Source organism: Sorex fumeus, unplaced genomic scaffold (genome assembly GCF_029834395.1).
Source record: "Sorex fumeus unplaced genomic scaffold, SorFum_2.1 ptg000041l, whole genome shotgun sequence".
Taxonomy (NCBI): Eukaryota; Metazoa; Chordata; class Mammalia; order Eulipotyphla; family Soricidae; genus Sorex; species Sorex fumeus.
In genome coordinates, this window is record NW_026606098.1 from 9,658,557 (window position 1) to 9,792,112 (window position 133,556).

A 133,556-nucleotide genomic window follows, 5' to 3' on the forward strand; every position below is an offset into this window, starting at 1 on the left:
GCAAACAGATAAGCGGCTCATCCTTCCCAAAGCAAAAATCAAAACAAAATGAAGTTTGTTCTATTGCATCTGAACTCCCGAAACCCCAGTCCATTGCTGTCTGGTCAGTGTGGGTGGGGAAGAGGCTTCTAAGAATCAGGGGTCTCTCTGGGGATGCATGTGGCATCAGGGACCTCTTGCCAAAAAAGGCAGCTGTGAGAATCTTGTTTGGGGCCACACCCTGTGGTGCTCAGGGCCTACTCCTGACTCAGTGCTCTGGTGGTCACTCTCTGGGGTATGGGGGGGACCGCGCAGTACTGAACATTAAACCTGGGGTTCCTGTGTGCAACTGTAGTCCTTTAAGCATCCCTGGGCTTCTGTCTCAGGGGCCATTTATGGTGCCAGGGATGGAACCAGGGTCGTCTGTGCCCAGCAAGCACCTTGTCACCTCTGTACTGTCTCTCTGGGCACCCCCTCCCTGCCATGGGTGAGATGTGCCTGAGTCCACCAGGGGTCTGGCGGTTTTGCAGGCTCCCCACTGCCCTGGCCAATGGTAGGGTTCTGATACAGAAGAGGCAGTGGGTGGAGGAAACCTTCAGAAAGAAAGAGGTTCCGAGCGAGCTCTCTTTGGAGACACAGATACTGAAATTGAAATGATAGATTAGCACAGCCCTGGGCAAAGATGACTCGCATATTTATGAAGGACTCCATGTCTGAGAAAAGAAAAGAGGGTCACAGACAAGGACTTAACTTTGTGGCGAGATATAATGATTTTCACATTTTCCTTTGCTGAAGAAGTATTCTTGGTTACTGTTAGCCATTTAGTTATAACAAGCAATCTAACAAATTGCTGTGTGTTGGCTAAGCGGGCAGGTTTGCAAAATTGAGAGAGTGGTGGAGGGAAGGTTACTGGTGGTGGCATTGGGTTGGCATCAAAAGCTCCTAACAAATGTATTATGAACAACTTTGTAAACCATGGTGTTTAAATAAAGTGTTTTATTACTTTTTTTAAAAGCGGTCTATCCAGGGGCTGGAGAGATAGCACAGCGGGTAGGACGTTTGCCTTGCACGCGACTTCCCAACATTCTATGTGGTCCCCTGAGCACTGACAGGAGTAATTCCTGAGTGTAGAGCCAGGAGTAACCCCTATGCACTGCTGGGTGTGATCCAAAAATAATAAATAAATAATTAAATAATTAAAAAAAAAAAGCGGTCCGTCCAGAGGAGGAAGGCACCAGCAACTTTGAGCAGTTTGGAGCCTCAAATTTGTGGGTTTTTTTTTTTTTTTTGGTTTTTGGGACACACCTGGCAATGCTCAAGGGTTATTCCTGGCTCTGCACTTAAGGATCAGTCCTGGTGGGCTCAGGGTACTCTATGGGACACTGGGAATCAATCCCCGTTGATTGTGTGCAAGGCAAGTGGCCTCCTACCTGCTTTTTATTTATTTATTTTTGCTTTTTGGGTTACACCCGGCGATGCACAGGGGTTACTCCTGGCTTTGCACTTAGGAGTTACTCCTGGCGGTGCTTGGGGGACCATAGGGGATGCTGGGGACCACAAACCTGGGTCGGCTGCATGCAAGGCAAATGCCTTTCCTGCTGTGCTATCGCTCCAGCCCCCTATCTGCTTGCTTGCTGTGGTTCCTCTGGGAGCCAGCATTTGCTTTGTTTTCACCCCTTCAACAGCATCTGCCCCAGTTGCTTACAAATCAACAGCTCTTTGGGGTGGCCTGGAAAAATACTCCGGACCAGTCTTTTTGATTTTGGGGGCCGCAGTGGCAGTGCTCAGGGTTGACTCCTGGCTTGATGCTCGGGGGTCACTCCAGAAAGGTTTTGGGACCCTATGGGGTGCTGGTGATTGAACCTGGGTAGCTTTGTGCAAGGCAAGCACCCTCCCCACTGCCCTGTCGCTCCGACCTCCCACTGGTCTTTCTTACAATATTTTAATTTTTTAGCTTTTTGGGTCACACACAGCAATGCACAGGGATCACTCCTGGCTCTGCACTCAGGAATTACCCCTGGCGGTGCTCAGGGACCACATGGGGACGCTGGGAATCAAACCCGGGTCGGCTGCGTGCAAGGCAATGGCCCTACCCACTGTGCTATTGCTCCAGCCACCCCCTCCCCCCCACCATGGTCTTTTTAGGAATCACTTAGGATGTGTCCAGAAGGACCATTTGTTATGAGACTCCCAGTAAGAAGTCACCTGCATGGGGGGGGACGAGGGACCAGCCCAAGCCAGCTGAGCTGTGGCTTTGCCAGGCTGGTGACAGGAAACCAGCAGGGAGTGAGGGCGGAAAACTGGAGTCCTGGGAGGCTCTGAGCACTCGATCTGGAGTGGTGTTGGGGGGTTCAGGTGGGGACCGAGGAGGGGAGAGGAGCCGGGAGCGACAAGATACTTGGGAAGGGGCTGGGCTGATTTGGGTGCAGGGGGGCCCAAGAGTGTGTTTGGGGGTGGACGGAGGAGCAGGATGAAGTGGAGAGACCAGGGAAGTTGCTGGCGTGGGAAGCTCTGGAGATGCTTGCCCCGACTCTTTCGCTGGTGCTCAGGCGCTGCTCCTGGAGGTACTGGGCGCTGGGGGGCCACCCGTGGGAACAGGACGTGGGGCTGTCACGTGGGCATCAGTCACGGGAAGTCCTGGATGGTGCAGCGGGCTCCTGCCATGAGCCCACCACCTGGCTTCCCAGCCCTTCACGGGGCATGTCCCCCGGGTCCCAGCCAGGGGCAGGGGCCCCTGTCACCTTCCCAGCATCAGCTCCTGCAGTGGCAGTTGTAACTGGCCCCTGAAGGCCTCTGACACTGCAGGGCTGTGTGTGCAACCCCCACCGGGCCTGACCGGTGTCAGCTGAAAAAGGGACTGAGGCCCCACCTGGAGGAGGAGGGGCCGGGGGTGGGGCGGCAGGTGCCCAGGCTGGTGTTGACCGGCGTCATCAGGGGCCTCAAGCCAAGGTCAACACAGCAGAGTCCGGCCAGGCCTGCAGCACCGACCCTGACCCCTCCACGCCCCCTATCCCAGGCCAGCTGTGGTGTCTCAGCACGTGCTGAGGGGTCAGTCACCATTGGAAATATAGAAACGGGGGCCACCGGAGGGGGCACAGGGCGAGGGTGTGTGGCCCAAGTGATTGCTGAGCACTATTAGTGTGGGACCCACTCAATCCCCCCACCCCCCATTGCCAGGAGGATACAAAGCAGCATCTCACGGTGCTGGTTTGCCCAGAGCACGGGGACGGGGTGTCTACCAGCAATAGGGGACCCCAGTGAGAGCCACACCTGGCAATCTAGGCCTCCCGGGGTCACTGAGGGGAGGTGCAGGGAGTAAGTGCGCCACTGGCCACCTGTGCACCTGTTCCGAGCGGTGATGTGGGCCCAGGGCCCACAGGAGCTGGGTAGGGCAGAGGCTAGTGACCGCAAAGAGCAAGGGGGAGTGGACTCGAGGGTCTGAGTCCAAGAGGGCTGACCTGGAGGGTGGATGGCTCACTGCGATGCCTACAGGGAAGTGGCTAAAAAACAGGACCCAAGAGAGGACAGCGGCCGACCTGGGTTTGATGCCTGGTACCCCCAGGGTCTCCCAAGCCCCGCTAGGAGTGATTCCTGAGCACAGAGCAAGTCAGCCCTGTGCACTGCCAGGTGCGGCCCCCAAAGAAAACAAAGGCCAAGTGTGGGGCTGGGGATCCGTGTCCAAGGGCTGAGTGCAGCATTGCTCACAGCAGACCTGGGTTCCAACCCTGGTGCCAGTCTGGGCCCTGGGGCACTGCCAGGAGTGATCCCCGAGCACTGAGTCAGGAGTCCTCCCGGGGCACAGCCGGGTGTATCCCCAAAACACAGAAGAGGGAGAGGAAGACAGTAAGGACAAGAATGGGAAATGCAAACACCAGGCCTCCCAGAACCAATCCAGCTCTTGGAGATGAAGCCATGGGTAGACCTGAGCAGGAAGGGGCCGGCCACCCCACTTCCTCTGGGGCCCAAGGCCAGGACGCAGAGCCACTGCCAGCCCCTGGAGCAAACTGGAGGCAGTCGCAGGGGGAGACGGGCTCGCTGGACAGAGGCTGGACAGAGGGCGCCGTGGCTGTGCTCATCTGCTCATGGCACGCTCTCTGGGGGTCCCCGCAGGCCCCGGCTGCTGGGAAGGCCCCACGGTAACAGCACCCAGTGAGGCCCGAGTCGAGGTACAGAAGGACACAGCAGCAGCGGGGACTGTGTTGTCATCGGCTTAATTTATTACTGTTTGACATCCAGTGACACTGACATTCGCCGCCAGGCCTGAGGCCCTGGCCCGGCGGGTGTGGCCTGTCCGAGAAATACAGTACGAGGAGGGGCCGGCTACACGCATGCACCCCCGGCCCACACGACAGTGGTCCCCACCGCGGCTACCAGGGCTCCCCGCCGAGGGAGGGGGGAGCCGGTGGCATCCACCCGCCCCCTGCACCCCCTCTGGGCTGGGCCTTGGTGCGAACATTAATGCTCTGACCGACCACCGGCCCCAGCACCGGGGCCGGGCCGGACGCAAACAGTCCTACATCTTCTCTGTATAAATATGAGGGGGCGCGGATACACTTTCACCCCAAGTCGGAAACTACGTCAGCTGCTACCCGTTACTGCTAAGGGCTACACCGTCTTGGCTCTGGAACCAGGGGCTGGGGGGCGGCTCTGGAATGTCGGGGTTCAGTCTTCCTCGCTGCCACTTCCTGAACGGTCCTGGAGGGATGGCAGGAGAGAACGTGAGGGGTCCCCAGGCAGCGGCAGACCCTGAAACTCCTGCTCCCAGGAGGAAGAAGGGGTTCGCAGCGCTGAGCACAAGTCTGCATGTAGGGGCCTGGGCTGCCACCCCGGCACTGCAGGGTCCCCTGAGCACCCCGAAATGAAGAAGGAAGAGAATCTGTTTATGCAGTTCAGCTTTTGGTCAGCAGGCCTGCAGGACAGCGGGCACATCCCAGGGCGACCCGGTCATGGCTCGGACCCACCCAGAGATGGGGCTGCGCACCTGAGCTGGGCCATCACGGCACCCTGCTCGGAGGCGTGGGAAGTGAGAGGCATCACAGTGGGCACCAGGTGAACGTGATCAAGCCACATGCATGCCCCGCAGGGTTTTGTGACTTGATTCTGAGTTTGTTTGGGGCCTTCCCAAGGATGCCAGAGGCCTGGGGCGGGCTGTGTAGATCTTGGAGGCCAGGAGGCTGCGCTCACCTGTCACACACCCAGCCCTTCAGCCCTGGCCTGGCTGTTCCTACCCTCCCCAAGGCCCCCTAAGAGCTGTGCAATTCCGGGGGTCCTTGTGGACCACACCTGGCCCGCTGTCCTCTATCCCTTGCACAAAGGCCCAGGTCAAGGGTCACAAGGATACGACTCTGGGGATGGGAGGCTGGCACAGCTATTCCTCCTGGCCTCAGTTTCTCCATTTATGCACTGGAGGAATAGGGTACCTCCTCATGGGGTCACTTGTGTCCCTGAGGGTCCCTTGGGCCTCACCTCCTCCTGCTCCTCTTCACTGTCGTCGTCGCTCACCACTGGCTTGGCCCGAGACCCCCGGCTCGGCCGTCGCCGACCCCCCTTGAGCCGGTCCTGTGCCTTCTCCTTCCGGCCCAGCTTGATCTTCACCTTCACGGAGCGGGCTGGGGGAGCAGGGGAACCCCAAGAAGGGAGGAGGGTGCGGTAAGCCTGGGGGCAAGGACTCGTCCCCTTCCCCGGGGATCTGCATGCCCCTCCCAGGGACTCACACTCAGACTCAGAGCCTTCCTCTTCACCCTCCTCCTCTTCCTCGCTCTCCTCGCCCTCGCTGTCATCCTCCTTCTCGATTTTCTGCCGCACACTGGTGAACACGGACTGCAGCACGATGGAGTCTTCGTAGATCTGAACGGGAGTGTGGGGCACTGGAGTGGCAAAGGCCTGTGCCCCACCCACTAAACTTTCCCAGTACCCACCAAAGAGCCCCAAAGATCAGTGTGTGCCCCGCCCCTCCCACCCACCACTGACCACGCCCATGCATGGCCTCGCCCACCAAAGACCACGCCCACCCACCAGTGAGCCCTCCAGGTTGAAGGTCTGCGCGTTCTGGCACAGCAGCATCACGTCCTTCTCCAGGTCGTTGAGGCTGCGGTATTTGTGGTTGCGGATGCGCTCCTGGGCACAGTGGGAGAAAGACGTTCAGGGCTCCGCCTCGGACCCACGTATCCACACCCCCTCGGCACCCTGGTCCCACGGGGCATGGGGTCTCCTGCCCGCCCCCACCTTTATCTTCTTGAAGTCCACAGGCTTGCGGATGAGCTCGTAGTACTCCGGCAGCTCCTTGCGGGAGGGGAGCTGGATGAAGACCTCGCTCAGCTGCCGGCCGCTACTGCTGCAGGGGGCACAGGGCGGGGTCAGCGCTCCCGCAGTGTTCTGGAATATTCCCGAGATGCTGCCAAGCTTCGCTGCCTGCCCTGTGCCCCTTGCTGCCACGAGGACCATCTGCCTCGGTCCTGCAAAGCTTCCTGGCCCCGGGGAAGTAGGGAGAAGTCTGAGCTATTTAAATATGAGGCAAGGGGCTGGTGCGATAGTACAGCAGGTAGGGTGCTGGCCTTGCATGCAGCTGATTCTGGTTCTATCCCCAGCATCCCATATGGTCCCCCAAGTACCGCCAGGGGTAATTTCTGAGTGTAGAGTCAGGAGTAAGCCCTAAACATCACCAGGTGTGACCCAAATAAACAAGTAATTAAAAAATAAATAAATACATGCGAGGCAAACTTGGAGAGTGGCTGCCGGGGCCAGTTTCTCTGAGCCTGCACATGTGGGCACAAACACCGGGGGTGGGGGGTGGGGAGGGGACACACAGGAAGGGCCTGGTCTCACGGGTCCCCAGTCTGCCCCCTTCCCCCAGCCTCCTGCAATGGGTTGGGGTGCTTTCTTCCTGGATGATGAGGGGCAGTTCAGACACCAGTCTACCTTGGTGAGTGGAGGGGTGGGGGGGTCTCCCTCATCCTCTAACCAGTGTCATCAACCTCTCCGTCGAGGTGTCTCCGGATCACTCAGCCTATACCCGCCTGGCAGCTGCCCGGGACACTCAACAGCCAATCAGAGCCAGCCCCTGCCCAGGGACTCTGTGCGGATACTACTGGGTTTCTTTAACGAATGTGACAGGAGCCTGTAGCACAGAGCACTCCCCCTGTCTAAAAATGCCTCCGCGAAACTGAGGGGTGAAGCTCCCAGGCCGGGTCAGCAGGGCTGTCCTGCTCTGCCCATAAATGCGCCTGTGTGTGGGGGCCCGGCGGGGAGGCCGCGCTGCTGAGGTTCCGGGGCTACCTTCTCTCCCTCCTGCAAACCTCCAACTAGCGTCCACTTTTATTTACTTATGTCGTGTTGGGTCACAACCCAGCTGGGCTCAGGAATCACTCCTGGCAGTGCCTGGGGGACTGTGTGGGGTGCTGGGATGAACCTGGGTCGGCTATATGCAAAGAGGCAAGCGCCATCCCTGCTGGCCTAGGCCTCTAATGCTGGAGCGCTTTCATTTCTTTCTTTTTGGGTCACACCTGGCAATGCACAGGGGTTACTCCTGGCTCTGCACTCAGGAATCACTCCTGGTGGTGCTTGGGGGACCATATGGGATGCTCGGAATCAAACCCGGGTCAGCTACGTGCAAAGAAAACGCCCCACCTGCTGTGCTATCATCACTCCAGCCCCCGGTTCCATTTCTAACTAGCTTCGCCTTCTTAATTTCCTTCTGACCAGAATGTTCTGGTGATCTCAGGATCTGAGCTGAGTGTTACAAGGGCCGGCACTCGAGACTTGTGCGGGCATGGCCTGTCCCCGGGCCCCACCTCGTCGACTCTGGCCGCCAGGACGCCTTCCTGGAGACGGCCTGGCTCTTCCCTCTCACCTGTGATTTCTCCTGCGTGTGACCTCTGGCCTTGGGGCTCTCCCACCTAAGCTGCGCCAAGCGACCCTGACCCTAAGCGGCCCCCGCGCCCGCCCACCAACCTGTCCTTGTACTTGATCACGGCATCCACAATCTTCTTCATCTTCTTGGTGAGGCTGGGCGGGTTGGGCGAGAGCTTCTCGGCTGGTGGCCGCCCGCGCTTCTTCTGCTTCTTGCTCTCGTCGTCCTTGTCGCGGCTGCGCGTGCTGGCCGTCGGGGTGGAGGGGCCGGCGTCACTCTCCCGCTTGCGCTTGCGCGACGACTTCTTCTGCCGAACCTCCTCTTCGATCTCCTCCAGCGTGCCCTCCTCGATGGCCTTCAGGGTCAATAGTGGTGGAATAGGACAGCCAGCACCCAGGGCCAGGAGAGGCGCCTGCCCGGGTGGGGACCGGACACCCCCAACCCTCCTCCTGCAGGGGTGGGGGCACCATACCCCAGGGGGGCCCCTGCTGGCGTCAGCAGCACGCCGGGCACAGAAGGAGGCCACAGGTGCCTGGTAGAGTGCGTGTCATCCCCCGAACTGATGTCCCTGGAGCCCGAGAGCCCACGGGGGAGGTGGGGTTCAGGCGGGGCAGACAGGCACATACAGGCCCAGACCCGGGCCATGTGTACTCGACCCCCGGGTCCGACGAGACAGAAAAGGCCCTGCCAGGTCAGAGCGCGGCCTGAGCACACACAGCGGCTAGGAGGGTGGACTGGGGGCCCCACACCTTCCACGGGCAGCTCCACTCCCTGGAGCAGGCTCGGGACAAACCAAATCCCACCCGCCTGGGCCCAGATGTTCCCGGCAAAAGTGGGGAAGGCGCCTGCCTGGCAGGCGACCAAATGGGCTTCATATCCAGGCACTGCCCAGGGCCCCCGAGCCCCACCAGGAGTGCCGCCTGACAGCTGCTGGGTGTGGACCCTTGCAAAAAAAAGGTCCATCTCAAGTGGGCCGGGTTGACGCGATGTCTCCAGGCGTGGGTGGCAGCAGCCCCTCCCGAGCTGTACCTTCAGCCACTGCTTCTCGGTGAGCGAGTCGCTGTAGTCCACCTCCTTGCGGTGCCGCGAGCCGCGTCCGAACATCTTCTCCTCCTCCTCCTCGCACGTCAGCCGCTCCACCTCGGCGTCGTCCTTGATGATCCACGACGGCAGCTCGTCTTCCTCCATCAGCCGTGGCTTCCGCTTGGGGTTGCGGGCCTCCTCGCGCCTGCGGTCCAGGTCCATGCGCTGCGGGGCCACGGGCGGCGTCAGCCGGGGGAGCAGGCACGTCCTGGTGCCCAGCCCAGGCTCTGCTCCTGTGGCCCCCCACCGGTCCCCTGGACACTGCTGGGCACGACTCCAGCACGGCCCAGGTGGGCTCTGGCACTGCCTGGTCCACACGGCACCTTCGCAAGCGGCGCCCAACATTCCCAACCAATCAAAGCCCTGAACTGAAAATGGAGGCGGGCACCGTGAAGGACCACCTTTGCGGAGGCAAGGCCGCAGGGACATGGTAGTCCCATTCGTGAATGTGTGTTCTGGGGTCACACCCAGCAATTCTCAGGGGTCACTCCCGGCGGTGCTTGGGGTGCCAGGGATCGAACCCACATTGCCTACGTCAAGGCAAATGCTCTCCCTGCAGTCCTATCACTCGGCCTCTGCATATTTCTGCCCATTTGTCTGTCCCATGGAACGTGTGCGTCTGCGTGCGGGGGTGTGTGTGTGTCTATCTGTGTGGAGATATCTGTCTTCGAGGTGTCTGATAATTTTGTGTGTGTGTGTGTGTCTGGGCTGTGCCTGTCCCGGGTGTGCCTGTGTGTCTGTCTGGGGTGTGTGTGTCTCTGTCTGTGTATCTGTCCATGTGTCTGTCTGTGTCTATGTATATTTGTGTACACATATCTGCCCAGGCTGTGTCTACTTGAGTGTGTGTCCACGTGTCTGTACAGGCTGAGTGTGTCTGTCCAGGGTTATCTGAGTGTGTTCCTGTGTCTGTCCAGGGCTGAGTGTGTCCATGTGTCTGTCCAGGGCTATCTGAGTGTATGTCCACGTGTCTGCCCAGGGCTATATGAGTTTGTGTTCGTGTGTCTGCCCAGGGCTATATGAGTGTGTGTTCGTGCGTCTGTCCAGGGCTATATGAGTGTGTGTCCACATGTCTGTGTACCCATACATCTATGTGTCACAAGTTTACCCAGGATATACCTGTCTGTGTATGTGTCAATGTGTCAATGTGTCTGTGTGTAGGTCTGTTTGTGTGTCATGTGTCTGTCCAGAATATATCTGTCTGTGTGTCCACATATCTGTCTGGGGTGTCTGTGTGTCTGTCTGCCCCAAGAACCCCGTGCTCACCATGAACAGGTCGAACTCCTCCTCATGCCGGGCGATCATCTGGTTGACGGTCTCATCGTCGGGCACCTCATCTTCCTCCTAAAAGACGAGACAGGCTTAGCGGAGGGCTGCGAGGCCGAGCTGGGTGGCAGCTGGGCTCGGCGGCGAGCCGTGGCAGTCGGTCAGTTGGTCTGTCCGTAGGAGACGAGCTGGCGGTCTCGTTCCGGTGGGGGATGGGCACCTGGCCGGCCATGGGGTGGGGCACACGCACACGCACACGCTCGCTCCGTGGGACCAGGGCCCTGCGGGCCATGTGGGAGGTGGCGCCGAGGCTGGCCGGGGCATGGACAGTGCCCCAGCCCGCTCACCTTTAGAGGTGGCTCCTCCAGGTCGGGGTTGAGGCCCGCGGGCGGAGGGGCAGAGTGGGCGAGGCTGGCACTGCCGCTGCCCGGGCCGCAGTGTCTGCTCTGTGGATAGATAGAGGACTTCAGTCTCCCGGGCTGATGATCCATTTGGTGGCTTTTTTTTTTGGTTGCGAGAAAAAAAAAAAAAAAAAAAAAAAAGCAAATGCTCCTCTTCTCGTTCCGATCAGCCCACATTCCCTTTACTCCAAAGGGATGCAAAAAAAAAAAAAGTAAAAAGAAAAATGCAAAAAAGGTAAAAAAGGAAAAAAAAAACACACAAAAAACACCAAAAAACCAAAAATGGAAGCGGCTCAGGCGTCCAGCACTCACGCTCGGGGCGGCACGGCGGGGGGCTCACCTCGTCCTGCTCCTCGTGCTCCAGGATGGCCTGCAGGAAGGCGCGGCGCTCGTGGCTCGAGGACTTCTGGTCGAACATGCCCGCCTGGATCACCTTCTGGTCCACGTTGAGCTTGTACTTGGCAGCCGCCAGGATCTTCTCCTCCACGCTGTTGACCGTGCACAGGCGCAGCACGCGCACCTCGTTCTGCTGCCCAATGCGGTGGGCGCGGTCCTGTGCCTGCAGGTCCTGGGGGGTGGAGGTGCCGTCAGTGCTGAGGCTGGCACCCCAACTCCCTACCTGTTCCCCCAACTTTGTTTCGGGGCCACACCGGGCGATGCTCTGGGATCACTCCTGGCGGTGGCTGGGAGGCCACACGGGATGCCGGGGGTCAAACTGGACCTGCTGTGCGCAAGGGAGGTGCCTCCCCACTGTACCATCTGCTCCGCCCACAGCCCTTTCACCTTTTGGGCCACACCCGGGGATGCTCAGAGGCTGACTTTTGGCTCTGTGCTCAGGAATCACTCCTGGTAGGACCCAGGACCCTATGGGGTGGCAGGGATCGAACCCAGGGCCAGATGCATGCAAGACAAGCAACTTGCCCTTGACCTCACCAGCCTGGAAATGTCCCATTCTGCAGGACAAGGCTCCTTGAAGAAGTGCGGTTACCCAGGTCACCCATGGGTGCACTCTGGGTTGTAGGCCCCGAACCCATCTCTTGTGGCCCAGGTGCCACCCTGCCTCACAAAGTCAAAGGCACCCACCCTTTAGAGCCCCACTGCTGCTTTTTGGTTTTGGTCTTGGGGACACACCCGGCGGTACTCAGGGCTCACTTCTGAGGGACTGGGGGGAACCATACGAGGTGCTGGGGACAAACCCGGATTGGCTGCGTGCAGGGTGAAGGCCAGCCCCACTCGGTCTCTCTGGCTCCAGTGTCCTGCTTAGTTTTTTCTTCATTTTTTTTTCCTATTTATTTTTTGGCTATATCTGGCTGTGCTCACGGCCGACTCCAGGAGGAGCTTGTGGGACCACATGGGGTGCAGGGGACCAAACTCGGGTCAGCAGAGTGCAAGGCAGATGCCCTCCCCGCTGTCCTATCGCTGCAGCCCGAGTCCTGTTTCCAAATGTGGGTGGGACGCGAGCACAGTGTGGCATTGAGCGGCCAGTTGGCGGATGCACAGAGACAGAGTCCCGCTCAGTGCTCATGAGTCCGAGGCAGTCAGGCCCGGCAGCCGAGGAGAGGCTCCTGCGGCCAGGCGCCAGTGGGTGCATCCCAGGGCCCCACGAGTGGCCTCCACGTAGTGGGGTCGGGCTGGACAGCTCCACAGGTGGGGCTCTCTGAAGGGACCCTCCCCCTGGACGTGGGATGTGTCCTGCGCATTTCCGGGCCCTTGTCAAGAACCCTCTGGCCGAGCAGGAGGGGCTGAACCACACGCACACCCCGGGAAGGGCTGGGATCAGAGGTCCGCGTGTGTGGGCAGAGGGTCTGGGGCAGGGGCAGTGGGTGGAGAGGCCTGGCAGGTGGCATAGCGGAAGAGGGTGCATGGCACGGCCACCAAGATGGGATAGTTAACAGCTTGCTGAAGAGGGCGGGGCCGAGCTAAGGGTAGGACCAGGGTCTCTGGCGCAGGCGGCCAGCCAGACCCCCATGCAGGGCTGCGTGCGCAGGGACAGCCACAGTGGACAGCTCCGCAGGATGCAGGAGTCATGAAAGGCACATGGGCTGCTGGCAGGGAAGGTGGGCAGGGGCGGGCGCACGCAGGTGGAAATAGCCACACAGACTGCTCCCTGGCCGTGTTCAGGTTTGGGATTTTATTTTTGTTTTAGAGCCACACTGCCAGTCCTCCGCGCTGGTTCAGCACTGGTGCTTACTCCTCGCTGTGTGCTCAGGGATGACACCTGGCACTGTGTCTAAGGCGAACTCCAAGCCCTGCACTTAGGGCTGACTCCTGGCTCTGCGCTCAGGACAGACTCCTGCCTCTGTGCTCAGGGTTGACTCTGGGCTCTGCGCTTAGGACTGATTCCTGGCTCTGCACTTAGGACTGACTCCTGCCTCTGGGCTCAGGGCTGTCTCTGGGCTCTGTGCTCAAAGATGACTCCTAGATCTGCACTCAAGGCTGACTCCTAGTGGGGTTCCAGAACTGTATGTGGTTACAGGAATTGAACCCGGGTTGGCCACGTGTAAGACCAGTGCATTTCCTGCCGTACTACCACTCTAAGCCTCTTCTGTTTTTTGTTGGGGCCTCCTCCCTAACAGTGCTTGGGGAATGGAGAGCTATATGTAGTGTCCTGGGGACTTAACTGGGGTCTTAACTGGGGTGCTCTCCTTCTTTTCTTTTAAAAGAAATTTTTTTTTTTTCCTTTTAGGATCTCATCTGGTGATGCTCAGGGGTTACTCCTGGCCCATGCACTCAGGAATTACTCCTGGCAGTGCTCAGGGGACCCTATGGAATGCTGGGAATGGAACCTGGGTTGGCCGCATGCAGGGCAAACGCCCTCCCACTGTGCTCCTAGGGCTATCACTCCAGCCCCGGATGCTCCCCTTCTGACCTATCTCCCAGCCCCCAGAAGATGCTGGTAGCAAAGGGACCCCGTGCTCCGTAAGAACAACAAGCCATAGAGGGTATCAAGGATGGTTGCAAGCCGGGCTAGTGCTGCCCCCAGTCCTGGCCCCTGGATGAAGGTCAGACGCGCCCACAGCTGGTGACGGTCAGGAGCAGCACCCTCAGCCCCTCACACCTGCCCAGTCCAGCTCGGCTCCAGTGCCCTGCAGAGATTCTGGCTCAGAGAAACCCAGGGTCCTCCTGGGCTCTTCCAAAAGGACCGGCACCCCCAGCCCCTACGCCCTGCCCTGGCCAGGCCAGCTGTACCTGGTGCGGGTTCCAGTCGCTGTCGAAGATGATGACGGTGTCGGCCGACTGCAGATTGAGGCCCAGGCCGCCAGCACGTGTGCTCAGCAAGAAGATAAAGTACTCGGAGCCCGGCTCGTTGAAGGTCTTCAGCAGCATCCCCCGGTCCTCAGCCTTGGTGGTGCCTGGGCCGGCCCATGGGAGAGAGTGGGAAAGAGGTGAGTTGGAAGGAGCCTGGAGGGAACTGCGGAACCCAGCAGTCCAGGGGAAGCGCTGGACCCCAACTGGACAGAGGCACCATGTGAAGATCCCCAAAACTCAAGCTGCTGGAGGCCGCATCGCTAGGAGACTACGCACAGCTGAACTGCCCCGTGGCTCGAGGCCATGCCAGGGGCCTTTTCAGGGAGAGGCGATGCCTGGAGCCTGGCAGCTCTGGCAGGGTGGGGGCCAAGCTGGGTTCCCGCACAGGGAACGATGCCGTCTCACGGAGGTCCCCTCACCCAGCCCTGTCCACCCCCAAGTCCAGCTGCACAGTCAGACGTGAAGGAGAACAGCCCGAATAGAGGGCTGCCTGCAAAGGCCTGGCCACCAACACCACACCACCTGGGAGACAGGCCCTGGGGACCAAGGGGAGGCAGCAGAAGCTGCGGGGAAGGAGGAACCCCAATTCTGCACGGCCCTCAGGTGAGCTGGGGCATGGCAGGTGTTACTCCCAGAGAGCTGAGCATCCCTCACCCCCACCGTAAGCACCAGGGGACAAGGGGCTCCCAGATCCTGGAGCAGAGCACGGAGAGGTGCCGTGAGGAGAAAGCCCTGCTGAGGGCACACTGGATGCACCGAGCCTGGGCACCTGGATCCTGCTGCACCTGAAGCCCATGAGCCTCTGCAGTCTGGGACAGCCTGCGGGGAGTGGAGCTTCCCGCACTCCCAGCTGGAGCCAGCCTGGCAGGGCCAGGGCCCGCCACCTTCCCTCTCAGGCCTGCATCCTGAGCCACTCGAGCTGCGGCCGGGAGGACAAAGGAGGCCCTGGGCCCCTGGGTTTGCAAGTGGGAAGCCCCGGCCCTGGTGTCTGCCTGCTCACCGTCCAGGCGCAGATACTTGAAGCCGCGGTAGGCGAAGTAGTCCTCCATGATGGTCATGAGCGAGGTCATCTGGCAGAAGAGCAGCACTTTGTGGCTGGTGGCTCGCAGCTTGGGCAGGATGCGGTCCAGCAGCTCGAACTTGCCGGAGGCACGGTACAGGTCCAGCCTGGGGTGGAAGAAACTGGACCTGAGCGTGGGCCCCGGGCGCCCGCAGCCCCCCACAGGGCAGGGCTCAGAGCACCACTGGAGAGCCCAGCTGTGGCTCAGGAGACGTCACGTGCCCCTGCTTGGGACACGGGTTCCATCATGGGGGAATGCGGGCAGAGCCGGCCCTGGTCATTAAGAACTGGGCTGGGTGGTGGCCCCCAGATACCACAAGGGCCCCTCATACTGGCAGAAACAGTTCCTGAGCACCCCAAAGTCAGAGTGTCCCAGCCACACCTGCCCATGACCCCCGGAGTCACGGCCCACAGGCCCAAGATGCCGCTGCCTCCCGCGTCTGCATGTCTGCCCCTCCCCCCAGCTCTCGCGGCTGTCGCTCCTTCCGCCTCCCTTGACAGAGAAGCAGTGTCCAGGCCACCCCGTGAGGCCCGCCGGGTCCTGCCTCCCGCCCATGGCACCCCACGTGACTTACCCCTGCACAATGCCACCAGTGAAGCCCAGGTGCTCGGAGAAGGACTCCTGCAAGGAAAGACGGGGTGTCAGGGGGGCCTGCTCCAGCGCTCCCCAGGGCGCGCGGCAGGCTCGGTGGGGTGCAGGACGGGATTGGGGCGAGTCCGGGCCGCACCTCGATGTGCTGGAACATGTAGGGGTGGTTGCAGATCTTGCGCAGCTGCATGATGGTGTTCATGAGCGTCTTGGTGCCGCCCTTGCCCTGTGGAGCAGAAGGGCGCTTAACAGTCTGCTCGTAAACCGAGAGGGGAAAGGAGGGGTGCAGAGGGAAGAAGGGCCGGGAGGGGGAGGGGTGCCTGGTGGCGGCGCCCACCTTCTTGTCCTTCTCGGAGCCGTCGGTGAGCAGCACGCCCTTGGCCTGCATGTGTCGGTACAGCACGCGCTGCAGCGCCGACATGTCGCACTTGATGACGTACTCCACCTGCGGGCGCGACAGGGCTCAGGCGGGCCGGGACCCCCACCTCCCCACCTCCCCACCTCCCAGACCCGGGACCCCTCACCTTCTCGGGCAGCTGCGCCTCGACCTCCTTCTTGAGGCGCCGCAGCAGGAAGGGCCGCAGCACCTTGTGAAGTCGCCGGATAATGAGGATTGTCTCCTCCTCGTTCAGGTCCACCTGTGGGCAGCCCACCCGTCAGCGCTGGGCTTTGCGGATCCCCGCCCTCCCCCGAAACAAGCCTGCGGGTCAGAGGCGGGGCTCGCTCCCCAGATGGGGCTGTACAAACACCCTAAGGGCTGGACCGAAGGGGGTGTCCCAGAGCCCCTTTTAGCTGAGCATGGGGCGATGCGGCAGTCTAGAGCCGGCGGGGTTCCATCCCTGGCACCACAGAGCGTCCCCCAAGCCCTGCCAGGACCCTGAGTGCAGAGCCAGGAGAGAGACCTGAGCACCGTGCTGGTTAGCGCTGGAGCTGGGTACAGGAGCCGGCCCAGGAGGCCACGCTCAGGCCCCACATGGTCCCCCGCATGCCAGAATATAGTCAAGGTCAAAATAAGAGGGTTTTTTTCCCGCCCACACCCAGCGATGCCCAGGGGTTACTCCTGGCTCTGTGCTCAGGAATCACGCCTGGCGGTGCCTGGGGGATCATATGGGATGCCAAGACTCAAATCCCAGCCAGTCACATGCCAGGCAAGTGCCCGCCCTGCTGGACTATCGTTCCAGAAGTACGTTTTTGAGGCCACATGGCTGGAGGACCCCACGTCATAGCTCTGGAGCCTGGGCCCTCCACCCTTCCCTGGCACCACCTACCTTCTCGCCTGTCATGGCGAAGGGCGCGTTGAACCACTGCTCGAACGTGCTGCAGCTCTTGAAGATGGTGGGGAGGAGGAAGTTGAGCAGCGCCCACAGCTCGGGGAGCTTGTTCTGCAGCGGGGTGCCCGTGAGCAGCAGGCGGCGGGGGGCCACGTAGTGCGTGTTCAGCACCTGCGTCAGCTTGCAGTGGTGGTTCTTCATGCGGTGGCCCTCGTCCACGATCATGTACTTCCAGCGGATCTGTGGGAAACAGGGCCCAGCAGGGGGTGGGGGCGTCATCCCAGCACCTTGGGGCGGGGACCCAGGCCCCTGAGCACTGACTAGAAGCAACAAGGCCCATGCAGCCCCAGCGCAGGCCCTCCAGACACGGGCCCACAGCCAGCAGGGGCCGTGGGACCCCCGCACCTTGGCCAGGATGTGCTTGTCCTTGATGATGTACTCGTACGTGGTCAGCAGCACATTGAACTTCCCACTGCGGAGCTGTGGCACAAAGGCGCGCCGGGCGGCGGGGGAGCCCTATGGGAAGAGGGGCGCGGGCCTCAGCAACCCCTGTGCCCCATGGCAGGGAGGCCACTCAGGCCTTTGGGGGGCCTGGATCGCCGGCGGGGTATGCCCGGCATCCTTGCTCCCCGCAGGACTGAGCAGCTCTAGGAAGCCTGCAGGCCCACTGACAGGGATACCCTGGTTCTGTGGCGAGGTGTCGAGAGGGCTCTGAGCCCCTGGAGCAAGCACTCCCGTGACCCCTGCCCCCCACAGCCGCCCAGTACTGAGTTCGAGGTCTTGCTAGTGATGTGAGACCTCGGCAGGGGCCCGGCACGGCCGAGAGTCCGTCCTTGCATGAGACAAAGCTCAGGGGAGAAGAAAATCCAGAGGGAACTGGGGACCCCTCAGTCAAACAAGTACCGCCACCCCCAAATTGCCCGTGACCCCAAAGCCCCCCTACCTTGTAGGACACCTTCACCACAGACGGGGCCCACTTGTCGAACTCATATGCCCAGTTGGACAGTGTCCTGCGAGGAAGAGGGGGGTTGGGGAGGGGGCATCGGACCCCAGCAGGGGCAGGTGGGGGCCACACCAGCCAGGTACAGGGAGGGCTGCCTGCATGGGGGTGCCGGACCCTGAGAACTAGGTTAGCCCCAGGTTCTGGAGTCAGCGCATGAGGGGAGGAAACACGGCGACGCCCGGGGAGCGTGCATTGGGTTCCCAGAGGGGCGACCCTACACGGGGCAGGTCTCGATGGGGGGCGAGGGAGGGGAGGCGGAACGCACGAGAGCGGCACGATGATGAGGAAGGGGCCGTTGATGCGCTTGTGCTCCATGAGGTATGTGATGAGCGCGATGGTCTGGATGGTCTTGCCCAGGCCCATCTCGTCGGCCAGGATCCCGTTCAGGTTGTTGTTGTACAGAGACACCAGCCACTCCAGGCCCTTGATCTGCGGGCCGGGCGGGGGGACAGGTGGCTGAAGGGCAACGGCCGTGGCTCCTCGCGGTCCTCCCGGTGCCACCCCGCACAGGCCCGGGCTTCTCTGCCATGCGTGAGCCCCTTCGGGACCTCCGGACATTCCCACAGGGGCCGAACGGTGGATCGGGCTGGTTAAGGGGCGCACGGGTCGGCCCCTGAAGAGCGGGGCAGCTGGGCAGTCAAGGGCTCTCCGACCTCCAGCAGGCCGGGCCCATCCCGGGGCAAGGGGGCCACCCTGTGCCCCACGAAGGCGCCTCACCTGGTACTGCTTGAGCACGCCGTTGACCATGAGCGCAGACTGCTTGTCCACGCGCTCAGTGACGGCGTGGGCCACGGCGTAGTAGGACTGCAGCCCGCGCGCCAGGGCCTGAGACACGCCGTACTCGTCATCCACATCCTGCTTGGCATTCCTGAAGGTGCCCAGGACAGAGTCCGTGTGAGGACACCGCGGGCATAAGACTCCCCCCACAACGATCTGCTCAGAGCCCCACACCCCAACAGTACTGGGAGGCCCCGGGTCCAGTGCTCACTCGATGATGTGGCGGGCGTCCACCTCAGAGACGTCATCGCTGTCAGGGTCTGGAATCTTCTTCTTCTCCTCCACGGGCAGCGCGGGCGGCTGTGCAGGCTGCGGCTGCTCCTCCTCCTCCTCCTGCAGGGACCGGCCCACGGCACAGCTCGCCAGCTCACCCACCACTCACCCACCGCACCGGATGCGGAACGCACCTGCCCCTCTCTTTCCTCACCCTCACTCTCCTCACCCATCACCCACTCACCTCACTCACCTCACTGCACTCTCACCAATCCCACCCGCATAGAACCAAGGCGGGCTCCCGCAGTCTAGGGAGCTTCCTGTCTGTCCCCCTGCTGTCCTCCTGACCAAAATCATTCCTTCGTTCAGTGTCCCACCCCGTAGTAACAACCAGGGCAAAGATGGACAAAAAATCAGAAAACGGCGAAGCCTGGCCGAACAGAACCTTCTGGGACCAGAGTGACAGTGCCGCAGGAAAGGAGCTGGCCGTGCATGTGGCCAGCCCAGACCCGATCCCAGCAAGTGGGAGAGAGATCCCTGTGCGTGGTCAGGAATGAGCCCCGAGCACTGCCAGGCAAGGCCGGGGGGAACGTGGGCAGGGGTGGTGCGGGGTGAGTGCGTGAGAAATTCGACCGCGGACGCGACCTTCACCCTGACAGCTGCACATGAGGACCACAGGGCAAGTGGCAGGGCCCCAGTGTGCTCTGGCGGACAGATGCGGCGGGTGCAGCCCCTCACCTCCTCTTCCTCTTCGGAGCCGCTTTCCTCGCTGTCCGATCTGGGAGCCACCTCGTACCTGGACGGACAGAAGCAGCAGTGTGGACGTGCAGCTCAGGGTGCGGACGGACCCCGTCCCCTCAGGCAGGAGTGTGCTCACCCCACTCACCCCGGGTTCATCTCGAGCCAGGCCTCCAGCTGGCCTGCCTTGGGGGCATCCGTGCCCGTGAGGATCTTGCCGCTCTCCACATGGATCACCTTCACCGGCAGGTCGCTCATCTGGCTCGTCTCATCCAAGGGCTACAGAGAGTTGCGCTGTGATGCACGGCCCCCGGGGCGCAGGGCCCCCCAACCCCCGCGTCACAGGAGCCCCCGAGCAACACAGGGAGCGAGCCCTGAGTCACGAGACAATCAGAAACACACAGAAAAAGTGGACATGTGTGCGTGTGTAGTCCAGGATGAAGCCCAGGGACCAGCCCGGGAACCGCCACCGCGTCCTCACCTCCCCATCAGGGCCGATGGCGGGCGTCTGTCCCTCTGCGTTTTCTGCCTTCTGAAAAGAAAAAAAAAAAAGAAAAACGGTGAGAACAGGCGCCACAGATGCCACTAACCCTGCCCGCCCCACCTGACCAGACCTTCTTCTTCTTCTTCTTCTTCTTCTCCTTGGCCACCTGCGCGGCCTTGTGCTGGCGCACCAGCTCGGTGAGGTTGGCCACGTACTCGTCTGTCTGCTGCAGGAGGTAGGCCAGCCGCTTGTCCTTCTTCTGGTCAATGAGTTTGCGGTAGCCCTCCTCGTCCTCCGCCTGCCACGGTGAGGTCAGTCAAGAGCGGTCCCTCACCACCACCCCTCCCTCCACCCGCCCAAACCCTGCCCTGCATCCCTGCCTCCCACATCCATCCTTCAGAAGCAGGTGCTGCAGCCCTCGGCCCCCTCCCCAAGACACTCCCTCGGGTTCAGTGTAAAGGTCAGGGCACCCTGCTGCCCTGTGATGCCCCCGGGACCCCCCCATCCTGGCTCTCGGCGCTCATGCCCTTCCCACCCCGTCCATCCTCTCCCTTGCCCTCTGCACCTCCCAGCACCCCCATTTCATGGAGGATCTCCCTGAGGGCAGGGATCGCCCCATCGGCCCCACGGGAGCCCGTCCAGAGCTGAGCCCCGCACCATGAGCCGCCGCATGCGCTCCTTCTCGATGCGCTCGTTCTCCTTCTTCTGCTCGCGCTCCGTGTTGGCGTGGTAGGTGGCCACCGCCTTGGTCAGCTTCTGGATCTTGCCTGTCACCGAGCGGTGGTACTCCTTGAAGTCCTTGGCGTGCTGGAGGATGCTGTTGAGGTATTCCTGCGGGCACACGGACGGGGCGATGAAGGAGCACCGCTGGGGCCACGCAGCCTCCCAGATGACAGAGGCCCACCATGTCCCCCAGGCCAGGCCCGTCCCCACAGGGCCCTCACCTGGTGCTTCTGCCGGCGCTTCCGCTCCTGCTCGATCTTCTGTTGCTTCTCCAGCTTCTCCGTGATGCGGGCCTCGCGCAGGGACTGTCGCTTGCTGCGCTTGTAGGCCTTGGCGTTGAGCGCCGTCTCGAGGGCCGTGTCCCGCCGCATGCACACCACCACCTCCTGCCGCAGCTGCGGGGCAGCGGGCAGGCATGGCGCCATCAGGCCTGCTCTTCCCTGGGCGCCCAGCAGGGGTCGCCCACGGCCCCCCTCCCCACTTTGAGCACCATTTTTTTTACGAGTTTTTTTTCTTTCAAATAAGTTTTTTTTCTTTTTGCTTTTTGGGTCACATCCGGCGATGCATAGGGTTTATTTCTAGCTTTGCACTCAGGAATTACTCCTGGCGGTGCTTGGGGGACCATATGGGATGCTGAGAGTCAAACCCAGGTCAGCCCGTGCAAGGCCAACGCCCTGCTACTATCACTCCAGCCCCCTTTAAATAAGTTTTTCTATAGTTCTTGGGATGCACCTGGCAGTGCTCAGGGATCACTATTGATGGGGCATGGGGGACCCTATAGGGTAGCAGGGAAAAAACCCTCACTGGCCACGTACAAAGTGGGCACCCGCCCCACTGCACTATTGTTCTGGGCCTCAAGCGCCTTCTCCTAAGGGACTACTGCAAATAAAAAACCACTGGTCCCCATGGAAACTGGCCTGGCCTAGCCCACTGCCTCGCAGACCACACTTCCTTGGGAGGGAATGCCGGGGGAGTAGCCAGTCCGCAGACCATCCTGGGACAGCTCGGGGGGCAGTGCTGGAGGATATGAACTGGGTGGGGCAGGCTGCAGGCAAGGAGCCCCTCGGGCGGGGCCTGCACCCACCTGCCTCTGGAAGTTGAGCAGCCGGAGAGCCTTGAGCTCGATGGTCGCTTTGGTTCGCAGATCTCCGGCCAGGGAGCCGGGGAGGTTTTCGAGTTCCTGAATTCGGTGTGCGATGCGCGCCTGCAGCCTGGTGGGAAGGGCAGGTGACAATGAGCAGGCAGGGCGGGGATGTCAGGAATAGCCCGGGAGACCCCGACATTCCCGGGGGCTGCTGCCCACACAGTCTCACGGCCTCGGGCTCGCCTGGACGAAACCCTGGGGTCGCAGGAGGAGGCAGGTGCTCAGCCCCGCGCCCCGTTTACCGAGGGGCGCCGCACCTGTACTCGCGCTCCTGCAGGATCTCTACGGGGTCCAGGCCCCGCGGCTTCTGGATGGGGGTGATGCGGCTCTGCTTCTGGTGCAGTGGCACCATGGGCGCGGGCTGGGCCGGCTGCCCAGGGGACTGTGTCTGCGGTGGCATCACGGGCGAGGCAGCAGGCGGGACAGCGGGGGGCGCGGGTGAGGGGCGGCCCGTCGGCTGCGGGGGAATCAGCTTCTGAGGTGTGCTGGTGGGAGCAGCAGCATTGGCCAGGGGCCCTGGGGGAAAGGGGAGTCCAGGGTGAGCAGGAGACGCGGTGAAGCAGCGGCCCCACCGGCCGCCCACCTGGCAATCCATCTGTCCATCTTGGGCTGCTCCATCCCGCCCCACGGCCTCTACCCAGACACGTGTGATGGAAGAACCGCCGGGGCCACCCCTGGCACTGAGTGCGGGGCCTCCCCGGCACCCCAGTTCCCAGAGGGAAGGGGTGCAGCCAGGACTCCCATGCCCCAGGCTCCGCCGCACTTACCATCAGGCCAGGGCTTGGGAGGCCCTCCAGGGGGCTGGCCCGGCATCCCGGGGGGCACGCCTGAGGGTCCTGGTGGGGGCATGTTGGGTCCGCCCATACCTAGGTGGGAGGGACGGGCACAGTGTGGAGTGGGCCCCACAGGCCCCGCCCTGCCCCCCACACCCCAGGGGAGCAGCGGGCAGCAGACCCCCGGCCACTCCTTACCGTGAGGGCGGCTATAGTTGGGTGGTGCAGGGCCGGGGCCAGGGCCGGGCCCAGGCCCTGCAGCAGACACGGAGGGCGGGGGCAGCGTGGGCATCTGCTGCTGCATGGCCGGCAGGGGCCGCTTGCCCTGCACCGCCATCTGCAGATGGTCGGGCAGGGGCTGCCCCCGGGCCAGCATCTTGTAGGCCATGATCTGCGCCCGCAGCTGGTGCAGCTGGTTCTGGTTGAATGGGGTCGGGCCCCGGTTCTGCTGGCCCAAGGCCTGTGGGTCGGCGGCATCGAGTGGGGCGCCTCCGGGCCCGGATGCCATCTGGGGGCCGGAGGATGGGCCGCTGGCGGGCACGGGGCTGGAGGCGTGCTCGGAGCCACCCAGGGGTGAGGGGTAACCTGTAGGGGTGGTGGGAGGGGGATGCAGTCAGGGTCAGGCGGGGCCGGGCGGGGCCGGGCAGGGCCGGGGGGGGGGGGGGGGGCTGGGACAGTACCTTGAGAATGCTGGTCCATGGGGCTGGGCGGGGGCCCCATCCCGGCGTGGCCCCCGGACCGCAGGCCCAAACCCTTCATCTGGCCATAGCGGGGGTCATCGGAGAGGCCCTTCTCGTGCATGGACTCCATTGGCTGGGGGATGGGGGAATGCAGGTCAGTCAAAGGTACCCACCCGGGTCGCGTCACGGCGGGCTGGTGGGGAGTGGACAGGGCGCGGCACATACCTTGTGCATCTGGTGCATGTTGTCCTGCGGGTATCCGCCGGGCCCTGGCGTGGAGATGGGGTGTCCTGCCGACGGGGGGCCTGGGCTGGGCCCCATCATGCTGTGGGCAGAGCCAGGAGAGGGCCCAGGGCTAGGGCCCAGCATGGCTCCCGGGGAGGGGCCGGGGCCAGGGGAGGGTCCTGGCCGAGGGGTCCCGCCCAGAGGCGGGTCAGGGGTGGACATGGTCAGCGGAGCTGGGCACACCTGTCTCCTGCGGGAGAGAAGCCAGAGGAAGAGCCAAGGCTCGAGTGGGCCCGGGGCTGTGGGACGAGGGGTTGACCCCCGCAGGAGACCCAGAGCCCCCGAAGATCCGTATCAGGCCTGAGACAGCTGACGGCCGGAGCCAGCTCCACAGCCCGAGACCAGCGCGGTCCCTGGGGCTCTGTCCTGGACCCAACAAGGTCCCCCCAGGGAGTACCACCCAGAGGGGCACAAAAACCAAAATTATAATGGGGGTTAGAGGCACTGGAGTGACAGGACAGCAGGAGGGCAGCTGCCTTGCATATGGCAGACCTGGGTTCAACCCTGGCATCCACACAGTCCCCTGAGCATCACCAGGTGTGGCCCCAAACTGAGAGAGAGAGAGAGAGAGAGAGAGAGAGAGAGAGAGAGAGAAGGAAAGTGCCTGCCAGAGGCAGGCAGGGGGTAGGGTGGGGGTGAGGGGAGGGAACCTGGGGACACTTGTGCTGGGAAATGCACACTGGTAGAGGGATGGGTGTCGGGATACTGTATGGCTGAAATCCAATCACAAACAGCTTTGGAAGGGTCTACTTCACAGCAATTCATTAAAAAGTAAAAGAAATGAGTAAGTGAGGGTTAGGGCACACGCTCTGCACGCACTCCTGTGCCCCGCTGCCCTCGCCGCGGCCCCCACAGTTCTGGGAGGAAGGCTTCCAGTACCACCCACACCAAGGGATCACGCCAGCAACGCTAAGCCGGGGGTCTCAGAATGGCAGCATGCCGGGCGCCCACCGCAGCCCTCGGAGCTGCGCAAACGCCCAGAGTCAAGGGTGGTTCAAGGGACCAGCAGTGGGGCCGGACGTGGTTCGGCAGCTGGAGCGCCAGGCAGCGACACAAAGCTGCGCCCTGGGCCAGGGTGCTGAGTCGCAGGCAGGCACTGGGCAACCAAACTGGGCAACCCCACCCCATCCCGCCCCCGTGGGGCACCCTGCACCCAGTGTGACACAGGGACCTGGGGGCCGTCCCAGGAGTGGGTGGCGCCCATGGGGTGACCCAGAGGCGGGGAGGGGGCCAGTTGAGGGGGCCTGGGCAGCCTGAGGAACAGGTTGGGGCTGAGGATCAAAAGGTGTCAGGGAGTCCGGGAGTGGTGCAAAGAGCAGGACGGGCAGGAGCATGTCCAGGGCTATGGGGGGGGCCTGTGCCGCCCCAAAGTCTTCCACCCAAGCAGATGCAGCAGCAACCGCCACGCAGCCACCTGTTTCCTGCACCCATCGGGCGAGCCCACCAGGAAAGCAGAACTTACCCCCGCCTAGTCCCCCAGTACAATCCCCAGGGACCTCCCCGCACCCCCAAGCCACCCCCCCCCCACCATGAGAGGGTGCCTCTTCAGCCCGGTGACTGACCTCGGCTGGGACTAAAGCCACCCTGCAGCAGCCGCCCTACCAGCCGAGGGGCCTGTGCCAGCGCTGGACGGCCGAGTGCAGCTCCCTTCAGCCTCTATTGTGTCCACTCTGGATCCCCCTTTCTGCACTAAGATTCGGAGAGGGGGGTTGGGCCATCCCTGGCAGTGCTCAGGGCCCCCCCGCCCTGCGTTATGCACTCAGGGCCTATGGGGTGCTGGGGGCTGAGTCCTCACATGCCCAGCTCTCTGAACACCTCCCTGAGTCTGGCTTTGTTCAGGGGGAGGATTTCGCCCCCACCAGCCGTGGGGACCCATGTATGGTGGCAGGAAGTGAACCAGAACCGTCCCACAGCAGGCCAGCGCTGCCCACTGGACTACCCTGAACTCTCTCCGGCCGTGCCTGAGCCTTTCAAACTCCTAGCAACTCCCAGGCCAGACACAGGACAGCAGGGAAGGTACTTGCCTTCCACGCAGACGACCTGGATTCAATCCCTGACGCCCCACAGGGTCCCCCGGAGCACCTCCAGAGTGACCCCTGAGCAGAAAGCCAAGAGTCAGCCCTGAGCACTGTGGCTACGGGGTGTTTCGTCCCCACCACTTCGACACATACCAGGGGCTGCCAAGCTGTTCATGTCCTACTGGTTCAAGCCCAGTGACCCCCAGCACATCCCAGAGGTGCCCAGATACCAGGGTGTGGTCACCCCCAAATCACAGGACCCTCGGGAGAGAAATGCTGATTCTCATCAGACACCCACCCCAATGTCTGTTCCACCCCTCCCCATCCTAGTAGTCAACTACTGTCTTGGGGGACCCCTCCAGGTGGCAGGGTATGACACAGAGCAGCATAGGAAAGGAAGAGGGTGTGTTTACGTTAGGGAGCCTGTCAATGACCCCCATGTCTGTAGACACACACAGGCCCAGACAACTCACAGGCACCCCAAATACCCATATAAACATATACACAGGCCTGGAGGCCTGGACACAAGATACAACACCCCCCCAATCCAGAAACACACACACACACACACAGGCTCAGACAGACACAAACACACAGGCCCAGACAGTCCTAAGATTGGGGACAGACAGGACCCGGGTTAAGGTGCTCACCTTGCCTGAAGTTCCCGCCCTGGTGGGTCCCCCAAGCCCCATCAAGGGTGGCCCAAACTCAACCCCCACTAACTCACTAACTCATAGGATCCAACACCCTGAAGGGCTGGGGTCCTTGATCTGGGAGGCGGGATGCGGGAGCGTTTCTAAGTCTCTGCGTGCAGATGCCAAAGGGAATCAATCGGGGGGGGGGGTGCCCAACAATCGGACATACACCAGCCAAGATCAAAGGGCTCCAGTGCCCCAAAAAAGGCACTCCGGGACAGGCACCCCAGGTGACACTGCATCCTGGCCAACTCTGGGTGCAGCCTCACAAGTGGAGAACCCCAGCTGTGGGCTGAGCTGTCAGGGGCTGCAGGCCCAAGAGTGCCCCACCCCACACCCTTGGGGGGGAACAAATTAGGAACCCCCCAACTGTGACACCACACATATACCCTCATTGACAACAACATACCTTCACCAGGTGGACTAGAGAGAAAGAAAGAGAGAGCTAAGGGGGGGGGAGAGAAAGAGAGAGAGGAGAGCCCAATGGGCTTTGCATGCAGGGGGCCTGGATCAATCCCCAGCACCAAAGGGTCCCCTGAGCTCCATCAGGATCAAGTCCCATCCTCAGAGCTGGGGGCAGCTCCAAGCCACCCATGTGGTCCCCAAGCCAAAAAATGTACACACACACTCTCTCTCTCTCTCTCTCTCTGGGGTCATTACAAACTCAGGGCAAAGTGTGGGCACCCCCACAAAGTGTCATGTCCAAGCCTGGACCTTCTCCCAGACGGCCTCTTCCAGGCTACAGGCCCAAACACTTTCTACCCTCTTGCCCCCCGCCCTGGTGCTGCTAAGGGCAGGTGAGAGGCCACAGGGCACCAGACACCAACTGTCTGCCATCCTGTAGGGCCTCATCCAATGTCCCCAGAGGCAGCAATGGGGACAGATAGTTGGGGGGGGTGGGGGGGGAAGCAGTCGCCCACTGGCCAGGAACCACCTTCCGGACTTGCACCAACTCCTCCTGTGACATTAGCCCCAATTTCACAGAGGAAAGCAAAGGTTCAGAGAGATTAAGCCACTGGCCTGAGGTCACACAGCTTAGAGACCCAGAGCGCCAGAAATCAAACGCTAGTAGGTCTCTCAGTACAAACAAAACTGTCTCCAATTCTCCTAAGTTTTCCTGCCCCGAAAGCTCACTGGGGCTGAAAAAGAATCCAAACCAGCGTCCTCCAATTAGGAACAAAACACACTCTTGGGTTTGCTTTTTAATGCAATAAATGCCTCAATCCGGAAAATCGGAATGGAAGGAACAGAAAAAAAGACACCGAACTATGTTTTCAACGGCAGTTTCCCAGGGTCCCCCACTTGCTGTTAAGCGCCCCCCCACACACACTGCACGGCAAAACACTTGCAAGCCATAGGAGGCGACGGCGGTGGGTGGAGGGTGAGAAAAAAAATCGATAAACAATCCGGTTTTTAAGACGTAAAAAATTCGAGGTCGGCGCCACCCCCAGCGAGGCAGGCCCATCTGGGGGTGCCCCGGCGCGCGCCCCAACCGCCCCGAGGCAGCCTCCGGGTCGCACTCAGAGAAGCCCGACTATTGTTGCCGTCGAGGTCCAGACGACGCCGGTGGGGGGGCCGGCCCCCTGCACCGCCCGCTTTTGTCCCCAGACCCCGGCGGGAGCGCGCCCGCGGGCACGCGCGGCCTCCACGCGGCCCGGCTCCCGCCCCCCCAGCCGGGCCCGTCGGCCCAGGGGCCGCCGCCGCCGCCTCGCTCCGCCGGGCCTGGCCCCGCGCGCGCAGAGCTGCCCGGGCTTCTTGACCCTCGGGCGCCGCCGTACCCCGGCCCCGCTCCCCGCGCCCGCGGCCCCCTCCCCCGCGGCGCCCCGGCTCCATTCAAACCGTCCTCCCGAGCCCGCACCGTGCTCCCCGCGACGCCGCGCCCCGCCTTCCTTACCGGGAGCCGCCCGCGCCGTCGCCTTCCCGGCGCCGCCCCCGGCCCTGCGCGCGGGGCCCGAGGCACAGGGGGCGTCTCGCCTCGCCTCAGGAAACAAAGAAGCCGCCGCCGCCGCCGCCGCCGAGCGAGGGTAAAGCCGCGCGCGCGCGCCCGCCCCCCCCCCCGCCACACGCCGCCCGCGCCCCCGCTGCGCGCGCACCCGCCGGCTCCCCTCCCCCCGCCGCTGCTCGGGCCCGTCTCTGTCGCTTCCGCCGCCCGCCCCGCCGCGGTCGCGCGCGCTCCCGCCCTTCCGCTCCCAGCGCGCGTGCGCGACCGCCCGCGGGGGGGCGGGGAGCCCAGGGCGCGCACCCCGGGAGGTGGGCGGGGCCGCCGTGCGATCTCGCGGCCGAAGCTCCGCCCCCTGGGGCCGCGGCGGCACTGCGCCTGCGCGCGGAACCTGGCCGGGTCGCGTGCGCAGAGCCGCTGCCGCTGCGGCGGCGGCGGCGGTGGCTGGAAGCGGCGAGTTGGGGACCGGATGGCAGCGGGGCCTATGGGGACTTCGGGCCAAAGGACACCAAAGAGCGGTTGGGCTCGGACAGAGCAGAGGCGGCTCACGGAACCCCGGCACTGGACCGTTTCTCAAGCTCATGGTGTGACCCGCTTGGTGATTCTGCCTTTGTGGCAAACCTCCCCTGGGCCTCCCAGGTTCTTTTAGCGAATACCCGTTGACCTGCGGCCTTGTGCCGGGTGCAAGTGCCGCACGCATAGGAAAGATGCAAAACTCGGGAGCCAGAGGGATCGGACAGCCCGTGGGCCACTTGCCTTGCATACAGCTCACCTGGGCTCAAACCTCTGCACTTTATACGGTCCCCTGGACCTGTCAGGAGCGATCGATCCCCGAACACATAGCCAGGAACAAGCCCTGAGCACTACCGGTGTGGACCCCTCAAAAACAGGAACATAAGAGGTGCGGTGAAGGGAGTGACAGGCTTGGGGGAGGCCCGCTAGGGTGAGAAGTACATTCACCACGTGAGATGGGAGACCTATGCCTTGGGAGATTAAGTACAGGAAGTAAGGCATGCAGCCAACCCCAGTTTGATCCCCAGCACCACACTGCAGTGTGGTGATTAGCATCACCAGGACTGATTACTGAGTGCAGAGCTAGGAGTAAGCCCCTGGCACTGCCAGGAAAATCTCCCCCACCCCGAAAAAACAAAAAAAACAAACAAAAAAACAGGATTGTAGGCGCCTCTTGGGTGGAGGGGGGGGGGGGAATGACTCTTGCTCCTGGGTGTGAAGACCCCAAGTGCCTAACCTCTGCTCTGTGCTGGGAAAGCCCCCTCAGTCTGCGGATTCAGTTCTGCAACCTGGCTAGGGCTCACGAGGGGCCAAGTCCTGGCACTGGCCTCATTTCTGCATTTCTCAGGTCCAGCTGGACGCCCCCATCCCCACCTGGCCACCTCTGGTCTCCCTTCTGCACGGCTCTGCCATCACCTTTGTGCTTCTGGATTCGATTACCAACTCCACAAAGGGCCCAGGCCCCAGAACCAGGTGCTGGGCATGCTGGTGGGAAGGGGCAGTGACCGTCTGCCTGAGTTCAGAGCTGTGGGGCTCGGCCACCCACGGCTCGTGGCTCAGAGCAGGGAGTAGGTGGCAGCACCCAGCAGAGCCAGAGCTGGACATAAAACCTGACTGAAGAGATGGTACAGCAGGGAGGGCACTTGCTTTGCAGGTGGCCTACCTGGGTTCAATCCCCAGCACCTCATATGGTCCCCAGAGCCCCACCCGGAGTGGCCCTGAGTGCCAGCAGGTGTGGGCCCCCCCCCAAAAATAAAACAAGCCAAAACCTGGCTCCAGGGCACACCAAGGGGCTCACATCAAGCTGGGTTCATTCCTGGTAACACATGCTTCTCCAACACAGCTGGGTGTGCCCCGAGAATGGAACTCTCAGTGCAAACCCAGTGCCCAGGCATTGAGATGGCAAAGGTTTCAGCTGAACTTGTTTTGGAGCCTCACCAAGTAGTATTGGTGCTGGAGGGACCAGGGACCCTGCATGGTGCCAGGGAACAACGTCAACCTCATGACAGCTGCACCTTCCCTGCCCTGTCTCCACCCCCCTCCCTCCATCCCTAGCCTGACTCTGGACTTCTATAGCTCAGATGGAAAAATGCTCAGCATTCTAATACCCAGTGCCAGAACCTTCCCAACTTCCCCATAAAGCATACACATGCATGCGTGCGCACACACACACGCACACACACACACACACACTCACACACCCCGTGGAACTGGAAATGTGTTTGGATCCTGTCCCCTCACCCCAAGGCCCCCAGGCACAAGATCCCATATGGTTTCCATGTGGCTGACCTCAGCACCCCGTAGGGTCCCCAAGAGTGATCCCTGAGTGTAGGCAGAAGCAGGAGTAAACCCTGAGCTCTACTGTGGGTGTTCCCCAAACAGAATGTGTTCCTTCCTTTCAGCATTGCAACACCCAGCAATGCTCAGGGGTCACTCCTACTTTGCACTCAGAAATTAGTTCTGGTGGTGCTCGGGGGACCCCTATAGGATGCCGAGGATCGAACCCCGGGTGGCTACCTGCAAAGCAAAGCCCTCCCCTCTGTCCTATCACTCTGACCCCAAGAATGGATTGCTTTCCCTGCATCTTTGCAAAGAAGTTTTTGTTTCCAATAATAACTATCTTGCTTTGCGAGACAAAAGAGAGAAAATCCATGAGTACAATAGTTTGGGTGCATCCTTCTCTCCACCAGCGATGCCTAGCAGAAATGGGGCCTCATTTGCCAGATGGGCAAATGCTGAAACTGGTTTCCTCTAGCCCCTTTCTGGGGCCAGATCTTGCCTCCCCTGCCACATTCCCCTCCCATTTCTCCCACTGACCTCATCCATCGTGCCAAGAAAGTCTGGGCGTGGCTCACAGAGCTTTGCCGCTCAACAGGTCTTCCAAGCCGAAACCGGAGAAACCAGCCGCTGCCCGCCAGACAGCCGTGCACCTGCACAGACAGCTCCGTGCCTCAGCGGGTGACCTTGGGAGAAGATCCCGCACCTCGAGGCTGCTGCTGGCGCTGCCTGCTCTGGGGGCTGCTCACTGCTTCCCTTTGGGGGCTCAGGGCAACACCCCGGGGTAGTAACCCCTGGCAGTGCATGGGGGAACATGCAAGACAGAAGATCCACTGGGTTGGTTGGGCGTGGGTCAGGCCAGTTGGCTCCTGGAACTAGCCCCTGCTTGTTGCTGTTGGACGTTATCAACCGGAGACATGCTTCGAGAATGAAGGAGCAGCCTCTAGAAACCTGGGAGTGACTCACGCCCCCCAGGATAACAAAAGAAGGGGTCTGGAGAGATAGCTCAGTGGGCTGGAACCTAGCCTTGGCCTGCAACCGGCCAGTGCCAAAAGGCTGCATCCCAGCACCACTGGGTGTGAATCTGGAGGGCTCAGGCACCACTGGAGGACGCGTGTAGCCTTGGCAACACAGGGCTAATCGGAGGGTGGGGAGATCACCCCAGGAGATAATATAACTAGCATGACCATAAGGCAGCATTTCTATTTGGGGGTATACGACGACAGCAGACCCGAAGCAGGGACTCAGACGTACACAGACACGTTCAGAACAGCATGTTATTTTTTTCTCTTTTTTGGGTCACACCCCGCGATGCTCAACGGAATTAATCCTGGGGGTGCTCTGGGGACCAAATGAGATGCTGGGGATTGAACCCGGGTTAGCCACGTTGCAAAGCAAACATCCTCTTTGCTGGACTGTTGCTCCAGCCCCAGAACAGCATGGTTCCTAATAGACCCAAGAAGAGCTCCAATGCCCAGAAGCAGAGGAAAGGGAACGCCACAGGCACACAGATGATTCGCAGGCTTAGAACTCCAATGCTAGAGACCAGCCTTGGTTCTCTGCCACAGGAAAAAAGGGAGAGAGGGCGACAGATGAGCTAGTTCGGGGTTAAAGCTCTTGGCCCCTTTCCTGACCCTTGATTTCTGGTATGTGATCTCCCCAGCACCTTGTCAAGAAGAGGTCCTGAGCACTGCTGAGCATGGCCTCCCATCCCCCGCCAAAATAAAAAGCACAGACAAATGCCTGCAGTTAGCTTTGCAGGCATTGGAGGGGGTTGGGCTCAGAGAGAAGCAAAAGTGGGGCCCAGCGGCTGAGTGTGGGATATAGAGTAAGCCCTCCCATTGATCGCTGATCGTCGATTTGCTCCAGCGGGCCCAGTAACGTCTCCATTGGAGACTTTGTTGTTAATGTGTTTGGCATATCGAATACATCACGGGGAGCTTGCCAGGCTCTGCCGTGCGGGCGAGATACTCTCAGTAGCTTGCCGGGCTCTCTGAGAGGGGCGGAGGAATCGAACTCGGGTAGGCGATGTTAGCTGCTTGTAAGGCGAACGCCCTACCACTGTGCTATCGCTCCAGCCCATATAGAGTAAGCAGTAAACGTAAACGGGGGTGGGGGAAATGAAGAATATAAGTTTTGCAAAATTAACTGGGTTGGGGGCCGGAGTGATAGTACAGCGGGTAGGGCATTTTCCTTGCAGGCGGCCCACCCAGGTTCCATCCCCGGCCTCCAATAGGGTCCCCCGAGCACCGCCAGGAGTAATTCCTGAATGCAGAGCCAGGAGGAACCCCTGAGCATCGCTGGGTGTGACCCAAAAAGCGAAAGACAAAAACAGTGGGGCGGGTTTCACATGTGATTGTGGTTAATGCGCCAGAACCAGCCAGTTCAAGGACAGGGTGTCTCATTTAAGCATCTCTTACCCCCATTCAAAAAAACCCTCCAAAGCGGCCAAAAACCTCCCCCCGCCCAATAGCCGGATAACGAGGGATCCATTTGCTGGTTCGTCGCAGCGCCCCAGAAACGCTGGAGATGACGTTGGAGGAGAGGTGTGTGTGCCAAATTCAACGGGGTGCAGGGACCCCCCCCCAATTACCGCCACGCGGAGATACATTGCGCATGCGCATAACCGGTGGGGTGGGTCCTGGGCGCGGAGGTCGCGGCGCGCATGCGCGGCGCGCATGCGCTCCGCGCTCCTCCGTCTGGCGGAACCTTTTTCTGCCCCTTTGCTTGCTACCTTTGTCTGCCGCACCCTGTGCAAAGCTGTGGGCGCGCCACGCCTCAATTCTCTGCTCTGGACATTGATCTCTCCCCTTCATATAGCAGGCCCATGTGGGGGAGGCCAGGGATCATTTTTCCGGCGTACATGGAAACCAGCATTTCTTGCTTTTGAAATCAGAGATGAGACCCGGCTTGGGGCGCCTGTCTCGCCTGTCATTGGTTGGATCTCTGGCACGGTAAAGTCCCGGCCACCGCCGCGACCGATTCCTACACGCGCAGGGCTGGGAATAGCCCCAACTCCAACGTGTGGTCCAAACTCCGGCACCCCAAAAACCAAATCAGGGAGTCTCAGATATTCTTGGGCCGGAAGGGTGGTGCTGAGGCCCCCTTACCCGGTCTCCCCACTATGAGTGTTTCCTGGTTGCATACCCCAGCACGTTTCCCTAAGAACGCCCGTTACTGAGGGCTACATGAATTCCCAGGTGAGCACCAAACAGTTCAGGAGGTGGCCCTGGCTGAGTGCCCTTTCCCTGTCCGATCCCACCGGTGGTCCACTGAGCACCGAAGGGGGTGCCCAACCCCACCCCCATACTCATATTGGGGGAGGGGGCAGGGTTTGATCCACACCTGGCGGTGCTTAGTGGCTACTTCTGGTGTTGCTACCAGAGATCAAACCTGGGTTAACTGCATGCAAGGCTAGACATTTGGGATGGGTGGTAGGTGCTGGGAATGAGCTTGGCAGTGCTCTGGGGACCACATGAGGTGCGGAGCCTGAACCAGGGTCACTGAATGCAAGACACCACCTTATCCCTGCACACTCTCTCTCTCTGGCAATAAACTCTGCAAATTGTTTTTGAACCACACCCTTCTTTGCTCTGGGCTTACTTTAGGCTCTGCTCAGGGATCAATCCTGGCAGGGTTTGGGGGACCATATGGGATGCCAAGGATCGAACCTGGGTCAGCGGCATGCAGGGCAAGCACCTTCCCCACTGGACCATCCCTTCAGCAAATCGGCTTTTAAACTGCGGCCCCAATGTTTCTGCCTCCTCCCGCTAAATGATCTGCAACACTCCTTCCAGAAGGGTTGGAATGGCCAGAGTTTTGGGATCCCTTTTTCTGGTCATTTTGCATCTTATACTTTCAAGGAGGTTCCAGGACAGGCACAGGTCTGTGAGCGGAAACAAACACGGGAGAAACATACACGAGCTGAGCTGTTTGCAACCTGAGAGGTGCCAGCATGGGCATGTTAATTTTTTCACACCCTTTGCCGGGGGAATAGCTCATGTGATCACAGCTAATAAAAGCAGCCCCTCACTTGTCTCCATGGCAGCCTTTTACCCTGTCAATATCACCTGCTTCCATCCTGGAACCACCTACAAAGCACCAGGCTTAGGCATCTCCATGGTAACAGCCCCTGTCACTATCACGCCATCTGTGGGGAGGGGGAAGAGGTGGATTGGGGTTTACTTCCCTTTCTCCCTTTTCAACAATTTCCATCTCCGTAGATCCCGTTTGCAGTGTTTCTGTTGTTTGTTTTGGGCCACACCTGGCGGTGCTCAGCCTCCTGTAGGGCCCTGATTAGACCTGGGGCTCCCGCACACAAAGCAGGTTGTCAGCCCAGTGAGCCTTCTGGCCCCTGGAGAAGCTTCTGGACCACACCGGCAATGTCCATGGCTAACCCTGGTTCTGTGCTCAGGGGTGCCTCCCAGCGACCCTCAGGGTCCCAGGTGGTGCCTGAGACTGCAGTGTGCAGGGCAAACACCTGAGCCGACTGTCCCTCCAGCTCTCATGTTTTGAAGAGCAGAGAAATGAGGTGTCTTACTCTTTTTCTTTGGGGAGCCCACTCCTGGCTGTGCTCAGGGTTCACTCTTAGTGCTAGGACACCCTATGGGGAACACCTTACCCGTTTTACTGTCTAACATGCTGGGGCGCGAGAGATACAGATAGTACGGAGGGTAAGGCAGCTTCCCTTAAATGTAGCTGACCCCGGCATCACACAAGGTCTCCCCACATCCCAATAAGCATTTTTTTTTCCTGGTTTTTGGGCCACAACCAGTGTTGCTGAGGGTTTACTCCTGACTGTGCTCAGAGATTTCTCCTGGTGGTGCTTGGGAAACTTTATGGGGTACCAGGGATTGAATCCAGGTCAGTGGTGTGCAAGGTAAGCACCTTATCCACAGTACTATTCTCCCCAATTTTTTTTTTAAATATATGTCTGTAACCGTTTATCACATTCCCCTGGAGAGCTCAGGCATATGGGCAGAGCAGGTCAGGGTAAGCTGTTGTACGGACCGGACTCTGCCTTTACTGGGGCTGGTGTGAAAGGGGGCTCAGAGATCCCCCACACGGTACCCTACATGTTTGCTACTCAATGCAACTCCCAAGAAAACAGGAACCTCATTCCTTTGTTTTGTTTTGTGGTCACACCTTGCGGTGCTCAGGGCTTTCTCTTGGCTCAGCACTTAGTCCCGGGAGGGTTCGGGCTACCATATGAGATGCCGGATACTGTACCCGGATCAGCAGCATGCGAAGTATCCTAACCACTGGACTACTGCTTTGGCACCAGAACCTGAACATTCTAGCGCCTGCAGTATTGAGGCTGGAGGGGAAATGGGTGCAGGTGACAGATGGGGCAGCCCCACTTCAGCCCTGCTCTGCCAGGGTCAGGAGAGCTGAAGCCTTGAGTTCCAGAGGCGGACGGCCCCTGCAGCTCAGAGCAAGGGCAAGTCTGCCACACGGAGGACTCTGCCGCCCCCTCTTGGCCGCTCTGAACACAACAGCTTGAAAGTCGTTTTCCAGCGCCAACTCCCTGGCAAAGGTGAACTGAAAGACAAAAGGGCTTATGGAGGACAAACTGTTTTGTAGGTCTTTATTTCTTTTGGTGGGGGCACACCCAGCAGCGCTCAGGTGTGGCTATTCTGGGGGGGGGCAGGGGAGCAGTATACGGTGCTGGGTGTGTGTGTGTGTGTGTGGATAGAAGCAAGAGCCTTAACCCCTGTACTTTCCTCTCAGGCTCATGTTGTTTTGTAAAATGGAGACACTGACTTATAAAACACCCCGACCCCCAAAGTTAGGGTACCAAGAAGACCACATGTCTGACACACCCGGAAAACACATCATGACAAAGACACTGAAGTTCATCATGGGCCACTTTTATTACGTGGCTCCAGGCTGCATCCCTTTTTCAAGAGTGATTGCCACAGCCCAAGTACCATCCATGCCCACAAAACCTGACCGCTGGACTGTGTGTTCAGGGTAACTGAACAGCATAATCCAAATCGTGGTGGCCACTACCAGTTCCAGGACTGAAAATCCCTTAGCTCACCACCATCCATTGTACAGCCGTCAGTGATGGGCATTCCGCCCCTTTCCCCCATACAATCCAAACGAACCTCTCCCTGGATAGCTGGCTGAAATGGAACTATCACTCTTGGGGGTCACGCTGAATCTCCACACCCTTGTTTTCCCCGGGCCTGTAACTACTTCTTCAACCAAGAACCCAAAATGAAAACCAACACTCAACACTCACAGGGAAAGGGAAAGAGAACCACTTCAGCGCTCCATGGCGAAGGTGGTCTCGCAGGTATTAGGAGGAGGAAAAGCCGAGACATCCCAGCTCGTTCCCAGATCCAGAAGATTCTCACTCGCCTCAGTAACCAGCAGCGCGGGAGCAAGACTACCGGGTGGGAATCCGGGGCGTGCTCCCAATGTCCTTCTCGGGGAGCTCAAGACGCACAGGACCCGCTAAATGCCCAGTGATCCGCGGGCTGAGCCCCCCGGGTGTCCCCGCCTTCATCTCTCGCTCTCCTCCTGCACCAGCAACTCAGCCTGGCTCAGGACCAGCCTGTCTCTCCTCTCTTTCTGCAGCACCTGCTCCTCCCACAGCGCCTGGTCCACCTGGTCGTCGGAGAGCACCACAGGCTTGTACTTCTCGTCGAAGAGCCGCTCGTTCGTCTCGGAGTGCAGATGGTGCGGCCCGATGACGCGCAAGTGCGCGGGCAGGTGCAGGAACTCGCTGTCGTTGATGTCGCAGTCGCGCATGCGGGCGTCCAGCACCCACCAGCGGCCCGCGAAACCCACGTCCAGCACCCGCTCGGGGAAATCGCTCCAGCGGGGCTGCAGGTAGCGGCAGCGGGCCTGGTAGAGGCTGGCCTGGGCGTCGCACGGCGCCTCGTACACCAGCGAGCACACGCCCAGGTTGACGTACCGCAGGCGCCCACGGCCCCGCAGCCACAGCAGCCGGTGCACGAACGTCTCCGAGTCCCGGTTGCGCGTGGCCGGCGACAGCAGCAGCAGCGACCCCGACGCGTCGAGCAGCGCCTCCTCGAAGGCCGCCTCGCCCGGCGCCAGCGCGAAGCACGCCGCCACGCCGCCCAGCAGCCCCACGTACACGGTCGCCCGCCCGGGCCGGGCCCGCGCCGCCGCCACCGTGTCGCTGCACGCCTCGGCGTAGTCCCGCAGGAGCGCCCGAGTCCAGATGCCTGCGGGCGAGAGGGGCGGTGAGCGCCGGCCCGGCCCTCCGCCGGCCACCCCGCCGCCACCGCCGCCGCCACTCACCCAGACGCGCCCACGCGCCCGGCTTCCTCGCCGGCGCCGCGTCCCCCGCCTCGCCGGGGCCTCGGGACCAGAACCTCTTCAGAGCGCCCGTCGCCATCCTCTTCCGGCTGGGCGTCCGTGCTCCGGAGAGAAACGCCAGGAACGCCATGGAAAAGGCCCGGTGAGGGGGACGGGCTCCCCGGGCGCCGGCGCCGCCGTCCCGGAAGAGGTTTCCCGTCGGAAGGGAATGGGAACAGCACCGCCCCGGAAGTTGGTGTCCGGGGAGCCGGGGGCGGGGTCGAGGGCCGCGCAGGCGCCGAGTGCCTTAGCGACAGCAGCAGGGGGAGCCGCAGGTGAAAGGGGGGCGGGGTGCAGCCCTCGGGACCGGGGCGGCGGGTTCACGTCCCGGTGGGTGCCTTGAGCCGTAGGGTGGGGCCGGGGATGCGGCCGGGACTCCCGGGAGGCGAAGGGTGGCGAGGAGGGTGGGCGCGGGGCTTGAGCGACTTCTGTCATCAGGGTGGGATGCGGTGACGTCTCTGCGCGACCATGGCAGCGGCGGACCAGCTGGTCTTCCGCGGTGAGTGCGTGGGGGAGGGGGCCGTGCCCCTGTCCGGGACCTCTCAGCTGGGCCGCACTTGACTCCCTCCAGCCCTGTTTTCTCGAACCCTGCTGGGGCGCTGGAACCCATCCTGCGTCACACCCCCTCCGTCCTCCCCTCGACCCGCAGGCGCCCCGCGGACCCCGACCCCACTCTAAATAGTACCCCAATATTGGGAACGCGCAGGTCCCCTTTTCACCTCCCCCAATTATAGAAATTGGGTCCATTTGGGGGGCAACCCAGGGCCCCCCCCCCGGTAGTGTTGACTTGTCGTGGACAAACCCCTAATATGCCTGCGCCCCGTTTTTTCCTGTTTTTTTTCCGAGTTTGGGGGAACGCACCCTGAGGGGTGGGGAGTTGAGGGGGAGCGCACCTGTGGCTCCTGCTGCCCTCGGCGCCTTCCCCACCCCCACCCCCCAATTCCTTCCTGGTAGAGTTCGAGGAAGCCACGATTCTGCTGGCTGAGCCCACAGATGAGGTGGTCAATGGCCCCAGCGTCCTCGTGGCCCCCCAGGGGCACGTGACTGTGACCGTGGACTCGGGAGGTGGCGGCTATGGAGTTGAGGACGAGGAAGGCGACAAGGTGGCGGTGAGTCCCCAACGTCCCCACACCCCACCTCCTTGACTTGGGGGGGCCAGATACTGACACCCCCCCCCCCCAACCCACACCCCACCAGCTCCTGCAGGAGGAGAAGCCTGAGGCGGGCTTCTGGACCTTTGACTTCTATCAGAGCTTCTTCGACGTGGACACCTCGCAGGTGAGGGCCCGGGAGCTGGGCGGGCTTTGGGGTTTCAGCCCCTGAACATCGAGTCCTTCCCGTGTACCGCCCCCCGCCTCCTGTATTGGGAGATAGCCCTGGGCCAGGCGAGGCGGCAGGGCAGGGGGCTCGGGCTGTCCCCGGATGTGAGGGGTTCGAGCCAGACCACCTGGGGAGCTGCGTGATTTGCCTCCTGCCCAGGAGCAGGAGCTGGGCAAGAGCAAAAAGAGGCAGGATCCCTGCTGGGGGACAGCAACAGCAGGGGCGGGAGAGGGGCCGCGCAGTCGCAGAAGCAGCCAGTCCCCGGCTTGTGTGTGTTGGGGGGGAGGGGTCAGGCCTGCGGCAGCTCCCTCACCTGAGATTCCTGGGAGGAGGGGGCTGCCGGAGGACTGAGCTGGCAGCCGGAAAGGCGGGGGGCGGTGCGCCCCCTGCCGGCCACAGGGGGAGGTGCAGGCTGTGCCCGTGGAAGAATGCCGGGGAGGGGGACCTGACGCTGCGTTCCCCGCCCCCAGTCCCGCCAGGAGCGGGCCCAGAGCACCGCCGGGTGTGGCCCCCAAAACAAAACTCAAACCCTGAGAGGGAAGGGTGGCTTTCGGGTGATGGCGGGGCAGAAAGCATCCTCCCTTATGTGCTGGGGTCCCCCAGGTTCTGGACCGCATCAAAGGCTCCCTGCTGCCCTGGCCTGGCCAGAACTTCGTGCGTCACCGGCTGCGGAATCGGCCCGACCTGTATGGTGAGGGCGGGGGGGGGGGGGTCCAAACACGGGACGCGGGGGGCAGCCAGAGAGACAGGAGAGGGGAGAGCGTGCCTTGCCCGAGGCCCACCCGGGGCCAGTTCCTGGCATTCCATATGGTCCCCTGAGCATCGCTTGGAGTACACTGGTGGGTGGTGAGCCCCCCCCCCCCAAAAAAGGAATCACCATAATAAAAATCCATGAGGTGGAGCACAACAAGGGAGGAACCTCCAGAAGGCTGTTTTGGAGAAGCCGCTGGTGCTGGGGCAAGGGATACCATGGCTCCATGTGCTCCGGCAAGGCCTGGAGATGGGAGGTGGCGGGTTCGAGGGTTCTGGCTGTAGGTGGGAGCTACTGATTTGGGTGCTCAGGCTGCAGCTGCTTCCAGGAGGGAAAAGCGCTAGTGAGGAGGGCCCGCCGCCAGAAGTTCTGGCATCTGAATGCCCCCTGCCCCCAGGCCCCTTCTGGATTTGTGCCACCCTGGCCTTTGTCCTGGCGGCCAGCGGGAACCTGACCCTGGTGCTGGCCCAGCGCAGGGATCCCAGCATCCACTACAGCCCCCAGTTCCACAAAGGTCAGCACGGTGGGGAGGGAGGGGGGTGGGTTCTGGAGGCGCAGCCCAGAGGTGACACCGGCTCCCCCCTCCCACCCCGCAGTGACCGTGGCCGGCGTGACCATCTACTGCTACGCGTGGCTGGTGCCGCTGGCGCTTTGGGGCGTCCTGCGCTGGCGCCAGGGCGTGCAAGAGCGCATGGGGGGCTACACCTTCCTGGAGACCGTCTGCCTCTACAGCTACTCACTCTCGGCCTTCGTGCCCACCGTGGTGAGGGGACAGGTGGGGGGGACAAGGCCAATTAGCCCCCCTCAGCGGTGGAGGGGAGTCTATCCTCCCCCAGCGGTGATTGGAAGGGCCTGCTACTCCCTCTCGGCGGCGTGGGCAGGGATGGGAACGGGGCGGGGCCTGCTACTCAGCCAAGAACGAAGGGGCGGGGCCTGCTGCAGGCTCTGCTTATTACGGGTGGGCGGAGCCAGAGCCCAGCACCTCCCCTGGTGAGAAAGGGGGCCTGCTGTTCCCTCAGCAGTGAGCCGGTCAGGAGTGTGTCCAGCGACCGGGGTTGGACCCAGGCCCAAACTAGGGAGGGCTCACACCGAGAGGGATCAGCTAGTAGACCGTATGGGGTAGGGCCAGCGACTGGCTCTCAGCCTTGTGCCCGTGTGCTTAGCGGATGGAGGGGGCATGGGAAGGAGCCAGGGCAGTGCCCACTACTGACCCCTGCCCGCCCCCTGCAGGTGCTGTGGCTCATCCCGGTGCCGTGGCTGCAGTGGGTCTTTGGAGCGCTGGCGCTGGCGCTGTCCACGGCGGGCCTGGTGTTCACGCTCTGGCCCGTGGTGCGCCAGGATACGCGCCTGGCAGCAGCAATGCTCCTGGCCTCGGTCATACTCCTGCATACGCTGCTGGCCGTGGGCTGCAAGGTAGGGCCGGGCTCCCGCTGACCCCTCTCTGGCTGGGAGGGGCCCCTCCCTCCGCGCCCCCCACGCTGACCGGGGCGGGGGGGTTTTGTGGCAGTATTACTTCTTCGAGCCCCTGCCCCCGGAGCAGAAGGCCGTGCCCTCCTCCGTGCCCTCCACCACCGCTGCAGCGCAGCTGCCATCCATCCTTCCGACACCCCACGGCATCTAGCGGCCCCAAGGTGAGACTGGCTTGCGAGGGCTCGAAGGGGATCTGAAAGCCAAAGTTGGGGGCCATTCCTGGGGTCTCTCTCTCTCACAGGCCTGCTGAGTGGCGCCTCTGCCTGCCCCGCACCCCGCAGCCCGCCTGTCTCGTGGTGACCTCGCTCCTGTGACCACTCCGCTACTCTCCAGACGCTTCTTACAAAGCAAACACTTTTATTTCCTATGCAAAGGTGATTCAGAGACTTTGTATAAAGGCGGACCGAAGTGGGGAGGGAGGGACCAGGCAGCGGGGCTTCGGGGCCACCCCAGCGCCCTCCGGCTGCCAAGCCTGAGCTCCACCACCTCCGAGTCTGGGGACTAAAAACGGGGGCCAGGAGGGGGAAGCAGAAGAAAATCGCCTGTGCTGAAACATACATCTCCTTGTTTATTGGGGGTGAGAGGACGAGACCCCCGCCAGCCCCTTCCGGCAGGCGCAAGGGAGGCGCCCTTCCAGGCCACGTCGATGAGGTTTGTGCCGGCCCAGCGGCCAGTGACCTTCCCTCCGGCCGGCCCTGGTCTAGCTGTGGGGGGACCTGCGGGGCTCAGGGGCAGGACAGCAGCAAGGTGCTGGGGCTGAGGGCCTTCCCGACAGCTGGGCGGTTGTACATTCAAGTGTGAGGTGAACCCTTTGGTGGGGGGGCCAGGGGGCTCGAGGCCCCGCCCCCAGCCCGACAGGGCCCCCCTATTCCCCGTGGAGCCTCTGGGGGATGGTGGGGGGGGGCTGCTGGCTCGGCCCGGCCGGCCGGGTTCTCAGAGGGTCTGTGGATTGACACTGGTTCTTTGTCGTAAAAAAATAAAATTAAAAAAAGCAGCACGTCACGCCCATGGGGACCGAGGCCTGGGAGGGGGGAGGCCCTGAGGCCGGGGCTGCCTGCTGTGGGGAGCAGATGGAGGTGGGGGGCAGGCACAGAGGGACGTGCCAGTCACAGCTGTCAGACCCGGGGAGGGGGGGTCCACGGCACGGTCTGGTGTGAGATGTGGCAGCAACGCGCACTCGGGGCCGGGAGGGGGCGGGGGGGGTGGGGGGGTGGCGGCAACGTTGTGTAAAAAAGTGTCCGAGTTCCCATAGCAAAGAGGGCGCTGACCGGTGTTGGGGCGTGTCCGTCGGCCGGGCGCGGCGGCCTAGCTCCCGTAGTGCATGGTGTTGCTGGGGATGGACAGCGGAGAGGCCATGGAGATGGCAGGGCCGCCCATGGTGAACTGGCTGTTGACCGCATAGTGCGCGCTCGAGCCCCCGCCGCCGCCGGCCTGAGCACCCGACGAGCCTGCGGAGCGAGGCACGAGGCTGAGGGGCCGCCCGGGCCGCCCGGCCCCCACCCGCAGAGGCAGCGAGAGCGAGCGACAGGCGCGTTACCTTGGACGATGCCCGTGCTCATTATGGAGCCCATCCGCGAGTGCGTGTGGTTGACAATCCCCGTGTTGGCTGCGGGGCGGGCGCGGGGCGAAGGAAGGAAGGAAGGAGGGAGACGGGGTCACCGCCCGGCCCGCCTCGGGCGCGCTCCGGGGCCGGGCGAGGAGGCAGAGCGAGCGAGGAGGCAGAGAGGAAGAGGGCGAGGCGTGGAGCGGGCGGGGTGGGGGGCGTCCGGCACCCCATCTCGGGCGGGCGCACTCACCGAGAGGGATGAGGTTGTTGTGGCCGGCGCTGGAGCCTCCGGCGATAACACTGCTCAGGTCGTAGGCCGTGGGCATCCCGGTGCCCAGAGGGGGCGCTGGGCGGGAACAGGGAGGTGAGTCGGGGGACAGCCGGGCGGCGGGCTGGGTGCCCTCGGGCCGCCCGGGCCCCTCACCTGCCACGGCCATGCCGCTGCTGAGGTTGTAGGCGCTGCCCGTGTTCCACATGTTCTCAGAGGGGGAGGTGTAGTGCGAGCCGGGCGGGGGCGAGGGCGTGGTGCCCGTGTATCTGCGGCAGAGACACGGTGGGCGCGCGTGGGGCGCGGGGCGGGGGCGCCCCCACCGGCCGGCCCCGGCCTACCTGAAGAAGGGGTTCTTCAGGTCAAGGAGGTTGCTGGACTTGGAGCCCGTCTGGTCCACCTGGGCCACAATACTGATGTCGTAGCTCTGTCTGCCGGGGGTGGAGGGCACGGCTGGTGAGCCTGGGTCGGGCTCAGCCCCGCGGCCACCCCCGCCCCCCTTGCTGCCCCCTGGGCCCGTGCACCTCTTGTTGGCGATTAGCAGGCAAGTCCCCGAGAGCGTGTCACCGGCCTTGGCGAACAGGGGCGATTGGAAGAGGCAGCGCACCTGGTACCAGTGGGTCAGTGGCTCCGTGGGCGCCGTGGACAGCCACACGGTCATGCTGCCGAGAGATGACGGGGGGGCTGCAGCCTGCGTCCACGGGTCCCGACACCCACCCCTCCAGGCTGGGCACTCACATGGAGCCAATGAAAGCCACGTCGAACCAGAAGGCCAGCCCGTGCACCAGGCCTGAGTGCAGCATGTGGAACTTGAAGGGGATTTCTATCCTGCAGGGAGGGAGGCAACAGGCTGCAGGGCTGGGCCGGGACGGGGGGCGCGCGGGAGGCGGGCCTGGGGGGGCCGAACCTGTGCAAATCTCCTTCTTTGGCTTCTAAGAAGTTCACCGTGTACTTGACAGACTTGGCCATCAGGATCCGGATGTCAAAGGTGTCCTGAGCAAGCACAGGGGGGTGGTGCTGGGGCACAGCTGGGCCAGGGGTGGGGAAGGGCGGGGGGCGGCCACGCAGCCACTCCCCATGGAGGGCAGTGAGGGGGCAGCTTCCCGAAGGCCAGTGGGCTTGGGCAGGTGCCCAGTGAACAAACCCCAATGGGCCAGAGCGATATAGCACAGCGGGCAGCACCCTGGAAATAGGGTCCCCTGAGCCCACCAAGAGTGACCCAATAACACCATGGGGTGGGACAACCCCCCAGAACAAAGCAAAAAGCCTAAAATGACCAGTCTTGGGTGGCACAGACCTGCCCACCAGACCCCAGGAGTTGGGGCCAGGGGTCCCACACACCAGGGTTTCCTCGGCAGTCTGGGAATGATGTGTGGGGGCGTTGGGGACAGCCCAGGCTGCTCCTCGCACCACATCACGGTAAAGCGGGAGGAATGGCCGCCCCTCGCCCCTGGGTGCCCCCCGTGTCGGGCAGCGCTCTGGGGACAGATGCAGATGTGCTCCTGCCACCCGGCAGGGGTCTGTGCCCTGAGAGCTGGACCAGACTGGAAAGGGCCTCTGGGATGGTAGCGGGGCTGCGCCCGGGTGCCAGGGCGGGGTTCACTGGAAGGACCACCACGAGCAAGGAGCACAGGGCAAAAGGACCAAGACAATGGAAAACACCTGAGCCAAAAAGCCAACGGAGAACTAGGCCAAGGCAGGAGTGCCCGGCAGGAGACAGGGGACCTAAGGGCCCATGGGTCACTGCCGGATGGAACCCCCAAACCAAACCTCCCCAAGAAAGAGCTGCTACTAAGTAGAGCAACAGTACAGCAGGGAGGGTGTTTGCCCTATACACAGCTGAGCCGGATTCAATCCCTGGCATCCTCATAAGGGGCCCTGAGGACCACCAGGAGTGATTTCTGAGGCACAGATTCAGGAGTAACCCCTGAGCACCACCGGATGTGGCCCCCAAAATGAAAAATAAATAAAACTACTAGTACAGATAAAAACGGATTTGGGGTGGGGGGGACTGGAGCAACAGCACAGCAGGTAGGGCATTTGCCTTGCATATAGCCAACCCGGGTTTGATTCCCAGCATCCCATATCCCGTGCACTGCCAGGAGTAATTCCTGAGTGCATGAACCCTGTGCATCACCGGGTTCAGACACTTTCCTTGCACACAGAGCAATCCTGAACACAACAAGAGTGATCCACAAATACAGACCTGGGTGTGCCCCCAACCCCCACAGAAAAAATCTTTTCCTCTGATCCTCATTTGAATTTTGAACCGTGCATCCATTTGAAGTGTAACCAGCAGCTAATCAGCACATGAGCACATGGCCCCTTCAGTGACAGCTGCATCAGAAGCCAGGCAGGTGGCAACCACCTGGGCAGACCCGGTTCCCACATCCAGAGTGCCAGGCCCGGCGCAAACTCACCACCACGGGCTGCCGGAAATACTCGTCCACGGCGGCACCACGGAGGGCCGACAGGTCCACTCCGTGGAAGGAGGGCTGGTACCTGCAGAAAGCCGGTCCCGGGAAGGTCAGCAGCAGCAGAGAGGCAGGTCAGCCCGGGAGGGCGGGTTGGCCCTGTGCCCACGCTCACCAGAAATTGGCCTTGGTGAACTGCTCCATGTACAGCTGCTCGTCCGTGAAAGGAGCTAGGTGGACGTCACCAATGGTGGGGAACATGTTTCCTGGGGGTGGGGATGGCGGGGGCTGGCATCAGCACGAGACTAGCCACAGAGCCCGGCAGAGTTTCCAATGAGATTTTTGCTTTTCACTTTGTCACACCGAGTGGTGTTCATGACTTTCTCCTGGCTCTGCGCCCAGGGAAAGGTCCTGGCAGAGTTCGGGAGACCATATGGGGTGCCGAAAAATCGAGTGTGTGTTGGTCATGAGCAAGGCAAGTGCCCTATACACTGTATTATTGCTACAGCCCCTCCGAAAGATTCTAAGGACCCCCAACCCTGGGCCTCCATCCATCTGTCCATCTACCCATCCATCTATAAATTCCTTCCATCTACCCATAACATCCATCGTTTCATTTGTGCATCTGTCAATCTCATCCGTCCACCTATGTACCTTTCCATCCATCTGTCCATCAATCCATCTCTGTGTGCATCCGTCCACTTATCCACCCATCTGTCATTCACCCATCAGTTCCCCGTCCGTCCATCCACGAGTCATTCTTTACATCCCTCCACTACTGTCCTATGTATCTATCCATTCCCCATTCATCTGTGCATCCATCTCCACCCTCTCATCCATCTAGCCTCTGTCCACCCAGACAGAGGTCCTGAGCACCCCCAAGGCAGTGGCAAGATGAATAAATGATACCCGGTGACGGGCCAGCACAGGTAGGAAGGCCTGTGCTTTAGCCCCACACTAGGGCTAGGAGGCAGGGACCACGCACAGCGGCTCCTGGGGCGGGGAGGGGGCCTGGGACTTGCTCCCTCTGCCAGGACAGCAAAGAAAGAAAGGGATCCTGCTGAGGCCTGGGGCTGGGTGGGGCTACCACAGGAGCGAGGCCGGGCCCTCAGCTCACAGACAGGAAGTGCCCAAGTCACCTGGCCTCCAGATGTCAGCCCAGGAGGGGCCAAGGGAACCCGCAGGAATTTCTTTTCCTGCAGCTGAAGGCCCCAAGGGGGAGGGGAGCCTCTGGCTGCTGGGGGTTGGGAGGGTGGGGAAGCTGGGCTCTTAATCCTGCGCTGCTATGCCGGGGCCCACGTCCACACTGCCCAGGAACAGGCCACTGGAGCCATAGGCAGTCAGTGATGCACGCACGGTCGGCAGGCACATAGGACACAGGGAGGACAGGAACGGTCACCAGAGGACCTGGAGTGGACGAGCAGGCCCAGCGACAGGTACACGCACATGTACACACATTCATTCACACCCTCAACAGTCTCACACATACACGCACGCACACATGCATTCATGGATTCCCACAGACACACACACTAACGACCAATGCGTTAGACTGACTCCAGAGCGTGGCCCCGGGGCCACCTCAGCCCCCAAGCTTCCAGCCCCCAGCCAGGCCCCAGGCCCTTCTCTTGTTTTGTTTTGCTTGGGGGCCACCTGGGGCGGTGCTCGGGGCTCACCACTGGGCTTCAGGTACTTCTTGGCATGCAAGTAGCTCTCCAGCATGCGCTCGTTGAAGAGCATGTAGCCCATGGGCTCAGAGATGATGATGTCCACCTGCTCGGGCAGCGCCACCTCCTCCACTTTCCCGGGGATGACCACGATGCGGTCCGTCAGGTTGTTGCTCTTCACCAGCACCTGGGGGCCCGGACTGAGGTCAGGACGGGACCCAGCACCCCCAAACCCCCCCCAGCCGGGGTGGGCGCACAGATGTTCTGGAAGCCGTGTAAGGGGAGTGGGTGTGGGGCCCAGGCAGCCCTGTCCCCCACGGAGGGGCAAGCCAGGGACTCAAGGGGCTGGGGATATAAGTCTGTGTGGTCACTGGCCTGAAGGAGCTCGGGGGGAGGGGATCCCCGCTGCCGACAGCAAAGGCTCCGCGCAGCCTGGGGGGGAGCTCGGGGAGGAGTGAGAGTGTCTGCAGGTGTCTGCTTGCCATCCCCCACGGCACCAGGCAGGACCCCCGGCACCACAGAGCGCCCTGAATTTGGCGATGACCCCGATCCCAGATTTTTGTTTTTGTTTTGTTTTTGTTTTATGGGTCACACCCAGCGATGCTCAGGCGTTACTCCTGGCAGTGCTCAAGGGACCATATGGGATGCTGGGAATCAAACCAGGGTCGGCCGCGTGCAAGGCCAACGCCCTACCCACTGTGCTATCACTCCAGCCCCCTTTTGGTTTTTTGGGTCACACCCACTAATGCTCAGGGATTGCTCCCGGCTCTGCACTCAGGAACCACTCCTGATGGGGCTCGGGGGAACCTTTGGGAGGCCAGGAATCGGCTCCAGACAGTCGCATGCAAGGCAAGCGCCCTCCCCACTATGCCATCACTGCAGCCCACCAGTCCCAGTGGACCCCACCTCAGCGTGCTGGGCCATGGTACTGGCCTCCACCGCGTAGATCTTCCTGGCTCCAGCCTGGGCAGCGAAGAATGACAGGATCCCAGAGCCGCAGCCCACGTCCAGGACAATCTGGGGGTCATGGGGAGAGGGCGGTGACGTCACGGGGCCCACTGGCCATAGCCCTGCTCCCCTTCCCACGTCTCCCAGAGTATCAAGAGGAGGTGCCTGCGGGGGCGATGGGGTGAGGCCACTGCGGGTGCCTTGTGTTTGTCATCCCCTCAAATGGGCTGGGCGGGGCGGGGGACGGGATGCCGAGATGCCAAGCAGGCAAGTGTAAGGGCCCCGGGTTCGAGCCCGCAGCACCCTGCTTCGACTCTAACGGTCAGGCCCATGGCGCCAGGCTGATGGCTGACAGGAGAAGTCCCAGGAAAGATGCCTTCGAACAAGAAGCACCGAGTCCCACAGTGGGGCGAGAGGAGCGGGTGGGCGCACCTTGTCCTTGAAGTCACTGTGGTTCTGCAGGATGGCACGCTGGTAGGTCCCCGTGCGCACGTAGTCCTGCATCATGTTCTGTTGCTGGGACAGGTAGCCGTAGAACTAGGACAGAGACAGGCCCTTGGCACGGGGCGCGCGGCTGGGAGACTGGTCTGAGCCCTGCTGGGCCCAGGGGCAGCCACCACCACTGCCCCACAGCCGCTGCTGGGCTCTTGGACCTGAGTGCCCCAGGAGACTCTCCCTGGAGAGGGATCGGGGCCGCCTGCCCCCCATGAGGGGAGCAGGAGAGAAGGATGCGGCTCAGACTGCGCCCTAGGATTGAGAGTGCCAGGCGGGCGAGAGGCCGTGGGGTAGGGGAGTGTCTCTGTAACGCAGTGTGGCAGCTGCATGGGGCCACGGGCTTTTGGCAGCAGGCGGACCTGGCTTCCCGGCTCGGCTCTGTTGCATAATAGCTGTGTGACTTGGAGTAAGTCACTTAACCTCTCTGAGCCTCAGTTTTCTCATCTGTAAAATGGGGACAATAATAGTACTTACCTCCTTAGAGTTGCTGGGAGGCATCCAGGGCTCCCTATGTGTGGGAACTGGCAGACTTGGGGCCCGGGCTGGGGGTTGGGGGGCTGCCCTGGCCTTACTGAGACGCCCGTGGGTCTGCGCACCACCTGCATGCCCATCCTGCCAGCAACACTCTTGGACAGGCATCAGTCTCCCCAGTTCACACATGGGGAAACTGAGGCAGTCAGTCAACGCCCTGAGGGACCCACCTGGAAATACTGCACGGCCGAGGACTCCTCCGTGCGCTCGCTGAACACCGAGCGCTCCAACGTGTGCCCCCGGCAGGTTTTCAAGATGTTGTAGAAGGAACAGAAATCTACGGGGTGGGGACAACGGGGACAGCCGAGTCACAGATGGGGGGGCCAGGGTGCTCGATGGGCCCGATGGGACACTGCTCTCGCCTCGCTTATTTTGGGGGCTGAGTCCAGGGTTGTTCCCGCCTTGGGGCTTGGTGCTGGGGGTCCCGACGCAGAGTCAGGGATGGAGCCGCCCTGCCCGCGCTGCCAGCTCGGCGGTTTCTATTTATCTCTAGGTTTCTAGGGGCAGCATTTCACCTCCAGAGGCAGCACAGGGCGGCGGGAGAGCGAGCGCGAGCGCGAGGCACCCCAACCCCGCCCCCAATCGCAACAGGCTGATCGACCTCTGGGGGGGAGATACCCAGGGGCTGCCCTCCGTGCACTCAGGAAGGGAGAGGCCTTTGGGTCCCGGGCCCCTCGCCTACCGTTCGGGGTGGCAAACTGGATGAGTACGCTGTTACAGCCAAGCGTGATGATGAAGGACTGTTTGCCCACGCGGCTGCACTCCGTCTCCCGCGACACGGAGCACTTGAACACGCACACGTCCTCATCTGCAGGAGAGGCCCTGTCAGATTCTCCCCCACCGGCCCTCAGGTGCTTCTGGGGTGCAGCCCTGGGCCCCAGCACCCCCAAGCAGCAGCCCAGGCTAGTGACTGAACAGGGACACAGTGGGTCTTGCCGTCAAAGAGATAAACGGCCCTGGGGTGTTTCCACTTCCAGAGGGCAGGGTTGAAGGGCCCCAGGGCCTGGCCAGCACCCCGGCCCAGTCCTGGTCACCCCGGACCCCTGTGGGGAAGGGAGCCAGAAGGACCCGGGGGGCCGGGATGGGGCCCCGGAGCAAACAGGGCTCCAGGCACCAGCCGACCAACTCTCCCAGAAGGTGGACTGCAGTGGGGCCCCAGCAGGTAGCAGGAAGCCCAGCGGTGTGCCCCCCCAGAGATTGAAGGGGATACGGAGAGTGAACCCAGGTGATTGAGCTCAGGTTGCCCTGTGCAGAGCAAAGGCCCTCCCCGCTGTGCATCTCACTGTCACCCCGCCCCCTGCTGAGTTTTGTCAATCAAGTTTTATTGTGGTTGTGGCTGGTAGTGGGCCATGGAGTGGAGTCATGGAGTACTATGCTGGAAGCAGCCTTGGGCACCTCCCCCCCCAGGTCCATGGAGAGGCCACAGGAAGGAAGCAGCAGCCCCACCCCTGCCCTGCTAGCACCTGTTCCTCTGCCTGGATGCTCTGGTGGGAAGTAGGTGCTGGAGGCCTGGCCTGGGGGTGTTTCCTGGGAGCTGCACGGCAAGGGGCCGGCACAGCCTCATGCAGCAGACCTGCAGTGTGGCAGGTGGGGGCCATGGCCCCGACCTCAACTGCAGACAGGCCTGTCTACAACCAGAAACTGTTCTGCCCGCACCCCCCACCCCCAGAACACCCCCACTTCAGGGCTCGCCCATTCGGACACCCCCATGCAGATCCATAGTAATGGGGATCCTGGAGCGCATTCTTTAGGACTCATGCCCTGATGGGGAGCCCTTTCTGGGGGTTCAGTCCTGCCAGGACACTTCCCAGGGCTGTCAGGAGCCCGCTGAGCCCTATGGCTCCTCCACACTGCCCCCCATCACCCCGAGAGAGGGGCCTAGGCGAGGCCGCAAGGCGCCTTGAGCCAGAGTCAGGAGCACACCCCGGAGTCCTGATGGGAAGCAGATGGGAACCAAGCAGTGGGAGGGGGACCATCAGGCGCCCCTGCAGGGACAGACCAAGGCCTCGCTGCACCTCTCTGCATACTGCAGGGTAAACACGGGCACTCTGGCCCGGCTTGTTGCTGGTGCAACCAACTGTGGTTTTATCTCAACACACGCTCAGGACCCGGCCAGGCTTTGGGGTCTCTTCCTGGGCTTGGCCACACTGTCTTTGGCCCCTTCAGTGGAGCCCCTGGTTCCTGCCCCGTAGCCACGCCCACTAGCTGAAGGGGCTGTTTCTGCTTCTGCATCTTGGTAACCAGCCCAGCGTTCCTAAACTTTGACATCCTTCACCCCACAAGGAGCTGAGGTCCCCTGACCCCACCCCACCCCCCAGCCCCTGCCCCTTGCTCCTACCCCATGGCATTTGCTTCCAGGTAGCCCTCGTGAACAGGGGGCATATTACACGGGTCCCAGGCTTTCTGTGTGCTGCCGGAAGTGACCCCAACCTTTCCCCAAGCAAATTTATTGGATTCTGTGGGAGGGAGACCATCGGGGCGCCCCTGCAGGGACAGATCGTGGCCCTCTTAAAAAATTGCTGGGCCCACTTGGGGTGCGGTGCTGGGAGCCAGACTTGGGGTCCGGTGCCACGTCCCCACCCGCCATGCAGGGAATCTCTGTGGGGGCACACGCCGCTGGTTCCTCCTACCTGCGGCTACCCTGAGCATCGCCAGGAGTAATCCCTGAATGCAGAGCCAGGGGTGGCCCCAACCCCAAAGGAAAAACCAAACAACAAACCCAGGGGACCCGGGAATAGACAGAGGCCGCACTTTGGCCCCTCCACGGCCCTTCCCTGACTCACTGGAGACAAACACACCCCAATCCCAGCCTAGGAGGGTGGAGAGTGATGAGAATTCCCAAGGGACGTGTCCACTAGGGGGAGGGTCCGCAGAAAGGCCCTGTCCCTGGGCTGGGAATGCGTCCCAGTGAAAGGGAGCAGGGTGCTGGCAGCATCCGGGGACACAGGGAACTAAGGGGGCTGCTCTGCTAGAGAGAGAAGTGGGGAGACCCCTGCTGGTCAGAGGCTCTCCGGGAGGAACACAGCCCGGGAATTCGAACCTACCTGCTCCTTCCCCTCTGGTAACTGAAACCCAGCAAAGCCTGGAGCAGCAGGGAGGGGTCGCCACACCCCGACACTCCCTGCCACACCCTGAGGATCTGAGGGCCTGAGGTCACCCTGGGACCTCCCTCCTCCAGCCCCACCAGTCCAGAGCAGGCAGGAGAGGAGCAGGGGGCAGGGGACCCTCAGAAGGAGTTGATAACAGCTGGAGGGGGGCCGGGCACAGCCAGGTGCTGGGCTCACCCCTGGGCGGGGTCCTTGGGGGGGAGGAATGGGGCTCAGAGGGCCTGGGGAGAGAGGGGCAGCCTAAGGCCGTGTAGGGAGGGATTCATGTAGAAAGAGGTCCTGGGCCCTCTCCAGGGCCCCCCGAACAGGTCAGGAGTGTCCTGAGGAGTGGACAGTGTGGGGACCACAGGTGGGGGCACCCATGCCTCAGCCTTGGTTTCTCACCCGGCCCGGCCACCACCTGCCCGTCTCTGCGAGAGGTGAAAGGCAGCAGAGGACAGAGAAGCTGAGCCACCGGGCACCCCCAGCGCCCCGAAACGCCCCCTGTCCAGCAGGGAGGGCCAAGCGTGGCTGCAACCCCCGCCATCCCCAGTCCAGGGGCTCCTCCAAACCCGGGGTTCCCACCCTGGTAGCCCAGAGAGCTGGGGGTGCCCGCAGCTGGCTGGAAACAAACGAGGTGGGTTCCCAGAGCCCCCAGCCTGGCTCCCAAGACTCAGTCCCACACACCAGCGCACAGAGCTGCCACCTCATGGCGAGCCCGGCCGCTGGGGGGCTGCTCCGACTCAGAGGCCCCCACCTCAGTAAATGGGGCCCCAGCACGTGCGGGGACGCTGTGCGTGGGCAGCAAACGCACCAGAGCCCAGAAAGCTGGCCGGGCCACCGCGGGGTGTGAGGAAGTGCTTGAAAGGCGAGGACAAAGAAGGGCCAGGAAGGGGGGGGGGGCCCTCGGCCCGAGAGGGGGTGGGAGGGGCGAGCCCCCACCCCTATGCGGCTGGTTTCCTGGGCATGCGCATCTGAGAGCCCCTATACACGCACGCGCGCACATTGGCGCACGCACACTCCTGCACACGCGCGTGCACACGCCTGGGCTCTGCGGGCCCTAAACAATGGGGATCAGAGGGAGGCGCAAGGGGGCTCCGCGGTCCCCGACCCAACTCGCCAGGCCCCGGGAGGCCTCGGCTCCATTTCTTCTCCGAGCTGGTTTTCCGGGAACAAAGAGGGGCGTCAGAGAGGCCCCCACGGCAGGCACCTTATTTTCTCCCTCAGAAGGTCGAGCCACAGAGATTCCTGGGGCTGGGGGTCCTGGACTTCCCAAGCGGCGCCCCCACTGGCCCGGGAGGGCCACACCCCACACTGGGGGGGCCGGGTCTCCGCAGGCCACGCCCAGCGCCCGGGTTGTGGGATCAGGGGTTTCCCCCAGTTCCCGCCAGACCCGCCACTGCCTGGCATGCGGAGAGCTGCGGGCACTGGGCAGGTGAAGGGCTGAAGGGGCTTCCCCCTGGCCGGGGGGGGGGGGGGGGGGGGGGGAGGGGGGCGCACAAGGTCAAGTCAAGGAGAGGCCCCAGCATGCTAATCAGGACCTCCAGCCTAGGCCCAGGCAGGGTAGTGGGGGATGGGCGGACATTCCAGCCGTGGCGCCCCAAGAGCCTGGGCTGAATGGAGGGGGATGGACGCCTCCCTGCGGCCGGCCAGCAGGGGCCTTCTACACCTGGCCAGCTCCACCACTCACCCCGCACCCCGCAGGGGAGAACTGTAGCCTCTTCCCACAGTGCTCCCGCTTCCCGCGGGCTCAGGAAGTGAGAGGGGGGAGGTGCAGCACGGCCCTGGGGTCACTTTCTTATTCTGGGGGTGGGGCCCCACACCCGGCTGTGCTCAGGCATCACTCTGGGTGAGGCCAGGAGAGTGGGGTCCTATATGGCTTTGGGGACAAAGTTGGGGTGGGCTTTGTGCAAGGCCAGTATCCCCCCCACACATCCAACCCCCTGGAGTCACTTTCCTTCCCGCTCTTGGGGGCGTGCCCCTCCCTGAGGCCGACAGGGAGGGAGACGTACCCACACACACACACAAAAGCTCATGGCCACCCCCAGCCGCGCCTGTGCCTCTGAAACAGCTCTGACAGCTCAGGACACCCTGGCTCTGGGCTCAGGATCACTCCCCGGACCTACACACCAGCTGAAGGTCCCGTTGCCCCCAGCAAGGCGAGCAACACGCCCCACCCTACTCCAGTCCCTCCACTTTCCATTTTAACCTTTAGCCAAGTTAACACCCCGCCCCACCCCCAGAAGCTCAGCTCTCCTCCTCTGGGATGCCTCCAGGAATTCACCTTTGGGTCCAGAAGTGATTTCTGGGCCTGAGGGCAGGCCAAGGGAAAAGTTATTCCCTATTCCCTCTGGTCTCCCTGGTCCTGAGCCCTCCAGCACCTGTTCAGCCCACAAGCACCCCCACTCTGCTGCAGGCAAAGCCAAGGAATCAGTTTTCAGCTCCTACCAGCCCAGAGCTGGGGACAAGGCACACTCTGGGGTCTCACAGGGAAGAGGCCTTATCACTTTTTTTTTTGACTTTTTGGATCACACCCCACCATACTCAGGGATAGTGCTCAGGGGACCATATGGGAGCACCCTGGTGGTGCTCAGGGGACCATATGGGACGCGGAGGATCAAACCTGGGTCACCTGTGCAAGGCAAACACCCTACCCGTTGTCCTAGAGCTCCTGCCCCAAGCCTTACCACTTATGCCTCACTTATCTGAAGATAAGATGCTACTGGGAGTCCCCCAAAGCTCTGCCGCTCCAACCCCGGTGCTTGCTCCAAGCCAAGCTGAAGCCCCCCGCTCGCTGAAGCACCACTAGTCCCGCCCCCTTCTCCCCTCCACTAGCGCAGGTCTTCCGAAGAGCGCAGTGGCTCGGACTACATTTCCCAGCCTCTCTTGCAGCTAGCAGTGGCCACATGACTGCCCAGAGGCCGCTGGGATGAAAGCCCCCAGAGCCAGCCTGGGGGAAATGGCCAGACTTTCACCCAGCAGAGCGGAAGTCAGGGTGTCTCAGGGTGTCGTGGGCCGGCCAGACACAGGGCTGATCTGTGAAAGGCCAAGCCTTTGTTGGGGGTGGGGCGGGGGACACAAGCACGGCAGGACCCGGGACCCACCATGCCCCGCAGCAGAGCTTGTGGCCAGCCTGGACATCCAAGTAAAAAGCCAATCGCAGTGTCTTAAGCCTGTTACCTCGGGACACAAAGAAACTGGGGGGGGGGGCTGGCAGTGCCAGCTTTGAATGGGGGAGCGGGACCGGTTGGAGCCCAGGCAGCATGAGACCCCAGCAGTGAGAAGTGAGCGGGGAAACAGCACCGTCAGGTGTGGCCCACGAAGCAAAACAGCAACGAAGAGAAGGGGTCCCAGTGCGGGCCTTGAACACAGCCAACCCAGATTTTCTCCCCAGCACTATCTAGGGTGCCCCCGGCAGTGCCAGGAGCCAGCCCTGAGCACAAAGCAGGAATAAGCTCAGAGCAGCAGCAGGGAAAAGCCAAAAGGGGGAAAAAAGGAAAAGAGAGGAGGAAAAAGAAACAAAAAGAAACAAAAGGAAACAAAGAAAACAAACGCTCTCTGATCTCTGAATGAAACTTCAGGCACCTCCAGCGGCTCCTGTGCATCCCAGCTTCGCTTCTGTCGGCAGCAAGCGGCTCCCATTGCACACCTCCCTGGCCACGGACCTGGGTGCGAGCTGGGTGCGAGCTCTCAAAAGCCACTCCCCAAACATGATCCTACACACACACACACACACACACACACACACACACGGTGCCCTCCGCAAGAAACTCCCCACTGGCGGGGGGTGGGGGTGGGGTCCAGACTCCAGCCTCCCGGGTGCAGTAACCTGGAAGAGCCCAGCCGAGTCCCAGGGTGCGAGTGAACCAAACACAACGAAACCCAGGAAAGGTCTCGGGTGGGAGCGAACTCCAGGGCTCTGCATGCCCCGTGCCCCGACACCACCGTGACCCCACAGGGTCCTCCAGCACCACCAGAGCTCCAGAGCACCGCCAAGTGGGGCCCCCAAACTAGATTAAAAAAAAAAAAAAGATCCTGCTTGTCCACAGTATCGGCCTACTCCAGCTGCCATCTGGGGACAGAGCCTGGCAATTAGGAAACACACGCCCACCCCCAGCCTCCGCCCACCCCCCAGTCTAGTCACACTTCTCCCCTGCCCTGCCACTTCAGTTTCTGACCTCCTCCGCCATCTGTGTGTGTGACCGAAGGTTTGTCACTCGGACTCTCTCAGGGGGTTTTCGCGGGGTTTCCACAACTGCCAGGGCGCCCCTGAAATGAAACTTAGCACCCTGGCTGCAGCTGGGGCAGAAATCAGGGCCCGCTGCCCAGTCATTCCCAGAGCACCCTCGGGGGGCTGTGAACAGGGAGGAGGTTTCTGTTGGCCCTTCCACCCACAATAACTCAGCCCCTTGGTGGCATGGGGCTTTGGATCCTGCACCCCAGGCTGGACACAGGACAGCAGGGTTCACCTGCCACACGGCCACAAAAGTGATGTTACTGTGATGTTGTTCCTCCCCATCCCCCCACGGTACCAGCCACGAGGGAGCAAGTCAAGAGGGTGAGTTCCAGGCCAGGGGGCAGAAGGCCCTACGTGTCCGAGTCCATGATCAGAATCCCTACCCGCACTCAAGGATCCCCCCGATCCCACCATGGAGACGCTTGGGGGTGTCCCTGGCTGAAGCCCTTCCTTCCACAGTCTGCAAGTCCCTTCTCCAGGAACCCAGATGCCGCCAGCAGAGAAAGCATGGCCAGCTGGTGGAGAGAAGAACCCTGAATCCCAGCAGTGTGCTGCACCCCATCAGCCAGGAGGTGGTGCTCCCCCAGCCACTCCCTACTGCCAGGCCCCCCACGAAGGGCGCACCTGGAAATCCTCCAGGGGCCCGTCCTGTGCCACACCCTGGCCCCCACTCTGGAACTTTGATCTCCTGGATTCCTCCTAGGGTGCCCCCTCCTCCCCTGGGGCCTCACTCCAACTCTAGAGGCTGGGGCACAGCTTTCATCTACCCAGCAGCTGTGCATCCCCCCCCACCCATGTGGTCAGCACCACACTGGAACAAGGAGGAAACTGAGGCCCAAAACAAGGAGAGGGGCAGGGTCCAGGGGGGACAAACTTGGATCTGGAGGAGTGGGGTGTCTGTCTATTGTGTGATTTTGGAGCCACACCCAGCAGGGCCCAGGGGCCACTCCTGGCTCCCCAGGCCCCAGGCCGGCATGCGTGGACACACTTCACAGGACCAGGCGGTACTGGGGACAGACCCGGGGCAGCCCACCAAACCTCATCCCTCCGCCCTGGAAAAGGGGGTGCAACCAGAGTAAGGATGGCGCTGGAGATGAGATTGGGGGTCCCTTCCTGGGAAGGACTGGGGACCAGCCAGGACAGAGGCAGAGACGGAAGCTCCGTCACCTCTGGACTGAGAGCAGGAGCTGCGGGCAAATCCCCAACAACCGGCAGCTTGGGAAGCGGCTAAGCTGGTGACAGCAGGTTCCGGAGACACACACACACCCGGGTCGGCCAGCATTCAGTCCCCACCAATGTCACAGGTCCAAGGTATGCTCAGCCCCGGCGGGGTTCTAGTTGGAGACAGGAAGGTCTGTCGAGCAGCCTGCAGCCAGGAGCTATTTGACTGAGAAACTAGTAACAGTTTCCACTAGGCCCACAAAATCAGACCCGGGGGGTACCTTCTCCTCAATATAATGCCACTAGCGCACCATTCCAAAGAAGTTCCTTCAAGTCATTTGGTCCAGGCTCCTGGAACTCCCATAGGGCCCTTAATTCAAGAAATTCGCTGCTCCCTATGTATTCTGGTCCCCACGTGTGCCTCTGGGCCCCGCTTTAGCTCTGAGCTGAAGACGGAGCTTTAAAGCTTTCTAAGTTCAGCTGCTAGGCTCGACCCAACCAGCCAACCCCACCCAGCCCTTCAGATCCCCGCTCCCCATCCCAAAGTGGAAAAAAAGAAATCCGCGGAGGCGCCAGAGGCAGAGAAGAGGCCCAGGACAGGCCCCCCAGCCGGTGCGGGCTGGGCTGAGACAAAGCTGAATGAACCAGAAAGGCAAACCTCCCCTGCCAGCCGAGCGGAGACCAGCCTCCAGCTACAAAGACAAGGGTCCCTGGCCAGCACGCAGAGTGGTTCTTTTTTCCTTTCTTTCCTTCTTTCTATCCCCCCTCCCACCCCCACCACTGAAATGTCAGTTTTGAAACTAGCTTAGGAAAATGTAAACCAGCTTTTCACAAGCCCCAAACCGGCACGGCACATCAAAGACCTCGCAGGCCGCGTGGAGTTGGGGGAAGGTTACCTGGGATATGCCAGGGCGGGGGTGGGCATCAGGAAGGCGGCGGCCCCCCCAACCCGGCCACTGCCCCACGTCGACAAGTTCCCCACGGGGGTCCTCCGGACCGGGGCACCGGCTCCTCCAGTCTGGTCTCACTTCCCAACAGTCCGAGAGGAAGCGGTGCCCCCTGAAGTGCCCAGACGCTGCCCTCGCCCCTCCCTGCCCTCCGGGGGGCCACGGCCGCCCCAGGGTTTCCTCCGCTTTCTCCGCTCGGACCGACTCCCGCGGGCCGCCCGTCCCCACGCTCGGGGCCCTCGCTCCCCCGTTTCCCGCTTCTCCGCTCACTCCGGGCACCGCTGCCGGCCCCGCGTCCGCCCTCCTTTCTCTCCGCCCCTGGCCACCGATCGTCCGCCCCGGCCGCTGGGTCCCCCACGGCCCGCCTCGTGCGCGGCCCCCGCGCGCCGCCCGGCCCGGGGCCCCGACTCACGGCTGTAGAGGGCGATGCCCGCCGCGTCCGGGCCGGCGCGCACCTCGAGGCGCAGCGCCTGCTGCTCCGCGTGCCGCTGGATCTCGCCGTTCGCGTCGCCGATGGTGAGAAGGCGGGCGCCGGGGAACACGGACACGGCCGAGCAGGGCCCCGTGCCCACCGGGCCCACCGGGCCCCCAGCGCCCGCGCCGCCCGCGCCCGGCCCCGCCGCCGCCGCCGCTGCCATCTTAGATCCGGCTCCAGGCCCCGCCGCCGCCGCCGCCGCCGCGCCCGGGCCCAGGCCGCCGCCGCCGCCGCCGCCGCCGCGCCGCCGCCGCCGCCGCGCAGGCCGAGGCCGAGGCCGAGCCGGGCAGCGCCCCCTGCCGGCCACGCGCCGCCTCGCCGCCGCCGCCGCCGCCGCCGCCGCCGCCGCGCCGCCGCCAGGCCCGTGGCGCCGCGCCCTCTGCCGGCGGCCCCGGCGCGGGGAGGGGAGGAGCGGGCCGGGGGGCGGGGCCGAACCCGACGCCCCGCCCCGCGGGAACCGTCGCCGCTTTGTGAGGTGGCTCCGCGGCCCCGGAAAGGCGGAGGCAGGTGCGGGCCAGGGGCGGAGCCCTGGTGTGGACCCCGCCCCCTCGGGCCTGGGCCCCGCCCCCTCGGGCTAGGCCCCGCCCCAGGAGGCGCGAGAGCAGAGGTGGCCCGGTGGGGGCAGGGCTCGAACGCGACGAACCGTCCCGAAACCCGCCCCTCGCTCTGGGAAGCGGATGTGACGCGATCATCCCCGCCCCGCCCCCGGGGATAGGCTCCACCCCCGGTCTCCACCCGGCTTTGTGAGGAGGCACGCGGAGGGGCGGAGTCAGAGTGCGGCGAGGCCCCGCCCCGATGCGGCCCCGCCCACCGAGCCTGGCTTTGTGAGGCGCCTGGCCGAGGGGCGGGGCCAGGCGTGAGGGCGGAGCCAGGATCAGGCCACACCCCTCCGCTTGCGAAGCGCGAGCGGGCGGGGGCGGCCCTCCCCCGCCTCTGCTCCCCCTGGTTGGTTTTGCAGTGCCCTCCGCCTCCATCCTCCGCCTCTTTGAGTCTCTCTCTCTGGCCGCTGCCTTCAATGCCTGCTGATTAGTGAATTCTGCAGAGCCAGGGCAAAAGCCCCTTCCCAGACACGCAGTCCTTCCTCCTGAGTGCCCCCTCCACTGCTCCAAAGCTCCAGTCTTTGGGTGCGGAGGGCTTGTGGCCACATCCAGTTTTCCGGCCCCCTCTTTTCCTTGGGTCAGTTAATTTCCTAATTCTCTCCCGGTCCTTTGCCCCCAGACACCCCTCATTGCACCTCTCATTATCTCCCATTCCAGCAAATATTCCTCACCCTCCCTAGTCCCCACAGTCTGAGGGCAGTGACGGGGCTTCTCGCCAGCTGCCCTGGCCTCCTGCCACCAAGATACACCCGAGATTCTAACCTAGGTTTGAAGAATTCCAGTGCAGAGGTCTCAGAAGTCTCAGAACTGTACCACGTGTTAGCATGAATAAATTAGGCTGAAACATGCCCCCAAAACAATGCACCAAAACTCCAACTGAGTTGGCCAAGTCAGGAATCGCCAGGGGTAAGAGGCAATGAAGCAGAGTGGTGACCAGCTCTGATCCCCTCGTGTCCACCCTTAGGGGTGGGAGTGCCCTCAACATGAACTTCCTGAGGCGAAGCAGCTGGAAACCCAAAGTCATTTTTTGCTTTTTCTGTGCACTGTATGCCTGCACCCCCTTTCCCCACTCCTACTCCTCTATAGGGAATATCCTGCACCTAGAGGCCTCCTTCATCTCTCCAACTGTCCAAGAAAAGGGTCCTTGGAGCCGGAGCCCCAAAGTAGCTGGAACGAGGGTGGGTCCATCCAACACACCTGGGCGCGCTCAGAGAGTCAGTGTGCAGGCGGGCCCCTGCCAGCCTCGGTCTCACTGGCAGCTCTGGAAAGTGCGGAATTCGAGGGGCTCAGGCGAGGATGAAGTGGAGGTCGGCCTCCGCCGTGGCCCAGAGTCCCCTGGTGTCACTGTGGAGCCTGGGAACGCGTCCTCATCTGAAGCTGTTTTCTTCATCCATGTGAGAGAGAGAGAGAGTCCCGTGACTTGGTCCAGCACACACAGGCATGCAGGCATGCACACACATGCATGGATACATGCACACCACACACATGCAGGCTCACATAAGCACATATGGACACATGCGCACATATGCAGATACTCACACACGGACATATGCACTCACATGCAGGTTCACACACATGGACACACGCACACACACGAACACATGGACATGCACACACATGCACACGTGCAGACACATGGACACATGGACACATATGCAGGTACGCACAGATACAAATGGACACATGCACACATATGCATGACACACACGCACAGATGCATGGACATGCACACACATGCATGGACACACACGTACAGATGCATGAACATGCACACACACATACATGCACACGCGCACACGCGAACACACAGACGGACTCATATTTACATACTTTGCTGCGTCTGTCCTCCCTCCCTCTCTGCGGAACTGGGATCTGACCCAAAGCCAGGTTCCTGTCTCAAACCCAGGACGTCCTGGGCTGGAGCTACTGGACAGCAGAGAGAACATTTGCCTTGTACCTGGCTGGCCTGAGTTCAATCCCTGGCATCCCATAGGGTCCCCCGACATTGTCAGGAGCGATTCCTGGGAGAGTCAGGAGTCACCCCTGAGCATCGCCGGGTGTGATCCAAAAAGCCAAAGGAAAAAAAGAAATAAAAAAGGAGAAGGCTCTGTGCAGGGGGCGTGCTAGGAACAGCCTAGACACAGTGACGCCCCCCCCCCCCCAAATGCCATTATACAGGGGAAGTAGCGGCCGCTGCCACTGGGCTCCTGTGGGTTCAGACGGAGCTGCCAGGGGCCGGGAGACAGTACAGGGGAAAGGCACTGCCCTCGCACGCAGCTCACCCCGGTTCAGTTGATGGCAACACATATGGTCGGCCAGGAGTCAGCCCTTAGCACCACTAGACGTGGACAAAAATTTTTTTTTTTTTTTGCTTTTTGGGTCACACCCGGCGATGCTCAGGGGTTACTCCTGGCTCATGCACTCAGGAATTGCTCCTGGCGGTGCTCAGGGGACCATATGGGATGCTGGGAATTGAATTGAACCTTTGTTGGCCATGTTGGCTGCGTGCAAGGCAAACGCCCTACCCGCTGTGCTATTGCTCCAGCCCCCAACAAAAATTTTTTAAAAAATTGTTTTTTGCTGATTACCTGCCGTTTATTCACTCTTTTGTTTCTCCCATCTCACACACTCTTCATTCCTAGCTCTCAGATCCCTTCATTTCCAGCTCTCTCCCTTGCAATTCATTCCTCGATTTTTTCCTCTTACTCTTAATTCTAGATTCCCTTCTAACTCTGATTCTGAGCCCCCAAATTATTTTTAATGAGTCAGCAATGAATTCTGCATTGGGTAGGGGTCACATCAAAATGTACCCAGAGGGGCAATAGCACAGCGGGTAGGGCATTTGCCTTGTACGCGGCCGATCCAGGTTCGATTCCCAGCATCCCATATGGTCCCCCGAGCACCGTCGGGAGTGATTCCTGAGTGCATGAACCAGGAGTAACTCCTGTGCATCGCGGGGTGTGACCCAAAAACAACAGCAGCAACAACAACAACAACAAAATAAAAAACTTAGGTAATTGAAAATATTTAAAAAAAAAAGGTACCAAGAACTTCCTCTGGCTCTGTATTCAGGAATCACTCCAGCAGGGCTCAGGGGACCCTACAGGACACCGGGGATCTAACACAGGTTGGCCAGGTACAAGGCAAATGCCCTCCCCGCTGTCCCATCGCTCAGGTTGTTAGGGGAGTTCCCAAAGGCAGCTCTCACCTCCTGCAAAGAAGTCTCTGTCAGGGCTGGGGACTGGGGTCTGGAGAGTGACAATGGAGTGGCAGAGTGCTGGTCTTACACGTGGCCAACCCGGGTTTGATCCCCAGCATCCCATAGGGACCTGAGCACTGTCAAGAGTAACTCCTGAGTACAGAGCCAGGAGTAATCCCTGAGCACTGCCAGGTTTGGCCCCAAAACCAAAACCAAAAGATTCTGGGCTTTCAGGAGCACCTCTCTAACAGCAGGGATACAGCACCTGACCCCTACTTGGTGAAGGCTAAGAAACAAGCAGTCAGGCACTCACTGCAGAGCTGATGGTGAACAGGGAGTTGTCAAATGTCAAGTCTGAAAGAGAAAGAAGCGACGTGACCCACCAAGCCCCAGCGCCACCCCCATACGGAGGTCAGGGCGCTCTCCCCTGCCCTCCCCCTGCCCTTTCCCACCTGAGCGGGCACTGCTGCATGGGTGGACCCCACAATGAGCCCTTCCCACTGGTGCAGAGTGTCCTCCTGCCACCCACACCGCCCCCAAAGAAAGGGTTGTCCAGTTTCAATCCATGCCTCCCCTATCACCCCTTCCCCAACAGTCAGAGTTCCCACAGGGTCCCAGGCTTTCCTGCAAACACCCACTAGACACCCAACTACACTCTGCTTAAATATCGCTTCCTGGGGCCAGAGCGATAGTAGATAGTACGGCGGGGAGGGGAGGCCGCTGGCATCCCACAGGGTCCCCGGAGCACCTCCAGAGTCATCCCTGAGTTCAGAGTCCTGAGTAAACCCTGGAGCATGGCAGGGTGTGGCTCCAAAACAAAAACAAATTTGAGGAAAAAATTGCTTACTGGGGCGCCCCCCATCTTCCAATTCCTAAGAAAGTCTCAGCCTGTCAGCAACCTGCGCCCCCCTACCCCACACACACACCTGTTAGAGACCCATTGGCGACTGAGTCCGCAGCTGTCCTGGGTCACTGTGGTGCCCAGTCTCCCCACCCTGGATCCTAGCACACGCTGGGCACTCATGAAGCACTCAGCCTACAGAGGCCGGAGGGGTGGGGGGGGGGGCAGCCTTTTATCCCTCCCTCAGCCCAGCAGCCCACATCACAGACGGGCTGACTCTGCCCCCTGCTGGGCGCCAGCAGAATGACACTTCTGGACCACCAGGGGCTCTATTGAGCCCAGGGGCACTAGCAGAAACTCCCGGCACCTCAAAAACCAAGCTGGAGAAATTGGACAAAGGGCAGGGCACCCAAGGGGCAAGGCACTGACATGGCTTCAATCTCCAGCATCGCACAGGACCACATAGAGCCAGGTGTAAGCCCTGAGCACAGTTGTGATTCCCCCCCTCAAAAAAAAGCCCTGTAACTTATTACAAACACAACCATGAGTTCATATGGTTCAACTGGGGGGGGGGGGGGAGAAAAATGTCAGCGTAAGGCGGGGAGGGATCCAACTAGAAAGCACATCCCTGGAAGGCTCCCTGGAGGAGGTGGCCTTTAATGTGTGATGGAGGGAGAAACAGGTGGCAGAAAGACTGAAAGACCCTATTACTCCCACCCACCCATAGGATGAAGCAGAGAGAGAGAGAAAGTGTGAGATGAAAGTGGGGAAGCGGGGGCATGTTTCATCAGGGGGAGAGAGGTGTGTGCTGTGGAGAGTGAGACCCATGGCATTTCAGGGGTAAGGCCTATCTGTGGGGATGCACAGACCTGAGTTCATGAAGTTAATCTGCGCCCAGCAGGATTCACGCTCCCTGCGAAGAGATTGCAGAGGGGTAAAGGAATGCTCTTTGTTTTTTTTTGTTTGTTTGTTTGCTTTTTGGGTCACACCCGGCGATGCACAGGGGTCACTCCTGGCTCTGCACTCAGGAATTACTCCTGGCGGTGCTCAGAGGACCATATGGGATACTGGGAATCGAACTCGGGTCGACCGCGTGCAAGGCAAATGCCCCACCGGCTGTTCTATGGCTCCAGGCCCAGGACCGCTCTTTGGGGCAGCCTTGCAGCCAGGAATCCTGTTCCCAATGCTTCTCCCTCACAAACTTGACCGGGGCTTCCCCTCTGCCACAGACAAGGCTGATCCCCTGAAATGTCGGACAGAGCAGAGCCCTGGCCACCCCCGGAAGGGGTTCCCCACTGCTTCGCAGATAACCAAGGAATCCCCTGGCAAAGCACGCCGCCACGAGGGTGGCTGGAATTCCGCACTGCAACGGGCACTGCTCGGGTTTTCTAGATTCATTAGGACGACAAGGGGAAGGGGGAGTCTAATCAATTGAAGCCACATTCAGACCGTGCGCTCCACCTCCCAATACGTGGCGTCCAGCCTTGGCATCTGTAAAGTGGCCAGATTCATAGAGGCGAGCATGAGCTTCGCTCGCGTGCAGCAGGTGCTTCGGAGACGCGGCCGCCAGGGGGCGCTGTGCTTGCCCACGCTACCTCGGAAGGGCTTTCAATGCCCCTAACTGACCGCGGGTACTGGAATTCTGGAATTCTGGCCCCTGAACCACCTCCGGAGGGTCGCCTGGGAGAGCCTCACCTTTTCTTCTGCAAATTTTTCATTTTAACTGGGAAAAAAATAAAGGGAATAAGCACTGGTTATTTTTTGTGGCTGTCAATCTTTGGGCGTCTCATCCCGCCCCCTCCCTGCCAATCAACCAGCGTGCTCCCCCAAACAACGAAGATGCCTATTTGGCCCCCCCCCCCACAATGCATAGATTCCCCAGGACACTGCCAAGGCCAATTTCTGAGCGCTGACTTGGAGTAGCCCCTGAGCACGTTGGGTGTGCCCTCCGCCCGCCCCCGCAAAAAGGGGAAGGGGGTCTCTCTCGGCCCCTGAGCAAAACTAGGGAGGCAGTGATACCCCCTCCCAAAAGGGTGTTTCCAGGGTCTGCACTCTGACAGCCGGCGGGTCCGCGATTACCTTTCCTGACCACCAAGGCTACAGCCACAAGCCCGGCCACCAGCACGATGCCTCCCCCCAGGCTCAGCACCACGGCCAGCATCCAGGCGGGCACTAGAAGAAAACGGGAAGGGAGAAGGAGTGGACAGGTCGTGGGCCTGGGGAGGGGCAGGGAAGAGAGGGGTCAATGCTGTCCCTGCAGGGTACCCCTGCCTCACCCACTCCTCCCTCACAGTCCACGGAGCTGGCCACTGGGAATCGGCAAAGCCAAGGCCTGGTCAATTAGCATATTCCTTCCCCCCGGTCCCTGCGATTGGTTGAAGGCTGAGCGTGTGGCCAATACGATTGGTTGAAGGCTGAGTGTCTGGCCAATACTGAGCCAATGAGAGAGAGCTCTGGATTTTTACCTTACTGTTGGGGGTGGGTAGGGAGGATAGTAGCTCCCCGGGCGGGAGGATAGTAGAGCACCGTGGAGGGCACTTGCCTTGCACCAGCAGGCCCCAGGTTCGATCCCCAGTACCCTACAGGGTCCGTTGAGCCCATCCAGAGTGAGCCCTGAGCACAGAGCCAGGAGTCAGCCCTGAGCAGTGGCATGAGGAGGGGGGTCGGGGAGGGAGGGAGAAAAGAAAGATCTCAGGTTTGATACCCAGCACCACATAGATCTGAGCACCCCCAATAACTGAGCACCCCCAATCACTGAGCTGGGAATAGCTCCTGAGCACAGTCAGGTATAGCCCAAAACTTTAAAAAAAAGTTTTAAACCAAGAAAATGAAACAAGATAGTTTTCTCTGGGGCCAGTGGGTCGGATACTTGTCTTGTATGCGGCCAACCCGGGTTCAATCCCCAGCACCCCAAATGGTCCCCCGTGCCCAGCAGGAGTGATCCCTGAGTGCAGAGGCAGGAGTAATCCCTGAGCACCACTGGGTGTGACTCAAGTCCTGCCACACACACACACACACACACACACACACACGGAAGTTGAAGCTGGAAGGAGATACTTCAGACACTGTATACTGCTAGGCATGATTTTGCTACCACAAGGGGGAAGGCTTCCCTGATAATAAGACACAGAAGAAATCAAGAGCTGAGAAAGTGGCAAAAAAAGCTTTGAGTGCTGGATCAAACCATGCCTGAAGCCAGACCTCTGAAGTGACTCAGATGAAGCAATAATCTCTCTGCAGAGGCCAGTTTGAACAAAGTTTTCAGATATTTGCAGGCTGAAGCATTCTCTGGGTTCACCCTGGGGTCCCAGGGCAGCAGGCAGGTGGGCGGATGTTGTTCCCCCTCCCCACTAACTTCATGTGGAGGCTCCTAGTATGAGAAGCCCCTCCTGGGCCCCACTGGAGGAGGAGGGGCTCTCTCCTTGGAGCTGGGAGGGGAGGGAGGTTAAGCCTGGGTTAAGCCAAGAGGGGTGGGGGAGCAGAGACGCCCTGGCTCCTACATTCCTGTGGGTGGGGAGGGGTGCAGGCTGCTCCCCACTCGAGGCCACAGGAGCGCTGGCAGAGAGGAGGCCATTGAGAGTCCAGCACAGAAACACCTCTGTCTGCTCTGTGGGTTCCTGCTAGCCACAAGGTTCTCTTTGCAGTAGGAACCGTTAGAGCAATGTGTACTCTGAACCTGGAGGCGGGCCCCCTACACCCATCCCTCACCAGGCTCCTGGGTCCGAACCCCTGCCCAGCGCCCTCTGCTGGCAAGGCCAGGAAAGCCCTCCTTGCACTGTCCCAGGGTTTTCTTCCTGGCTGGCTGTGACCCTCTAATGGTGCTCACGTTCCAGACTCCGGGGCTTTGTATGGTCATGCCCCAGATTTGGATCATGGGCCTCCAGACCCCGCCTGACTGGCTGCTCCTTCTCACAGACCACTTGCTCAGAAGGGTTTCTGGGTCCCTCTACTATTTATTTTGGGGAAAATCACACAGGCAGGGCAGTGTTCAGGGCTGACTCCTGGCTCTGTGCTCAGGGATCACTCCTAGCAGGGCTCACGAGGGACCCTATTCGGGGGTTCTGGGGGCTGGACCTGGGCCGACCATGTGCAAGGCAAGTGCCCTGTCTATATTATTTCTTTGGCACCACTGAATATTTTTTGTTTTTTGGCCACACTCAGCAATGTTCAGGGGTTACTTATGTCTCTGCGCTCAGGAAATACTCCTGGCAGTGCTCAAGGGACCCTATGGGATGCCCAGGATAAATCCTGGGTTGTTTTTTTTCTTTTTGGGTCATATCTGGCGATGCTCAGGAGCTACTTCTGGCTCTGCACTCACGAATCACCGCTGGCGGTGCTCAGGGGACCATACGGGATGCTGGAAATTGAACCCAGGTCAGCTGGTGTGCAAGGCAAACGCCCTACCCACTGTGCTATCACTCTAGCCCCCTGTGTTGTTCTTGTGCAAGGCCAGTGCCCTGCCCACTATGCTATGTCTCCAGCCCAGCTTAAACTCTTTTTTTTTTTTTTTTTTTTTGCCTTTTGGGTCATACCCGGCGATGCACAGAGGTTCCTTCTGGCTCTGCACTCAGGAATTACTCCTGGTGGTGCTCGGGGGACCATATGGGAAGTTGGGAATCGAACCTGGGTAGGCCACGTGGAAGGCAAAAACCCTCCCCACTGTGCTAACGCTCTAGCCCCAGCTGAAACATTCTTTATGAGCACATGCACAGGGTACTGGCGGCGGGTGGGCAGACCAGGGGTTGTTCAAGACTATGCTAGACGTGAGAAATCCAACCTTGGGCCTTGCACAGAGCAGGCACGTGCCCCGCCCCGTTCAACCATCTGCACCACTGGGTGCCCTATACAATGTGAAAGCCCTGGGGAGAGAACAATGGTTGCAAAGGGGTTCAGGGCAGTGATTTTTGGGTCACACCCGGCGATGCACAGGGGCTACTCCTGGCTTTACACTCAGGAATTACTCCTGGCGGTGCTCGGGGGATCATAGGGGATGCTGGGAATCGAACCCGGATCCGCCGCGTGCAAGGCAAACGCCCTGCCCGCTGTGGAATCGCTCCAGCCCCGACTTTTGTATGGCAGATGAGTCAACCCCCGGCATCCCATAGGGTCCCTTGAGCACTGCCAGGATTGATCCCTGAGCACAGAGCTAGGAGTCCGCCCCGAGCATCGCCGGGTGTGGCCCCGTAGCAACAACAAAGCAACCCCGAAAGCCAGGGAGAGGCGCTTGTGCAGCGGCGTCGGCGCTTACCTGGGTAGGTCACGTGCATGGGTGCGCTGAGGTCCGACACCTGCGGCTGCGCGTGCTCCCCCAGCACCCGGTACTGGCACTGGAATGGGGCCTCGAGGCCGCCCCCGCTCAGGTTAAAGGTCACTCGGAACTGGTCCGCGGCGGCCTGGAGCAGCTGGACCACCTGCCCGCCACTGTAGAGCGTGAAGTTGGCGCCAGGGAAGCCAGGGGCAACGCAGGCGATGTGGATGGGGTCCTCGTGGCTGCTGGGGTGTGGGGGCACCAGCACAATGAACGGCGCCGGGATGGCCAGGGAGCCTGCGGGTGTGACGACGGGGAGGGCGGGTGCTGAGGGAGGCTGCCTGGCTGTGGGACCCTGCCTGCACCCCCCACTCCTCAGGGAACCCCTGGAAGATGGTGACTCCTGCTGGTCCATGGCCCCCACAGCTGATCCCCAGTGGGAGGACCCCACAGCCCCACACTGGGGCCAGAACCAGTGCAGCCCACCCACAGATCGGCATTCGCCCTAGGGGCGACCCTGGAGGGCGTCCTGAGGAGGTGGCTGGATGAGCACTGGGGAGCACATTCCAGGTAGAGGGCCGGGCACAGGGGGGTCCAGGCTGGGGGTGGGTGCTCAGTGAGGCAGGGAGGTGCCACAATGAGGGGGAAAGCTGAAGAGCCACAGACAGAGGCTCTCTCGGGAGCAAGGAGGGAAGGACTTAGGTGGTGCGGGGCTTGAGCTGCCCAGGTGAGGGCCAGGGTCCCCTGCCGGAGCCGAGAGCCTGGCTCAGGGGAAGTATCCATCCTCCCTGGCCCCCTAGTCGGGCACACGCCCACCCTTCCTGGCCAGGCCCCCTAGGCTGAGTCAGGGGTGTGGGTCTTAGGGTTTCCATGGGATGTTCCCCATGTGGATGGAGGTCCCTGACCCCACCAGAGAAACTGGGGCTCGGGGGGCATTCCCAGGCTGTGGGTAGGATGGGGTGGGGTGGGGTGGGGCACATCTCTCAGCACTCAGCCTCCCCGCGCGGGCCCCCTGCCTGGCTCCGGCCGTGAGCGGGGCTTGGGGGCGCAGGCTTACCGGCCACCAGGAACAGCACTGTCCAGGACATCGCCCAGTCCGAGAGTGGCCGGGCTCCTGCAGCTCTCGGCCCGCGGCCAAGTCGGTCTGTGAGGTCAGAGCGGGGAAAGGAGAAGCTTGAGACAGTTGAGTGATTTCCTCACCGGCAGGAAGTTACACACACACACACACACACACACACACACACACACACACACTCTGGTTGCCTGAAGGAAGGGGCTCCCTGCCTGCTCCCTTTCTCCATCCCTCCACATGCCCGTCCACGCCCCGCCCGTCTGCCTGCTTCTGTGTGGGTTTCTGCAGGGGACAGAGCCTCGGCCAGCAGGGCTGGGTGTGTGCTCAAGTTTACTGCTGTTTTTTTTTTTTTCACCCGAGCTGATTTCCTGGGCAGCAGGCAGGGGGAGGGTAGCGGACTTGATTGCGGGTGACACCCAAGGCCAGGGACAGTGTAGACACTGGCCCAAGGGACAGGTGGGTGGTGGAGGGGACAGATGACGCTGGGTTGGGGCTTGGAGCTGAGTGCTCTTTAGGGGAGACCCAATGCCCCAGGTTCTTAGGAATGGGGCGAAGAGGTGCTGGAGCCACAGCACAGCGGGGAGGGTGCTGGTCTCGCACACGGCTGCCCTGGGTTTGAGCTGTAGCTCCACACAGTGTCCTTTGAGCCCACCAGAAGTGAGCCCTAAGCACCTCCAGGTGTGGCCCCTAAACCAAATCAAACCAATGAAAGAATGGGGCAAACAGAGCGGATGTTAGTGCCCAGGAGTTGGTGAGACGCGCAGTGGAAAGGTACAGACGGGGCTGGGGGTGGGGGTGTGTGGGCACGAGTGTGAATTAGGAGGGTGTGAATGTGTGCGTGAAGGCATCTGTGTGTGAATGCACATGCATGTGAAGCTACGCGTGTGTGAATGTTTGTGGGTATGTCTGTGTGTGTGTGAGTGCTGGGGACGGACCCATCAGTCAGTGCTCTATAACTGAACTACTGAACTATATCCAGGGACCAAGTATTCCTGGTGGGACAAATGGGCTCCTGTTCATACCACGGTCATCTCCGGGGAAGCCTGTCTTCCCAGGAATTTTACTTTGGCCTGTTTAATGATCCTGTTCCAGCTGGTTCACGTGGTAACTGGGGACTCGAGTGTGTTGTTTCACATACACATACACACTTTTATCTCTTCTCAGGAGTAGGCTTTGTTCTTTGGATCTTACTTCTCCTTACTACCCCAAGGCCTTGGCATGTGCTGCTACACAGGCGAACAGCCTGGTTACGTCACTTCACCGCCCCGACCAGCTGGTGACATTGCTGTCCCTCGTATGCACCAGGGAACATGGCTCCAAGGGTTACAGCATATGCCTTGCACTCAGGAGGCCCCAAGTTTGATCCCAAACACTTCATATCACTATCCCTGGCCCTTATAGCGCTGGGACAAGCTTCAAACCATCTGGCCAGCTCAGGGTAGCTGACTGATGATCAGGGGAACATGTGCAATTCTAGGGACCAAACTGGGGTTGGGGTTGGCCTCGGGCAAGACAAATAGCATGATGTGAGTCCTGGCTCTTGGCCCCTCTCCATGTGCTAACATGACAATTCCAGGCTAGGGGTGTGCCTCAGGGGGCTCACAGGCACAAGGTCCAGTACCCTCCCAAATCCCAGGTGGACCCCTAACGTCACTGAGCATGCACACTGCAGGCCCCAGGCCCTACTCTCTGCTGTGACCAGAATAAAAACTGTGACAGTCCCTGCAATGGCAGTTTAGTTCCAGTCAATGTCCATTCAATTGAGAGGAGTCTAGAATGTGCGTGCGCGCATCTTTGTGTGTGTGTGTGTGATGGGCCCGAGTGATGGGACAGCTGGGAAGGCGTTTGCTTTGCACATGTCTGACAGGGTTCAATGCCCAGCACCCCATATGGTCCCCTGAGCACCGTCAGGAGTGATTCCTGAGTGCAGAGGCAAGAGGAACCCTTGAGCACCACTGGGTGTGGCCCCAAAACAAAAACATTAACAACAAAATAACAGAATGTGTGTGTGAATGGTCTCCGGCCTGCTGGAGTCTGTGCATGTCTTATGCCAGCATATGTTGGACACAGAGAGCCACAGACTGTTTTATGACACCTGAGAGCCAAGAAAATTTATTCACAGGACTGAAGCACTAGGAGAGTGGGGAGGGCATTTGCCTTGCATGTGACGCGTCCGAGTTCAATTCCTGACATCCCACAGCGTCCCCTGTGCACTGCCAGGAGTAATTCCTGAGTGCAGAGCCAGGAGTATCCCCTGAGCATCGCCAGGTGTGACTCCCCTCCCAAAAAAAATCAAAAGTCTATTCATGCTTTGGCTAGGGAGAGTGGGCCTTGGGTCTCAGGACTTACTCCTGGCTCTGTGCTCAGGAGGGCCCTTTGGCAATGCTGCGGAGAACAAATGTGGATCTGGGGACGGAGTTGCCATTCTTAAGGCAAGCACCTCACTGCCTTTCTCTGGCCCTTGCTATTTTTTGTTTTGTTTTTGCTTTGGGGCCACACCCAGCGATGCTCCAGGGTTACCTTGGCTCTGTGCTCAGTGATCACTCCTTGCGGTTCTCAGTGGGGACCATATGGGTGCCAGTGATTGAACCCAGCTTAGCCTCATGCCATACGGTTGCCCTCCCTGCTGTACTATTGCTCCGATCCCAGCCCTCTTGTTCTGTTTTTGTGGCTCTGTCCAGATATATTCCTGGATGATCTGTTGTGTTACTGGGTGCTTCCAAGAGCTCCGAGTTGAGGTGAAGGTAGGACACTTGCCCTGGTTTTGTCTCTGACACCACAAAAGGTCCCCCAAGCAAGGCCAGCAATGATCCTTGAGCACAGAGCCAGGAGTACGCTCTGCTTGGTGTGTACCCCTCCTCCCAAAAAAACACCTTATGCTAGGCTGGAGATAATACAGGTATCTGCATGAAGCTGAATCCATTTGATCCCTAGCACTACATGAATCCCTCAAACACCCCACCTCACCGGTTTGGCCCCAACTCTCTCCTCTTATAAAAGGGGCACAGGGGCCAGAGTGATAGCACAGTGGGGAGGGCATCTGCCTTGCGTACGGCAACCTGGGTTCAATGCCCTGCATTCCATATGGTCCCCGGAGCACCATTAGGAGTAATTCCTGAGTGCAGAGCCAGGAGTAATCCCAGGAGTAATCCCTGACCATCGCTGGGTGGGAGCCCCCGCCCCCCCCCAAAAAAAAGGGGCACAGCTGGGAGGGCTTCTGTCTTGCACATGGCAGACCTGCACGTGGCAGACCTCGGTTCAATCGCTAGCATCCCCTGTGTTCCCCTGAGCGCAATCAGGAATAATTGCTGAGTGAAGAGTAACTCCTGAGCATTGTCAGGCATGACCCCCCAACAAAAAACCAAAATTTAGTTTAAAAGGCAATGCTCAAGCCAATAAGAGAACAAAAAAAACCGCCCCCCCCCCAAAAAAAAGGAACGAGAAAGAAACCAAGATGGACACAGCAATGTGAATGTCACTGCACATCCCAAGGATGAAACGGGGGGGGGGGGGGGGGGGTGAGCCACGACTTCAAAGTGTCTTCCTCTAACTGAAATGAGAAAAACTTGGGGCGAGATGCCAGGATAACCAGACATAAACTCAGTCTTGACAAAGAGGTGTGACTTCCCTCCCGGGCAGATGCGTGGGGTAACAGCTGACATCCCGCAGAGATGCTGCTCTCCCGGGAAGCGGGAAGCGGTCCCGGCTCTGCACCGCCCGCCTAAACATGTCCTCGTTTGTTTGGACAGAATCACGAGGCAGCGCGGCTGTGACCGTGCCTTTGTTTATCCGTCTGCCCCCGCGTCCTTCCAGCGACCTCAAGCAAGGTTTGGAGGCCGACGGCCACCGAGACTTGCGCAGAGCCCACGCAAAGCCAAGCGTTCCGAAAGCAAAGCGGCCTCCGAGCCTCCACCAGGGACGGGCGAACGGCCGGGGGCAGGCGACTGAGTCCCCAATAGCCTGGGGAGGTCTCCGTGGAGGACCGCGAAGCGAGCGGGCGGGGTCCTGCAGACTGCAAACGCCGGGACCCCAGCCCGAGCCTCGTGGGGTGCAGGGTGGGGTCGAGCATCCCTAACTCTGCCCGGGGGAGACGCAGCAAAGGCCGGGCCCACAGACTTCACTTTCAAGGTCGCCCGCACCGACGCTCCACCAACTCCAACTTACAGACGCGGAAAGGGGCTAAACTGACGGCGCTGAGACACCAAGGGAAGGAAGGGGGAGGGGTGGGGAACGGTGGACTCGGGGTCACGGTGGTCACGGCCTCACGTGCAGCGGAAGGCGGAAGCCAGGATCATGAACGGCCTCGCCCCGCCGCTCAGGAGGCTACTTATAGCAGGACGGGTGGCACGCAGGGCCACGCCGAGCTCTGCCCCGCCCGCGCCCCGCCCGGGCCGCCGCGCCTAACGGTCTCGGCGCGCTGGGGGCTCTGGGAGAGCAGCGGCCGCAGCGGCGCCTCCCAGGACCCGGCCGCCTCCGCCGTAGGTGCCGTCACTTTTGCCTGAATATGTCTCATCACCGCGGAATGAAGTTTTGCGTTTTCTTTCACTAGCTGAAATGAGGGCGCGAGGTCTTCCATTAAGAAGAGAAAAAGAAAAAAAAAGGCCGAGGGTGCCGCATGCTTGCATACGCATCAGGCAGCCGCGCGGGCAGAAGCTCCCGGGGGGCCCTTTATTTAAGGTTCCGCGGGGTTTGAGCCGCCAATCAACGCAGCCGCGGCCCGGGGTGGGCGGGGCGAGCTCTTAAAGGAGCCGCGACCTCGTTAAGCAGAGCCGAGGGTGACCCGGATGATGGCGGCCGGCGCGGCCCTGGCCCTGGCCCTCTGGCTCTTGCTACTGCCGGTGGGGGCAGGCGGGGCAGGACCCCCGCCGATCCAGGACGGCGAGTTCACATTCCTGCTGCCCGCGGGGAGGAAGCAGTGTTTCTATCAGTCGGCACCGGCCAACGCAAGCCTCGAGACCGAGTACCAGGTAGAGTGGCCGGGCCGGGCACGGAACGGTGCCCGGGAGGGGGCGTGGCCTGTCGCAGGGAAGGGGCGGGGCCAGAGCTGGGCAGCGGAAGGGGCGGGAGCAGCGGGCGGCCGCTGGGAGGATGGGCCTCTCGGAAGGCTGGGACCTCGCGGGTGGGCGTGGCTAACGGACTCGGGTCACTTGTGGGAGTTGGTGGGCGTGGCCGGGCGGGCTGTTGCCCTGAACTGGTCCAGTGCAGGTTTGTGGCTGAGGCCAGGTGCCTGGCCTCTAGCTGGGATATGACCAGGAAAGCCCATCAAGCTGTCAGATCAGTGAATGGTAGGGTCAGTGCAGCTCTGGAGCAGGTGCCTGAGTTCAGGTAGTCCCGGTGGACTGTAAGGGCCAGATGCGGGGGTTGACCCAGCTCTGGCCTTCTCCGACCGGTCCCTCAGGCCTCGCCCCAACCCTGCACCCGTTCTTACCTGCCCGCCCCACCAGGTGATTGGAGGTGCCGGGCTGGACGTGGACTTCACACTGGAGAGTCCGCAGGGTGTGCTACTGGTCAGCGAGTCCCGCAAGGCCGATGGGCTGCACACGTGAGTGATGTCCGCTGCCTGCCCGCCTGGGTTCGGTTACATCCCTGCCCCTCCCCAGCGGCCTCAGGTTACTCGCACTTGCTTTGCATAACTACCCCTAGCTGGGCACTCAGGGTCACATCTGTGTGACTGTCTGCCCAGGGTGGAGCCCACGGAGGCTGGCGACTACAAGCTGTGCTTCGACAACTCCTTCAGCACCATCTCAGAGAAGTTGGTTTTCTTTGAGCTCATCTTTGACAGTCTGCAGGACGATGAAGACGCCGGGGGCTGGGCAGAGGCTGTGGAGCCCGAGGAGATGCTGGACGTCAAGATGGAGGACATCAAGGTGTGTCCAGGCGAATGGGAGCTGCCCCCAGCTTCTCTGGCCTGGGGTTCCCATTGTCCCGAGGAAGTAGCTTCCTTACTTGTGGAGGCCCAGATGAAAACAGAACCGTAGCTGTGTATAGTTAAAAGACTGGACACGTTTCTTGGCACCAACTTGCCTTTATTTTCTTTCTGTGTGTCCTGGGCCAGATGTGGCTATGCTCACGGGCTCAGGACTTACTCAGGCTCAGTGACCACACTGCTGGTGCTCAGAGGACCCTAGGCGCTGCCCTGGATTGGGTCAGGGGTGGCTATGTGCGAGGCCAAGCACCTTAACCTGTCCTCTCTTTCCGGCCTCCAAATCTGGCTCTAAAGAACTCATTAGAGCGCCATCAAAGAATGCATCAGACCCTCACTCCAAGAACTTGTTCATATACTTGAATTATCCATTACATGTGGGGAAACCGAGGCACAAGATGGCTAAGTCACGCAGTCCAAAGGCTCTGCACCCAGACGGGCCATTGTGAGCATCCAGGAGGCCTTGTTTCAGTGACTGCAGTTTAATGATGTTGGCTTGGGACCGTGTGTGGCCATGCTTGGGGATGACTCCTGGGGTAGTGCTCAGCAGCCACGCCGTACTGAGAATCAAATGTGGACCTTCCACACACACGTACTCCCAAGCCGGGATTGATAATACAGTGGGGAACACACTGGGCTTGCATGTGACCAGGCTGGTTTGATCCCTGGTACCACATATGGTCCCAAGTCCTGCCAGGCGTGACTCTTGGGGCCAGGAATAAGCCTTGATCACCACTGGGTGTCCCCACCAATAAAGGCACTGCAGGGCCAGAGTGTTCAGGGGCTGCAGCGAGTGGGGAGGGCGCTTTTCTTGCACATGGCTGACCTGGGTTTGCTCCATGGCAACCACATAGGGCCCTCTGAGCACTGCCAGGAGTGATCCCTGAGCACAGAGCCCTGAACACCGCCTAGGGTGGCTCAGAAACCAAGCAGTGATAGAGTCCAACAGACTGGAGTGTGCTATGCATGGAGGTGGCCTGGGTTCCATCCCTACAACTCCCCTGGCACTGAGCCAGAAGCAGTACAGGGAGACCAGGTGCTGACCCATTTCCTGGGCCCCAAGGATTTATTAGCCGCTTGCAAAGACATGTTATTTTGCAAATGCTGGGAGAGGAACCCCAGGCGCTCAGCTGACCCGCTGACCCTACTGGGTGTTCAGTTCCGCCGGCATTAGGGGCTTTGCTCTGAGGCACGTGGGACCCCAAGAAGCCAGGGAACTTTAGGGGGGTCCCACAGCGCGTGGGGACGGTGCCCCCAGTTCCACCCGGGCCTGAGGCCGTTTCTCCCCTGCCCCGCAGGAGTCCATGGAGACCATGCGGACGCGGCTGGAGCGCAGCATCCAGATGCTGACGCTGCTGCGCGCCTTTGAGGCCCGGGACCGGAACCTGCAGGAGGGGAACCTGGAGCGCGTCAACTTCTGGTCGGCCGTGAACGTGGCGGTGCTGCTGCTTGTGGCCGCGCTGCAGGTGTGCGCGCTCAAGCGCTTCTTCCAAGACAAGCGCCCCGTGCCCACGTAGCCCCGGGGGGACATCAGTGGGGCACCGGGGTCCCCTCTGGACACGCGGAGACCTGGAGGAGCTGCTGCTCCCCTCCCGCGCTGCGTGGGGCCCCACAGGCTGGCCCGGAGGCCGGGGGCTGAGGCAGTCGCCCCCTTCCCGGGAAGCTGCTGGTGAGCGCAAGCCCGGCCTCTCGGGCCCCGCCTCAGTCCCCAGTGGTTAAAGTGCCTTAGCTTGAGTCTTCCGGGGTGCCCCAGTGTGGATGGGCCCAGGAATGGGGGCCCCCTGAGCCCGGGCGTGGTGGGCGGGGAAGCCCAGGCTTGCTCCCCTCTCCTGGCCGCCGCCACCACCAGGGGGCACTGCCAGGCCCCACTGGGAAGGAGCCAGGTGGGAGCGGGGCACTTGATTGAACAGCAAGGGGCTGGCCGGCGGGGGTGGGGGTGGCAGCCAGCTCGAGCCAGCCCCTCCGGGAAGGGACACACAGGCTGAGGGCCAGCCACAGGCCCGGGACAAAGGGTGTCTGGCCTGGGCATCGGAGTCAATAAATTATGGTCAGAAATTGCGAGCCTGGTGACTGGGGCTCAGGCCCCCGGCGGGGAGGGAGGGCGCTCCACGAAGCTCAGAAGAAAGGCCGGGCGGGGGCCGACGGAGCTGGTCGCCTGGCACAAGAGAGAAACCAGAAAGGAAGTTGCACGGGGTCCCCCGCGGCTGCGGTGCGGGGGCGCAGGCCAGGAGCCGCACACAGACACAAGAGACCGCAAGCGCCACAGGAAGCTTCTTCCCTTTATTCGCGTCCTCGGGGTACAGAGTGCAGGCACTTAGGGGATTCCCCGGAGCTCTCTGGCCCCTCTCAGCCCCGAGCCCCCCGGGCGCCCGGGAAGAAGAGGGGGCGGAGAGGAGGGTGGGCTGGGGGTACCAGCAAAGGCACCTGGGGCCGGGCCAAGGACGGCGCAGGCGGGAGTTGCGAGGGGATGCACCTGCGCGCCCACTCGGTCGCAAGGTACAGGTCCCCCCCCGGGGCCAGGCGCTGTCGACCGGGGGAGCCCCCAACCTGGCTGCCACGTGGACGATGGCACCCGGGGGGGCAGTGCCTCTTGCCTCACTCCGGTTCCCCCAAGTGCAGCCCCCAGCTCCCCGCCTGTCAGTGCTGGGCCCCTCGGGGGCCGGGGGGGGGGCCGGGGCAGGGCGGGGGGCGCCCGCTGGGGCGCGGGCCTAGTCGAGCAGGGAGGGCTCGGCCGGGCGGATAATGGTGGGCCGGCTGGGCGCGGCCGGGGGCCTCCTGCTGCGAAGAGAAGACAGGACGGACGGACGGACAGACAGACGAGGAAGGACAGGCGGTGAGGCTGGAAGCAGAGGACCCTGGAAGCCCCAGGCCCCTTCCCAGCTGCCGCGAAGGCCCCCCCCCTTACCTGGGCACTCCCGGGGGGATGCTGGGGGGAATGCGAGCTGGAACCTGAGGCAGGGGCGCGAAGGGGTCATTGTTGGCGAAGACGCTCCGGGGGCCGGGCCGGGCCGGGATGGGGGGTGCGGAGAAGGCAGCGGCGGCCGGGCCCACAGGCACTGGTGTCAGGGGGGGCCCTGGGGTGGGGCCCCTCACAGCAGGGGGCCGGGGCGGGTGCGCAGTGACTGCAGGCCGGCGCTGTGGCGTTGGACTGTGGAGGAAAAGAGGTGCTGGGAGGGCGAGTAGGGGCTGGGGCCGGTGGGGGTGGGGGGGCCTGTCCCTGGGTCCCGCCCCCACGCGCCTGGGGGGGGACGGTACACCCGGCCCCCACATGAAGTCGGGGCCCTCCCGGGGCAGCGCAGGGACCTGTGGCTGCTGGAGCTCTGCAGCCAGGTGTCGTCCACGGGTGGGGGTACGGGCGTGGACACGGTGCTGGTGCTGATGTCCCCGATGATGCCCAGCGCCTCCTTGAGGGCGTGGTACATGCGCAGCATATCGTCCCGCCGCTGCGCCTGCTCGGCCGACTCCTCCATCAGGCTGCCCTGGTCAGCTGATGAGTACAGGTAGGCCAGCAGCTCGTGGTGGATGAAGGCCTTGGTCTGTGGGCAGCAGGCGGCGGGCAGGTCAAGGCCGTGCCGCCACATCCAGGCTGGCCCCAGGGCTGCTGCCAGCACTGTATATTTTGGGGCCAAACCGCAGGTGCTCGGGGCTGACTCCTGCTCTGTCTCAGGGATCGCCCTCAGTCGTCCCGAAGGGAACGTTATGTGGTGCTGGGTTCGAACCCAGGACAGCTGCCTGCCAGGCGTGTGCTTCCAGCCCTGTCCTCTGCCCCCTATACACACTATCTGGATGCTGTGCGCGGGCTGGGGAGCTCAAAGGGCCCGGGGTCTGCTGCCCACCACGCTCAAGACAGCCGGGTGGGTCAATCCACACTCAGCCAAGGATGTGGGCGGTCAGCGGGTAGAACCCCAGGAGGCAGCACCCACAGCCTCCGAGGCCTCACATGCCCTGCAGGGTCCCCCATGCTGTGTGGAAGGTGTGTAGGGTCGCTCAGCTGGGTGTCAGGGTATCCTCCCACATGTGTCTGCACATGTGTGAACGTGTGTAAGTGCGCATGTATGTATGCACATGTGTGAACGTGTTTGTGTGTGTGCATGTGCACGTGTGAGCATGTGTGCGCACGTGTGAGCGTGTGCAGGTGTGAGTGCGTGTGTGTGCGTGTGCAGGGGTGTGTGTGTGTGCATGGGTGTGCGCACGCGTACACCCGCCGCTGCTCTGGGGCCCCTGGACACGCACATTGTTGATCATGAGATGCATGATGGTCTTTGGCATGAGGTCGCGGATGGACTTGTTGATGATGGCCACATACGAGTCCACCAGGTTGCGGATGGTCTCCACCTGCCGCTCGAGCTGCGGGTCCATGGAGAAGGTGTTCTCCTGCGCCCCGTCCTCGTTCTCAGCCTGTGGCAGGGGAAGGCGCAGTGAGTGGGTGTGGGCTGGGTCCCCTCTGGGGCAGGCTGTGTGTGGGCTCTGTATGCAGGAGCGCCCCTAAGCGCCGCCCGGGGTGGCCCCAAATAAAACCCAAAGCCCACGAAGGGCTCCTGCGGGGCTGCCTCCAGGGGCCTCAGCGTCTTCCCACCCGGGGGAGTGGGGATACATGTCCAACCCCCGGAACCCCAACAACAAAGTCCACGTTTTTCTGGGGACTGTGGTCTGGAGAGATGGAAGATACCTGCCCGGCACCCGGCCAACGCTGGTGTGAGGTCCTGGCACCCCATCAGCTCTCCCAAGCCCTACTAAGCAGCACCCTGCCATCAGGGGGCCCCTGGTCGCCTGGGGCGACTGGACAAAGGCCCAGCAGGAGTGGTGGGGGGCAGTGCTGTGGTCCTGCAGCCCAAGAGAGCGGGCAGTGGGGTCCGTGGTCTGGCACTGCCCAGACAGCGATGCTGTGCGCCCCTTCTGTGCCCCCAAGCTGCACTTGGAGGCCCGTGGCCATGGCCTGGGGTCCTCACCTGGTCCTTCTCGGGGTAGACACCGGCGCGGAGAAACGAGGCCTTCCAGCTGTCCACGTCCTCCTGGGAGTCGCAGGCCAGCTCGATCTGCCGCAGGTCCTTGTACACGTTCCTGTGGGCAGTGGGAGTCTCGCAGGAGTGGGGGGACACGTCCCGCGGGCCCCCAGGCTGCTGTCTGCTTAATCTAACTCGGGGCCTCACCAGGCCCCACGAGCCCCATCATGGTCTGGACGACCCCTCCCGGCCAGCCCCTCCCTCCACAGCCCGCCATGGCCGTGGCCACCACTATGGGGAAACTCCTGGAGGACAGCAGGGAAGCTGGGGACGTGGGACACAAGGTGCCCTGGATGCGGACCAGAAGCAGGGCGCGAGGCTGGTGGTGTGCGGGGCAGCCTGCGGGGCCCACCCCTCCGCACCTCTGCTCGGTATTGAAGACCGCGAAGATGTGCTTGGTGGACATGAAGCCCTTTTCCACGTCGCGGATCTTCAGGTTGTCCAGGGGCAGCATGTACTTCTTCTCCTTCTCCTGGGGGCATGGGAGCGGATCAGCAAGGCCCCGAGACCCCCAAACCCAAGTCTCTTCCTCCCACCTCCGGCAGGCCAAACCAACCCATTTCCCAGGGTGGAGATGGGGTGCTGAGGGGCTGAGGCCACAGGCAGACATGCAAGGGAGCAAGCCCCCCTGGAGCTGGGGTGGGGGGCCTGGCCAGAAGCATGTGGAGCCCCTCAGCCGTCCTTGGCACTCGACAGGTCACGAGGCCGGAAGGGGCCGGGCCGGGTGCCACCTCTGGAATCATTTAGCCGCAGTCTGCCCACACCCCCAATGCCCCCAGACCCACCCCTGCCCCCTGCCTGCCCTACACCCCCATTCCCCGGACTCCTGCAAGTCACTCCAGATGTGCAGCCCGGCCTGGCCATATCAGACTGCCCTGCCGGCCCTGTATCCAGACCACCTGTCCAGGCCCATGGGGACAGTAGTCTGAACCCTGGCTGGGCTGGGTCGCGAGGCTGATGGGGGGCTCTGGGCAGCTCTTCTGAGTAAAGACATGAATGACCCCCCAGGAGGGAGGAGCGTGCGGCCTGCAGGGGGGCAGGGGTTGTGGGGTCGTTTGCAGTCTGAGCCCCCTGGTGACCCCCCCCCCCATCTCAGCTGCAGCTGCAGGTTTCGGCAGAATCCTGCCCACGGGGGTCAAGCTGCCCCTGGTGGGACTGGCCCAAGTGGGGGACAAGTGAGGGGTGGCTCCCCTCCCAACAAATGCTCACAGACCGGACGCAGGAGTGCAACCTGGCCATTTCCATCTCAAGGCCTGGTCTGGCCTCTCCTTGACCCTCCCCCCTTCCCCCTGCAGGGCTGGGTCTGGGTCTGGCCAGGGTGGGGCGGGGCTGCCCAGAGGAGCCTGCACGCCCCCCTCTCCCCATCCTGACCCCTTCTGCAGGGGGAGGTGGAGTGTGGACCCCACACAGCCCATGGGTGTCCTGGGCAGTACCCAGGAGAGAACCCCCTCCCCAGTGGCGTCAAGGGACGGGCTCTGCTCCCAGGCCACCAGGCCCAGCCTGTGAGCGGGCACCTCCCGAAAGTCCCACACACTGTCAGCTGGTCAGTGCCCTGGACGCCAGCCAGGCCTACTTCTCGGATGGGGAAACTGAGGCAGAGTCTGACCCGTGTGGGCCTGTAGATGGCAGACGGCCCCGCCCACAGTGGTGACCCCTGAGGGTCCCTGACTATGCCCTCAAGTCGGGCGAAGTTCCTGATCTCTGTACATGTCCCTCATTTTTTGGTGGAGGGAGGCAGTCGTCGGCAGGGGGTGTACCCATACTCTTCCTGATGCCCCGGGCACGGCGCCGCCCAGAGCTCTCCCCGACCAGTCAGAGAGCCCAGGAGCAAGGGTGGGGGGTGGGGGAGAAGGAACAGAGAAGGGAGAAGGCGGGGCCAAGGGAGGTAGGAATGGGTGATGAGATGGAGTGAAGGGAGGAATTAACGGATGTGAGGGAGGGAATGGATGAACGGGTGCAGGAGTGGGTCCGTGAATGAACAGGTGGATGGGGAGCGCGCCTGCGTGCCCGCCCGCCCTCACCTCCTCGTCCTTGTACCAGGACAGCGACTCGGCCGTGAGCACGAACCAGTACTCCTTGGAGCCGCCCTTCATGAGGCTGATGTTGTTGATGGTCAGCCAGCCGCGGCGGATCACCTGGAGGGGGAAGAGGGGCTCAGCGGGGGGCAGCGCGAGCCCCCCAGTCCCGTTCCCAGCGGCATGCCCAGCACCCACGCCCCACAGCAAGGCCCGTGGGAGCCAGGAGCCCCCGAGGCCAGGGCAGGGCACCGGGCCGGGGAGACCCCGCAGGCGTGCACAGAGCAGGGGCACTGTGTGGGCACAGCAGGAGGGGCGCCCAGGGGCCTGGCACAGCCCAGCACCTGCACCCAGAGAACAGGATCCCCCTTAGAGCCTCCTGACGGGATGGGCAGGGGGGGCCGTCACCTGACTGGGAAGGGCAGGCAGGCGGGGTGGGAAATGCGTCCCCAGGAGCAAGTGGCATGCAGGCAGGCCCAGCAGGGTGAGGCAGCGAGGTGCCAGGCCGAGCGGGGAAGCAGGGGCCATCTTTGGGGGCCCCCTGGGACAGCCTCACTTGACCCCGGATGCCCACTCCCGAGGAAGAGCGTATGGCTTGAGGCCTTGGTACCCAGACCCCCAGATGACCCTCTCCAAAGACCACGCCCGCCTGAGCTGCCCCCCCAGCCCCCAGACAGCTGGGAGCGTGGGGGGCTCCCCACGAGCCAGGTTAGCAGCAGCAGGGCTGTAGCGTTGGGGGGGGGGCACGCCTGCAACGGGCACCTGTCCCCAAGCCCCCTGGGGCTGAGGGTCAAGCGGCAGAGCTGGGAGTCTGGGAGGGGCGGTCGGGGCCCAGGGGTGGCGGGTGGGTGGGCAGGCAAGGGCAGCAGGGCTGGGGTCCCTGACCCCCACGAGGCCTTGGGGCCCAGCTACCCACATGCCGGGCTGGGCTTTATTTCGGGGCGGGGCACGGAGTGTGGAGGAAGAGAGTGAGAACTCTCGGGGCGCAGGTGCCTCGTTTGCTGAGATGTTCCAGTTCTCTGGGGGTTTGGGGGGTGCTTATGGGGACAGTGAGGGGAGGCTGCACCGGTGGAGTCAGAGTCGAGGCTCCTCAGGACAAGGCCTGAGTGCGGGGGCGGGGGGGGGTGCAGGGGGCACCCCTGGGTGGAGACATGGGGCGAGGCCAGGCACCCGGGACTGAGCAACCTGCAGATTGGGGGTGCTGGGGGGTGTGGCCTGAACACCAATGAAGGGTTTGGGCTGGGGCAGAAATGTCTGAAGGATGGAGACTGCCACGATGGACTGGTCAGGCCGAAGAGGCAGACGTGGGCAACCCCAGTCCCTGGTGCAGTGACCACATGGTGGGCGGGGGGCAGGCACCAGGACAGATGGACTCCTACTGCCTGGCCAGGCCGCGGCAGGAGCCGCAGTGGACAGGACAGGTGGGGACGATGGATGGAGGAAAGGGGCAGCCAAGGCCAGGGTTGGCCACCAGGTCACCAGGACACAAGGCATGATGGTAAGTGTCCAAGGGGCAACTGTGTGTGTGTGTGGGGGGTCAGGTCAGGGCCAGCCTTTCAGTCAGGGGCAGGGGCCAGGGGTCAGCGGCCTGTGTGCGCTGCAGTTAATTCTGGGGGTGGGGAGAGAGCATCGAGGGGGCTGGGGGGGCGGGGCGGGCCCACCAGCACGAGACTCTAGGGCTCACTACCAGCTAAGCGGGTACTTACCAGGATCTCCCCCTTTGAAAATGCAAAGTTAGGGTTGTGGTAAATGACAGAGGAGGAAGAAGCAGAAATGGAGAGGGGAGCAGGGAAAACAGCAAAAGAAAAAAAAAATTACATGCTATTAATTACATTCACAGTGTTAAGATTTAACCCATCATCATCTCCCAACACAAAAAAGCAACAATGTTCGGATTACCCACAAAGCGCACAATCATGCAAATGGTTACGTCCTCTCTTTCCAGAAAGTTCTACAGTCGTGCAAGATACACAGCAGAGCCCCCCGCCCTCCAAATTCAGAGAAGCAGGGGAGGGGAAATGCCCGGCTGAGATGCGGGCTTGGATGACCCTCGAAGCAGGGAACTGAGGACCTGGAGGAGACGTGGGCTCGGGGAACCCTACTTTTCCCAAAAGAGAAAACCCCCAAAGCACAAAGGTACCAGTTCTCTCGGGTTCAAAAGCGGGTGGGATGGGCACCAGGGTCTCTTTTGGGGGGCTCACATCAGTCATGGGATCCCCCTGGCCCCTGAAAGGCCCGTTAGCCCCCCCAAGGGGACTGGGCTAAGTCGAGGCCCAGCTGAGGGCACTGGAGGGCAGGCAGGGCTCCAGGGGGCGGGAACAGGCCCGAGGCCCTGAGTCTTCACTGCCCACCGGAAGTGGAGGGTGGGGGTGTGGGGGTGGGGACAGGGGGGCCCCCGCGTACCTGGTTGGGGATGGCCCTCTTCTTGTTCAGCTGCGTGCTCCTCTGCTGGGCGCTGAAACCAAACACAGGGAGACTCGTGGGGTGCCCGGGGGGCTGCATACTTCACACGGGGAGGTGGGAGCGAGCAGTTACAGACAGAAGGAACAGAAACCCCTCCCCACACACGCCACCCCCCAGCATACACGAAGCACAGCCCGAAGAGGACGGGGCGGGGGGGGCTTTTAGACCCGGCACTGAGGCCCCCCAGACCCAGCTATTCTGGGGCCGCGGAGCTCTGAGCAGGGCGGGGGTCCCAGGAGGTCACTAGGACCAGCAGGATGGTCCTTTCACTGCGTCCATCTTTGCCGGCCAGACCAGGACGCTATTCTGCGTCCGGCCAATGGCCTGTCCTGTTCGGGGTGTAATCACCGGGTTAGGTCGGGTTAGTCTGGGGCCTGGAGAGCACCAGCCACAAAGCAGCCAAGCGTGGGAAGCCTGGGCCCTGAGGGAGCAGCAGAGCCAGCGGGGCCCCCATACGCACCCCCCCCACACGCACTCAGATGCACAAGCACACATATGCATGCATTCACATGTACAAGCACACACACACATGCACTCACACATGTACAAGCACACTTGCATACTTGCGCACACACACGCACGCACATGCACAAGCACACATACACATGCACTTATACATGTACAAGCACACATACGTACGCACTCGCATACTCGCACATGCACTCACCACTTCATGCACTCACACGACTGCACGTACCCACACACCCACGCCTGGCTGCACTCATGCACTGACCCGTGCATACACTCACACGTGGATATACTCACACACGTACACACCCCCTATGCACACTCACGCAGCCACCCACCCACGCGCACACCACGCATGCACCAGGCAAGGTGACGGCTGGGTGCCAGTGAGGAGCCCGCTGGGCCACCCATGTGCGCTCGGCCTCACATGTCAGGATCTTCTGACAGGGATGGGGGCGCGACCCCGACTCTTCCCCCGGCTCCTGGGGTGCCCTCGTGTCCTTGGCTGGCAGGGCTCTGCTTAAGCCCCTCACTGCCCTCCTCCGTCACCTTCCTGCCCCCTGCCCATGGCTAACCCCAGCCTGGCTGGTGGCCCCCAGGGCCAGGCCAGGCCTGCACCAGCCCCGTCCCGGCATGCTCCCCAGGGAGGCGGCCCAGCGCAGGCGATACCCACCCGGTCACCAGCTGCTCAGTATAGTAACAGCTGGGGGAGTGGGCAGCCCCGAGTCCAGAGGGAGGAGAGTGGCCAGAGGGAAAACAGGACAGAGTGAGAAGGGACACGAGAGCGACTGGTGGGCCAGGAGGACAGCGGCCCGGGACAGTGACTGCAGCCCGCACACCTGGGCCTCTGGGTGCCCAGAGGGGCTTCTGGTCGTGCCTCACCCACCTCCCCAACTCCCTTCACCCACCCACTCCAGAGACCCCCCATCAGCCTGGCCATCTGCTCATGCTTCACCCGCTCTCCCAGCCACCCGCCGACCGCTCTCGGTCCATCTACACGGCTACCTGCCCACCACCATCTCCCGTCCACCTCCTCACCCACGCTGTCCCGCTCCGTCCGTTCTTCCACCCGCCCTTCCACTGCCCCTTCCCTTCAACCCACGCCTCTATCTCCCCCTCCCTCCCCGCCCCCACCCGTCACTGCCAATCAGCCCAGTTGGGCACCTCAAACGCGCTCCCATGTCACTTGGTGACTCTGCTGGCTCGAGACAGGGCTCTGAGACGGCCCCTCCTCCAGAGAGAACGCTGGACACCTGCCCCCACAGCTACAGACTGCCCAGACTGCCCCCTGGGCCCCCAGGGCTCCAGCTCCAAACTGCCAGCAACGGCCCTGGTGGGCAGAAGCTCTGCCACACCAGGAGTCCACGCTGGCCACGAGGGTCCCAGAGCCCCCAGCTCTGGCCCAGCTACCAGCCTTTCCTGGGGGGTACGGTGGGGATGCGACTGCCTTCGGGCCAGGATACACCTTTCAGATACTCTCCGGAGTCCTTGGGTCCCCCAGGATATCCTGCGTACCCCCACCCCACCCCCGGCCCTGGCCGCCAGGGCCCCCCTCCACTGCCCTAGAAAGTACATACTTGGCAAATCCAATGAAATCCTCATGGTTCGTATTGATATACGACTGCTCGATGTCAATCAGAAGCAGAATCTGGGGGGGGGGGGACACAAGGTGGGGGGCATGATGACAGGTGGTGCTGACAGGGCCAGGCTGGAGCACTTCCCACACCCGCCAGCAGGGGGCGCTGGCTGCCAGCCCGTCCTGCACCCTCTCTGCAGCTTTTGGGGGGGGAGGGGAAGGTACAGAAAAAAAATCTGTCAGAACCCCTCCCCTCCCCCCGGAAGAGACAGGCAGAGGCGTGAGGCTGGGACTGCTAGAAATGGGCAGGGGGGTATGCTGTGTCGGGGGACCCACTTTGGAGCCTCTACAGGACCTGTGTGTGCACGAGTGGCAGCAGGTGGAAGCTGCAGTTCCGCTCTAGCTTCCAGGACAGAAGCGCGGGAGCCTCCAGCCTCCTCGAGGGCATAGGGACCCCATCCCTGCCCGGGGCCTCACGGCTGAGCCCCAGGCTCAGCACGGCAGGGGACAGGCAGAGTACCCCAAAAGCTTCTGGGAACACATGCGTGTGGCCCAGCTCCCACAGACCCCTGCGTAGGGGGGCCGTCCCGAGGGTGGGGGGATGAGCACAGGTCCGCACGGAGGATGGGAATCGGGGAGGGGAGACACGGGAGGGGGCGTGTGTGTGTGTCAGCACCCAGCACCCAGGGGCGGGGCGCCCCCTTACCTGGTCCTTGGTTCTCCCCTCCCGTTCCCGGATATAGGTGGTGACGATTCGCTCTGTCTCCTCTCGCAACCGGGGGTAGGAGCTGAGCTGGGGGAGAGCAGAGGGGGCGTCGGCGGGGCCCCCGGGGCGGGGGGAGCAGCATGCACCACACAGAGAAAGCCAGGGGCAGGGCGTGGCCAGGTGCAGGGGGGCCCACCGAGTCCCCACGCCAGCTCCTGAGTGGAGGAGGGGCCGCTGGGGGGTGATGGGCCCTGAGAGGGCGCGCCCAGGCAGGAGCAGAGGCCATCAGAGGTGGAAGTGACAGAGCGTGTGGCCGCCCCCTCCCTCCCTCCCTCCCTCCCTCCCTCCCTCCCTCGGGGTGGTGGGTGCGGGGCAGCATCTGCGGGCCAGCCCCTAGGAAGGGGGACTAGGATCTGGAAGGGGCTCTCAGGTCTCCTGCCAGCTGCAGCAATTCCCAAAATGGACTCACGGGGGAGCCCGCGGGCCGAGCAACTGCCGGAAACTGCCAACCTGAATCCACCAGGGGCCTCGGGAATGCATCAGGGGCCCAGGAATGCCTCGGGAATGCGGGTGAGAGGGTGGGGGCCAGGGACAGCGTGCCCGGGGCCATCTACTCCACATCTGCTTGGGAAACTAATAAGGTCACCTACTAATGTCTATCCTGCCTTCCCTGCGGGTTCCCCAAGGGATGGACAGAGCCAGAGGGACAGGGCTGGGGGTGGGGGCGACTGAGGAAGAGTGAGTCAGGCCTGCCGTACCTTCTCGGCACACCTTTTAATGACCGTGGCCAGCTCTGAGACCACGAGGTCCACACACTTCAAGCTGGGCTCTTTGAGCTTTACGATCTGTTTTTTCACAATGGCTTCAAAGGCCATGTCGGGGGTGAAGAGCCCCGTCCTGGGTCATGCGGAGGACAGACGGGCAGGACGAGGCGGAAAGAACCCCAGGGACAGTGCAGGCCACACGCAGGACGGCAGGCGACAGAAAGAGGAGAGAGAGAGAGAGAGAGAAAGAGGAGAATCCGCCGGTTAGTGGCATGCACAGAGGAAGGAGCCTGCACCCACATTTGCCCGAAAGCTGCTTCGGATCTCCTGGGCCCGGTCGCACGGGGCACCCGAGTGCTCGAGGCCCAGGAAGCCTGCAGTAGACACGCGCTGGGCCACGCTCGCCTTTGCCCTGTCCGGGCTTCCAATGTTTCCCCGTTGGTTCCTGGGGCGGTGCCCGGAGGTACTCAGGAGTCCAAGTTTCCGCATGCACCGCGTGCGGCTCCGGCCTTGCCTGGCCCTCTGCCCCGGCCATCGCCCTCCCTTTACTTCTTTCGTTTCCGGTCGAAGAAGCTTAAGAAGCAAATGGGGGCTTTGCAGACTGCCACAGAAGGACCAAGCGAAAGTGTCCCCCAGGTCCCGCCACCATCACCGCAGCCGCCACAGCCAGGACAGCCGTGCAAGTGCAGGCCAGACCCCCGCCTCAGCTGCTGGGCCCTTGCGCCAGGGGAGCACAGAGGCTCAGGGACACACCTGGGGCGGTCCTTGGCTCGCCTCAGGGCTGGCACCGCCGGGAGCCTCCAGCAACTGACGCGGGATCCCTCTCTGCTCCCCAGAAGGCAAGCCAAGCGACAGCGAACGGAACCCCGAGTCCATCAGACACATGCCAGGCTTGGGACCAGGGCACCCGGGGACCCTGCCTGCCGCGGCCTCTGACAAAGGATGCCAGGCATGACACGGAGGTCGCAGGGCAGGCCGCGGGCCACAGTGGGCCCCCGGGAGCCTGGTGCCAACCCCCGCGGCCCTCGGGTGCGCTACCTTCCTGGCGCACTGCCTAACTGTACTGATTAGCTCCTGGATGACCAGGTCCACGCATTTCACACACGGCTCTCTCAGCTTCACCACCTGCTTTTTCACGATGGCCTCGAACGCCAAGTCCGGGGTGAAGAGCCCCGTCCTAGAGCCCGGCCAGACCCGGGGGCAGGGCAGGGCGGTCGGAGAGAAACAAAAGCCCCATCAGCAACTGCGGAGGGGAGGGCCCGGGGACCCCCGAGGACCCCACGGCCCCGGGGAGCGGGGACCACTTGCCTGACTCCGTGGATGTTCTTGATGGCGTAGCTGATCTCCCGTCTCAGGTCCTTCTCGTCAAACTCCATCTGCGGGTGGAGACGCTCACAGTGGCGGGGACGGGCCGCCCAGCCACACGCGGGTCAAAGCAGCCCTCGGGTCAGAACCGTGCTCTGGGCTGGTTCCGAGACACCCGGGGGGTAGATAGGGCCGCCCCGTCACAGCCTCTGTGCTCAGTGTTAGGGGTTTTGGCCGTTGTTTTTAGGCCACACCCAGTGATGCTCAAGGAAACCCTTTCCATGGTACCATCACTCTGGCCACCAACTTTCACGTGGTCAGTTTTTTTGGGGTCATACTTGGTCAGTGTTTGTTTTTTTGGGGGGGAGGGTGTCACATTTGGAAGTGCTCAGAGCTTACTCCTGGCTCTGCACTCAGGAATCACTCCTGGTGAAGCTCAGGGCACGATAGGGGGTGCCGGGAATTGAACCCGGGTTGGCCGTGAGCAAGGCCAACACTCCTCTCGCTATACTATCACTCTGGCCTTTCATGGGGCCAGTTTTCTGGCTTTTGATTTTGGGCCACACCTGGTGATGCTCAGGGGTTACTCCTGGAGCTTGGGGGCCCCTGAGGGTTGGGCCGTGTGCAAGGCTCACACCTTCCCTGCCGTACTACAGCCCTGGACCCAGTGGTCTCAACTTTCTTCTCTGGGTTTTGGAGGGGCGGGGAAGCACCTGCTAGGCTGCGGGAGACCCGAGGGCACAGTCCCCTCCCTCTGATGCCACCCCCCCCCCCCGTGGTACCTTCATACCTTCACCAGCTCAAAGGGGAAGCGCTCGTGGAAGATGCGGTTGATGCGGGCACCCCCGGACAGCTCCAGCGTGTCCACTTGGTCTCCGGAGCCCTCGATCCGCTTCTCAAAGTCCACCCCGAACTGCTGGACCATCCTGCGGGGAGGGGCATGTGCCTCGCTGGGAGCCGCCTCTGTGCTCCCTGCAGGCTGAAGCACTCCCCCCCGCCCCTGCTCGGTGCCTGCTGCCCCCACCGGACGCCCCAGTGGACATCTCCCCGTGAGGGGTGGCCTCCACTTCCTACTCTTGGGTTTTGGAGGCTGGGGGTGCAAGGTGGAGCTCTGGCAGGAAGCCGCCTGCTGGGTGCTAGGCGGGGAGATGCCCTCGGCCTTGGCTTTCCATCGGCACAGAGGGACTGGCAGGGCTGGGATGGATGATGCTCCTGGGCTGGAAGAGTGCCTGTCTCGCCTGTCCTGCCCTGCAGGCTGCTCCCCCTGGTCTCATCCCTGCCCCAGCATACAGTCCCCTGAGCACCGCTGGGGTACCAGGGTGTGGCCCCAACAACCCCATCCCCAGCATAACAAAACATGAAGTGTTTGGGTTGAGACGGCTCCTCTGTCCACGAGCTTGTGCCTTTTAACTTTTACTCCTTCACTTCACTGGGGTTCCCCAGTGTTGCTCAGAGAGCAGGGGCGGGGTGGGGGGGTGGGTGGAGCCAGTGACAGCCCCCAGGAACACTTGGCAGGCCTAAGACCTTGATGCTCCGGTCTGGATGGATTTCGCGGCTTGTGGCCCACTGAGTACCTCCTGACCCGACCCCAACCTCCTGACCAGGCTCTGCCTCTACCCTCCCCAGATGGCCACCAGAGGGCACCTGCAAGCACCCAAAACCAGACTTGTCCCTTGCTGCCTAGTGGAGGGGGGCTCTGCCTCAGGGCAAAAGGCCCTCCTCCTCGTCCTCCTCTTCCTGCCCTCAGGGCCCTGGGGGCTCTTTATGCCCAAACTCTGGGCTTTCTTCCCGTCTGTGCGGCAGGGCTGGGTCAGGCCTGCAGGGGTGCTGGGGGAGGGGGCCTGCGGGGTGCGAGACACTCACTGGAGCAGGGCTTTGGTCTTGCGTGTGGGGTCGTCCGGCCGGAAGTTCTTGTACTCCTCCACCTCCTTCTCCAGCGACAGCAGCTGGCTCTGCAGTTTGCTGCGCAGAGCAGGCAGCGATTCCCGGATGTGGTTGGTGAGTTGCTGCGGGGGAGGGGGGGGTGTTAGGCCAGAGGTCAAGGGTCAGTGTGGCAACCCCTCCCCACCCGCCCAGCAGCTGCAGACCACCCTGCTTCTGGGCGCCTGATGCTGATTCTGCTGCCTGCACCCCAGAGCCAGACGGGGAAGGCACATCCATCCAGACGGGGCGCATCTTCTCTGGGGGCCACTCGGCGGCGGGTGGAGGGGTGTAAGGGGCTGAAGGTCAGCACACAGATGGGGGTGGATGGAGTGGGGGCGTCTGTGCAGGACAGGTCACCCACATCTCCCGGTGCCTCCTAGATCCTCCAGCACCAGTTCTCCTGAGGAGACGTGGCAGGCCGAAGGTGGGGGCGGGGGGGGGGGGGGAATGACAACTCCCAGGAAGCACCAGGAACTGAAGCCGGGCCCCAGGGGCCAGCTGGCTCAGAAGAGGCCCTGCCACCTGCCATGAAGTTTTACTTCCCTCCCCAGCTGCACGTCTCAGTCAGGCTGACCCACGTCCGGTCCACTGACCCCACTTCCGGTCTGGCCAAAGGGCCTCCCCACACTTCCCTCCTGTGCTCTGCAGACGCCTGCCTTGAACCCCCCTTTCTTCTCCTGGCGCCGACATCCCCAACGACTCATCCTGCACCCCCCCCACAGCAGTTGCCCTCTCAGGGATGGGGGTGGGGGCCCTGCTCCCCCAGAACCACAGGCTCCAGAGAGGACAACAGGAGGCCCTGGGTCATCCCGGAACCAGGGCTGGGGGCAGGGCCACCGGGGTGGCGCCGGTGGCAGCACTTCCAACTAAGTGGTGGCCACATCACCCTGCGGCATGATGCGGAATGACGTCACCAGCAGCTGCCATGTGCTCAGGCCGCTGAGATCCATGGGGTGGAGATCACCCCAGAAAATACTGGGCCGGGAGAGAAAATGGTGGGGAGGGAGGGCAGTCTTGGGAGCGTGACCCGACCCTGCAATGGAACACTGCTGAGGATCAGCAGGGTGAGGGGGTCCCCAGAGTTCCTCTGAACTCACGGACAGAGGTCAGTGATGAGCAACCCATATCTGTGCAAAATGAGAACAATCGTCACTTGGGGACAGGCTGTTACCCACAGGGCCACGAGCACCCGTTTGGCACACAACACGCCCCAATTTAACCCCAAGCTGGAATGGCATGCCGTCACCCACGTCTGCTGGGTTCATCTCTGAGCGCTTTGAATGGATCAGCCATTAGGAAAAATACGGAGGCCAGGAGGGCGGAAGCGCCACCGCTGGGCCCGGAGGCTGCTGGGTGACAGGCAGAGCTGGGCTTTGGACTCTGGAGGTTCAGGTCTAAAGTCCTCCTTGCCTGGCTACTGCCAGGTGCCATCACCACCCGGCTCTGCTCTGGGCCAGACACCTACGGCCCAGGTCACCGCCTGTGGTGAATCTGCAGGAATGCCACTGAGCAGACACACAAGTGACCAGCAGTGATGGCAGATGTGGTATGGGCATGACCCAGAGGACCAACGTGCAGGCCGGGCACGCCCAAGGTCCCAAGTGCGATCCTGGGCACCCAGACAGCATCAGCACCCTCTCGGCAACAATCCCGAGTCAGGCTGGAGGGGTCCTGTTCCGCTGAGACTCCGGCTCTCCCACCCGGGCGCCCACAGCCCACACCTGATTGAGGGTCTTCTGCAAGTGCGGGGTGCCCATGCGGTCCGCCATGTGCCGGTAGGCCGGGTGCGAGAGGAAGAACTTGCGCTCAGCTGCGAGCGCGGCGCGGATGTCCTTTTTGCCCTCGATATCCTTCTGGCTGCGGTTCACGACACCGATGTAGCCTGCAGGAACAGAAGCAGGGAGTGATGGGCGTGGCAGTGCTCACGGGGCAGTCCCTGTGATTGTGGCAGAGACCCCCAGGGGAGGAGGACAGCACCCCCAGGGCAGGTAACGTTCACTAAGGGAGCCAACAGCCAGGCCCTGGCCCAGGGCAGGGTGACTCAAAGCAGTAGACACACCCGGGCCAGAGGCAGGCCTCGGAGACTATAGGAATTTTTCTTTCTTTCTTTTTTATTTTTTTTGCTTTTTGGGTCACACCCAGAGATGCTCAGGGGTTACTCCTGGCTCTGCACTCAGTAACCACTCCTGGCGGTGCTCGGGGGACCATATGGGAATCAAACCCAGGTCGACCATGTGCAAGGCTAACGCCCCACCCTCTGGGCTATCACTTCAGCCCCAGGAGATGTTCCTTTCCTTTTCTTTTTTTCAGTTTTTGTCCTTGGCCCACACCCAGCAGTGCTCAGGGAAGACTCCTGGCTCTGTGCTCTTGATGGGGCTCAGGGAGCCCCAATGGGACACCAAGGATCAAACCTAGGCTGGCCAGGTAGGCAAACACCCTCCCTTTAAAGGACTGAACCCTAAGCCGTCTGCAATCTGAATTTTCTAGAAGTGCCTTCGCCCCAGCTCACTTCACTGTAGAATCCCCACACAACACAGTGTGAGCCCTGGTCAGGCCTTGTGGGGGCACAGTGGGGTGCAGTGGGCCGTCGGGAGGGTGTGATTTACACGGGACTATTAGCGGTGGGGCTGAGGGCGCAGGCTGTGCCCCGGTGCCAGCCCTGTGATGCGGGCAACTCTCGCCGTCCCTCTCCTGTGGCCTGAGGGTCACACTGGGTGCTTCTCAGAGGCTCATCCCAGGATAATTCTTAGAGGAGCACTGGGGGGCCACAGGCAGTGCTGGAGATCAGAGCCCTCCTCCTGCAGGCAAGGCACGTCTCCCAGGACCTCCCCTATCTAACGTGCACACGTGCACAAGTGAAAATGCACGCAGGCAGCGTGGCACAGGGGTTTCCCGGGATGCTGAGAGAGGGGGAATGAGGTGGTGAGAGACAGCGACTGCAGGACAGCAAAAAGGCAGGCGCGGGCGTCGGTCTATGGTCGAAACCCAACTGGCCGGGATTGCCCCTCTGGGCCCACACCCGCCCACCTCGTCTCAAGGGCAGCAGCTTGTTCTCCAGCACGTCCCTGGCATCGGTGCCTTCGTCCATCAGGTCAAGCTTAGTGATGACGCCAATGGTCCGCAGGCCTGAAAGAACCCCAAGGTCAGAGGCTGCCGCTGGTCACCCGGGCCCCCTTCGCCCCCCACCCCGCTCCAATTTCTGGCTGGAGTCCTGGGCCAAGCCCAGACGTCACCTGCTGGACTCTCTCTGCCCTCATGGCCAACAAGGGCAGTGGAGCCCCTGCCTGGGCAGAGGCCGCTGCCCAGTCAGTCATGGGGATGAGCCCAGGGCGACCAGTGGGTGCAGAGCCGAGGACGTGCCGGACACCGGATCTGGCTCACAGGCGAGGCTGGGGGAGCTGTGAGCCAAACCTGCACCTGTCGGGTGGCAGCAGCGGCTGTTTCCGGGGTTACCTTTCACCCGGAAACCCGAGTTCCATGTGGAACCTGGAGCCTAGAACCCTGCTTCAGCCCTGCCCTAACGGCAGCCAGTAGGGGTCACCGCGGCACTGAGGCTCACCTTGGGGGTCCACCTCCTTGGCCAGCTTGAGGGCATCTGAGTTAGCCAGGTCCATGTTGGCAGGGGTGACGGCCAGGATGAGGCTGCTCTCCCGGCTGATGAACTGCAGGATCATGTCCTTGATCTGGTACTCGATGTCAGGGGGCTGGTCCCCCACAGGCACCTTGGTGATGCCCGGGAGGTCGATGAGGGTCAGGTTCAACACTGGGAGGGCGACCGGAGAGGGGGCTCAGAGTCTGGGGGAGCCAGGGGGGGTGGCACACATGGCCACGTCCTCATTCAAAGGTCCCCAAGACACGACCCATTCCCAAGGACTGAGGGGTTGGGGACTGGGGGCCAGACGAGAGGCTTTCTCTCCAGTCTGCCTTTTAATCCACAATCTCCCAAAGATCCTTGTTCTCCCAGACTCTGGGGAGAATCCAGGGACAGTTCCTTCCATCCATCCATCCATCCATCCATCCATTTTAGCTTTGGGGTCATACCAGGCTGGGCTCAGGGCTGACTCCTGGCTCTGCACTCAGGAACCACTCCTGGCGGGCCCGGGGACCCGAGCTGCGTGCAAGGCAATCTCTCTAGTCCCCCAAATAGACTGTGCAGCCTCGCAGATAAAGGAGTGAAGGGCTTGCTGGAATATTCCCCAGCGGCTGCCCACGGCTCTGGGGAAAGCAATGCTGGCTGGGAGGGGCCCCACCCATTTCCAAAGGGTGTTTCAACCCCTAACCCTGGCCCTGGTCACACAGTTAGTTCCTGGGGCCCATCCGGAGGCCTAGGGGTAGAAGTAGGGGCTGGGGTGCAGGGGACACGCTTACCATGTGGAGAGTAGACCCGCAGGTTGATGGGCACCGGGGAGATGCCTTTGTTGGTCCCCGTCACCCTGTCGGTCTCTGCCTCGATCTCCTGCCGCACCTCATCGAAGTCTGTGAACTTTTTGGACTTGCAGTGCAAAAACTCGGCATATTCTAGAAGGGAAGCGAGGGGGTGGGGGTCAGCATGAGGCAGGAGGTGGGGCTGGGCTGGGGGGGCAGGTGCGGGGTCAGAGTGGAAATGACTCCCTAGATCCGGGAGGTAAGAAACAAATGCATGCTGGGGGCAGGGACGCACCTCAGCCAGCACCTCAGGGTCACAGGGAGCCACAGAATCAACACTAGTGGACTCAAAAGTGTCCCTGTGATCTAGTCTGTGATGCCACAGAAGCAACACAGACTCCAGACTCCACGTTTATCTCTTGAGCAAACCCTGAGCACCACCAGATACAGGCCCCAAAACAAAACAAACAAAACCCCCTGGAAGAGGGGTTGGTGTCACCCTCACCCCCGGTTCAAACCAAAGCAAAACTGGCTGGGGGTGGGTGTGGCGGGCACAGAGCGACAGGACAGGGGGGGAGGACACTCGGCTTGCAGGTGGCCAATGAGGCTTTGATCCCTGGCCTCCCATATGGTCCCCCGAGTACTGCCAGGAGTAACCCCTAAGCACTGCCAGGTATGGCCCCAAAGCAAACAAAAACGCTGGCTCAGGACAACCCCGGGCAGTCCCAGGCATGCATGTGTGGGCACAGTCACGGGGACAGCGTCTGGGTTTGAAGACCGTGCCCGGCATGCAGCAGAGAAGCAGGGTTGGCACACAGCGCCAGTTCTGGCTGTGTACAGCGGTCACCTGCCTTCTTTCCGAGGAAGCTGGGCATCGCCGTCCTGGCGGGCTCCCAGCGGCTGGGGAACCTCCGCCGAGGCTGGAGGGGGTGGTGCGCCAGGCCATCACCCCCCACGCGCATGACCTGGCCCGCAGAGGTCAGGAGGAAACGGGCGAGGAGCACAGGGGGGCCGGGCACTGGAGTTCAGGCGCTCTGTCTTCTCCCACAGGCAGCCCCAGGCCCGGAGGCTGCGGCCCCGCCCCCACATCAGCTGACCCAGTTCCCAAGGACAGTCAAGCTCTGGCCCTCAGCAGAAATGCTGTTTCTGCGGGCACCTCCCAAAGTGGAACTAGGCCCCCACAGAAAGTCTCTGGGGCTCTTGGCGCTGGGAAGCCCCTGCAAGAGGAATGGAGCTCAGGAAAGGGCTTGGGGTCACATGGCCGACCCTCCTTGCTCTTGGCCGCCTGCCAGCTGCCTCCTCCAAAGAGCCTTCCCGGACTGCAGCCCACCCTGACTCCTGGGTATCCCAAGCAGGTGGGGCCCAGTGAATCTGGCTGGTGTGAAAGGACCCTGTGCCCTGTGGCCCCCTCCCCGCCCCCACTGAGGCCCCAGCCTCACGGGCAGCCTCCTTCCCTCTGTGCGCGCACACAGGCGAGCAGGCCCAGAGAACACCCACCTGACTCGGGGAACCCACCAGGCCTGCCCCCTCACTGCTGGCCGCCTCTATTTGGGTCCTGGCCTGCCCCTGCAACTGGGTGAGAGGGATGGCCAAGTCCATGCAGCACAAGCCTGGGGCGCAAACTCCGCACCATGGGGTCCCCCACGCACCACAGAAGCAACCCTGAGTGCCAGGGCTCAAGGTGCACCGAAAACGAAACCACCGAGAGGACTTAAATTTTTTTCAGCCACACCAGCAGTGCTCGGGGCTGACTCCTGGCTCTGTGTTCAGGGATCACTCTCGCCTGGGTTCAGGGGACCCATGGGGTGCTGGAGATCAAACCTGGGCTGGCCACGTACAGAGCAAACTCCTTTCTCTCTCTGGCCACCCCAGAGGGTCTTAGATGATTCTCCAGGGTGTAGGGGACAGTGGTCACCTTGCATGTGTGAGGCTGTGAGGCTATGGGTGTGGTCCCAAACAATACCCCCACCCCCGGGGCTGTCTTGCCCCACCTGTGTGGCATGTGGCTTCACCCGCAAAGTCTCAGATCCCTGCTCTGGTTTTCAGGGATCTGAAACCACCTCCGTGCAAGACAAATCCCCCTGCCCAGCGCCATCAGCCCTCCTGTAAACCGAGAATGGGGGGAAGTCGGACACGACTGAAGCACTGCCTCCACCCCGCTGTCACCTGCTTCTTTCCTGCCCTGAATTTCAGTTCTTCCCCAGGCCACACTGGGTGCAGGCAGTTCATATGCCCCACACTGCTGGGAAGGGGGCGCCCTCCCCTCACCCATTTTCCCTCCTGTTCCTCACCCCCATGCCCTGGGGAGTGGAGGGAAGGTACATAGGGCCCTCCTGGCCTCATCCCACATCTCCTCATGACCCCCACAGAGTAGCTGGCAGGTGGTAGGGACCACTCTGGAAGGGGACACGCAGTCACCGCTGGATGGGGGAGTTGAGCCCCCCATGTCCTGACGGTGACCCTCTCATTTTTTTTCTTTTTTGTTCACACCCAGCGATGCACAGGAACAGGGGTTACTCCTGGCTCATGCGCTCAGGAATTACTCTTTGGTGGTGCTTGGGGGACCATATGCGATGCTGAGAATCGAACCCGGGTTGGCCGTGTGCAAGGCAAACGCTCCAGCCCCGATCCTCTCATGTTTGAAGCCGGTCCCCACCCCCTTTCTCCTAGCAGGCAGCTCCCCAAAGGCTGGCAGCCAGCACCGGGGCAGGTTTGTTCCAGGCACTGGAAAAGGGGGAGCCCACTTCCAGTGGAATGACCTGGCGGATGCCCAAGGCCACGGGACGGGCCGTGCTCAGGGCTTACACTGGCTCTGTGCTCAGGGGACCACATGGGGTGCAGGAATTGAACCCGATGGCTGTACTATCGCTCCAGCCCCGGGTGATGCTATTATTATCTACGCTGGCCAGACAGGAAACGGGCCGGGAGCAGCAGTTCCTCCCAGGGGCCCAGAAGGGGGGCCCAGTGGGGCTGGCAAGTGGGCAGTCTGGGTTACCAGTGCCCACCCACCAGGGCAGGTTTCAGTGGCAGGAATCTGGCAACATCACTCTCAATAATCACAGATTCCCACCAGGCTCCCCACAACCTACTCGAAACTGGCAGCAGGCTGGGCCAAGCTTGAAGGGGACTCAATTCCTCCAACATCTGACACCTGCCGGCTCAGCACGCTGATTGGACGCGAAACCTGAGTGGGGCAGCTCATTGGCTGATTCCTAGCCTATGACTGGGCAGTGTCCAGGGGAGCAGCTCTAAAACCAATCCCTAGTCCTTTAGCCCGGAGCCGCGCGCCACCGCCCCTCCAGCTAAGCCCCGCCCAGTGCTTGGGCGGAGCCAGAAATCTAGTAGGGGCGGGGCTTACACCTCTGGGACCCAGGTACTTGGCTGAACCTCGCTGTCAAATGCAGGTCGCGAGCGAGCCGGACGTTGACCCTTCTCGTCCCCTTCTCGGCTAGTCTGAAAATCTTGCTCTGCCGAAGTCACCCTCTCCCCCACTAGCTCCAGCGCTAGGGGCTGCCAAAACCTTGGGACGCATCCAGGCACGTTCGATTCCCGCGGAAGTAACAGAAATCAGCGAGGGGCACTGTGGCTGAGGCCTGGGGAGGGAAAGACCCCGACAGGGAGGAGGCCCATTCTCTAAAAGCTGGGTCTCCCCGCGGGGGGCTGAGCGGGGTGACACAGCAAGGGGTGCGAATGTGCCAATTCCGGCCCGACACGGCCCGCGCGGCGGCCCCAGGTCCTGCAGTCCGCGTCAGGCCATACCTGTTTTTGAGAAGATGAGCTGCAAGATGAGTGGGCGTCGGGTGACGATTCCTGAACCTCGAGGGAGGAAGTCGCTGCGGGAGGGGAAGAGAACAGGAATTAATGACACAGTCACACGCAGTGGAGCAACCAGTGTCCTCAGCTCCTGAGCCACCTCAGCCAACACACCCAGATATCCTGGCAAGCCCTGAGGTTGGCAGGGATGGCACTGCAGTTTGGGGACCAGGGAGAGAGCCCAGGGGCTCTGGGGGTTGCCTTGCACGCGGCTGGCCCTGTACAACCCCTGGTGCCAAGTCTCCCAAGCACTGTCGGGTCACTCTCCAGCAGAGCCAGGAGGAACCCTTGAGCACGGCTGGGTGCGTCACCCCCCATTAAATAAAGATCAGAGACAAATAGAATAGGTTCCCTTTGGCTGCCTATGCTCCGGCCAGGCATCGCCCAAAGCACTCTCCCTAGCAAATATTTGGACAATCGTCCACGCCCCAGAGGGCTCGGGACCTGTCCCACCGCCATGCCCCCAGTGACTAACAGCAGCAGGGACAGAGACAGCATGCCTGCCCCCGCCAGGACGGAGCCAGGGCAGGACTCAGGGAGAAGGGGGATTTCTGGGGTGATGGAAATGCGCCAGGCCGAACCCAGCTCTGGAGACACCCTGAACTGTAAGCGAACTTAGGAAAGAGTGTTTCAAACAGCCGCATTTCCTCACCCGGAAACTGAGCAGCCACACAGCTTGGGACTTAAAAGCACGGACTCAGCCCTGGGCACTTGGCTACAGGAGTAAATGCTGGACAGCAGGAACACAGGCCTGCACTCACCTCACTCCCACTGCAGGGCCTGGCCCCTCAGCCCCTACCAAGAGTGACCCCTGGACACTGCTGGGTGTGACTCAACCTCACTCGGTCACGCACGCGTGCGCGCACACACACACACACACACACACACGCACACACACACACCTGCAAGTGAATGCGAGCGAGAGTGCCTGAAAGCCCTGAATTCAATCTCGCTCTCTCCTCTCTCTCTCACACACACACACACCCCTGCAAGTTAACGCCAGCGAGAGTGCTTGGAAGCCCCGAACTCAATCCCTTGTACTACATAGCACCTCCAGACACTATCGCGGTGATCCCGGAGCACTGCCAGTAGCGCTCAGATGGTCCCCAACACGGCTAGACCCAAGCAGGAGGGGAAGAGCAACTGAACCATCAGACCCTCAAGGACACGCTGACTGCGGCCTGCAGCGGCCCCAGGAGGCCGGAGAGATGGTCCAGTTGGTACTGGAGCACTTGCCCTGCACGTGGCTGACCTGGATTCAGTCCTGACACCACAAGGCCCTCAGGGCACCCCCCAGCTGAGGGGGAGTGGGGAAGGGGAGAATGCTGTAAATGACAGTGTCACAGTCATGTCAGGACACATCAGAACCACCCGGGGATCCGGGATGGGATGCAAGGCCACACCCGAACCTCCGGGCCGCCTCGTGCACAGGGGTCAGTGATCCCCAGCCACACTGGTGGGGTGCTGCTGGGGGGGCATTAAGTGCTGGGGTCAAACTAGGGAGCCCCAGCCCCCTACTTGGCCCCTTGGACAGCTGGGGACAGCACAGGCACGACTGTGGGGGTGCCTGTCTCCACGGCAGACGGGGTCCCCCAGACTGTCTAATGTTGGTTCTCCAGCTAATGGGATACTTGGGGTCTTTCCAGAGCGGGGGGTTCCTCCTGGAGCTGCTGCGCCCCGGGCTCCCCTGCTGAGTCACACGCCAAGTCCCCAAGTCAAACAGGCTGGACTTGTCTCTGTGGTACATCGCGGCCCTGCCCCATCCCAGGGACCTTTCAGGGCAGGCGGGCTCCTGCATTCGGCCACCTGTGCCCAGTTTTGCATTTACAACAGGAAGGAATCTACTGAGATGGCCTGGGGGTGTCCAGGGGCTGAGGCACTGCCCGGCTGGTGGCTGAGTCCAGACTGATCCCTGGCACCATTCAGGCTCCCCCCCAGCACCCCTGGGAGAGATCCCTGATAACAACAGAGCCTGTCGTGGCCTCTGAACCAAACTGGGGTGATCGGAGGCCTCGACCACCAGCCACTCCTGGACAGGGCAGCAGCCCAGCGAGACTCTAGCCTTCCCAGCTCATGAGGTTACGCGCAGGGCAGGGGGACCCATGCAGGACCTGGCCCGGGAAAGCTCACCTGCTGCTTTGTGACCCGTCAGCAAAGGGGTCTGGGCAGGCGGGATGTGGGGAGGCAGAAACACACACGCAGCCTCTGACCTGGGAACCCGGCCACCACCTGCGAGGCTGCCTGCAGAGCCGGGTCCCTCCACCCGTGGGCACTCACGGCCACAGAGCAGGGGAGGAGGGTCGCGGCTGACCCACCACCACCCAGAGGACAGCTGGGCGCCTGCCTGGGGTCCCCAGGTGCCTGAGTGGGGAGTCCCTGAGCCTCCTGCCACCCTGTGTGCCCCCGACATCCGGGCTGGTACAGGGTGGATGGGACTCTCCCCTCCCAGGGCCAGGGGTCACCAGCCCCTCCCGATGACTCAGGGCTGGGCCCACAGGTACAAGGGCCACTGGAGACGGGCACCGGCCCTGCCTCACGCCCAGGCTGGATGCAAAGTTGGGGCCACACATGAAGGCAGCCCACCCACACTCCCTCCCATGGCCCTGGCGCAGATGGTTCCCCCCACCTCCCCCGGCACACAAAGGGGCTCACAGGCCCCCCACCGCACAGGGTCAGCCCGTGACAGGCAGTTGTGGGTTGCCTGGGCAGTGGGAGTGGGGGGACAGCAGGGTGGGGGCTCATCGGAGGCCGAGGCTGTGGTTTAGCAGGAGCTTCCAGGAAAATCGGAAGCGTGAGGGGAGGGGAGACTCAGGATGGGGGGTGGGTGGGGGAGGGGAGGCAACGTCTCTCCCTCACCTGCAGGCTCCCACGGAGCAGAACACAGCCTCCCCACTGCACCTCCGTCGCAGGCCCGGGCACCCCATGCCCTCTCTAGGGAGCCTGCCCCCAACTTGGCCAGGTCCCCCATTACACAGGCAGGTGCCCCAGCCACCTGCAGACACGTGCTCACGCATGCAGTAGCCCTGAGGCCAATGTGCCCCCCCACCTGGCACAGGAGCAGCCCCCCAGGGCTCGGGGGGCCCCAGAATCCGTGTGGGTGGAGTGCAGGGTACAACCCTGACATTTCACAGATAAGGAGACAGGCTGGGCAGAGCGGGGCGTACCTCCTCCTCCGTCAGGTGCCCAGGGCAGCCCGGGGGCAGCCCCGCCCGTCACTCACCTGGCAGGCTCAGCTGATGGGTGTGGGATGGGGCAGCGGAGGGTGTGGCCCTCCCTGGGGGGGCACTCAGTCACCTCCCCACAGAAGTAGGGATAAAGTCCAGGCGCGCTCGTACTGCAGGTTGCAGGTCGCTCCCAAGAGGGCTTGTGTGGAAAGAGCCTGTGTCTCCAGAGTCGGAGCAGCTCCCGGACTGTCTGGCCTGCGGTCACCTGCCCTCACTGCCCCCGGGGCCTCTGCACGTGACGGCCTGACCTGGAACCACCCTGGGCTCTGGGAGTCCTGGGGGGAGCCTCCCTGAAGCCCCAATTCCCCCAGTGATCCTCCCACTAACCCACTGATGGGGTCTCCGGCCAACCTAGGGCCCCTCCCAGCAGCACGTCCATGTTCCCAGACTGGAGTGGGGAGGGGAGGTCCCTTCTAAGCAGGGGGTCCGGGGCCACTCCTGGTGCGGCCTGGCCCAGCTGTGCAGGCCCCAGAACTCAGGATCTAGGTCAGTGACGCAGAGCTGCCCTGGGCCAGCCTCCCCGTTCTCTGTCCCCTCGGCCTCCTGGGCTCTGCCGCTAGTGCGCTGCCCTTGCCTGTGTAAGCAGTTTGGAGGTACCCCTGGCCCCCGAGGCTGGGCTGGGCTGACAGGGAAGTGGGGGGGTTGTGGGAGCTGGGGACAGCCGAAGCTCTGGAACATTCCAGGCGCTCTGCCTCCTTTCTCAGGGCAGGGATGGAACTTGGGCTTCACACACTGAGCCAAGTATTGAGTGAACCAGGAGCTGCTGTGACCGTTCCCATAGCAACCCACTGGCCAGGACCCCTTCCCCCCCAGGATGCTGGGGTACCAGGCACCACAGTGCCCTCCTGTGGGCCTCTCAGCGTGCTCACTGCCCCATGCATGGCAGATGGCCCCGCCACGGCCAGCCCAGCGACCAGTCACCCAGCTACATCCTAGGTGGCCTGGTCCTCATCCTGTTCTCAGCAGACAAGGTCTAGGAGCCACCTGTGGACGCCCTGTGCAGAGCATGTCACCCCAATGCCCCCCGCCCAACGGGGCAGGATGTCATAACCCAGAAGGTCAGCCAGGCAGCGCCCCACCCCAGCCCGACATTCCAGAACCATCCAGGGCAGCGGCTTCCTTCCCGGAGCCTATCCCAGTACAGACGGGACAAGGGACAGCCCTGGCCACCCGTGTCACGCAAGGAGCCACTCACACACACGTATACCCACATGTGCCCACATACATGTATAGACACACATGCACGCACCGCATGCACATGCCAACATGCACACACCCTTTCGCTCCCCAGAGCCGGCTCCCAACAAACCCTGGGACACCTGTGTGCCAGGACAGGCATCTGGGGGGTCGGGGGGAGGGGATCTGGTACTCAGCTCTAGTTGCAGAGGGCCACAGCAGGTGGGGGCCCCCTCTGGGAGGGATACCTGCAGCCTCACATTCAGTTCTCAGGCTCACTAACCCCACTTCTCAGATGGGGAAACTGAGGCCAGAAAGGTTCGACCGCTGGGAGCCAGCAGCCCTGCCCCCACCAAACTCGAAGCTGGTCCAGGGGTCTGCAGGGACACTCTGAAGCACAATGTCACCTGGGATGGTGAGGCTACCGGCATCTGGAGTCTGGGGGACCCCCCGGGTGGGGAAGGGGCGCTTGGGCAGCCAAGGAGGAAGCACAGGGTGGGGCCAGCAGCGACAACCCAACTCCAGCCTGAGAGCCCTGGCTGAACCCCAGATCCCTGGGAGCTGGGACAGCACCTGGACCACAGGTGGGCACTGTCATGGGAAGGAACAGCGGCCCAGGCGTGGAAAGAGGGGGGAAGCAGAGCGGGGGCGCGCATTCCTAGCTAGACAAATAATCACACACCCCCGCCCCCGCGACAGCACAGCAGGGAGGGGGCTGGCACTGCACAAGGCCTGCCTGGGTTCCATCCCCGACACCCCAGAGGGTCTCCAAACCCCCTCACCCCAAAAAAGGAGGAAATCCTGTGGGAAGTCAGGAAATGCAGAAATGAATAAAAGCGTCACTGCACAGGGTGTGGCGAGCAGACGGAGGCGCCTGTGCTCTGAGGGTCGCCCCTGCCCGCTCTACTGGGCAGAGCTCAGGAGGACAGCGGTCCCAGCTATCGAACTCGGGCCTGGGTCTGCGGCAGGTGCTCCAGCCCACTCTCACCCCAGGTCCAAAAGGGGCTTGGATAGGACAGCGGGGAGGTGTTTGCCTTGCACGAGGCTGACCCGGGTTCAATCCCCGGCATCCCACAGGGTTCCCCCAGCACCGCCAGGAGTGATTCCTGAGTGCAGAGCCAGGAGTCACCCCTGAGCATCACCAGATGTGGCCCAAAAGAACAGAGAGAAAAAAAAGAAAAGAAAAGAAAAGTGGTGCTGGTTGTCTTCTCTGTTGTTTGGGAGCTCAGGGGTCTCTTCTGGTGGGGTCGGGGTCCTCATGAGGGGATCAGAGTCCGTGAGTCGCATACAAGGCAAAAGCCCAGCTGTGTTCTTATCTGCTGTGCTGTGGAATAGTACTTTCTTCTTTTGAGGGGTGGGGCACTCACAGCTGCCTGTGCTGAGGACCAAGCACCGGGCGCAGCGTGCAAGGCCACCTTACCAGCTCTTCTCTGAAGTACTCTGAAACAGGCAGAAGACAGTACTGGGGCCAGTGAGGGCCAAGTTCTAACTGGATCCCAAGCATGACCAAGTGCAGCCCCCAGGCAAAGGAAAGGCAAAAAAGGCGACCAAAGAGCAGTCCTGGTCACACAGCTCTTTAGCCAGACCCACCCCAACCTACTTCCCTGGGGCCCGGACCCCACATACCCTCCCCCACTGGAGGGGCCCAGACTGACAGTTCTGAACACCGAAAGACACCCCACCTCCACCTGCTATGACCTGGTGGGAACAGCCCACGCTGGGCACCCCGATGCTTTAGGGGAGCCAGCCTACCAGGACAGAACCGACGGGAGGGCCAGGATACCTGGGGTGTGTTCTACACAGGTAGGGGTGAGGGGCAGGTAGGGGTGTGGGGCTAAGGGCAACAGGTGGACAGGTGCGGGTCAGGGTCTGAGGACAGCAGGTGTGGGGGAGGGTCTGAGGGTGCAGGTGGGGGGAGGGTCTGAGGGCGCAGAGGGGGTGAGGGCAGAGAGCGGCAGGGTAGGGCGGCAGGCGGGGTGTGGGGCTGGGGGTGGCAGGTGGGGGTGAGGGGCGGAGGGTCAGTTATACCTGGCACAGGCTGGGGGTGTGGGGACATTTGCAGGCTTGGCACGGGGCACAGAGATCAACCAGGAGGCGCCCGGGCAGCAGGGAGGGTGGAGGTGCGCTCCACCTCTGCATCCGTCTCCCGTCCGTCCCCCGTCCGTCCCCCGTCCCCCGCGGGTCTACCCCAGCCCTGTGAAGCTTCTGAAACAGTTTAGCGCGCAGGGAAAGGAGCAAAAGTGAAACTGGCCTGTCAGCTCTGCGGGAAGACAGAGTGACTACAGATAACAAGAAAAATGTTCAGCTTTGCAAAGCCGAGGGCGCTGGGGGCGGGGCGGACAGCCGGCAGCGCAGCAGGATGGTGGGGCGTGGGGAACCCAGGTCCACCCCAAACAGAAGCCCAGCCCAAGCACAGCTTGAGGCCAGGTGGGGTCCTGGGGGCTGCACTGAAGGTTGATCTGACGGAGCCCCTTTGCAGAGGGCAGGGGAGGGGGCGCAGCAGGAGGTGGGCACATGCCAGGGAAGAATTGGGTACTTGTCACAGTTGTGACCCCTCGACCACTGGTGCTGGCAGGGCCGCCCGGCCGTCACCCGGGCCAGGCTGTTCCGGGGCAGCGCCACCTGGGCCAAGCCCCTGCTGGTTTCCGCCTCAGCAACTTCCGCCTTGACGGGAGGTGGGGGGGCCGCCCCCTCCAGGAAGCCCTTCGCTCTTCAGCGGGCTGAGCTGGGGGTGCAGGGGTTTCAGGAGAGGAATCTGGACATAGGGAGCGTCCCCCCCCCCGCCCTGCTCCTGCAGCTGGCCGTGGGCGAGGAAGCAGAGGTCCCTGGCCGGGGACAGACCCCCGTGCTGGACAGTCGTCACTGTGTCCCTGCGCGTGGCCAGCCGTGCCAGGGCGTATCAGCTGGGTCAGTCCCCGCTGGCCCCGCCGCTCTTAGGAAGGCGCTTATCACTGGGAGGCGCGTAGGCGGATGCCCCCCACGCCTCGCAGGTCTGCAGCAGGGTGGGGGTGGGGGGCGGCTCCTGCACTGCCCCACCAAGCAGTTCCCCACCAAGCGGGGCCCAAAGTGCCCAAAGACCCGGGCTGAAGAGCTGCCCACTGGCCTTGGTGACCACCGGGAACGGGGCGCCCTCACTTCAAGCCTCACCTGCGCCCCCACACCACCTGTGCGCACACGTGTCTCCTGCCCAGTCCCAGACAGAAATCCCTGCACCCCCAGGACCCCTACACCAGGTAGGGGAGGAGGGGCCCGGGCCACCCCCAAAGGGCGCTGCGCGGATCATTCCTGCTTCCAGAAACTTCTGGAGCACAAACTCATAGCTGCCTAGGGAGGAAACTAGATACCCTCTGGGGGGATAGCAGGTGGGGGCACCCTGACGGCTGGGTTTCCCCACACAAAGTGGCACCAGATGTGCCTCTCAAGTGAGGCCTCCTGGGCTGCAGAGGGCCGCACCAGCATCTGAGACACACCCATACGTGACCCCCAGCATCATTTCCATATGAAATGTTTCCATACGGAAGGACTCCCCTAAGATGTGGTAGGGATGGCAAAGCCAGCAGGGGGCCCCCAGTGTGGGAGGTGGACCATGCCCACCTAGCTGGGCACCGACTTCCTGCAGGACCAGGCTGGGGCATACAAGGGAAGCAAGGGAGAGAGGGGGCGGGGCGGGGCGGGGCCCTGCTGGCAGGAGGCCCCTGAGTACTGAGGCGTGGCCCAGATGGGACCTTCAAGAGGCATGGCTGACCCAGGACTTGGGGCGCCTGCTGAGGTTTTGGTGAGGTCTGTGGCACAGCCTGGCATTCTCCCCAAAGTTCAGGTTTGGGGGGCCACCCCAGGCTTGGCCCCGTACAACGCAACAGCCTTCTCTGGTCCTAAAGCCTCTCTGCCTCTGTCCAGCCCCGCCCAGGTGTGGCCCCAAAACAAAACAAACCCCAATCCGGAAACAAAGGTCTTCAGTTTGTTTTGGTTTGGGGGCCACGCCTGTGCTGGGGGCGGGAGTGTTAGTCCAGGAAGTGCTAAAATCCCGGCTCCAGTCCTCTGAGCTGCCACCTCCCCCCAGGAGAGGCACCTGTGAGCCCCCCAGCCTAAGTGCTCCCCCCGCCCCTGCTGGCATAATGACAGCGCGCTGGGCCACCCCAGGAAATGAAGGGCTGGCGGGCGCCCGCACTTGCCAGGCCTGTAATTTGCGCGTTTTCATTCACGTCGGGCACCGGCTTGGCAAAGGCAGCTCTGAGCCGGATGCCAACAGCTGGAGAGAGAGCTTCCTTTTGGGATCCACCCCCCCACCCTGCAAAGGACCAGCGGGGTGCCAGCAGGTGCCACGGAGCCCTGGCCTGTCCCACTGGGGATGTCTCACCCCATAAACCCGTCACTGTCCACCTGCCAGGCCCAGCTCACTCCGACGCAGACTGGACCAGCTCCCTCCTGCCAGCGGCCTGCCCTCCCGCCCCTCCCCTGCCCCCTCAGAAAGGAACCAGGAACTGTTCCCACTGAGCCCTCAGAACCAAAGGCAGCCCCATGGCCTTTACATCTGCCCACCCTCCACCCCTGGCTCCAGAGAGAGGGGATGTCGAGTAATGGGACAGGGGCCCAGGGCCGGGGCACATGGTGACACTGATGGCTGCCGCGGCTCCAGATCCAAACCCGAGTCCGGGCTGAGTGTACAGGATCCAGAGCACGGCTAGACCTACCAGCCAGCACAGCTGGCAGGGCGTGGCCACGCATACAGCTGACCTGGGCTGGGTCACCGGGCATCCCATCCCTGATCTCTGGGCCCAGAGCCAGGAGTCAGCCCTGAGCACTGCTGGGGAGGACTCAAAACCCAAGCAACCAACAAGCACAAACGGCGTGCTCCCTGAGCACTGCCCAGTGGGGCCCCCAACCACAAATAAGAACAAAGGAATTGGGCCAAGGAGAAGGGACCAAGTGCTGGCCCCGCAAACTGGTCCCCAGCACCCTGCAAGGCAGTACGACAGGGTGTGACCCCTGCAGGTGGGTCAAAGAAACAGATGGAAGGACAGAGGCCCAGAGCCTGCCCCGGGCGGGCCCTGTGGGCCCAAGGTCTCAGATTAGCATCTCCCGGTGAAGGCGCCCTGCCTACATGCCAACACAGAGCTCTTCCGGGTGGCTAAGCACTGGTTCTGCAAGGTCCTACACCCTGCAGAGGAAGCAGCTGGACACTCAAAGCCCCCCACTGCTGCCGCTGTGACAAGCAAAGTCGGAATGGAGGGGTGCATGCAGCCTGCACCCACTGCAACTCCCAGGCACCGCTCTCCCACCTCAGGGCCTTTGCACAGGCCACTCCCCCTGCTGTTGCAGCAGCTCAGTGCCCCCATCCCCAGGTCCTCCCCGAGTCCCAGGCATCTGCTATCAGCTGTGCCCCCTCTTTATCTGCCCCCCATTGGAAAGCCAGCTGGTCTCATCCGGTTCCCAGCGGGCCTCAGTATCTCTCATTCTCTTTCGGAAGTGCCAGAGATGGAATCCAGGACCTCACACATCAAGGCCCCAGAGGCGCGAGGGGCACCAGGTGGGGGGTGGAGAGCCAGACCTGCGGGGGTCCCTGCTGCACCCCAAGCTTGGGCCCTGCTGCTCTTCACATCCACACAGAAACATTCTCCAGGCCCTCCTCCCTGGCTCTGGGGTCTCCTGGGCACATGACAGGAGCCCCTTGGGGGCAAGTGGTGACAACACTCCAACGAGGTGCCCCAGGAAGGCCTACAGCCCCCCATGGGCCTGCCATCACCCCCCCAGAAAGGAGCGAGCCCCCTGCCTGCAGTGTGTACCAACTCCACCAGACCCTAAAGATCTTGAGGTGTGGACAAGAACCGCAGCACCCCGGACTCTGAGGCGAGATCCCATCTTTTAATGAAAGACAAGCCTACAGCCGAGGGCGGCACGGATGGGGAGAGGAAGCGCCCCAGGCTCGATCCCCGGGGGCCCCAGCGTGGCACTGTCAGGAGCCCCCCCAGCCCCCTCAAGGAGGGCAGTCTCCCCAAAATGCAAGCATCCTGAAGCACTGTGAAGGGGAGCCAGACATCCAGCGAGGAGGTGCCTGGGCGGCGGGTCTGAAGGCTCAGGAGAGCCAGAGGGCGGAGACACTAGCTGTGATCACGTCCTCACAGCTCCTGGGAACCAGTGCTCAGCGGCGCTGTTCGTCCAGATACATGCAAGGAAAGCTGGCGAGGCGGCCAGGCCTGGTCCAGGCAGTCCGTTCCTCTCCCCTCTGCGCAAAGGGCCCTGAATCGGGTGCTGGAGGTGCAGCAAGCACTGCAGGCTTCCCGGAGGAGGGGGCCGCTACAGCCAGGCTAGGGGGAAGCAGGTGAGGAAGACTGAACCCCCCCCCCCCCCCCCCCGACAGCACGGCAAAAGTCCTCACTCGATTGCCCAGAGCAGCTCTGGGCCTTGGGGACTGCTCTGTACTATGTGGGTGATCCGGCTCCGGCCTCAAGAGCACACCCACATTCCAATCAGCCTTGGGGTGACGGGTCAGCCCGTGTGAGGGAAGGGACACTGCGACACAGCAACGACAGCGAGACCTGGGGCGGGCAGTGTGCAGCCGTGCTGGACAGAGCCCCAGCCCAGAGTCCGCCCCTAACTCCACGCTAGACTCTGCCCCAAGTCCTTCCTTGCTCCCCCACTCCCGCCAGAAACCAGCTGCGGAACCGGAGGGCGCCCCGAGGGTCCTGAACCCCGACTTGGCTCAGCACCCCCTTCTCAGGAGCAAAACCCATTCAGCTGCCCCCTACCCCGATCTTTGGCCTTCCTGAAGTGAACCATCCGACGTGCCCCTCCCCATTGGCCTCCAAGGCGATCACAGCGCCCCCAGATTTCGCTGGGCGCAGGGTGAGGTGGGCAGGAGGGTGAATTCACTCTGGGAAACTAAGCGACCAGCGTTTCCCAACATGGGGAGAGGTGGGGGGGGGAGGGAGGGGCGCACAGCAAGAGACTCTAGGACCTGGGGGAGGGTTACAGGAAGGAAACAAAACGGGAAGGGGCCAAGGAGAGAAAGAGGCTGAGAATCGATCCCCAGACAGCCCTTAGCACTGCCGGGAGGGGCCCCTGAGCACTGAGCCAGGAGTCAGCCCCAGCAACGCCGGCTAAGACCCCAAACTGTAGCACGGTTCTCCCGTTGCTCGTCGATTTGCTCGAGCGGGCCCAGTAACGTCTCCATCGTGAGACTTGTTGTGACTGTGTTTGCCATATCGAACGCGTCACGGGGAGCTTGCCAGGCTCTGCTGTGCGGGCGAGACACTCTCGGTCGCTTGCCGGGCTCTCCGAGAGGGGCGGAGGAATCGAACCCGGGTCGGCCGCGCGAGGCAAACGCCCTACCACCGTGCTATCGCTGCAGCCCCCCCACAAAAACCATAAATGAAAAGAAGCAGATACCCCTCCCTTCGGAACCCCACGAGCCGGGGCTGCAGGCCACGGCCCAGTTCTGTCCGCGCTGGCCACAGTTTCCGACAGAAACTTCCCAAGTGCAGGCGGGCGGCGGCAGGGCTCATCTCCCCGCCCCGCAGGAGCCTCCGCGCCCATCTGTCAGAGGCGCGGACCGAGGGGGCCGGGCCCGGCGCTCACAGACCCTGGCCGCTCCGGGGGGCGGCGCGCAGGGGGCTTCTCTCCGCGTCCCGCGCGGGGGCGACGGGTCGGAAAGCCGAGGGGCGCCCCACCGACGGCGCGGAGGGCGGGGGCCCCGGCAGGCGGACAAGCCCAGGCGGGCGGCAGGGAGGCGCGGGGCGCCGGTCAGCCGGCGGGGACCGGGCCGGGGACCGGGAAGGGGACACGCAGGACCCGCAGGGCCCGCCCCCGCCCCGGGCCGGGCACGCAGGCGCAGGGCGCGCATTCCCGGGCCGCCCTCGGCGCCCGCCCGCCGCCGCCGCGCCCGCCCGCCCGCCCGCCCGCCGCGCGCTCACCGGCCCACGAAGTTCTCCAGCACCGAGCTCTTGCCGGCGCTCTGGCCGCCCACCACGGCGATCTGCGGCAGGTCCAGGTGGCAGCTCTGGCCGATGGAGCTGAAGGCGTCCTGCAGCTTGTTGACCAGCGGGATCAGCTCTTCCATCCCGCGGTTGCCCATGGCGCCGGCGGCCCCCCGGCCCGAGCGGCCCGCGCTCCCTGCGCCCGCCTCTTGGCCCTCACGCCACCCGGCCCCGCCGCGCCGTCCGCGGCCGTTGCTCCCCGCCGCCCGGGCCCTCGGCGCGACGCCCGCTCCCGGCTCGGCCTCACGGTCGCCGCCTCATCCGGTTCTCAGGCGACACCCGACCCGAGCGACCTCCCGCCCGGGCTCCGGGGGCTGCTCCCCACGCCCTCGCGCCGCTTCCTATTGGCCTGCCGCGCCGCCGCTCGAGCTCAGGAGCCAATGGGAACGAGGAACGGGTCTGCCGCGGAGTGAGCCTCGCCCCGGGGGGCCTCCTTGCGCAGTCATTGGACGCCGTAAGTGTCGCTTCTGCGCAAAAGCCAATGGTGGCGCGAAGCGAGTTGTCAAGGCCGGGAGGCGGCCTTTCAGGGAAAGGCACGTTGACTCCGCCCACTGTGGGGGAGTTCCCAGGAGGCTGGCAAGCTCGCCGGTCTTATTGGCAGCAAGGCCCGCCAGTCAACGAAAGCTGGCCAATGATGTTTGGAACCCGTCCTGGTCACTTGACTGCCTAGTTTCCTAGAATTCTCCCATTGGCTCACAGAAACCTCATTCCATTCTTTTAGCCAATAAACAGATAGTAGGCGGACTTTTATGTACAATGACGTCTCTGATTGAGCAGTGTATCTGTCGGTCAAAGTAGCTCTGGTTTCACTCGTGACTGTTGTTTGTCCATTGGAGTTTTCCAGAGTACAGCGTGAGGCCCACCATACATACCGAAGGGCGACATCTCGTGGTGAGGCAGGGTGACTGTAATCACTCCTCAAGTTCCGGATTTCTACCGAAACTACAACTCCCCGGATGCCTCTTGGCTCGTATTAGGCACCAACATTCTGAGCGGGATCAACATTCTACGGGGGACCTGCAGCTCACAGAGCCTGAGCTAATGCGTTGCATTCAGGGCCGGAGATTCAGTTTCTAGGACCTCTGGTTCCCAGAGCAACACGGAGTGACCACCGAGCACAAGCCCAGGAGTAGAACCACCGAGCGCGGTGCTGTAGCGATAGCACAGTGGTGAGGGCGTTTGCCTTTGACGCAGCCAACCTGGGTTAGATCCCCGGCATCCCATATGATTCCCCTGAGCATCGCTAGGAGTCATTCCTAAGTGCAGAGCCAGGAGTAATTACTCTGAGCATCGCTCGGTATGACCCAAAAAACAAACAAACAAAAAGCACCATCGAGTGCAACCAAACTCTCCCAAGCCCCTTGAAAAGGGTGATGTCAGCTCTTCGTAGTTTGGCAAATCACGCTCTTTCAGAGCACCCGTTGTTCCTGCAGGATCTGGGGATTCAGGGGAAGGAATCCGGGACTTCACATCCGTTAAGGATGTGAAGCTGGTATCTTTGGGCACAAACGGTCAGAGAGTAGTGGTTCAACAAGAAGCCAGGAGCAATGAGGGGGAAGCTGTCTGACTGGGAGACAGTAACAAAGAATAGAGAAACAAATAAACAAAAAAAAGAATAGAGAAACAACAGAAATGGAGGATCCCAGGTCTGGGAAATGGCTCAGAGAAGAAGGCTAGAGCTTGGACGGCAGGAGTCCCAGGATCCATCCCTGGCACCCATTCTCCCCAAGACGCTGAAAAGACCCCAAGGTTGTGGTCTCCAAGCAAAAGGAAACACATTCTCATGGTAAATAACACCTAGGGAAATTCTAGAATCCATAAATTGATTCAAACAGCTGCATTTTTGTTCCTGATATTGTGGCACCTACTTATTTATTGCTCGAGCGGCCCAGTAACGTCTCCATTGGAGACTTTGTTGTTACTGTGTTTGGCATATCGAATACTCTCGGTAGCTTGCCGGGCTCTCCGAGAGGGGCGGAGGAATCGAACTCCGGTCGGCCATGTTGGCCGCTTGTAAGGCCCTACCCGCTGTGAGGGAGGTCTCACCTGGAGTTGCTGGGGAATATCTCCTGTACTCAGGGGACCATTTAAAGTCACTCATGGAAGCTGGTCCCTGTGACTGCCAAGCTACTTTTGTACCTGCTCAGCCAACTGAGCTCCTTCTGGCCCATCCTTGCTTTGTTCCACCTCTAAACCGTTAATTCCTGCGAGCACCTTGTCTGTTACTTGCATGTTTGGGGTCTGTCCTGGGTCTGTTTGCTGGGCATAATGACCCCATGGCTTCCCTACTCTCAGCTTGCTTCCTCCCCCCACCTCTCCCTGCCCCCAGGGTTTACTCCTGGCTCTACACTCAGGAATTACTGCTTAGAGGTGCTGTGAGGGGGGAGGGGGGCATAGGGGATGTTTGGGATTGAACCCGGGTCGGTTGCGTGCAAGGCAAACACCCAACCCACTGTACTATAGCTCTGGCCCCTCCGTGCATCCTTAAGTCTCAAGTCTCCTGAGTCATCGAGATGGGCTTAGGGGCGTGCCTTGCATGCACTAGGTCAGAGTTTGATCCCTGGCACCTTGCTGAGTCAGAAACAAGGCCCAGGAAAAGCAGAGCCACAACCAGCGAAACAAAATCAAACACAACTGATAGCTTGGAGCCGTGCATGGCATGGTCTCAGATCAGGGTTATGTTAAACTTTTTCCACCCGCGGCCCCTTTTTTTCCTGTGAAATGCGAGTGTTGCCAGAAACACCTGATTCATTCCAAGGCTGCTTTTGGACGAATTTTGGCTATCAGCTATCAGCCTTTTACCGTTACCCAATTTATGGCAACCCTGCCCCACATTCAGTTCCACAACCTCAAGTGGGGGTCCCAGCTCACCAGAAAGAAACCATGTGCCCTAGTCCTAGAACTGAGCATACGCACTGGCGCCAGTCTCTTCCTACAAGCACCACCCCAACTCCGGGATCTGTTTCCGCACCTGTAAAACGAGGGGACTGGGCCTAAGCCTCCCACACCCAGGATGTCTGGGAAACCCGGGGCAAAGGGAAAAGGCTGTAGTCCCCAGGCTCGGCGCCACGGGCTGGGGAGGCAGGGGGCACGTGAATGGAATGACCCCAGCGGCACTCAGGCCGGGAAGGGCAGCAAGCCAGGCCAGGCCACCGCCCGGAGAAAGCTCAGACAAGCTCAAAGAACTTTTTTAAAAAAAGAAATCTTCAATCTCTTCCATTCATTCCCTCCCGCCGCGGTCCCGTGTCGGCTCCATCGGCTCTGTCCAGGGTGATGCCCACCGAGGCCAGGGCTTCCGTGGCCCAGGTGGGATAGAGGGTGGGGTGCTCGTACATAGTGCGCATGAAGTCCCGCACAAAATCGGGGAAGCGCTTCTCCACGATGCTGGCCCGGATGGAGCTCATCAGACGAAGCTGCAGCGCGAAAACAGGCGGCGGTGTGACCCGTCCGGAAGCCCCGCCCCTCCAAGAGCCCCGCCTATCGCTCTGCTCCTCCAGGCCCCGGTCCCGCCCTCAGGAGCCCCGCCCCGCCCTGGGGCGCACCTGGTAAGCGATGTTGTGCAGCGTGAGGTGGTGCAGGGCTGCCGTGTTGTTGCTGTGCAGCAGCGCGTGCAGGAAGGCGCGACTGTGCCTAGGATTTGAGAGGGCACCAAGTGGGGGAAGGCTCAGCGGGGAAACCTCTAGCCCCGCCCCCCTGCCAGGCCCTCCCCAGACGCCCGATCTCCCCTACTTGTGGCAGGTGGGGCAGTCACACTCAGGGTCCAGCGGCCCGAAGTCCTTTGCGTACTGCTTCTTCTTCAGCTGCAGGTTTCCGGTGGGCACCAGGGCGGAGCCAAAGCGCTGAGTGGAGAAAGGGGAGGGGGAGAGCCTCAAGCACCGCCCCCCCGTGGCCGCCCCCACCTCCCTGGCCCAGGCCTCACCGCGGTCCTCGTGGGGAAAACGCAGTCGAACATGTCGCATCCGAGGGCCACACACACCACCAAGTCAGTAGCATAGCTGCAGCGGGGGCGACAGGGGCAGCGCGGGGTGCCTGGGGTCCTGTTCACACCCGGCTCTCCTCCTGGTGAACCCCAGTCCCAAAGGAACACCTCACGGGCAATGCCCTCATGCCCTCCCCAAATTCCCCCAGCCCGGGAACCCTTCCTGTGCTCGCTCCCCACCTACCCGACCCCCATCAGGTATCGGGGTTTGCTCTTGGGCAGCCTGGAGGTGCTCAGCGCCACCATCCTCCAGAACTTGTCCTTGCTCTCGCCTCCGCTCAGGCCCCCAATGGCGAAGCCAGGCACGTCCCTCCGAGTCATCTCTGGGGGGGAGGGGTGGAAGGAAAAAGGGAATGGACCTCCACCTTGGGTTCCCTTTGTGTTTCTGCCTAGGAGCCCCACCATGCAGTGCTCAGGGCTTACTCCTGGCCAGCTCAGGGGACCCTATGGGGTGTCAGGGATGGAACCCCGGTCAGCCAGGTGCAAGGCAAGCGCCCTACCCGCTGTTCTATCTCTCTGGCCCCCTCCTTTTGTCCCTCCCCTTGCTGGCCCCCATAGACGCGACTCAGATACTCCCACCCTCACCCCCAGTCCATCCTGAGAACTGCTCCAGGCTGAGCTGAAACCCACAGGGCACAGGTGAAAGCTTGGAATTCAGACTCAGCCAGATTTTCTTTTTCTTTCTTTTTTTCTTTTTTGGCTTTTGGGGTCACATCTGGGGCTGTGAGAGCTCAGGGGTTACTCCTGGCTCTGCACTCAGGAATTAACTCTGGCAGTGCTTGCGGGAACATATGGGATTCTGGGAATCGAACCCGGGTCAGCCGCATGCAAGGCGCTGTGCTATCGCTCCAGCCGCCTCAGCCAGATTTTTTGTCTCAGGACCATACCCTGGGATACTCAGCCCGAGCTGTGCTCAGGACAAGCCTGAAGTGCTGCAGATGGGGGGCCGGGGGGCCTCTATAAGCTGCACTGCCCTCAAGGTGTGTGCCTACACCCCAGTCCCTTCCAGCTTTGTGGCTTGGGGGAGTGACTAAGAAGCTACCCCTACATTTCCGGTCAGTAACCTAGTGGTTCCTTCAACAGGAAAGCTAGTACCAGGCACAATACAACAGAGATTTCCCGTCTCCTGTTTTCTCCATACGACCCCAGGCCTTTTGCTCCTGCCATTTTACCCAGAAGCCCATCGTGGATAAGCACCATCCCGGCACTCTTCATGACCAGCCCAGGTGGGGTGCTTGAGACTGGGACAGGCCCACTCTCCTCCACCCCTATGCTGTGCCCTGGCACCCAATGCACAGCTTTCCCACCTTCTAGACACAAAGTCCGGAGATCAGCGTCCAGTCCACCCTGGATGATGGCGAAGAGGTTCTGCTTGTCCGGCCGTTGGTGAGCCGCGATGCAGCGGTCCAGCCAGCGGACTGACCTGTGAGAGGGGAACAGTCACTGTCCTGGGGCTGGGGTGGAGGGCACAGGATCCCCTGCCCGGTGTACTTGTGGAAGGCATGGGCACACTTATATGCAGACAGCCTGTGCACCTGTGACCCTGCCCCTGTGACCCCACACCTGTGCATGGCCTCCTCCACTCGAGGCCCAGTGACGGTGCTGCTCACCACGTCATCCAGTTGCATGATGATATCTGAGCCTGGTGGGATACACAAGATCACAATTTTGGGGTAGGCCTCTCTCCTGGTGAGGAGCTGGCCCCTCTCCTCTGGGAATCGGGCGCCTTAGCTCTGCCTCCCATTATTCATACAGAATTTTACAAGAAACACCAGGTGGGTCAGAGCCATAGAGCATCAGGGAGAGCATTTGTCTTGCATGCAGCCTACTTGGGTTTGATCCATGGCACCACCTACGGTCCCCCAAATCCTGAGTAATCCCTGAACGCAAAGCCACATGGTCACCCACCCAAAACAAAAACACAGCTTGGCTGTGTTTCAGAGATTACCCGTCCAATATCTTTCTCCCTGAACAGTCCCCAGGACGAGAACAGTGCAGTCTTCTGCCCCCGCGCCTGGGTGTTCCTTCCCGGGGCCCCTTGGAGGGGAGCGGGTTGAGCTTTCCTCCCCGCCCCGACCAGGGCTCCAGCAGCCGAAGACCTCCAGGACCAGCCACCACCATGCTGAGACCACTCTCCGCACACATGAAGGTACTGGCAGAGGGACAAAGCCATGCGGGTTCCGGGCCGAGACCTCCAAGCCTACTCGGATTGGAGTCGAGCATCTTCCACCCAGATCCTCCAAATTCCAGTAGGCGGGGGTCACACCCACCACCTGGCCCCCTGGCGCCGTGTAATCCCATCAGCGGCCAAGACTCAGAGACTATAAAATCCAGATCCCGGACGAGAACAGTGCAGTCTTCTGCCCCCGCGCCTGGGTGTTCCTTCCCGGGACCCCTTGGAGGGGAGCGGGTTGAGCTTTCCTCCCCGCCCCGACCAGGGCTCCAGCAGCCGAAGACCTCCAGGACCAGCCACCACCATGCTGAGACCACTCTCCGCACACATGAAGGTACTGGCAGAGGGACAAAGCCACGCGGGTTCCGGGCCGAGACCTCCAAGCCTACTCGGATTGGAGTCGAGCATCTTCCACCCAGATCCTCCAAATTCCAGTAGGCGGGGGTCACACCCACCACCTGGCCCCCTGGCGCCATGTAATCCCATCAGCGGCCAAGACTCAGAGACTATAAAATCCAGATCCCGGAACCGTGCGGCCGCATTTGGGGCCGCGCGACATCTTATCAGAACTTTTTTTTTTTATGACATCTTATTGTCTCATTCCTACTTTGGACAAACTTGCAGGCTATCGAATGTAGCCTGCCCACAGGGCAGAGTCTGGCAAACTCCCCGTGGCGTACCAAATATGCCAAATACCAGTAACAATGATGGGTCTCATTCTCCTAAAGAGCCTTGAATATAATCTCAGGGCTAGGATGAAAGAGACGTTACTGGGGCCTGCTCGAGGCAATCGACGAATAACAGGATGATGAAATGAAATGAAATGAAATGAAATGAACAGTCCCCATACAAATGAGCCCCGGGCCAAGGAGTGACCCCAGGGTTCACAAACACTCAGCACGCCAGGGCTATGTCCCACTTCCCCTCCACGTTCCCACGTTCCCCTCCCAGGCAGGAAAGGGGTACCCCCGCCGGCACCCCAGACAGCTCACCTAGCGCGTTCTGTATCTCCACGGACCGCTCCGGAGTCAAGAGCGTCTCTTCGCCGTCGTAGGGTGAACGGAAACGGACGCCCTCCTCCGTCACCTCGGACAGCGACACCAGGGACACCATCTGGAAGCCGCCACTGTCCTGTGGGTTGAACAGGAGGCGGGGCTGTTCAGGGCCCTGGGGCGGGGACTCTGCACCTCCCAGGACCCTCCCGACTGCCTCTCACCGTTAGCAGGTTATGGGGCCAATTCATGAAGCCGTGCAGGCCTTGCGCTTTCTGTATCAGCTCGGGGCCCTGGGCCGGGGGTGGGAAAAGGATGTAGTGAAAGGTAAGCGCCACCCAAGTGACTCCCTTCCTTCCCTCCAGTGGCCCAAGTGGAGCCCTTCATATGCGTCGGTCGGCTGACCTTTGGCGCTTGTGCCCGAGCGTCAGGGATGCCCCAGTGCTCCCCCACCGCCCCGCCCCTGCAGAGCGCACCCACCGGCCTCAGACCCAAGTGGTAAGTGTTGCCCAGGCAGATGCGGCAGCCTAGCGCGTCCAGCTGCTCGGTCGTGATCCCCTTCATGGTGGCCTGTGTGCCCACTGGCATGAACACTGGAGTGGCCACCGGCCCGTGCGGCAACCGCAGCTCGCCGGCCCGGGCCCTGGAGCGGCTGCATTCCGCCACCAGCCGCAGGATCCGCGGGGCGGCGGACTCGAAGGAAGTGGGACTGGCCGCCGCCGCCATCTTGGTTGCCGGAACCACGTGGTTCCTTGGAGCATCCTGGGCGGCGCCATATTGCTCCGCGTCACGTGACGCGAGACGCCGGGAGGCGCGTCATGGCACCATGGCAACGGAGGCCGGCACGTCGCGCTGGTCCCCGCGACGCGCCTAGTTCTCTGGCTCCTGCTGCACGCTTCCGCGGAAAATCCGAATTGCCGTGGCTTTGAATCGTCTCCCTCCCTCGGTCTTGCTCCTCCGTCAGTCTCTAGGCGATGATGTTTCTCATTCTCTCCGATCAAATGCGGCCCAAAGGAGAGTGCCTCGATGTCAGAAACGCCGTGGCGACAGAATGAGGAGGGATGTACAGAACGCTGTGCCCTGAACTGGGAACAGGAACCGGAACGCAAATGGGCACGAATATATTCGACGAGAGCAGCAATCCCACTTCACAGAAGGGGAGACTGAGGACCAGAATCTGCAGCCGTTTATTTCTTCACTCATTCAGTGCACATTCCTGATTAGACCCAGCCTCCACGTCTCGCAGCGAGGAGAGGGCTGTGATTTACTCAACCCTGTCTGTGTTTGCCCGAGAATCATAACATCTGAAAACCGTTATTATTACGGATGCAAATGGACCCCGTATCTGTAGTAACCAGCAGAGGGCGCCGTTGCTCCGGAATCGTTCCCATCAGACAACCGGCCTAAAACTCATTGGCAAGACTAGGGAACCTCCGGGGAATTGTGGTGATGACTCATTTCCCACCCTGATGGTGAATATTCAAGGGGGCTCTAACAGTCAAGCCGTCCCAAGAGGCGCTCCTGGAGGCCATTGCAGGCGCTTATGGTGGGGGGATGAGGGTATTACTCCAAGCTCAGAGCTAGGGGAATCCCTCCTAGCTGTGCTTGGAGACTCAAGGGGTATCAAAAATTAAGTCCTGCATACCACTTAGCCCCCTGAGAAGTTCTCCAGCCTAACCGTGCCCAGCTTTTATGCATAACCCTGTCTTCTGAATTCCCTGAATGTTGATGTTGGAGCAGAACTGTTGATAACGCACTTCCCCGCCCCCACCTTCCGCCCTCAACACCACCAATTTTGCCTATTTGATCCTCCACAGCCTTCTTGGTGGTAACATAGAAATCCTTTAGGATTTCTTATGCATCAGTCGGTTGAAATGTCAGTACAGTCCTAGAGGTCTGATGTGTCAGTAAATCCTGGTGGCTCAGCTTTCAAACTCCATGCAGGGGGTTGGAGAGAGCCAGGTAAGGCATTTTACTTATAGCACGGCCGGCTGATCCAGGTTCAAATCACTGCACGGGGTATGGTGCCTCCGAGCACGAGAAAAAATGATTCCTCAGCATCAAAGCACATATAACTCCCATGTACCCAGAAATGTGGACGCGCAGATTTTTATCCTGATAAGGTGTTGTTTTTTTGTTTGTGTTGTTTTGCCTTTTTTTTTTTTCCTTTTTGGGTCAGACCCGGTGATGCTCAGGGGTTGCTCCTGGTTCTGCACTCAGGAATTACTCCTGGCAGTGCTCGGGGGACCATATGGGATGCTGGGAATCGAACCCGGGTCAGCTGCGTGCAAGGCAAATGTCCTACCCACTGTGCCATCGCTGCAGCTCCCTGCCTTTGAGTTTTTAGGTTACATTAGGCAGTGTTCAGGGGCCACTCCGGGCACTTTACCAGCAGTACCATGTGGTACCAGGAATCAAACCCAGATTCTGAACTGCAAAGTATGTTGTTCTGCCTTGTGAACTTCTCTCCAGCCCAGCATGTGTTCTCGATTAATATATCAATTTTATTTCCATTCTTGAGATAAACCCAGCTTGACACTGACATTCTCCTATAAATAGACACTGTGACATTTCATAACATGTTGAGTCATATTTGGAACTTTTGTTTTGAATTATGTTCATCTATACTTTCCTTTCTCGCACTGTCTCTGCCTGGTCTCATGTTCAGATCACGCTTACTGTTACAGATAAACCAAGAGCTTTCCTCTTTCTGTGTTCAGGAAGGAATGATGCAAAATTGGAATGATCTGGTCTTCAAAGATTTTATTGAGCTCACTTGTAAAGACATAAACACTTGGTGATGGCAGTTTTCCTTGCAGGAATATCTTTTGCAGACTACTTTAAGAATTTTTTGTTTTATTTTTGGTGTTTGGTTTTGGGGTCACATCCAGCACTGCAAAGGACTTAGTCCCAGCTCTGCCGCACTCAGAAATAACTCCTAGTGGTGCTTGGGGGGGAACATATAGGATGCCAGGAATCAAACCTGGGTCAGCTGCTTGCAGAGCAAATATTCTACCCACTCTATTCTTTCTCAGGCTTCAACTGGTTTAAGTTTAGTTCTGATTTTATTTTTTTAAATAATGTAGGAGTACTTTTATTTGTTCAGCCATTGATTAAGCTGATTGAATTGAGCATGAACTCCACAAGTTTAGTTCTGATTTTAAAGGGACTACTAGTCCAACTTTCAATTTTTTTCCCCCAATTCAGGTCGTAGATATTTTTTTCTATTCATTTCATCTAAGTGGTTGAATTTACACTAACCTGTTGTTATTATCTTTTTTTTAAACTGTCATTATTTTTGGCAGGACTTGTTTTTGGGTCACGCCCAGCTGTGTTCAGGGATCATTCTTGGCAGTGCTTGGGGGACCAAATACAGTACTGAAATCAAAACAGCCACCTGCAAGATGAGTGCCTAATCCCTGTTCTGTCTCTCTACCTCAGTCTTTTTTCTTTCTTTCTTTCTTTCTTTCTTTCTTTCTTTCTTTCTTTGCTTTTTGGGTCACACCTGGCGATGCACAAGGGTTACTCTTTGCTCTGCACTTAGGAATTCGTCCTGGCGGTGCTCAGGGGACCATATGGGATACTGGGAATCAAACCCAGGTCAGCCTCGTGCAAGGCAAACGCCCCACCCATTGTGCTATTGTTCCAGCCCCCCAAGTCTTTTTCTTTAAAGGACTGGGGGTCTAATTCAGGGCCTCACATAGGTGAGATACATTCCACCCCTCAGTTACATCCCTGATCCCTAAATTTAAATAAATATTTTTGGGTTTTGGACCACCCCAGTAGTGCTCAGGGGTAACTCCTCACTCTGCTCTCAGGAATTACTTCTGGTGGGCTCAGAAGACCATTTGAGGTGCTAGGGATCGAACCTAGATTGGCCACATTTAAGGCAAACACTCTACCCACTGTACTATCATTCCAGCCCCTTAAATAAATTTTCTTCATTAAAATAAAGCCATAAGTAAAGCTTGTGGGATTCTCTATTTTGTGGGCAGAGGATATGCCAATTGTAGATCACATCCTTCAATTCTGTGAAGTTCTGAGTTCCATCTCCAGCAATGGGGGAAAGAGAAAGAAAGAAAAGAAAGAGGGAAGAAAGGAAAGAAGGACTGGAGAAAATACTCAAAGGGCTAAAGTATATGCTTTACAAACAGGATTCCTGAGTCTAATTCCTCTGAACACACGGTGCCCTGAACACTGAGCTGGATTTAACTCCTGAGCATATTTTCAAAAATAATATGAAGAGGGGCCAGAGCCAAAGTACAGCGTGGAGGGCACAGATCCTCCATTCGGTCAGCCCAGGTTTGATCCTCGGCATCCAATAGGGTTCACTGAGCACCGCCAGGAGTGACCCCTGAGCACTTCTGGCTATGACCCAAAAATAATAATAGTAATATGAAGAGAGAACAAAGATATAGTAAATGGGTAAGTTACTTGCCCTGCCTGTGTCAAACCCAGGTTCAATTCTTCTCACCCTCTCTGATCTCCCAAATCCAACAGGAGGGTGAGCACAGAGCCAGGTGTAGTCCCTAAGCATCCCTGGATTTGGCACCAAAAGGGGGCTGGGGAGATCATACAGAGGTAAAGGTAGGATCTCCCCAGCTCACCTTACACGTGGCCCACCCAGGTTCAATCTCTGGCACCCCATATGGTCCCCTGATCACTGCCAGGAGTGGTTCCTGAGAACAGAGTCAAAAGCATCTGAGTACTTAGTTCTGATCGCCGGCAGTTGTGACCCCCTCCACACACACACCAAAAAGTGTATGGATTCAAAGTAGGTGAAATTCCTAAGAGTAGAGTCGAGAAGTCCGTTGCGTCGCCTCTTCAACTTTTTTTTTGCCCGTTTTTCCGCGGGATTTCAGGTCTCATTTACAGGTTTCTTACAGAGCTCCACCCCCCTTTCAGCTGTTTGGGCTATTTGCACCATCTCTCCTTTCTGAGCACAGGTTATTTGGGAAGGGGGACGTCGCTACAAAGACCCACTGGACATGGAGCAATTGTGCAACCAGCTCAGTCTTAGACTTCAGCACAGCGGACAGCGTTACGCACGTTGCCTGGAGACCAGGGTAGCGGCCCGGGGGCGGGGCGGGGCCTGCGGAGACGACCAATAAGAATCGCTGTGCAGAGCACGTGGGACGCACCATCAGTGGGGCGGGGCCTGTGGCCTGAGACTAGGTTCCATGCTGCTATCGAACCAATTGAGAGGGAGGGAGCCTAGTGAGGGCGGGGCCGAGATGTCTCTCTGGGGCGAGACCTGCTGATTGGGCGCGGCACGTAGGTGCGGCCCGTAGGGTGGGTCCAGAGGAGAACCCCGGGAAGCACGATGAATAGGTGATCTCCCGCGGCGTCTGGGTGGCTCTCTGCAGATTCCGCCGACAGTAATCCTAGTAAGAGATCCCAGACCTCTCACAGAGAAGGTCGCGGGTTTTGATGACCTCAAATAGCTGAAAGTGGTGCTTGGAGACCCAGGGAATGAGGGGTGGGAGGGTGGGGAGGAGGTGGCTGATTTAGAAGAGGGTGGCACTGTCCTAAGATCCTTTCTCCGCAGGAGGGTGTCACCCACCCAGCTTCCTGGATGGAGACCCTGCTGGGCTTGAGACAACGGGGCATCACTTCTAGAATCGCCTTTCCTAGAATCCCCTGCTTGCATCTTTCCAGGCGATCGGGGACACGTTTTTGCGTGGAAGGGAGAAGGCTCTCTCTTTCCAGGCTGTTCCTGCCGAGCTCCAGTACACCGCCCGGCACCGCAGTCTCCCCTGCTGGGTTGTGTCTGCTGCTCCCCACCCAGCCCAGCGGCCGCCACATCCGTGAGAAGCTCCACAGTTGGTCCCTTTCCAACACGGAGCACTTTTACTTTTCTGCCTGCAGGCCGGGCCGCCTGTTGGAAGCCGGTTTAGCCCAGGGGCTTTTCCTTCCAGTTTAACTTTTCCAGGGCTCCTTCTGGAAACCCTCCTCTTGGTAATCCTGTCCCCACAGCCATCCGACGTTTCTTTTTACGACTCGGTGACTTCCTCCTCCTGAGTACAGCCACCGGCAATGGACCCCAGTTGATTGTGGACACAGTTGTGGCCCTGAGGCTGCTGGACATACACCCTCATCTAAGTGATCTGAGAGGTGACAGGTGGGTGAGCAAGGCCTGCAGCAGGGCTGTTCACTTCCAGAGCCGCCCATTTATTACATGCATACTCAAGGGCCTCCTTGGGGGCCAGATGAAATGCTCCTGTCAGATACAAAGGCAAGCCCCTTAGGCTGTACCACTAACCCCCTGGAACTTGGGATTTTAACAGGGCTAGTCCGCAGCTTCTGTCACCCTCCTCACGCCCCAGTGTGACAAGGCAACCCTGCTTCCAGCCTTTCCCTTCATTCCAGGATGGGATGGCAAGTGCCCTGCCCCACTCCCAGCATTAGGGAATCACACTGGATTGTATCCAGTTATCCAAATAGGCTGGGGAGGCAGCTCGAGGCCAGAGCCCTTGTTCTGCATGCAGCACCCCCCCCCCCAGGTGTATAGATTATTTTGAGACGATTGGGGCTACGATTAGGATTATGGGATTATTTGGGGGTAGGGAAGATTTCTTTAAATTTTGGGGTTTTCTTAGCAAATGGGTGTGCTCAGAGTTTCCTCCTGGCTCTGCACTCAGGAATTACTCCTGCTAGTGCTCGGGGAACACGTGCCAGTGTTCAAACCCAGTTCGGCTGTGTGCAAGGCAAATGCTGTACTATGGCTCCAACCTCTGTGTGGAATCATTTTATAAAAGCCTGAGAAGGACACGCAGACCTCCCTGCCTCCAAGTGTCCTGGACCAGGAGTTTCTGCTGGAGCAACAAGATGGCACCAGATCTCAGGTCTCCCAGACAAGGCACAACGCCAGTGACCAGCAGCCACCAGGGGGAAGCCCTCCATCTGTCCCCCATTTCTGGCCTGAGGTCTGAGGACATCGGTGCCCAGTCTCCCGGGGCTCAAGCATGGGCCTCTGGCAACAGCTTCCTTTTCCGTGCCCACCTAGCCCCTCCCTCCGAGGGCACGGAGTCCTGTTTATTTTGCCAATCTGATCCATTCTGACATCATGAGGGAAAGGGTGACCGGCTGGCATCTGAGAGGCCCTCCAGTGCTCAATGAGCCAGCCACAACTTTCCTGAATCCCACCATAGGGAGTGGTCAGTGGAAGATCTGTGCCTGCCACCTGTCACCTGAGGACAGGTCCTTACCACAATCCCAGCTCGGGACATCAACACGTGATCTCAGCCACACCCCCCACCCGTGATGAATCCATCCTTCCCCACCCAGCACACCCCAACAGTACGTCCAAGTCCTGACGGCTGGTACTGTGAAGGAGACTTTATTGGAAATCGGGTCTTTAGAGAGAATTAAGGATCTTGGGGTGAGCTCTCCGGAGGCAGCCCCCCATCCGATGCTCAAGGCAGGTTAGCCCCAAGGGCCTTAGGTGCTCAGGTCCAGAGATCGTCCTGGGCCATGTGGCCCCCCTGAGGCACCAAGTCCCAGCACCCCAGGCCAGTCTCCATATGCCTGCGGCCTGGGGGCCTGCACTTTCGGGTTCCGAGGCTGAAGCCATGTGGCTGGTGCGTCCGAGGGACCATGTGGGTTGTCCGTTGGAAGCCGTCTCAGTCTATCTCTGCACTCCAGGGCATTTGGGGTCACGGTGCAATCTGGCTTCCAATGCCGCTGTTTGGGTGGGGTGGGCCCCATTTTCTGGGGGCGTCTCTATGCCAGCCTTGTTGTTTCCTCTGAGTGCATCTTCAGCCCCTCAAGTTGGTGGCATGGCCTTGGTGAGCTTCACACCCCTCCCGGGTGCCCCTCATCTCCGGCCTCGGGAGGGCAGTTCCGGCCAGCAGAGTCCCGGCCCCACCCAGCCGTGGGGTTTGAGGCCTCTGCTCGGCCGACACAGGTCTGGCAAGGTTATCACCAGGCCCCCCGCTACACTGCAACACTGCCCAGGGACAGTGACCCCCCCCAAGGATTCAAGTCAGGTCTCCTGGCGGGGATAAAGAAAAACCTCACGGACCTTGGGGTGCCAATCCGACCAGCCTGTCAAGTGAGGTGCCAGCCGGCCTACAAGGTGGTCTCACCTCACAGGAGCGTGATTGTGTGTCAATACTCATCCTGAGTTCGCTGAGCCAAGAACACAGTGCCCCTGAATCAGGGGTGATCCCAGAAGCACCAGGGCCCAGGGGCCCCGCGCGCTGGCCCCGCCGCCCGCACTGCCCCGGGCTGGAGTGGAGGGAGGACACGCCGGGCGGGTGGGCGCCGCAGCGGGCAGACACCCAGGCCAGGACGGGCGCAATTTTCCGTGTCTTTATTTGTCTACATTCAGCTTAATCCAGATACACTGCCTGACGGAGCGGACCCACTCTTGCTTTGCCCGCTGGTTTGTAAAATAAAATCTTCACTTATAAAACGGAAACACTAAAGCATTAAAATACAGAAAAGCTCATTGAAGTCACTTTCACAAAAGCATGAACAGAGGAAGGTTCCCTTCCGTGACTATTGAAAAGACAAACCGAGTTATTAACACCAACACCGATGGCGAATGGACGGGTGGAGGCGGGGGCTGTGTTTGGGGGGGAGGTGGGTGGGCAGGGCACCGAACTCCAGGAACGCAAAAAACTCTACTTGGACGACGTGGGAATGGCCACTAACCAACCATGAAGACGCGCAGTCCCAAACACGGCTAAACTGGGGCCACGGTGTGGCCAGCGGCACTGCACAACACAGCAACGTGGACGGGATGGGGCGGGGGGCCTGGCAGGCCAGTGGACATGTTAACTGTGATGCACACAACTGAATCTTACAACGGGCTAAGTGCAGAACGTACAAGTCTTCGGCCGCGGGGCCTTTATCTGTACTGGTAGTTCATGCTGTGGTCTGCGTTCCGGCCGTAGCCGCCCTGTGCCGACTGGTACGAGCTGGGCGCGCTGCTGTAACTCTGTCCTGACCCCGGGGAGTTGTAATTCGACTGTGATGAGTAGCCTCCTGGGGGAGAGAGACGGAGGAGGGGACATCAGAGCCCGGCGTTGGTGGGGTCCCGGCCACAGCGCTCCAGCCTCAGTCACCAAGGGTGGTGGGCGGGCACCACGTAGAGGCTAGGCCCGGCACCCTGGCCGCGGGCAGTCACCGGTCAAGCCGGACTCGGGGCCCACGAGGGGCCGGAGACAGAGCAGGGAGACGTGGCCTGGAGCTCCAGACGAGGGGGCCGACGCGGGTCGGAGCTCCTGCCTGGAGACCCCATGCAGCACTGAGGGCTCATTTCTTGTTCTCCTAGAAGCTGGGGGGGTCGACACCCAACGGTGCTCACGGCCAACTCCTGACTGTTCAGCAGTCCCTCCTGGCAGGACTCAGGGACCCCTACAGGGTTCCAGGAAGGCCAGCGGGGCCTGCCGCGAGCCAGGGGCGCTTCTAAATTGGACACGTCTGGCTTAAGCACCCCCCGAGCGGAGCTGGAGCGGGGGCACCCGCGTGTGGCCCCACGGCCCACCTTGTTTGCCTTGGTATGAGGAGCCCCCAGAGCCTCCGCCGTAGCCCCCGTGGGACCCTGCGTAGGAGCCGCCGGAGCTGTAGCTGTTCCCGCCGCTCCGGCCTCCGCTCCCACTGTAGTCTGGGGGAGAGAGAGAGGGGTTCAGGGCGCCGCCCGGCGCTCGCTCCCCAGCCCTAGGGCACGGCAGGTGGGGAGGCACCCTGGGCGCTCAGCGCGGTGGCTCCGGGCGGCAGCGCACTCACTGAATTTGCTCTCGTAGCTGTAGTCGGCGCCGCCGCCCCCGCCCGGGGAGCTGTAGGAGTTGCAGGCCGAGTAGCCGCCCTGCCCGTAGCCCTTCTGCTTGCCCTGAGGTGGGCCATAGCTGCTGTACTGGTTCTGGCTGTAGGACTGCTGCGGGCCGGGGTGCGGCTGGTAGCCCGCGCCATAGGCCGGCTTCTGCTGGCCCCCGTGCGGCTGCTTCTTGGCGGCGTGTTTCGGGGGCACGGGGGAATTGTAGCTGTCGCCTTGGTAGTAGGAGCCGTAGTTGGAGGAGCCCCCGCCGCCCCCGCCGCCGCCCCCGGCACTGCCCGAGTGACCGCCATTGCTGTAGAACTGACCTAGACAGGAAGGCAGCAGGTCAGCGGGGCACGGGGGCGCGGCAGTGGGACGCCTCAGAGCTGACCCCCAGCCCGCGGCCGGGGCAGCCTGGCCTGCAGCTCCACTCCCTGGCGGCCGGTGACACCACGGCCCCATGCCCGGCAGCGCAGCGGGGGATCAGTGCCACATGGGAGGACAATCATGACCAGCAGCCCAGCACCCCAACGTCCCAGTGGCAGGAAAAGCGAAGCCCCCGAGAAGCAGCTGCCCCCGGCCCCACGCCCTGCTGTGCTGGGAACAGCTCTGCCGGCCCAGGCCTGGCCCGCCTCGGTCCCCCGAGCACACGGGGGGCTTCGGGGACGTCTCCTGGCCGCGAGGTGCTCTGCGGGCCGGCCGGTTCCCAGCACAGCGCCGGGCGGAGCAGGCAGGCCCCAGCAGGACTGGCAAGCGTGCAGTACGGCCGCCACATTCTCAGGTGCGGGGGGCCGAGAATGCCACGGGGAGCACCGCACGCTGGTCCCAGGGGATGAGCCCTGAGCGCAGGCGGGTGAGCAGCCCCAGGCGCGGGCCCAGCAGGAGGACGGCGCCAAGGTGGCTCTCCGGCGCCGCTGCAGGTCCCGGGGCTCCGCGAGGGGTGGCCGGTGCGGCTCTGGAGCAGGGCTGGGCCCCTGACACTAGTGGGCACCGCGGCGTCCATGCAGGCGGCCACCCGGCCGGGTTCTTCCGGCCCCGCTTCGCTGGGCCCCCAGGATCCCCCGGGGCTTTGGACGGGGCCAAACGACCAGGCCTTCCGGTCGCCTGCAGGACGGCGCCCCGCACCGGTGTGTCCTGGGCCACAGCGACTGACCAGGACCGACCAGTGGCAGCAGCAGCGTCCCACCTCCCTGAGCCCGTCACAAGCCAAAACACCGCAGCGCAGGCCACGGCACAGGCAGGCAGCGGACACGCCGCCAGCCCGCCGCACACTCCAAGCACGGAATGAATGAAGACGCCAGGGACGGAGGGCTTGTTACTTTAACGTGTATTGATTAAAAAAAAATAAAAGGGGAGGGGAAGTGTTCAACGTCATTCAGGAGAACTATTTCCTGGTATAAAAAGGCATTATTCTCAAACAATAACTTTCTAAAAAAAATAAAATAAAATAAAAATACATCATGCAATCCAAGGTGGTTTTTTTCTTGAAAAAGTTTCACTGACTGTTTCAAACCTCCGGGAACAAATGCCGTAGTAACCGTTTGACCAGTTGCTCGCCTGAATCAACGCACAATCTTGCAAGTCAACACAAAGGCAGGCTTCTTGACCGCTGACCCCAGGAAACAGGGGTCTCGGGAAGAGCAGCACACCCGCCTGGCGCCCCCAGCCCCCAGGCGGCCCCCGGACGAAGAGACGTGGGCCTGGAGAGCCACGTCAGCCGGTAAGCCCTCCCCACGCCCCGATTTTCGGCAGCCCGTGAAACCCCCCCACTCCGGTTCCCGCCCCTCAGCTACACCGAGGGCGACTTGCAAGATTCCACGAGCCCTGGAGGCCTGGTCCTGCTCATGCCAGTCCCGGAGGCCGGCCAGACACCTTCGCCTTCTCACCTCTAGCAGAACCAGCCACAGGGCAGCACGTCCCCCGACAAGCCACCACCAGCGTGGGTAACAGAAGGCGGGGGGTCACTGAGCACAACATACAATTGCCCCATGTTCCCCACGTGTTTACATGCGTATGAGAAACAAAAAAGGAAAAGGGAAAACAAAACGAAACCAAAAAAAAAAAAACACGAAAAATAGCAAAAGCCGTTGTTCTGGAGTCGGCCGGCGGCGAGATGGTCTCCGCGACTGTCAGGCTCCACCCGACTGGGGAATTGGGTAAAAAGTCATACAAAACCTGCTGTGGGTTAAGACAAAGGGAGTTAAAATGCATCCGTGTCTGTCTCTTAGATAGAGCAATGCTTTCCATAAAAAGCAACGTGGGCTTTGCCTTGACGCGGACCAACGCTGGCTCTAGGGTTCTGTGCAAGGCGGCACACAAAGGCTCGCTCGGAAATTGCTTTCCACTTAGTGTGAACTTCAAAGGGACCCAGTTCAAAGGCAAATCACGATAAAAACTGCCATTGTCTTAAATTCTGCAGGCTAAGAGTTTCGGCCGGGCTGCGGTGGGGAGCCGGCAGGAGAAACCCAGTGAAGCACAGGGCACAGCACGGACACTTTGGGTTTTGGAGTTCGAGAAAATTGGAGTAAAAAGTTGCTTTTGTGTGCAATACTTTTAGATGCTCTAGGAAGACCCAAAATCATGATAGCCGTAGCAGTCTGTGAAAAAGTCACCTACAAAAGGGGGAGACAGAGCAGAGAAAAAAAATTAGAATTCTTTGGAAAAAGGGCACAGAGCGCCACAATTGAAACTCGGGTTTTAGATTTCTCTGCTCCTGTAACCCCCAGTGAAGGCTCCTTCTCAAGACCAGAGCGGCGCCCGTGGGAAAAGCACTTCCGCAGGGCCGATGCTGCCGTGGCTCAAAGCAGAGAAATGTAAAATGTTCGCTCAGGAGTGGGCCGCGGGAGCCGCGTCTGTGCGGGCTGGGGTGCAGGGCCGCTGACCTAATCTGGAGGAGACTGCGCCCCCCGCGTCTGGGTCCACCTGCTCTAGCTACACGCAGCCGCTCCCCACGTCCGCCCCCAGCGGCACTTACTGTAGCCGGCCGTGGCTGAGTTGCCGCCGCCGTAGCCGTAGCTGCCGTAGCCGGCGCCTGCAGGGAGGGCGGGAGGACAAGGACAGTCACCGGCAGGTGCCGGCTGCCCACGGCCCCCCGGGGGGACCCCGCGCCGGCCTCTCACCAGCGTTCATGTAGCCTCCGTGGTTGGCGCCACCAAATCCTCGCCCTCTCCCTCGGCCGCGGATGTTCCCGCCTCGGCCCCGCCCACGCAGGTTGGGGGGCGGGGGCACCTCATTGTGCATGGGCCCCCCCATGCCGAACCCAGGGCTGTGTGGCTGCAGGGAGACAGAGATACGGTCCGTTTGCCCTCTTCGCTCCTGGAAGCCCCCGTGGGCCACGACCCGAGCCCCCCTTACCTTCGCAGCAAATTTGGGGCCCCCTCGGACAGGCACTGGGGTGCGCTTTTTCTTGTTGGCGTCCAGGGCGAGGGGCGCGTCGGGGAAGAGTTTCTCCAGAGCAGCCAGGGCAGCGTAGGCCTTTGCCACCTTCTTGTTGGACCCGGAGCCCTGGAACTTCTGTCCGTCCACCTCCACCTGCAAGAGACCATGTGGGTTGGGGGCACCGGCCGTGGGGGCGGGGGCGGGCCAGTCAGGCCAGGGGCTCACGCTCACCTCCATGACAAAGCGCTTGTCGTGGCTGCCGCCCGTCTCGGACACCAGCTCGTACTTGAGCCCCCGCCGCTTCTCGTTGAGCTCCATGACCGGGTTCTTGCCGTGCTTGGTCAGGATGGGGCCCTGCTGTTGGGCGTTCTCAGGAGACACACAGCAGCGACTCAGCCCCAGGCTTGGCCCGCCGCCCCGCCTGGCTCCGCGACGGCCCCGCCAGCTCCCCGCCTGCTCACC

General features: G+C 61.4%; 9 protein-coding genes across 26 annotated transcripts in view; 2 read left to right on the top strand and 7 right to left on the bottom strand.

The window, feature by feature from the left end:
- Positions 1–4,174: 4,174 nt before the first annotated feature.
- On the bottom strand, positions 4,175–28,340 carry SMARCA4 (SWI/SNF related, matrix associated, actin dependent regulator of chromatin, subfamily a, member 4). Of its 3 annotated transcripts, XM_056119246.1 has the most exons (35): positions 28,172–28,340; positions 23,505–23,754; positions 23,280–23,412; positions 22,798–23,184; positions 22,594–22,692; positions 22,084–22,342; positions 21,767–21,893; positions 20,904–21,077; positions 20,617–20,790; positions 20,090–20,257; positions 19,957–20,007; positions 19,624–19,754; positions 19,476–19,533; positions 18,736–18,857; positions 18,465–18,615; positions 18,013–18,176; positions 17,688–17,754; positions 17,150–17,260; positions 16,742–16,984; positions 15,998–16,111; positions 15,811–15,918; positions 15,613–15,699; positions 15,460–15,506; positions 14,825–14,991; positions 13,765–13,928; positions 10,916–11,143; positions 10,522–10,620; positions 10,175–10,252; positions 8,858–9,076; positions 7,930–8,183; positions 6,205–6,313; positions 5,995–6,096; positions 5,694–5,826; positions 5,446–5,588; positions 4,175–4,674 (listed from the first exon to the last, which is right to left on the bottom strand). In XM_056119246.1, exons 2-35 carry the CDS (start codon positions 23,724–23,726, stop codon positions 4,642–4,644), a joined length of 4,926 nt encoding a protein of 1,641 aa, XP_055975221.1. In that variant the 5' UTR covers positions 23,727–23,754; positions 28,172–28,340; the 3' UTR covers positions 4,175–4,641. The 3 variants fall into 3 exon arrangements, with proteins under 3 accessions (XP_055975221.1, XP_055975223.1, XP_055975222.1); XM_056119248.1 differs by lacking the exon at positions 10,522–10,620 and having other exon boundaries at positions 6,205–6,310; XM_056119247.1 differs by lacking the exon at positions 10,522–10,620 and having other exon boundaries at positions 28,172–28,339.
- Positions 28,341–36,249: 7,909 nt separating this feature from the next.
- On the bottom strand, positions 36,250–37,930 carry TIMM29 (translocase of inner mitochondrial membrane 29). Its single transcript, XM_056119908.1, has 2 exons — positions 37,781–37,930; positions 36,250–37,704 (listed from the first exon to the last, which is right to left on the bottom strand). Exons 1-2 carry the CDS (start codon positions 37,926–37,928, stop codon positions 37,016–37,018), a joined length of 837 nt encoding a protein of 278 aa, XP_055975883.1. The 5' UTR covers positions 37,929–37,930; the 3' UTR covers positions 36,250–37,015.
- Positions 37,931–38,075: 145 nt separating this feature from the next.
- Positions 38,076–41,539, top strand: YIPF2 (Yip1 domain family member 2). The gene is made up of 9 exons (XM_056119904.1): positions 38,076–38,167; positions 38,276–38,336; positions 38,792–38,946; positions 39,035–39,115; positions 39,761–39,848; positions 40,306–40,422; positions 40,505–40,671; positions 41,139–41,321; positions 41,416–41,539. The coding sequence occupies exons 2-9, from the start codon at positions 38,306–38,308 to the stop codon at positions 41,527–41,529; spliced, it is 936 nt and encodes a 311-aa protein (XP_055975879.1). The 5' UTR covers positions 38,076–38,167; positions 38,276–38,305; the 3' UTR covers positions 41,530–41,539.
- Positions 41,540–41,715: 176 nt separating this feature from the next.
- CARM1 (coactivator associated arginine methyltransferase 1) lies at positions 41,716–59,353 on the bottom strand. The gene is made up of 16 exons (XM_056119885.1): positions 59,091–59,353; positions 49,930–50,055; positions 49,418–49,524; positions 48,654–48,758; positions 48,180–48,290; positions 47,283–47,460; positions 45,782–45,872; positions 45,613–45,694; positions 44,100–44,185; positions 43,931–44,020; positions 43,717–43,854; positions 43,534–43,623; positions 43,349–43,461; positions 43,175–43,270; positions 42,916–42,984; positions 41,716–42,826 (listed from the first exon to the last, which is right to left on the bottom strand). Exons 1-16 carry the CDS (start codon positions 59,314–59,316, stop codon positions 42,684–42,686), a joined length of 1,851 nt encoding a protein of 616 aa, XP_055975860.1. The 5' UTR covers positions 59,317–59,353; the 3' UTR covers positions 41,716–42,683.
- Positions 59,354–60,864: 1,511 nt separating this feature from the next.
- On the bottom strand, positions 60,865–70,195 carry CUNH19orf38 (chromosome unknown C19orf38 homolog). Its single transcript, XM_056119913.1, has 7 exons — positions 70,098–70,195; positions 69,041–69,337; positions 65,872–65,964; positions 65,488–65,515; positions 64,662–64,705; positions 63,268–63,305; positions 60,865–61,136 (listed from the first exon to the last, which is right to left on the bottom strand). The coding sequence occupies exons 1-7, from the start codon at positions 70,126–70,128 to the stop codon at positions 61,002–61,004; spliced, it is 666 nt and encodes a 221-aa protein (XP_055975888.1). The 5' UTR covers positions 70,129–70,195; the 3' UTR covers positions 60,865–61,001.
- A 4,667-nt stretch (positions 70,196–74,862) lies between these two features.
- Positions 74,863–78,032, top strand: TMED1 (transmembrane p24 trafficking protein 1). Its single transcript, XM_056119912.1, has 4 exons — positions 74,863–75,079; positions 75,557–75,654; positions 75,796–75,979; positions 77,334–78,032. The coding sequence occupies exons 1-4, from the start codon at positions 74,897–74,899 to the stop codon at positions 77,550–77,552; spliced, it is 684 nt and encodes a 227-aa protein (XP_055975887.1). The 5' UTR covers positions 74,863–74,896; the 3' UTR covers positions 77,553–78,032.
- Positions 78,005–113,093, bottom strand: DNM2 (dynamin 2). Of its 9 annotated transcripts, none has more exons than XM_056119868.1 (21): positions 112,747–113,093; positions 100,383–100,456; positions 96,627–96,776; positions 95,818–96,021; positions 95,286–95,384; positions 93,980–94,140; positions 92,199–92,341; positions 91,126–91,261; positions 90,339–90,406; positions 89,025–89,163; positions 88,267–88,353; positions 87,562–87,632; positions 86,658–86,687; positions 85,457–85,508; positions 83,060–83,173; positions 81,401–81,510; positions 80,985–81,096; positions 80,269–80,433; positions 79,339–79,571; positions 78,941–79,183; positions 78,005–78,190 (listed from the first exon to the last, which is right to left on the bottom strand). In XM_056119868.1, exons 1-21 carry the CDS (start codon positions 112,905–112,907, stop codon positions 78,151–78,153), a joined length of 2,592 nt encoding a protein of 863 aa, XP_055975843.1. In that variant the 5' UTR covers positions 112,908–113,093; the 3' UTR covers positions 78,005–78,150. The 9 variants fall into 9 exon arrangements, with proteins under 9 accessions (XP_055975843.1, XP_055975847.1, XP_055975840.1 ...); XM_056119865.1 differs by lacking the exon at positions 78,005–78,190 and adding an exon at positions 78,297–78,810; XM_056119864.1 differs by lacking the exon at positions 78,005–78,190 and adding an exon at positions 78,297–78,813.
- A 2,862-nt stretch (positions 113,094–115,955) lies between these two features.
- On the bottom strand, positions 115,956–120,699 carry QTRT1 (queuine tRNA-ribosyltransferase catalytic subunit 1). Of its 2 annotated transcripts, none has more exons than XM_056119894.1 (10): positions 120,434–120,699; positions 120,178–120,246; positions 119,954–120,092; positions 118,352–118,430; positions 118,096–118,211; positions 116,973–117,111; positions 116,729–116,846; positions 116,539–116,648; positions 116,352–116,439; positions 115,956–116,222 (listed from the first exon to the last, which is right to left on the bottom strand). In XM_056119894.1, exons 1-10 carry the CDS (start codon positions 120,677–120,679, stop codon positions 116,016–116,018), a joined length of 1,311 nt encoding a protein of 436 aa, XP_055975869.1. In that variant the 5' UTR covers positions 120,680–120,699; the 3' UTR covers positions 115,956–116,015. The 2 variants fall into 2 exon arrangements, with proteins under 2 accessions (XP_055975869.1, XP_055975870.1); XM_056119895.1 differs by having other exon boundaries at positions 115,959–116,222; positions 116,729–116,804.
- A 6,577-nt stretch (positions 120,700–127,276) lies between these two features.
- Positions 127,277–133,556, bottom strand: part of ILF3 (interleukin enhancer binding factor 3) — a 19,597-nt gene continuing 13,317 nt past the window's right edge. For 2 of the 7 annotated variants that reach the window (XM_056119858.1, XM_056119855.1), the window contains 8 exons: position 133,556; positions 133,326–133,463; positions 133,071–133,247; positions 132,836–132,989; positions 132,691–132,747; positions 129,689–130,042; positions 129,447–129,566; positions 127,277–128,944 (listed from right to left, as the gene is read on the bottom strand). The exon at position 133,556 is cut by the window's right edge and continues 167 nt beyond it. In XM_056119858.1, the coding sequence (XP_055975833.1) occupies positions 128,808–128,944; positions 129,447–129,566; positions 129,689–130,042; positions 132,691–132,747; positions 132,836–132,989; positions 133,071–133,247; positions 133,326–133,463; position 133,556 (1,138 nt within the window). In that variant the 3' untranslated portion in view covers positions 127,277–128,807. The other 5 variants (XM_056119857.1, XM_056119862.1, XM_056119861.1 and 2 more) reach the window with 5 other exon arrangements.

What these genes read in the sequence shown, in the direction of transcription:
- SMARCA4 (XM_056119246.1), bottom strand. Translation starts at nt 23,726, where the DNA reads ATGTCCACCCCTGACCCGCCTCTGGGCGGGACCCCTCGGCCAGGACCC. An exon ending in AGCGCCGGCAGAAGCACCAG is followed by an intron (nt 20,791 to 20,903) that starts GTGAGGGCCCTG and finishes GTGTGCCCGCAG; the next exon opens with GAATACCTCAACAGCATCCT. An exon ending in TCAACCTGGAGGGCTCACTG is followed by an intron (nt 5,827 to 5,994) that starts GTGGGTGGGCGT and finishes ACTCCCGTTCAG; the next exon opens with ATCTACGAAGACTCCATCGT.
- TIMM29 (XM_056119908.1), bottom strand. Translation starts at nt 37,928, where the DNA reads ATGGCGTTCCTGGCGTTTCTCTCCGGAGCACGGACGCCCAGCCGGAAG. An exon ending in GGGCGCGTGGGCGCGTCTGG is followed by an intron (nt 37,705 to 37,780) that starts GTGAGTGGCGGC and finishes TCTCGCCCGCAG; the next exon opens with GCATCTGGACTCGGGCGCTC.
- YIPF2 (XM_056119904.1), top strand. Translation starts at nt 38,306, where the DNA reads ATGGCAGCGGCGGACCAGCTGGTCTTCCGCG. An exon ending in GGACCAGCTGGTCTTCCGCG is followed by an intron (nt 38,337 to 38,791) that starts GTGAGTGCGTGG and finishes CCTTCCTGGTAG; the next exon opens with AGTTCGAGGAAGCCACGATT. An exon ending in CAGCCCCCAGTTCCACAAAG is followed by an intron (nt 40,423 to 40,504) that starts GTCAGCACGGTG and finishes CCCACCCCGCAG; the next exon opens with TGACCGTGGCCGGCGTGACC.
- CARM1 (XM_056119885.1), bottom strand. Translation starts at nt 59,316, where the DNA reads ATGGCAGCGGCGGCGGCGGCGGGGCCGGGCGCGGGCGGCGCGGGCGCT. An exon ending in GGGCATCGCCCTCTACAGCC is followed by an intron (nt 50,056 to 59,090) that starts GTGAGTCGGGGC and finishes CCTCTCCTGCAG; the next exon opens with ATGAGGACGTGTGCGTGTTC. An exon ending in ATTTCCGGCAGCCCGTGGTG is followed by an intron (nt 44,186 to 45,612) that starts GTGAGTTTGCGC and finishes GTGCTTGCTCAG; the next exon opens with GACACCTTTGACATCCGGAT.
- CUNH19orf38 (XM_056119913.1), bottom strand. Translation starts at nt 70,128, where the DNA reads ATGTCCTGGACAGTGCTGTTCCTGGTGGCCG. An exon ending in AGCCTTGGTGGTCAGGAAAG is followed by an intron (nt 65,516 to 65,871) that starts GTAATCGCGGAC and finishes TTTTTTTCCCAG; the next exon opens with TTAAAATGAAAAATTTGCAG. An exon ending in CCCTGTTCACCATCAGCTCT is followed by an intron (nt 61,137 to 63,267) that starts GCAGTGAGTGCC and finishes ACATGGATGAAG; the next exon opens with AAAACAGCTTCAGATGAGGA.
- TMED1 (XM_056119912.1), top strand. Translation starts at nt 74,897, where the DNA reads ATGATGGCGGCCGGCGCGGCCCTGGCCCTGGCCCTCTGGCTCTTGCTA. An exon ending in GCCTCGAGACCGAGTACCAG is followed by an intron (nt 75,080 to 75,556) that starts GTAGAGTGGCCG and finishes CCGCCCCACCAG; the next exon opens with GTGATTGGAGGTGCCGGGCT. An exon ending in TCAAGATGGAGGACATCAAG is followed by an intron (nt 75,980 to 77,333) that starts GTGTGTCCAGGC and finishes CCTGCCCCGCAG; the next exon opens with GAGTCCATGGAGACCATGCG.
- DNM2 (XM_056119864.1), bottom strand. Translation starts at nt 112,907, where the DNA reads ATGGGCAACCGCGGGATGGAAGAGCTGATCCCGCTGGTCAACAAGCTG. An exon ending in TCCCCTTTGAGCTGGTGAAG is followed by an intron (nt 90,407 to 91,125) that starts GTATGAAGGTAC and finishes CTCCACCCGCAG; the next exon opens with ATGGAGTTTGACGAGAAGGA. An exon ending in GATTTCATTGGATTTGCCAA is followed by an intron (nt 86,688 to 87,561) that starts GTATGTACTTTC and finishes CCACTCCCCCAG; the next exon opens with CTGTTACTATACTGAGCAGC.
- QTRT1 (XM_056119894.1), bottom strand. Translation starts at nt 120,679, where the DNA reads ATGGCGGCGGCGGCCAGTCCCACTTCCTTCGAGTCCGCCGCCCCGCGG. An exon ending in GGCCCCATAACCTGCTAACG is followed by an intron (nt 120,093 to 120,177) that starts GTGAGAGGCAGT and finishes TTCAACCCACAG; the next exon opens with GACAGTGGCGGCTTCCAGAT. An exon ending in CCGGACTTTGTGTCTAGAAG is followed by an intron (nt 117,112 to 118,095) that starts GTGGGAAAGCTG and finishes CCTCCCCCCCAG; the next exon opens with AGATGACTCGGAGGGACGTG.